General features: G+C 49.0%; 2 protein-coding genes and 2 long non-coding RNA genes across 12 annotated transcripts; 2 read left to right on the top strand and 2 right to left on the bottom strand.

Annotated features, from left to right (window-relative positions):
* Positions 1 to 31,799: 31,799 nt before the first annotated feature.
* Positions 31,800 to 63,361, top strand: TRIM62 (tripartite motif containing 62). 3 transcript variants are annotated; one of them, XM_086716369.1, is made up of 6 exons: positions 31,800 to 31,900; positions 32,431 to 32,864; positions 44,862 to 44,957; positions 49,818 to 50,074; positions 50,905 to 51,020; positions 61,057 to 63,361. In XM_086716369.1, exons 2-6 carry the CDS (start codon positions 32,457 to 32,459, stop codon positions 61,605 to 61,607), a joined length of 1,428 nt encoding a protein of 475 aa, XP_086572495.1. In that variant the 5' UTR covers positions 31,800 to 31,900; positions 32,431 to 32,456; the 3' UTR covers positions 61,608 to 63,361. The 3 variants fall into 3 exon arrangements, with proteins under 3 accessions (XP_086572495.1, XP_025791124.1, XP_025791125.1); XM_025935339.2 differs by having other exon boundaries at positions 31,822 to 32,864; XM_025935340.2 differs by lacking the exons at positions 31,800 to 31,900; positions 32,431 to 32,864 and adding an exon at positions 37,790 to 37,858.
* Positions 58,467 to 62,274, bottom strand: LOC147577905 (uncharacterized). The gene is made up of 2 exons (XR_015254593.1): positions 62,192 to 62,274; positions 58,467 to 58,998 (listed from the first exon to the last, which is right to left on the bottom strand). It is a non-coding gene; the product is annotated as an uncharacterized LOC147577905 (long non-coding RNA).
* An 11,852-nt stretch (positions 63,362 to 75,213) lies between the features above and the next one.
* On the top strand, positions 75,214 to 84,502 carry LOC147577904 (uncharacterized). Its single transcript, XR_015254595.1, has 3 exons — positions 75,214 to 75,716; positions 79,122 to 83,758; positions 84,363 to 84,502. It is a non-coding gene; the product is annotated as an uncharacterized LOC147577904 (long non-coding RNA).
* On the bottom strand, positions 81,570 to 115,005 carry AZIN2 (antizyme inhibitor 2). Of its 7 annotated transcripts, XM_086716365.1 has the most exons (12): positions 114,854 to 115,005; positions 114,645 to 114,762; positions 114,177 to 114,218; positions 113,813 to 113,985; positions 112,134 to 112,307; positions 103,370 to 103,542; positions 102,234 to 102,362; positions 101,250 to 101,415; positions 99,391 to 99,553; positions 98,072 to 98,184; positions 84,561 to 84,775; positions 81,570 to 81,930 (listed from the first exon to the last, which is right to left on the bottom strand). In XM_086716365.1, exons 4-12 carry the CDS (start codon positions 113,915 to 113,917, stop codon positions 81,792 to 81,794), a joined length of 1,377 nt encoding a protein of 458 aa, XP_086572491.1. In that variant the 5' UTR covers positions 113,918 to 113,985; positions 114,177 to 114,218; positions 114,645 to 114,762; positions 114,854 to 115,005; the 3' UTR covers positions 81,570 to 81,791. The 7 variants fall into 7 exon arrangements, with proteins under 7 accessions (XP_086572491.1, XP_086572490.1, XP_086572492.1 ...); XM_086716364.1 differs by lacking the exon at positions 114,177 to 114,218; XM_086716366.1 differs by lacking the exon at positions 114,177 to 114,218 and having other exon boundaries at positions 84,674 to 84,775.
* Between the last annotated feature and the right edge of the window lie 27,262 nt (positions 115,006 to 142,267).

The following is a 142,267-nucleotide window of genomic DNA, read 5'->3' as shown; positions in this document are numbered from 1 at the left end:
CTTGTGCACAGGAGAAAAGGCTAGCAGGAAAACACTTCAAAGCGTAAATCGTGTTTGTCCCTAAATGGTAGGAATATGAGAGGGGGGCGAGAAGGCGAGGTGTGAACCAGGGCATCGACTTGGCGGGGGGGCAGTTGGTGAAGGAGGCAGGAGGTACAGACAAGCGTAGAAATGACTTTGTGAGGGGTGCCTGGGTGGCTCAGATGGTTAAGCATCCTACTCTTGATTTCAGTTCAGGTCACGATCTCACAGTTTGTGAGTTCGAACGCCGTGTCAGTCTCTGCACTGACAGTGTGGAGCCTGCTTGGGATTCTCTCTCTCCCTCTATCCGCTCCTCCCCACCAGCTCTCTCTCTTTCTCTCTCTCTCCCTAAGTAAATAAATAAACTTAAAAAAAAAAAAAAAGAGCGATGACTTTGTGACTAACTGAACACGTGTGCAGGATCCATTCCTTCATTCCACAGATGACGGGTCCCCGGAGCTGTTCTAGGAACCAGGATAGCACAGGGCAAGTAAATCCCTAAGCTCATAGAGCTTCCTTTCGACTGGAAAGAGACAGATAATAAACAAGTTCGCACATGAGGAGTCAGATGTTAAGCGTCCTAGAGAAAAGCAGAGCCAGATGAGGGGGTAGCGAGTGCCAGAGTGGTGTGGAGGGCACTACAGACAGCCTCCCCCCTCTTTGGAAACATTTGAGCAAAGTTGGAAGGGAATGAGAGAAGAAGCCCTGTGTGTATCTTGAGCAAAACCATTCCTTACACAAAGAATAGCCGTCCCAAAGGCTTTGTGACAAGAGCATCTCGGGTGTCGTGGTGGCTGGAGAGGGGGAGGGAGGGAAACAGCAGTGGAGGGGATCAGGGAGGCAGGGAGGCCAAATGAAGTCGGCCATTGTCAGGACTTGGACTGTTACTCTGAGTGAGACAGGAACCCGGAGGAGGTTTCAAGCAAGTGGCCGGCTTGACGTCCATTTTAAAAGGATCACGGAGGCTGCTGTGTGGGAAATAGACAGGGGCAAAGTTGAAAGCGGGGTGCCGGTTGGGAGGCCTTTGCAATAACCCAGGGGATGGATAACAGTGGTTTCGGAGAGGCAGGGTCACACTGAGCACATTCAGTGTTGGGTTCCGAATGTGCTTTGAAGGGAGGCGTCAGCAAGGGAACAGCAAGAGAGGTCGCGAGTGGGTCCCAAATCTGTGGCCTGTGCCAGTAGGAGAAAAGAGTCGACATTTTCTGAGAAGGAGAAGGCCGCCCGAGAGCCAGACGTGTGGAAGGCAACCAGGAGTCCAAGCTGGCTGTGTTAGGTTCGAGATACCTTTCGGATGCCCATGTGGATGTCAAGTAGACAGGTGGGCGTGCCAGAAAGATGTCCGGGCTGAAGACAAAACGTCGGGAGTCATCAGTGGACAGGTGGTATTTGAAGCCCAAGAACTGAATGAGAAGGCCCAGAGTGAGTATCACAGAGGGGGACATGGTTTGGAAGGGAAGGTGAAGGGTTCACTTGTGGACACAAGAGTTTGAGGTGCTGTTGGACGTCGCAGAGTGGCAGGGAGTAGCTTGGGAGGCAGTCGGGTCTAGAGACCGAGAGCCCAGAGAGAGGTGTGGGCAAGGGAGAGACAGAGGTAACTGAGGTCCCAGCAAATTTATGTAAATGAAAAGCAAATCTCTACACACCTAAGCCCTTCTCCCAATTCCCAGAGTCAGGGCAAACAGGTGTCAATGCAGGTGTTCCACGGATTAAAACAGGAATTTGAACCTGCAGGTGAAATCTTCAACCCTGGGTAATGTGAGGGAAACACCCTCAGGGGTGAGGGGAGAAAAGAAAGACTCTGCCCTTCTCGGTTCTAAGGACCATCTGTCTCTCCAGGGCACCTGGGTAAAGGACTCCTACGAGACCTGGAGGAACAGATGGAACAGAGATAAGGGTTGTACAGCTGGGAGTGGGAAGGTGGCTCTGATCATCTATTGCTGCATAACAAGTCACTCCAAACTGGTAGCATGAAACAACATTTTTTTATTATGCAAATGCATTCTGGGGGTCAGGAATTCGGACAGGGCACAATGGAAATGGTTCGTTTCTGCTCTGTGATGTCTGAGGCCTCAAGCGGGAGACTATGATGGCTGGAGACTGGAATCATCTGGAGGCTCCTTCACTCACATGTCTGGCTCCTGGTCTTGAATGGCTGAAGGCTCGGCTTACCTGGGAATGCCACCCAGAGTGCTTAGACGTGGTCTTTCAGTGTGACTTGGGCTTCTTAGCAGCATTGAACCCCGAGCGAGAGGGTCCCAAGAACCAGTGTCTAGAGAGAGCCAGGCAGAAGCTGCTCAAAAGCCCAGGCTCAGAAGTCACATATTGTCACTTCCATCATATTCCATTGGTCAAAGCAGCCGCAAGCCCATTCAGATTCAAGGGGAGGGGACATAGACCCAGCTTTCCATTAGCAGCACTGTTTATGCCATTTACAGCCATTTTTTTGGTAAGTTTTATGGAGATATAATTTACGTAGCATATGATAACACTCATTTTAAGTATATGATTCAATGGTTTTTAGTATTTCCCCAAGTTGTGCAATCTGTCACCGTAATCAATTTTAGAACACTTTCATTGTCCCCAAAAGAAACCCTTTAGTGATCACTGTCCCCAGCCCTCTGTCCAGTCTGAAAAACTCTAATCTACTTTCTGTCTCCATAGATTTGCTTTTTCTGCATGCTTCATATAAATGCAATCATGTACGTAGTCTTTCGTGACTAGTTTCTTTTATTTAACATAATGTTTTCCAGGTTCATCCATGTTGAAGCACGTATCAGAACTTCACTCCTTGTAAAGACCAAATACTATGTAATTGTATGGATGTGCCACATTTTGTTTATTCATTCACCAGTTGGTGGACATTTAGGTTGTTTCTACCTTTTGACTCTTTGTATACTGCTACTATGAACATTCAGGTACAAGTTTTGCAGCCAGGGTTTTTTTTTTCAAGTTTATTTATTTATTTTGAGAGAGAGAGAGTGCACACGTGTCGGGGGGGGGGAGGGACAGAAAGAGAGGGAGAGAGAGAATCCCAAGCAGGCTCCACGCTGTCAGCGCACAGCCTGACATGGGGGTTGAACTCATGAACCACAAGATCATGACTGGAACTGAAATCAAGAGTCAGACACTTAACTGCCTGAGCCACCCAGGTGCCCGGGCAGCCAGTTTTTTGTTTTTTGTTTTTGTTTTTTTTTTAAACCACCACGGATCCATAAGCAGGACATCCAGGGATGGTGGGTCCCAAACAGGATCTAACATGTCTTAGCTCTATGACCTTCAGCAAGTTATCCAACATCGCTGAGTTTCATCTGCAAAATAGGATGATAAAAAGCCCCTGGATGGGTAAGGATTAGTGAGCTCAAGGGTGTGAAGTGACTTTCAGAATGATAACCCAAGAGATGCCGTGTAAAAGAGCCTAAAAGAGCCCACTCAACAGCACTCATTTTCCTAGTAACAGAACCTTGATTTTGGTCAAGCATTAAGAAGCCATCGGCCTCCTAGATCTGGACCCTTCCACTGCCACAGACAAATCATGATCAGTCTAAGCCAATCACAATCATCCATTGTCCTCTCCTATAAGTGGTTTTGGAATGGCCCAGTGATGCAGTCCTGGTGAATGAGACAAGAAGAGGTCTACTTGGAGTACTGCAAAAAGTGAGTTTCTTAGCCCTTAAACAAGAGGTGCAAAAAAGAAGCTATCCGCCTTTAGTAAGATATTATCATCATGTCTTCTTATGAAACCACACAGCAATCGGCCTGCGAGTGTGATAAAATGTGAAAATTGAAAGCAAATGGATGTCAGCATTGAGCTATCACTGGAGATGCCCTCCCTCTGGATGACTTCTTATGTGAGACAATAAATATACCTCAGGCCACTCGTGGTTGGGTTTCCTATAACTTACAACTGAAAATATTCATCCTCAAACATATATCAGACTCTATCTATCTATCTATCTCCCATCTACTTTCAGAGAGGATTAGACTTATTTTACAATAAAAGGAGGGAAAAATCAAAATAAGGGTAAACAAGGGAATTGATGAACGAAGGGGGACTGCTGTCTCTGACATCATGGCATATTAAATACCCTTAATAACTGTCCTGATAAAGACAGCCAGAGTTATTTTAAATATGTATTTTTAATTGAACCAGTCTCTTAAATTCATTGAAGTCAAGGAAGACCAAAAATTTTGTAAAGCCCAATCATAAATAAATAAAGCATGTGATATGTTAGAAGGTAGTAACGTCTGGTGAAAAAGAACTCAGGGAAGGGAGATCAGAAGTGGATACAATTTTATTTTCTATTCTTTATTTTTTATTTTTTTTTAAGGTTTGTCTGGTTTTTTTTAATTTTTATTTTATTTTTAATTTTTTTTCAACGTTTATTTATTTTTGAGACAGAGAGAGACAGAGCATGAACAGGGGAGGGGCAGAGACAGAGGGAGACACAGAATCTGAAACAGGCTGCAGGCTCTGAGCGGTCAGCACAGAGCCCGACGCGGGGCTCGAACTCACGGGCCATGAGATCATGACCTGAGCCGAAGTCGGACGCTTAACCGACCAAGCCACCCAAGCGCCCCGTGGATACAATTTTAAAATAGGACCTCAGTGAAAGGGTGACATTTGAGAAGACACTTGAAAGTGATGAAGGAAATAGCTATATGAATATCTAAGAGAAAAATGAATCAAGTAGAGGAAACAGGCAGTGCAAAGAGCCAGTGGTGTGCCTACGTCTGGAATGTACAAGGAATGGCAGAGAAGCCAGTACGGCTGGAACTAAAGAAGTGAAAGAAAGAGAAGATGAAGGACATAGTGATGAATACAACATTCCGGGATTTGAGATTATCATTCATTCCATCGTCTGCCAGCTTCTATTACTTCTAGGGCTTTTTCGGTGCTCCTATCACTGCTTCTGTGTAGAAGTTGCTGTCAGCCTTATTGTATATTCTGTGAAGATAATTTATCTTTTTTTTTTCTCCCTCTGGCTTCTTTTAGAATTTTCTCTTTGTCTTTGGTTTTCAGAAGTTTTGCTATTATGTGTCTGAATTTGGTGTTCTTTGTATTAATTCTGCCTAGGGCTCATAGTGCTTCACACATCCTGTGACTTGATGTCTTTCTTTGGTTTGGGAAATTCTCAAATATCATCTCTTTGAATACTGTGTCTGCTCTATTTTCTCTCTCTTTCCCTCTGAGATTCCGATTACACATTATTTGAACGTCTTCACTGTGTTTCATTTGTCTCTTGTATTCTTTTCTGATTTTTTCATCCTTTAATCTCTCCTTACATTGGTATGGATGGTTTTCTTTTGGATTATTTCCAACCCACCAATTGTCTCCTGCGTTGCATCCAATCTGCTATCAAACCCATCTATTGGGTTCTTAATTTCAATTTTCATATTTTTAAGTTATAGAGTTTCCTTTAAATAATTTTCATAGTTTCTAGTTCTCTGCCAAAATGCTGCATCTTTTCGTTTAATTTATTGATCGTATTAATCACTTATTGAGAAATCTGCTAATGCCAATAGCAGGGTCTACTGTGGATCTCTTTCTGTCATATACTTGTATACGTTTTCTCTTGACTTTTTTTTTTTTTTGGTTAATGCTTGTCTCCGTGAATATTTGGTAATTTTTGATTAAATTTTGACATTGTGGATGAGAAATGTAGAGAAAATTCGAGGCTCTGGCTCATGTTCCCTTCCTCAAGAAAGGATATACCTTTACTTTTGTGTGTGTGTGTGTGTGTGTGTGTGTGTGTGTGTGTGTGTAAGAGAGAGCAAGCAGGGGAGGAGAGAGAGAGCAGGGGGGACAGAGGATCCAAAGCAGTCTCCTCGCTGACAGCAGCAAGCCTGATGTGGGCCTTGAACTCATGAACCTCAAGATCATGACCTGAGCCAAAGCTGGACACTCAACCAACTAAGCCACCCAGGTGCCCCTATACTTTTAGTTTGATGGGGAGTAGAGGCAGATCACTTTAATGCAATTAGAGATTGAGCTGGTTTCCAGTATTTAAGATGGCTGGTCTATTTCTGATTGGCTCAAAATTACAAACTGTGAAAAGTGCTGTGAAGGAGGTAACTAGAATGACAGAACAGAGAGTAATTTGGGTTGGGAGTGAGAGATGGATGCGGCTTAGCCTAGAGCGTTCAAGGAAGACCTCTGTGAGAGATAACACTTGAGGCCTGATGTGAATGACAAGAAGCAGACAGCCACGGGAAGATATGGATTCTTCCAGACAGAGTAAGCAGCAAACACAAGTGCCCTAAAGGGGAAGTGAGCTTGGCAGCTTTGTGGAATGGAGCGAAGACAGAATGACATTACAAGGTAGATAAGGGTCAGGTATTAGAAGCCCTGGCAAAGAGTGTAAATTTCATTCCAAGTGCAGCAGGACATTATTGAAGAATTTTATGCAAGAGTGACATGGTCTGGTTCACATTTTTGAAAGATTATTTGGCTGCTATGTGGAGAAATATTTAAGGTGGGGGAGGGCAAGAATTGAAGCAGAGAGACCATTGATAAGACTATATGCAGAAACCCTGGTGAGAGGTGATGATGGCCTGGACTAAGGTGGCAGTGCAAAGGGAGAGAAATCGATAGTTTGAGATATATTTGGGAGGTAGGATTGATTGGGCTTTTGCTGGGTTAGACATGGGGTGAGGAGGGCTTGGACAATTGGGTGGATGGTGGAGCCATATAGCAAGATGGAGAAGTATGGAAAGGCGTAAGTTTGGGAGATAAAAGTTGAGTTCACTTTGAAGCCTTTTACACGCCACGCAAGTGGCATTGACTCGATGTCTTTTGGTTGCAAGTGTCTAACTGGCTCAAGCTAAAAAGGGAGATTGTTGGCGAACTCTTTGGGGAAATACAGGCTCATGGACGGCTGGGTCCAGGTCCTCTGCCATCAAAACACACACACATGTTTCGATCTCTCTTTCCCTCCTCTTCCGCCTCCCCCTCGCCCCCTCCTCCCCTGCCTCTTCTCCTCCTCCTTTGCTGGGGTGATTTGACCTGATGTGATTGCATCACCAGAGAAAGTGTCTACAGCAGGAGAAAAGACAGCCATCCTACAGCCAGTGCTCCTGTCACTGCTGTCTCCTGCTTCGTCTCTCATGCTGTGTGAGATTATCTACCTATCTTTCTATCCCCCTGGGAACAGCCTGGACACCCCTTACGGGTCGGATCAGACCTTCTTCCCTCCGAACCCCTAGCTTAGTGAAACGAAAAATGAATTGACTTTGGAGTCAGACACCTGGATCCTGCCAGGCTCCGACATTTAGTAGCTGTGTGGCCTTGGACAAATCACTTCACTTTTCCTCATCTATAAACCAGTGATTAGAAATGTATAACTGGGTAGCATGTGAGGATTAAATAGGATCTTGAAGAGAAATGCCTGGTGCAGCTCTGATTCTCTACATGTTCATAAATGAGGATATTACAAAGGTCGTTGCACCTTCCTGGGTTAGATCTTGAAGAAATGGGTGGGGAGGTGTGAAGCTGGAGAGCAGCCTGGCAGCAGGGGGGAAGCCAGCAGGGGGCAGGGGGCAGGAATGCCTGACACTTGCGTGGTTTCCTCGGCCAGCCCCACCCCAAACCTGGCCTCGGCCCAAGCCTGCCTGGGGAGGACCGTCCCCAGGTTCCCCACCCACAGTCAGGAAGGACGGGCCCTGGCCTGTACCCCACTCCTCTGCCTGCGGCTGGGGTTTACCAAAGCCACACACATTCCTGAGGGATTGATAAGATTCTGGAAGCCATGCCCACCAACCACTGCCTACCTCGGGCTGGATAGGAGGGGAGCATTAGGCCCCCTGCCCTGCACACAGTAGGCGCTGACTGCCAGCAGACCCATCCCCCCCGAATATGCGCGCCCCTGTCCCTTTTGCACAGAACCACATAACGGCACAGCTTTAAGGAACCCCAAAGAGCCCCCAGCACCCTCCTTCAGCTGACCCTGGCTCTGCCAGTCTGGTGGGGCCCCCACCACATTCCCCACCAAACATCATCAGGTAGCTTCATTCCTTTCCTCCCCACAAAACTCACAGATTTTACAAACATGCTCAGGGGTGCCTGAGTGGCTCAGTCGGTTAAGTGTCTGACTCTTGGTTTCGGCTCAGGTCGTGATCTCATGGTTTTGTGAGTTCGAGACCCACGTGAGGCTCTGGTAGCCCTGGGCCTGCTTGGGATTCTGTCTCTCCTCTCTCTCTCTCTGCCCCTCCCCCACCCACACAGTCTCTGTCTCTTTCCAAATAAATAAATAAACTTAAAAAAATTTTTTTTTCAACATGCCCAGAATCCTTTGGCGTTAGGGAGACTGTGCCTATAGTGACCCATCGGTGGATGAATGTACCTGTCACCCACTGGACATCTCCACCTTGATTATGGCTCCGAGGATTCTAGGTATGTCTGGGATGCCAGGAAGGAAACCAAGGGTCTTGCTGGGTGCAGGACCTGGTCCAACCACGACTGGGGGGTGAGAGAGAACAGGGCGGGGAGCTCTTCGCCTCTGGGGGCTCTGCCCTGACTCCCTGACTCCTCAGTGTGACCTGGGGCAAGTGGTTTAACTTCTTTGAGCTTCTATGACCTCATCTGTAAAATGGAGATTGACAATAAGGTAAGTGAGGATTAAATAGAGTAATGCTTGTAAAGAGTTTAACGGGAGGCTGGTGGTAGAGTAAACAGTCTATAAAGGGAGCTGTTATTGCCATTGTCAGTAATAGACAAAGGAATAAAAGTCTGTAATCCTGCCTTAGCTGTGGGGCCAGGTTGGTTATGGAAGGAAATTCAGACACCCTTCCTCCCCCTGACTCGCTTCCCCCAGGGGACACCCGGGACCTCACTCCCTCTTAACCTGCCCACCGCACCTCCCCACTAAGCTTACAACCTGGGGGCCTGGGCCCAGCCCTCACCTTCTGCTCAATGCCCAGTCTGCCTGCTGACTTGGATGATTCATCCTGCCTCCAGGCCATAGTCATGCCCATCAGAAACCCATTTTTCTGGTTTCCCCTCCTGAGCCAGGGGCCTCTTAGGCGGTGCCTTGCTCCTAGCTTAAGGGAGGGGTAGGAGCCCTGAGTGGAAAATCAATCTTCCCCTTTCCCCCTCTCCAGATCCGGAATCTAGGGGGAACTGAGTGGCAAGAGGGGAGATCAGAGAGGAAACAAGGAAGGAGACAATCTCCTTTCTTTGCCTGATTTAGGTCTAGAGCAGCTCTGGACCCAGGTTGTGCTGAGTGGGGGTGAGGGGGGCAGGGAGGAGGGGAGAGGTCAACCTACAGCCGTGATTTCCCACTGCTGGGAGAGTCCTGGAAGTCCCCCTAGCACGTCAAACTGAGCCCAGTGTTAGCAGAACTTTCCTCCTGTCCCTGCCCTGGCCGTCCACGAAGTCCCTCAGGTAGAAAACTCAGCCAATGCTTCTCATCCTTCGCCAGGTGCTGGCCCTTTCAGAATGTTTCTCGCTGGTCGCCCCTGCATACAGGTCCTTCCTTACGCCCTGGTGTGTGTCCTCATCAGCAACCTCCCCAAAATGGATCTCCTCTCCTGCAGTCTACCTCGACATAGCCAGCCCAAAGGGGATCTTCCTTAGACACCGAAGGGGTCAAGCATGGGGACAAGCCTGGGAAGGAGCAAACTTGAAGGTAACAACTTCCCTCTGGAAGGGAAGCCTCTGGGAAGCCAGCACTTTCCTCTGGTCAGCCAATGAGCGAATGGAGGTAGGAGTTAGGGACACCTCCCTATGCCAGGCTACATAATTCTTCTGTTCGCTTTTCCTTCACCATGTCTTGTGATGGTGGTTATTTCCTCAGCTGAGGAAACTGAGGAGGGCCGAACCCAACCTACAGCCAGGAGGTGACAGAGTTGGATATTAAACTCCACTCTGACTTCAGAGCCTGATTCTCTTCACTGTTCAACTGTCTCTAGAGTCCAAGGGGGAAATCATTCTGTGTTGGGGAGCCCTTAGAGTCAGTGAGCCAAACGGTTTCCCGAGAAGCTGTCTTGAAGGGTCTTTGCAGGATGTGTGTGAATGTTGGTCCAGCTCCTGACAGGCCTGTTGTCCTGCCATAAAGTGAATCTTGCCCACTGCTGCCCTCCACTGACCAGAGGCAGAACTGCTCCAGTCTCTTGGGAATCTGATTTCACAGGGGACTGCATTGCCCAATACCCCCGACCCTGAGAAACCAGGTGGTCTGAGGTTAAATCCCTAATATACAAAGAGCTCTTAAAAACCAATAAGAAGGGGCGCCTGGGTGGCTCAATCGGTTAAGCATCCAACTCTTGGTTTTGGCTCAGGTCATGATCTCACAATTCATGAGTTCAAGGCCCCCATTGGGATCCGTGTTGACAATGCAGAGCCTGCTTGGGATTCTCTCTCTCTCCCTCTCTCTCTCTCTCTCTCTCTGCCCCTCCCCTGCTTGCTCTCTCTGTCTTTTTCTCAAAAATAAAATACAATTAAATAAATAAATAAATGCAGTAAGAAACAAACGTACCCAAAAGATAAGTAGACACAGGATGCAAACAGGCCATTTCACAAAAGGAAGCATTCAAATAGCCGATAATCAGATGGTTAACCTCATTAAAAACCAAAGAAATGGAAATGAGAACGAATGAGGTGACATGTCCCTCTTTTAGGTTAGAAATTGTGAAGGACCTCTGTTAGCAAGAGTTTGGAGACATGGGCACTCATATTTGGTAGAAGTGAGAAGTGGTATAAACTTTTTGGAGGATAGTTGGACTGTGTATAAAAAAACATTTTTGGGGCGGCTGGGTGGCTCAGTTGGTTAAGTGTCCGACCTCAGCTCAGGTCGTGATCTCGCGGTTCGTGAGTTCGAGCCCCATGTCGGCTCCTTCGGATTCTGTGTCTCCCTCTCTCTCTGCCCCTCCCCCACTCATGCTCTTTCTCTCTCTCTCAAAAATAAATAAACATTAAAAAAATTATTAAAGAAAACATTTTCCTGTTCACATTTTTGACCCAACAATTTCACATCTGGAAATTTATCCTAAAAATGCAAAAGGATCTAGGTTTAAAGATGCTTGTTTCAGCAGTGTTTATGGTTCATTCTCTTATAGAGGAAAACAGGAAGCCACTAAAAATAAAGAGGTAGGTTTGGTCATGCGCATGCTGACCACATTCACACACTTGTGTAAACGGTATATTTGCATGTGAGTATGTAACTAATGTCAAGATTTTATTTAAAAGGTTTATTTATTTATTTTGAGAGAGAAAGAGAGGGGGAGAGAGAGGAAGAGAGAGAGGATGCCAAGCGGGCTCTGGGCTACCAGCCCAGAGCCCAACTTGGGGACGGAACTCACGAACCGTGAGATCATGACCTGAACCAAAATCAAGAGTTGGGCACTTGACCGACTGAGCCACCCAGGTGCCTCCCCAAATCAAGATTTTTTAAATTTTTTTTTTTCTTCAACGTTTTTATTTATTTTTGGGACAGAGAGAGACAGAGCATGAACAGGGGAGGAGCAGAGAGAGAGGGAGACACAGAATCGGAAACAGGCTCCAGGCTCTGAGCCATCAGCCCAGAGCCTGATGCGGGGCTCGAACTCACGGACCGCGAGATCATGACCTGGCTGAAGTCGGACGCTTAACTGACTGCGCCACCCAGGCGCCCCACCAAATCAAGATTTTTTAAATAACAAAGTAAATATTTTTTACATAGATATTCATGGCGTATCACTGAGTGAAAAACAGATTGCAGCACAGTTAAAATACTATGATCCCACCTACACAAAGTGTGAGGGTGTCTGAAGTGTGTGTGTGTGTGTGTGTGTGTGTGTGTGTGTGCGCGCATGTGCGCGAGAACATAGGGATTTATCTTGAAGACTACTGCTAAAATCTTAATGGTAGCTACTTTTGCATAATAGCATTAAACTGGAATTTTGCTTTCTCCTAACTTACTGTTACAGTTTAAATGTTAACAATAAGCCCATGTCATTTCTATAACAAGATCAATAAAGCTGTTTTTATTTTTTTTTTTAATTTTTTTTTAACGTTTATTTATTTTTGAGACAGAGAGAGACAGAGCATGAACGGGGGAGGGGCAGAGACAGAGGGAGACACAGAACCGGAAGCAGGCTCCAGGCTCTGAGCCATCAGCCCAGGGCCCGACGTGGGGCTCGAACTCACGGACCGCGAGATCGTGACCTGAGCTGAAGTCGGACGCTTAACCGACTGAGCCACCCAGGCACCCCTATTTATTTTTTAAAAATGTTTAATTTATGTTTATTTATTTTTGAGAGACAGATAGAGTGCGAGTGGGGGAGGAGCAGAGAGAGAGGGAGACACAGACTCTGAAGCAGTCTCCAGGTTCTCAGCTGTCAGCACAGAGCGGGGCTGGAACCATGAGATCATGACCTGGGCCAAAGTCGGACGCCCAACCGACTGAGCCACCCAGGCACCCCTGTTTTTATTTTTTTTAATGTTTATTTATTTTTGAGAGACAGAGAGAGACAGAGAGACAGAGAGACAAGCAGGGGAGGGGCAGAGGGAGGGAGACACAGAATCTGAAGCAGGCCCCAGGCTCTGAACTGTCAGCACAGAACCCAGCACGGGGCTCAGACACATGAACCATGAGATCGTGACCTGAGCCACCCAGGCGCCCCTAAAGCGGTTTTCATTTTGAGGGAAGGAAGCAATCAGAGGGTCTTGCTTCCCCAGGTGGTGGAGCCCAGTGCTGGGGAGGCAGGGATGACACCACTAGGAGGGCATGCTAGGGGGCTGGGACATTGAGGGGGACACAAAGAGCTCGGCCGGATCTGCTGACCCACCGTGCAGTTGTCTGGAGCTAGTCCTGGCCCGTCAGAGGTGGAAGGACCTGATCGGCTAACACCCTCACTTTGTGGCAGGAGGTAGGGTGTAGTAGATGGCAGCTCAGAGAGGGCTAGGGACTTGGCCCAGGTTACACAGCAAGCCAATGCTGCATCAGGCACCAGAACCCAGGCCTTCAGACCCGAGGCCAGGGCTCGTTCCTTGCTGCTTTCGCTTCATAAGGTGGATCCGAAGGTCAGAAGTGAGGTCGCTTTTTTTTTTTTTTAATTTTTTTTTTTCAACGTTTATTTATTTTTGGGACAGAGAGAGACAGAGCATGAACGGGGGAGGAGCAGAGAGAGAGGGAGACACAGAATCGGAAACAGGCTCCAGGCTCTGAGCCATCAGCCCAGAGCCTGACGCGGGGCTCGAACTCACGGACCGCGAGATCGTGACCTGGCTGAAGTCGGACGCTTAACCGACTGCGCCACCCAGGCGCCCCAGTGAGGTCACTTTTAAACAGCATGTTTCCACAGACGCGGTGCCACCACCGATTTGCTGTGACAACAGTTCTCTCTGACTCAGTTTCCTCATCGCTGAGCCAAGAAGTCGCAGCTTTGTCACAGGGCCTTCACTGATGCTGACCAGGAAGCTGAGTTGCAGGGGAATGGGGAGAGGCCTCTTCTCTGGGGCCCCATGGCCTCCCCTCAACCCTCCCCATGGGTCTCCCTGTCTCCAGTAGTGATTCACTGATCCATTCTCTACATGGCCCTCAAGGGATGCTTCCAAAACACCACTCCCCGTCCCTCTGGTTGGAAAAGCTTTCTGCGGGTCTCCACTGCTCTCATTCAAGGCCCTCAGTGATGTGGTTCCAACTTCCATCGGCAGCCTCCCATCCCTCCCCTCCAGCCCCCCACTAGGGTCACATCCCATGTGCTGACTTAACATGTCTTTTTATCTCCCTGTACATTTGTTTATGCAACCCCCTTTATTTAAAAAAAATTTTTTTTGAAGGTTTATTTTTGAGAGAGAGAGAGAGAGAGACAGAGTGTGAACAGGCGAGGGTCAGAGAGAGAAGGAGACGCAGAATCCGAAGCAGGCTCCGGGCTCCAAGTTGTCAGCGCAGAGCCCGACGTGGGGCTTGAACTCACAGACCTCAAGATCATGACCCAAGCCAAAGTCAGAAGCTTAACTGACTGAGCCACCCAGGCACCCCAACAACCCCCTGTATTTATTATCATATCCCTGCCTTCTCTAGGTGGGTACCTTCTGCTCATTCTCTAAAACCATCTTAAATAAGTGTCCCCTCCTCCAGGAAGCCTTCTTTGATTCCCATAAACATTTTTTTTTTTAATTTTTTTTTTCAACGTTTATTTATTTTTGGGACAGAGAGAGACAGAGCATGAACAGGGTAGGGGCAGAGAGAGAGGGAGACACAGAATCGGAAACAGGCTCCAGGCTCCGAGCCATCAGCCCAGAGCCCGACGCGGGGCTCGAACTCACGGACCGCGAGATCGTGACCTGGCTGAAGTCGGACGCTTAACCGACTGCGCCACCCAGGCGCCCCAACATTTTTATTTTTTAATTGTTTTAAGTTTATTTATTTATTTTCGAGAGAGACAGAGACGGTGTGAGCAGGGGAGGGGCAGAGAGAGAGGGAGAGAGGGAGGATCACAAGCAGGGCCCGCATTGTCAGCGCAGAGCCTGATGTAGGGCTCGAACCCAGGAAACTGTGAGATCATGACCTGGACTGAAATCAAGAGCCTGACACTTAACCCACTGAGCCAACACCCACCCCCCCACAGGCATTTTTAAGAAGCTGCATTAAGCTACTCTTGCCTGCTTTCCCATCACTTTCATTACCACACGTTTTTCCTTTGCTTCACTTTTCTTATTTCACATCTTTGAGTTGATTTTTTTAAATCCCTTTTCTTTGTTCCCTCAGCTAGTGTGGAAGTTAACTGCACAGCACACACTTAAAATCAAGAGTTGAATAAAAATGCCTCACCTTCTTTCTTCCAACCAATACAAAATCCAACGTTTTCAACCTATCTTATAATTTTTGTCTTTTTTAATGTTTATTAAGTAATCACTACTTATTTAGACTCACGCACACATTTGCCAATTTCTTTGTTCACTATCACCTCTTCCTTCCCACACTTTCCATCTGGGATTTTTTCCCTAACGTCTCTATTGAGGTGTAATTGGCAGATAATAAACTGCACGCATTTAACGTGAGCAGCTTTGATAAGTTTTGGCATATGTACACACCCATGAAATCATCACCACTATCAAGATAATGAGCATCACCCTCAAAAGTTTCCTGGTGACTCATAATTTCTCCTTCCCTCAGCTCCCTGCCCCACCCTGTGCCGAAGCAACCTCTGATCTGCTCTCTGTCACTCTAGATTGGTTTCATTTTCTAGAGTCTTATATGAATAGACTCACACAGTATGTACTATTTTTTGTCTGTCTTCTTTCACTCAGCATAATTATTTTGAGATTCAACCATGTGGTTGCATATCTAGTTTATTCGTTTTATTGCTGAGGATATATATCCATTTCGTTGTAGGGATACACTTACCTGTCGATTTGGGGCATTTTATTTATCCATTTACCTGTCGATTCGGGACATTTGAGTTATGTCCACCTTGGGCGATTATAAATAAAGCAGGAATGAACATTTGTGTGCAAATTTGTATACAACAAATGCTTTCGTTTCTCTTAAGCATCTGGGAGTGGAAGGAGTGGGTTTAACTTTAGGTTTAACTTTATGAGAAACTGCTAAACTGTTTTTCCAAAATGGTTGTGCACTTGACATTTGCACCAGCAACGTAAGAAAGGTCTTTGGTGGCTTCATGTCTTCACCAACACTTGGCAAGATCTTAGCCATAACCATACGTGCGTAGCAGTATCTTCTTGTGGTTTTCCTTTGTGTTTTAATAAGGACTAATGATGTTGAACATCTTTTTATTTTTTTAATGTGTATTTATTTATTTATTGAGTGAGTGAGTGAGTGAGTGAGTGAGAAAGTACAAGCAGGAGACGGGCAGAGAGAGAGGGAGACACAATCCAAAGCAGGCCCCAGGCTCCTATGGGGGCTCGCTCGAACTCACGGACCACAAGATCACGACCTGAGCCAAAGTCAGTCTTAATCAGTCGCTTAACTGACTGAGACATCCAGGCACCCCAGTCGGACATCTTTTTATATGCTTATTTGCTAGCCACATATATTCTTTGGTGAAGTGCCTTTGCCCATTTTGGTGGGGAGCTCTGTGTTTTCTTAGTGCTGAGCTTTCAGAGTTCTTCATATTCTGGATATATGTGATTTGCAAATATTTTTTCCCGGTCTGTGGCTTGTCTTTCCATTTTTGTAACCGTGTCTTTCAAAGAATAGGTTTTTCTCAAATTTGATGAAATCCAATTTATCCCTTTTCTCTTGTGTGTTGTATCCAATTTTTATTTTTTCCTGTGTGGTATCCAAGAAATCTTTGCCTAGCACAAAGCCCTCAAAGAATTTCTTCTCTGTTTTCTGCTAAGCGTTTTGTTTTTAATGTTTTTATTTTTGAGAGAAGGAGCACGAGCGGGGGAGGGGCAGAAAGCAAGGGAGACACAGAATCTGAAACAGGCTCCAGGCTCTGAGCTGTCAGCACAGAGCCCCGGCGCATGGCTTGAACTCACGAACCATGAGATCATGACCTGAGCCAAAGTCAGATGCTTACCCGACTGAGCCCCCCAGGCGCCCTTCTGCTAAACGTTTTATAGTTTTATGTAGTACGTTGAAGTCTATGATCCATTCCACGTCTTGTTTTTGGTTTTATGTTTTGCCTGTGGATATCTAATTGCTGCAGTGTTATCCCTTGAACAGATCATCCTTTCTCAACTGAATTGCCTTCACATCTTTTCAAAAATCAATCAGCTAAGTGTGGATCTATTTCTGGAATCTCTATTCTGTCCCATTGATCGGTCTGTCTTGCAACCAATGCCATACTGTCCTGCTTACTGGACTTTTATCATAAGTCTTGAAGCCAAGTAGGAGAAGTCCTTCAAATTTTGTCCTTTTCTTTTCTCAAAGCTGTTTTTCCCATTTTAGGGCCTCTGTATTTTTATATACATTTTAGAATTAGCTTGTCAGCTTCTACACATCCACACCCACGCCTGCTGGGGGTTTCATCAGGATTCTGTTGCGTCTATGGATGAATTTGGGGAGAATTGACATTGTAACGATATGGAACCTCTAATCTAAGAACATGGTATATCTGCCCATTTATTTGGTATACCTTCTTTAACTCCTCTTAGCAAGGCTTTGTAGTGTTCAGGGCACAGGTCTTGCACATCTTCCCTCTGATTTATCACTACGTATTTCACATATTTTATGCTATTGCCAATGATGTTTTTAGTTTCTGCTGAGATGTTGTCAGTGTATAGAAATATTCTGTTCAGTGCCCCAAGAATTATATTTTCCACGCTAGCTGGTGGGAATGGCATTATTCCTGGGCTACATGCGAACTCTGAGAATAGTTCCCTCTAATCCTTCTGGGAGGTTCTTTCCCCAGCCCTGGATCATATCCTCACGTGCAGATTTGATCAGTATTCAGTACCGTGAGGCTCTCTCCTCTGGTATTCTGTCCTGCAAACTTCTGCTTCTTTGGCCGGCTTGAGCTCCCAGCTCCGTCTCGGGACCCAGGGTGTGCCTCAGTCCTGCCTCCTTGCACTGTGGCCTGGAAACTTCGTCTAGGTGGTGAGCTGGGAAAACCGTAGGGCTCCCCTTGTTTGTTGCCCATCTGGAGAGATCCCTGCCCTTTGTCCCTGACCATCTGATGCCTGGGGAACCACTGTTTCAAATGTTTTGTTCCGCATTTGGATTGTTCCAGGTAGGAGAGTAAATCTGGCTCTTGTTATTACAGCTTGGCTGGGAGAGAAGTCTTTCTCCTTCAGAGTATGATTTTCTTCCTGCTAAAGTTCATCCTTTATAAATTCTTTGAACAAAAGTCTGAGACCAGATTGCCTTTTCTCTCATTCTGTGGGTATGGGGAACTTTCTTTATTTCACATTCACCCTTCAATGCGGGTTAGCTAATGTAGGATTCTAATTGTTTTTCCGATCACTCTGGAGCTATTATTCGACTGGCATCTATTGCGGCTGATGAGAAATTGGCTTCAGGCAGAATGTCATTCATTTGCAGATAATCTGTTTCCTCTCTGGTAGCTTTTCAGATTTTTTTCTTTATTGTGTTTTAATTTCTCTGCAACATGTCTAGGAATGAAAATTTTAAATCCTATTCAGAATTCAGTCTTTTTCGGTTTAGGGGCTAATTTTTCTCCATGTATAGAAAATTTTTCACCATTATTTCTTCAAATGCTGTTTGCTTCTTTCCTATTTTCTCCTTCTGGAACCACTAGTGGATAAATGTTGGAGCCTCTCATTTTCTCCACCATGACTTTAAATTTATCTCTCCTATTTTTCATTCCCCTATAATATTAGCTGATTTGGGGGCACCTGGGTGGCTCACTCGGTTAAGCGTCTTCAGCTCACGTCATGATCTCACTGCTTGGGAGTTGGGAGCCCCGCATGCGTCTCTGTGCTGACAGCTCAGAGCCCGGAGCCTGCTTTGGATTTTTGAGTCTCCTTCTCTCTCTGCCCCTCCCCTGCTTACTCTCTCTCTCTCTCTCTCTCTCTCTCTCTCTCTCTATCAAAAATAAACATTAAACATTTTTTAAAAAATTAGCTGATATTTACTGAACACTTACTGTGCGCTCTAAGTACTATAACTCATTGAGGGGTGCCTGGGTGGCTCAGTCAGTTAAGCATCGGGTTCTTGATTTTAGCTCAGGTCATGACCCCAGGATCGTGGGATCAAGCCCTGCATTGGGCTCTGCACTGAGTGTGGAGCCTGCTTAAGATCCTCTCTCTCCCTCTGCCTTTACCCTGCACATGTGCACACTTCCTCTCTCAAGAAAAACCCAGAAAGGGGTGCCTGGGTGGCTCAGTTGGTTGAGCGTCCGACTTTGGCTCAGGTCATGATCTCACAGTCTGTGGGTTCGAGCCCCGCGTTCAGCTCTGGGCTGACCGCTCAGAGCCTGGAGCCTGCTTCCGATTCTGTGTCTCCCTCTCTCTCTGCCCCTCCCCCACTCTCACTTTGTCTCACTCTGTCTCTCAAAAATAAATAAATATTTAAAAAAATAAAATAAAACAAAGAAAAACCCAGAAAACCAAAACCGAAACAAAACCATAACTCATTGATAAGAATTGTACTAATTTAATCCTAATAGGAGCAGCATAAGGTAGGGACTAGAACACCCCCATTTTATAGATGGGAAAACTGAAACACAAAGAGCTTTAAAAACATGACTGAGACCTTACAACTAGTAAGTGGCAGAGCTAAAATTTAATCCCGGGCAGGTGACCTCAGAGCCTGTGCTCTCCACGCATGTTCTCTATGATCCATCACCATTTAATTTCATCCTTTTGTGTCACTTCCGTGCTGCATTCTGGGCCGTTCCTTCAGATCAATTTGAGTTTGCTGATTCCCTCTCCAGACTGCGTCTAGTCTGCTTTTCAAAACTTAGATTGGGAGGGGCACCTGTGTGGCTCAGTCAGTTGAGCTTCTGACTTCGGCTAGAGTCATGGTCTCAGACTCTAGCCGGGATGTGGGGTTCGAGCCCCACATCCGGCTCTGTGTTGATAGCTCAGACAGAGCCTGGAGACTGCTTCAGATTCTGTGTGTCTCTCTCTCTGTCCCTCCCCCCGCTCACACTCTGTTCCCCTCTCTCAAGAATAAGTAAACATTAAAAAAAAATAGGTTGCGTTTTTGCATTTTTTTTAATGTTTATTTATTTTTGAGAGAGAGAGAGAGCATGAGCAGGGGAGGGCAGAGAGAGAGGGAGACACAGAATACAAAACAGTGTCCAGGCTCTGAGCTGTCAGCACAGAGACCAATGTGGGGCTTAAACTCACGGACCCCGAGATCATGACCTGTGCAGAAGTTGGACACTCAACCGACTGAGCGACCCAGGAGCCCCCATACTTTGGGTTTTTGATAGTTCATTTCTACCCTTTTCTGTTTGGTTCTTTTGTCACAAGCTCTCTTCTTACCCGATACCTTCTAGCCTTCATTGTATCTTTTTGAAACATCCTTCCCAATTGTTCTATGGCCAGAATTTTTGGCACGTGCACCACTCAACGTCTTCCTTCACTACAGACTTGTCCTCAGCGACCAGGAGTGCAGTTAGCTGACAACCTCGGGCTTTGTGCCTCCAGGGTCTGCCTCAGCTTTTGAGCTGAGGCCACGCTCTTCCTTAGGCAGTCCCCAAGCAATGACGGATTATGAACAGGATGCTAGAGTCATGCCATTTTTACTCACCCTGGGACTCCGCTAAGGGGCACATTTTACTCTGTCATTGGCCCTCGGGTCAGCCAAGACTTTGCCAGATCTGCCTCTCAGCTGAGGATCTCTCTGCCCACCCCCTTTGTCCTTGGGAGGCATCATCCCTCAACACTCCCAGCTCCATCCCCGCTCGGACATCCCTGGATCGCTAACACTGCATGCGATTTACCCGAGTTGTTTCATCTGCTGGCTTTGTCTCCCGGAAGTCTCTCTCCTCTCATACTTTGTAACGTTTTGCTCGTGGGAGGTGTTTTCTATGGAAGTCCCCTGTGCCCCAGATTGCAGAGAAGTGCCATGGGTAGCTTCACAAGAAGCTCCATTTAGTTTAAGGAGTTCCACAACAAATGTTATTTCCATTTCTTGGCAAGGTTTCCCCCAGCTACCGCCACCACCACTGTATCGTTAATGCAAACTTCGTCCTCACACCCACACTAGGGCGGGCTGATTGCAGGTACCCCCGCTCGATCCTTGCCACCTACAGATCTTGCGCACAGGTAGATATTTAAGTGTATACTTCTTACAGTTTATCCACCATTTCCATTTAGAGTAGGAGGTGAAAGGGGCTGTGTCCTCACTGTAGTAGGCTGTGCTTACGGAAAGAGGCCCAAGAATCCACCCTAAGTACGGATATTCTGTTAGCTGCGTTTCCATATGATTGGTTTTCTTGGTCATCCTATTTTTTACTTATTTATTTTAATGTTTATTTTTGAAAAAGAGACAGACAGAGAGGCAGAGCATGAGAGGGGGAGGGGCAGAGAGAGAGGGAGACACAGAATCCGAATCCGGCTCCAGGCTCTGCTGACAGCGGAGAGCCCAATGCAGGGCTCGAACTCCCGGACCACGAGATCATGACCTGAGCCGAAGTCAGACGCTTCACCGGCTGAGCCACCGAGGCGCCCATCCCATCTATTTTTTAAACTTTTTATTTTGGAATAATTATAGGTCCTTGGGAAGCTGCAGAGAAGCCGCCTGTACCCTTCCCACTTCCCCCCAGCCAGGAGCCTGTGTTTTCAGCACGCAGTCAGAAGTGGATGCAGGCTGTTGCAGGCGCTGTCGGCTCCCCACCCTATCCCCACGCCTCTCCTGCCAACAGCCAACTGCTGGCATCTGCCCCTAAGCAGCGACTCGCACCCCAGCTCCCTACCCCTCACACGGGTGATTTCTGAGGCCTGTGTGTTGTACCGCTGCCTAGAACTCCCTTGCTGGCCTAAGCAAACTTTGAGAACCAGCTGTGATAGCTGGCTTGATAGCGTGTTCTTCTTGGATGCTTTCCTTTCTCTCTCCACTTCCTACTTCTCTCCCAGGGTGGTGGATGCTTCCCCAAATAAGCTAATTCAACCCGAGTCCTTGTCACAAGGTCTCCTGAGCTAGGACAGCTCGTGCCAGCAATGGTGCTCGGAAGCGGGTCCTTAGGACAGGATTCTAAAACTGGATCACTGGCCGGTCGGTGGGAACAACACCCCATTGTTGGTAGACCTTGACATGTAGAGAAGCCCCATTATAAGAACTCTCAAGGTGCCTGGGTGGCTCAGTCAGTCGAGTGTCTGACTCTTGATTTCAGCTCAGGTCATGATCTCTCAGTTTGTGGGACTGAGCCCCACAATGGGTTCTATGCTGACGAGAGGAACCCGCTTGGGATTCTCTCTCTCCCCCTCTCCCTCTGCCTCTCCCCTGCTCATGCTCTCCGTCCCTCTCTCAAAATAAATAAATAGGGGCACCTGGGTGGAGCAGTCGGTTAAGCGTCCGACTTCAGCCAGGTCACGATCTTGCGGTCCGTGAGTTCGAGCCCCGCGTCAGGCTCTGGGCTGATGGCTCAGAGCCTGGAGCCTGTTTCCGATTCTCTGTCTCCCTCTCTCTCTGACCCTCCCCCGTTCATGCTCTGTCTCTCCCTGTCCCAAAAATAAATAAACGTTGAAAAAAAAAATTAAAATAAATAAATAAATAAATAAATAAATAAATAAATAAACATTAAAAAAACCTTATAAAATAAGAACTCTCGCTTGTGGTAAACTTGAGCTAGGCTACACATGTCAGGAGATATAATGGTTTATACATTGTCTGCAGCATTTGAGAGGTGTGGGGCAATGGGAATTAAGAGAACTGGTGGAGTTTGTTGGCTGAGAAGTCCCATTGACCGGAGGAAAGAGGAAAATCATGAGCTCTGACTAGCCAGCTACCAGTCTAGGGTATGGCATGAAAGCCAGAAAACCTCTATGACAGAGCATCGCCTAAGGCAGACACCTTGCCTATTCCCATGTTCTCTTGTGACTTCTAGGCCAATCAATACCAGGACCAGGTCTCAGCATGGCACCACTGAGGAAGTACTAGCTCTTCCCGGAGAAATGGGATTTTTACAGAAAGAACCACAGGATCTGGCTAACAGGTGCCAAGAGAAATCTGGAGAACAGGCCCCCTGCTCACACTCTGTCTCTGTCTCTCAAAAATAAACATTTTAAAGATTTTTTTAAAAAGAAAAAAGAAACAGGAAGCCAATAGGAAGAGCAAATCCCTCCTCCCTGCTTCAGCCCGGTCAACTCCCTCTTGCACTCCTAGGGGCAGGGCACAGCGGGCAGCAACAGGTGAATGCTGAATGCGATTTTCAATTTCGGAGTCTGCTCCAACACTACACAACACATCATACAAGGGTGGGTTTGGTGCTAAGAGGCTACAGCTTAACAAGTGACGGAGAGAACAGCTACAACACGGGATGTAAAAATCCATGAACTGCTACAACTTGGAAAGGTTCCAAGAGGTGGGGCCCGCTAGAAGAAACATATTATTGAAAACCAGAGGACCCTCCAGCTGAGTATGTTCCCAGTATGCCCCTTTCACTGGAGTGGTAAGAAATGAGCTGGGATGTGAAGGGGGTGTTGGCATCATGGAGCAGCTCAGTGGTGGTTGTTCTTTCTAAGCTAAGTGAACAGTTGGGGAAGCTGCTATGGGACTGGTCTCCTTAGTGTGTGTTCATGGTGACAATGGGATTCCAGAACAGCAGAGGCCAGGTGGCAGCACTCGACCATCAGAGGCAAGGTGGATGGAAAGTCTACCCAAGGGGCCCTTACCCACAGGGATCTGAGGGATAGCTAATAGACCCTAGAGTTCCAAAGGGTGAGATCAATGGGCAACCAACAATGGTATTATTGACCCATATAATTAAAACCTATTAAGAGCATGTGCTTTGAAGGCTGATGTGAGCCATCGTAGTGGAAAATTGCTCTCTCTCACCCATTTTCCATGCTTCAGTTAGTCCTTAGACCAAGGGCCTATTGTTCGAGGGAAAGACTGGGTTCCTTTGGGAAAGGACCATGCAATACCAAGTAAGTATAAGCAGAACTAATTTCTCCACTCTTTCCCCAAAAGGACCTATGGCCATTTATCCACACTAACTGTACACTGGGGAGTGAAGAATACCCAGATGTTTCTATGGTTTTTGGTAGTATATATGCTTCTAGGAATTTGTCCATTTCTTCCAGATTGCCCATTTTATTGGCGTATAGTTGCTCGTAATATTCTCTTATTATTGTTTTTATTTCTGCTCTGTTGGTTGTGATCTCTCCTCTTTTATTCCTGATTTTATTTATTTGGGTGTTTTCCTTTTTCTTTTTGATCCAACTGGCTAGTGGTTTATCAATTTTGTTAATTCTTTCAAAGAACCAGCTTCTGGTTTCATTCATCTGTTCTGTTTTTTGGGTTTTGATAGCATTAATTTCTGCTCTAATCTTTATTATTTCCTGTCTTCTGCTGGTCTGGGGTTTTATTTGCTGTTCTTTTTCCAGATCTTTAAGGTGTAAGGTTAGGTTGTGTATCTGTGACCTTTCTTCCTTCTTTAGGAAGGCCTGGATTGCTATATACTTTCCTCTTACGACTGCCTTTGCTGCGTCCCAGAGTCTATGGTTTTTGAATACAGGATCTGGGCTGACACTAATACCAGGGTATCCAGGACATGGCTGTCCTGTTAAAATGGGGACATTTGGAAGCAAGATGACAAATGGAGTCGTGGCCAAAGCCCATCCCACAGTAGGTCGTTGGGTCTGCAGACTCTCCTGTGATCGTTTGCCCATCCCCCAAAACTGGGATGAATAAACTTAGCTGAAAGAAACCTCACATTGGTTTCTTGATCTGTACAGAAAGATCCATAATAGTAGGAAGGTGGAGTGGAAGCATCTGAAATTGCACCCATACCCCCAGACAAGGTGGTTAATGAGAAATAATTCTGCGCTCTGTGGTGAATGGCAGAGATTAGCGCTTCCCTCAAAGATTTGAATACTGTAGAAGCAGTAGTCCCCATGGTATTCCTGTTTAATTCAGATGGGCCACTGCAAAAATAAAAATGAAAACCACACAAACAGATTATGGTGGGTGATGGTGCACTGCATAGACTTAACTGAACAGTAGCCTCAATTGCCATTTTTGTGCGAGATGTGCTCTCTTAAGCAAAACAGACCAAGATAACCTCTGGCCCTTGGTTTGTAGCAACTGTCCTGGCAAACGCATTTGCCTCCCTCCTCCCCCGCTCATTTTCAGGAAGGAAGACCAGAAATAATTAGCACTCATTTGGGATGACGGCAGTATACATTCATGCTTGTGCCTCAGGGCGATGCTAACTTTCCCAGTCTGTCACAGTATGGTACCTCCCGTTCCTCAGAACCTCATACTGCTTCTGAGAAATACTATGTCGGTGAGATCATATGAATCAGACTTGGGGAAGAGGAAGTAGCAAGTCCTCTGGATGCCCTCTAAGACATATGCGCAAGTGGGTAGGAGACAAAAAGATTCAGGGATCTGAAACAACAGTACACGTTCTAAGGGTTCAGTGATCTAGGACATGCAGAGACATCCCCTTCAAAGTAATAGACAAGTAATTGTACTTTGTGTCTCTTATCACCAAGGCAGAGGCACTCAGTGGACCTCTGGATTTTGGAGACAACATATATCTCATGTGGGAATACTACTCCGAACCATTTATCAGATGCCATGGTGATCGAAGTAGGTAAAGACACATATGGAGCCTTTGACCAGCCCAGTGGGAGGCTTCAGTGCAGACCCCTAGGTATCTGAAGCAAGAATATGCTTTCTGGAGCAGGAAACCATTCAGTATTTGAAAACCAACTCCTGGTGTGCTGCGAGATTCTGATAGAGACTGAGCAATTGACCATGGGAGACCAACTGACCATGTGGCCAGAGTTTCCCAGGGTAAGTTAAGTACTGTCAGATTCACCAAGTCATAAAGGCGGACAGTTGCAACAGCAAGGCATCGTGGGATGGAAATGAGACGTTCAAGACCAGGCCTGAGCAGGCCCAGAGGTCACAGAGGAATTACACGAGCAGGCCAGACCCCACGTGGTGACCCTATTTTCACTGAAGTCTCTCCCTCAGCTCACAGCTATAACTCATGGGGGATTCCTTATGACCAGCTGCAGAGGAGGAGAACGCTTGGGCCCGGTTTATGGACAGGTTAGCCCCATAGGCTAGTAAAAGACACAGAACAAAACACAACTTTTGCTGATCTGCAGCCCCACTCAGGGGTGTCCTGCAGGAGAGTGGAAAGGGGACATTCTCCTAGGAGGCAGAACTTCAAAGAGTGTCTCAACTTGATGGAAGCCATACGTGGCCCAACGGCACGGGCTCCCTCTCACCAAAAGCGATCTAGGTGTTACTGCTACTAAATGTCCAGCCTGTTAGAGCAAAGATTGATGCCATGCTGTTGATATGCTATCACCCCTTGAGGAGAGCACCCAGCCACGTGGTGTCAGGTGAATTACAATGAGCCCAACCGTCACGGAGGGGCCATGATTCTTCCATAACTTCATGAGATTTGTACAGGTTTGTCTTCTCAGTCCACAGTGTCTTGGCTAGCATTACTCTCTGAGGCTCCCAGAGTATCTAATTTATCATCACGACATCCCCCGCCCCCCCGCCCGTGACCATGGAGGACGTGGTCACATGACCGTATTATCCACTGGTCCTGCTATACACCATATCAACCAGAGCCAACCATACTAAGAAGATGTTGGAATAATCACTTGAAGGTATAACCAAGGCATCAACTTACAGACAGGGTTGACGTGTTGCCTGAAGACATATTTCTATACTTTGAGCCAATAGCCATTATATAAATGCTATTTCCCTGATCAGTAGAATATACAGGTCTGGAAACAAAGGAAGTGGCCTCTTTCACCTTTGTTCTCACTGTCCTGCTTGATAAATTTTTGCTTTCTACCCCAAACCCTTAAGCCTAGAGATCTTAGTTCTCAAAGGGCAGGGGGAGAATGCTTCTACCAGAGGATACAATAATGGTTTTTCTAAAACTAAAATCTGCAGTTACCCGCTGTGCTAGCTGACTTAACAGTGCTGCATTACAGCGCGCCCTCCCCTTCCCTGGATCACTTTCTCAGTGTTGCTTACACTTCCCAAATAAACTATTTTCACTCCACTCCTTATCTCAAGGTCAGCTCTTGGAATAACCAATGCTAAGATGCATTTGGTTCAAGGACCAGGCTTTGAAAAGCAATGATTTAGAGAGTGAACTCATTTGAATTTTTTTTTAAAAATCTCTCTCCCTTTCCCTCTCTCTCTCTCTCTCTCTCCTGCCACCTCCTCCTCCCTTGTGTGTGCGCGCACACACACGTAAAACAGGTGAAAAGGTCTATAAGGATATAAACAAGTATTGATAATAGCTCTTTCTAGGTGGTGTAATCATGAATATTTCAACTTTCCTTTTAATTTTTCTCTGTGTTTTGTTCTTCTGCAGTAGCAACTGTGTATTAGCAGCTCTCTTTAATTGGCAATTAGGAGATTATTACCGACCTCAGTGAGTGGCAGGGAGCAGAGCCAAGCTGTCATGGCTGATGAACGGCAGGGGAGGGTGTGGGGGGCAGGGGATGGGCACCTGGGTGGCTCAACTGGTTAAGCGGACTTGGGCTCAGGTCATGATCTTGAGGTTCTTGGGTCCGAGCCCTGCATTGGGCTCCGTGCTGACAGCTTGGAGCCTGGAGCCTGCTTCGGATTCTGTGTCTCCCTCTCTCTCTGCCCCTCCCCCACTTGCGCGCGCTCTCTCTCTCTCTCTCTCTCTCTCAAAAATAAATAAACATTTAAAAAATGTTTAAAAAATTTTTTTAAGGCTGGGAAATGAGGTGGGAGCTATATAGGTGTGGGGACCGTGGACGGTGCTGTTTGAAGAGTAACCTGAGTGTGCTCACTGGCTGAGGGAAAGAGGCCAATGCTGGCAGTGGAGACACAAAGACAGTGGAGAGGGGGATAATTGAAGGAGTTGCGTCCCAGAGGAGGTCTGAGGGGATTGGACCTGGACCCAGGTGGAGGAATTCATTTTGAACAGAAGGCACACTTCACCCTCAGGCGAGGGGGAAGGAAGTGAGGACGAATAAAGTTATAAATGCATTGACTTCATCCATTTGTTTATTTTACACTCTGCCTCATTTCACAGAGGACTTGAGGTATTTCTATAGCTGAGTTGACAGGCTGAAAGAGACTGGAAGTTGAGAAGTCCCCAGAGAGGGGCTCTATTTTCTTCTTGGAGTGGAAGGCAAGGTCCCCCACAGAGAAGGGAGCAGGGGCGAATCTGCAGGGCTTGAGGAGACAGGCAAGGGTTTGGAATGGGGAGGGGCTCCACTGGATGGAGCTGAGGGCCCAGATCTGGCCCAGTTCCAGGCTGCACACCATGAAATCTTCTCCAGCGGCTCTGGGTGGAGAAGCCTGTGCCTCCTACTTGGCCTGGCTCTGGGCAAGTAACTCACCCCTCTGAGCCACAGTGTCCTTATCTGCAAAGGGGGAGAAAACCAGCCAGTCTGGATGGCAGTGGTGAGGATTAAATGAAACCACGCCATGAAACACCAGGCACAGCGCCTGGCATACAGGAGAGGCTCAGTTAATGCTCATTATCTTGCCCCTCCTGCTCTGAGTAAACCTGAACCGGAGGTAGGTATCTGCATGGAAAGGGACATGGCTGTTGGTCCTTATCCTGGTGGATGCCGTTAAACACAACAATTAAAAAAATGTTTTTTAATGTTTATTTATTTTTGAGAGAGATGGAGTACAAGCGGAGGAGGGGCAGAGAGAGAGAGAGGGAGACATAGAATCTGAAGCAGGCTCCAGGCTCTGAGCTGTCAGCACAGAGCCCGACGCAGGGCTCCAACTCACGAACCGGAAGATCATGACCTGAGCGGAAGTCAGACGCTTAACCGACTGAGCCACCCAGGCGCCCCTAAACACAACAATTTTAAATACAGTCCACTCGTTATTCATGGTAGCTGGGTTCTCTAAAGTTGCCATAAAGATTGAAATAGGGAATACTGACTGAATCATTGCCCCTTGAGGAAATACAGTGTTAGGTTCCTGCGAGCCTCTGGCCACATTTTCATCAGCCAATCAATGCATAACCTTGTTTTATGTATGTTTCTGTTTAAAGACACCATATCTAATATGCACTGTTGATTCATTAATATTGAACTCGTGGCCAACAGCACTGTAACTGAGGCCGGAAGGAAGCTCATCTACCACATGCACGTGTTTTCTCCCTAAGGCTCAACACGGCTCTCCTGGGTTTAGGAACCGGCCAGCATTTCAGTGCGACCCTCAGGGGTCAGTTTAAACAGCAACATCACCAACAAAGCGCACAAAAATGATGAAAACATGGCACTGAATACACCATGACAAAGACACTTGTTTACGGTAGGAGGGCTGAAACAAGAAGGCAGAATATCCCCTGGTCACCTTGTTGGACCTCAGCTGAGAACACGAGTGTCAGACAAGTCGAAAGGGTCAGTACTCTGCGCGTGCGTAGATCCTTAAATGACTGCAGAAGTTCCTCAAGTATTGATTTGGGGTTACAGATCAATTTACAAGCAGGTACATTTGCAAATAAGGAAATCATGAAGAATGACATTGACATCTGACTGTGTACTTATTTTTTCTGATCACAAAATTAAATAGTAAATAGAGCTACGCATACTATGTAAAAGTTCAAGTCCCCTCCATTATCCTGGCCCATAGATAAACACCGCTGGAACTCCTGCAGAGTTTTACAGATTTCTCCTAGGCAGATAATGCCTGTGTGCATGCGTGTGACTGTGTGTCTGTGTCTGAGTGTGTGTGTGTGTGTGTGTGTGTGTGTGTGTGTGTGTGTGTTTTCCACTCAACAAGATCTCTTGGATAGTTTTCAAAACAACTTTTTTTCCTGAAATTATTTCCAGAGAAGACCATATTCCCCACACTTGGGAAGGGGTTGCAGCTACAGAGCAAGAGGAACTTAGCTACTTGAAAAGATTCAGGCAGTAGCTAACATAGTATCAGAGCTTCTGAAAACAGCTACGGGATAGCATGGGCTAGGCCAAGCTGCTGCAAGAAATAGACCCGAAATACAACGGCTTATCCAAAGTGGACGTTTATTTGTCTTTCTCTAGTCCACGTTGGTGAGTGGTTCCACTCCGGGTCGTCATTCAGAACCCAGCCTCCTTCCTTATTTTTGCTTTGTCAACCCCTTTGAAGCATTATGGAAGCTGGGTCCCTGGCACATCTGTGTTCCACCTCGAGGGAAGAGGAAATGGAGCATGGCAGAGCAAAAGCCCCAGTGCCTTAAGCACTGTTTCTATTTACGTTCTATTGGAAAGGACTTAGTCACAAAGCCACGCTCGGCAGCGATAGCAACTAGGAAGTGCGGTCTCCAGCAGACCAGCTATGTGGCCAGCTACTATATTGCTATAGAAGAGGGGGATAGATTACATGTGGAATAACTGAAGCCCATCCACCTGTCATCAAGGCTTTTTTTCATTTCGCTTCAAATGCTTCAATAATCTATACCCCACCCTCCTTACAAAAAAATATTGGGGGTGCATATCAGTATATTATTTGGGATTCTTTTGTTTGCCAAGTGACAGCACACAATTATTAAACTTGCTTAAGCAATAAGGTGGGCCACCTCATATATCCAAAGGTCTAAGCTCTACTTCAGAGCACCAGCCCTTCTTCCCTTGGACTCCCCCCACCTCAGTCATGCGTTGGCTGCATCCTCAGAGTGGGAGCAAGTAAACTGTGGCAACTCCGAGCATCACCACCAAACACATCCACAATCAGCAAAGGGGGCAGAGTGCTTTTGAAAGGGAAGAGACCCTCAGCAGAAGTCACTTCCCCACCATAGGCTTGCCCTCTGGTTTTTCAGGCCAGATCTACATGTTCCAGCCCAAAGTATCACTGGCAAGAGGAATACAACACCACAATGGAGTTGGACCAAAAGGGACTTAACTGCCAGACTGGGCTGGGGTCATCCTTCCCTTGGTCACTTGGGGAAGAGACCCACATGAGCAAAATCAGACTCCGACTGCAAGAAAAAGTCTTCGCATTAAGGTAACAACTTGTTTCTGGCAATGATGGAGACACCGGACCGGGTAGGTGGTCGTGTGAGGGAGGGAACGTAATGTAAACAGCAGAGAGGTAAATTCAAACTGTTTCTTAAATTGTACCTCAACGAAGTTTAACTCCAGTGAAGCCTTTTCTGGAGAAGGCAGAAAGTGGGGAGCCATGCTCCATTACTAAATTCCATAGTGTCTATACTCTCAATACCCTATAGTCTTCTCTCCTTCCCCAATGTCATGGCCCCAGTTCAGGTCTCCTGCAGGCACTATGACAACAGTGACCTAACTGGGGCCAGTCTCTCTTCCTGCAGTCGACAATCTTACTGCTGTCATTCAGCTACACACCTTTACCGTGTACCAAGCACTGCGCATGTGCAGACAGATCCGAAAGAGTCCCTGCCTTCTTCACCTTGCTGCGGGCATCTCCTTGACTCCTTGACACCTACATCAGACCAAGTCATGCCCCTACTTGAAAGTTCAATGCCTTCAGGAAGCCCTTTACCATGACCCTCAACACCCTCCACTCGTTGCCTTCCCCTCTCCAACCGCAACACTGCAGAACTACATGCACTTGCCTCAAAGTGCCTCTCTTTTCACGCCTCTGTGCTTTTGCATAGCCTGTCTCCTCTATCTAGAAATCCCTTATCCCCTCTCCATCTGGCATACAAGATAAGGTCTCCTATTACTCTCTCCTTCTCTCCAGCTCCACCCTCTCCCCCACCCGCGGCGCGCGCGCGCGCGCGCGCGCACACACACACACACACACACACACACACACACACACAAATATAGCACTCCGGAAATGTTTGCTGAATGGAGGCAACTCACTGGGTCAGACAGTAGCCAGCTCCTCCAAGCACTCCTTAAGAAAGTGACGAGGAAATGTTGAACTTGCTCTAAGCAAGCAGGGCATTTCTCTCGAGTGTATCTTTACGTTTTATGCAAAAGTTGTGTTCTATAGAGATTACATGATAAACATATCCTTGTTTGTTTTAATAAAACATATTATTTTTCCCAAATCTTCAAGTCGATGATCCAGAAAGATGCTCCTTGTTTACTCGTTATCCTCTTAAATTAGCTGTCCTCACCCGCCGCAGGGACCCTAAGCGAGACGTGCCTCTTGTTCCGTGAGCGGATCCTGAAGGAACAGCTGGGTTTCGGTCCCCGGGGGAGTAGGGGAACAGTGGGGGCGGGGAGGGGGTCCGCAGGCTGGAGGCCTGGCCCCGCCTCTCCTCTCCCCCGCCCGCCGCAGGGGCGGAGTCGCCCGGGCCCGGCCCGCGGGGGCGGGGAGGGAGTCACTGCCGCCGGCAGCTCGCGCACGGCTGGTTCCGGGTTGAGAGGCTGCGCTCGGACCGGAGCAGTGGCCGCTGAGCCGGCAGGGTAAGGGGCAACGCCGGGCAGGGTCTTGGGGCCGGGATCGGGCAGCTGAGCGTGCTCGCACCCCTCTTCTCCTCTGCCACGCACAGCCGCGGCGCAGCTGGCTTCCCCCTTCCCCAGAATTCCCCATCCCAGCTTCTCCCCCTCCCCCCACTGCACCCATCCCGGGATTTCAGCCCCCCTAAGGCCTCCGCCCCCTCCTGGATCCTCTTCTCCCAGCGCCCACCCTTTCAGACTGTCCTTTCCTCTAGAACCTCCTTGCCAGAGCCCCTTCCCTCATACACCTACGACCCCCACCCTCCAGCACCCATCGCTCCGAGTCACCCACTACCTCGAGACCACCTTTCTGGACTCGCACGCCGGCTAGTGTCTACCCTGCACCTCTTCTTCGCGTGCCCCCCTCCCTCCCGGACAGGCCCCCTTCCTTCTCTTGTGGCTGTTACTCCTGCCTCTCGCCACCTGCTCCCCCCACCCATCTCTCGGTGCTGCCCCTGACAGCGCCGCGCTCTCTCAGCAGCCCCCCTGCATCTCAGGGCCCCTCTCCGCCGCCCCCAGCGCCATGGCGTGCAGCCTCAAGGACGAGCTGCTCTGCTCCATCTGTCTGAGCATCTACCAGGACCCGGTGAGCCTGGGCTGCGAGCACTACTTCTGCCGCCGCTGCATCACCGAGCACTGGGTGAGGCAGGAGGCGCAGGGCGCCCGCGACTGCCCCGAGTGCCGGCGCACGTTCGCCGAGCCCGCGCTCGCGCCCAGCCTCAAGCTGGCCAACATCGTGGAGCGCTACAGCGCCTTCCCGCTGGACGCCATCCTCAACGCGCGCCGCGCCGCGCGACCCTGCCAGGCGCACGACAAGGTCAAGCTCTTCTGCCTCACGGACCGCGCGCTGCTCTGCTTCTTCTGCGACGAGCCCGCGCTGCACGAGCAGCACCAGGTCACCGGCATCGATGATGCCTTCGAGGAGTTGCAGGTGAGCAGCCCGGCCGGCCGGGGGCGGGGGCGGGGGCGGGGCCAGGGCCGGGCCGGGGGCGGGGTTAGGGCTGGGCCAAGTCGGAATTGTCACGGGGCGGGGCCGCCGGCAGGGTCAGGGCCCTATCAGAATTAGGACGGGACGGGAACGGGGCGGGGCCGCGGCGAGAGGGCGGACTGTTGGAGGCGGGGCCTAGGGCCCTCTGCACCCGGAGGGATCTGAGACAGACTCTAGGTGGGGGTGGGTCCGTGGTTGGGGAGAGGTCACCCACAGGGTGTTACGGCTGGGACAAATGAGATCAGAGCTGGCCCACGTACGGGCTCAGGGCAAGGTTGGGGACGGGGAAGGATCAGAGCTGGGCAAGAGCAGGGCCACTGTCAGGGCCCATGCGGCCTGGACCTGGAAGCAGGGACCACAAATGAATGCTTCGGGACAAACAGATGGGAATGGGCTAGACAGGGGGCGGGACTGCCATCCGGGAATGGGTCAGGACTATTTGGAGTAGCTGAGGGACCGACTTGGGGCACAATGGGGCAAGACTCAATCAGGTGTGCACCAAGACCTTAGGGGACAGTACCAGGACTAAATTGTGCTGGGCAAGTCAGAGTTAAATCTGAGAGAGAGCCTAAGTTATGGTCATCCCCAAACTTCTGAGAGGATGAGTTTGGGTTCCAAGAGGATGAGTTTGGCTAGGCCAAGGTGTCTGAGGGGTTAAAGATGGGATCAAGTCCAGATACTGTAAGAACTATTTTGGGTTTAAACCAGGGGCCAGGTTGACAGTGGGAACAGGACTTAAGACTCAAGATTTGGAAAATAAGACCCTAAGGTGAGGTGATTCAAGAAAAGGGAGGGGGATGGACCTCTAGGAGTCTCCAAGAGCTTTTGATGACCTCCTTGGCCTCATCAAGACCTTTGAAGACTAAATGAAACAGTATATGCAGGGGTAACCTGAGTTCAGTCAGCCTAAGACTATAACTGATCTCTCTCAAACCTTCCCATCGAAACAGACCAACTCCTATTCAACTCTCAAAGCCCTGCTCAAATGTCCTTTCTGTGTAAGCCTTCCCAAGCTCCCCCAGCCAAAAGAGGGGAAAAAAATTGCATTAGAGCTACATTTCTGTAAATATCTTCTGTTAATAAGTATGATGTTTTAAAAAGTAGTGTTCTGGGGCGCCTGGGTGGCGCAGTCGGTTAAGCGTCCGACTTCAGCCAGGTCACGATCTCACGGTCCGTGAGTTCGAGCCCCGCGTCAGGCTCTGGGCTGATGGCTCGGAGCCTGGAGCCTGTTTCCGATTCTGTGTCTCCCTCTCTCTCTGCCCCTCCCCCGTTCATGCTCTGTCTCTGTCTGTCCCATAAATAAATAAAAACGTTGAAAAAAAAAATTTAAAAAAAAAAAAAAAAAAAAAAAGTAGTGTTCCAAGATCAGCTATACTGGGAAAATATAGTATATTATCTCTACCTCCCTTGAAGGATTCTTCATGTACACTTTGCATATTAAAGGTTTTGGAGAAATCTTGTAGCAAACATACCCATTTTACTGTGTTTAATAAAATGGCACCCAAGCTTATTTCAGCCTGGAAGCCTAGAATCTTCTCAACCTAAACTGTTTCAATCCTGCAGTCCCGTTTCTTTGGCCTTGACCAGTCTAGCACACAGTTCCCAAAGAGCAGGGGAAGTCTCTTATTCATCATATCTATGGCCCCAAAGCCTGGCACATCAATACATATCAGTAAAGTTTGAATAATAAATGACTAATTCTGGCCTGAGCTGGCCCAGACTGTGGAGCTTTTAGAAGCAGAAGATTTTTCACTCAAACATTTTTTGAATATGCAGTGGGATAACTTGGCGGAGACTGAGCTCCCTGACCCTTGAGATGCTTAAGCAGGAATTAAATAACTACTTTCCCCTATGTTGTAGGAAGCCCCCTCCCCCTATGCTTGTACATAAGTCTCTGTAAGTCAACCTGCACTTAGTAGATACCCATGGATGACCCTTGGCCTAGGAGAAATGGTCCCATGTTTACCACCCTCCCCGCCCTGTTCCTTTCATCCCCAAACCATTACTGACTCCCTCCCAGTCTGGCTCTGTGAGGATGGAGAGCAAGAGTTGGGGGCTCTGGGAGCTTGCACAGGCTGGCATGGGCCCTCCACCTCCAGAGTCTTTTGTGCCAGGCCCTTGTAGCCCCACCTCTCCATCTGCGAGGTCCCATAAACGGAGGAGAGAACCTTTGACATAGCTTGGTGCAGGTTGTGGGGTTTGAAGGGAGTCTGTTTGAAACTATCTGTCCAACCTCATCCTTATAATAGATATGGAGACTGAGGTCCGGAGAGGTTAATGTAACTTCCCCAAAGCTACACTATCAGGCAATGAGAGCCAGACTAGAAAGCTCAGCCTGCCCCAGGCCAGATTCCTCCTCCATCACTCAGCCTCTCCTCTCTCTGACTTTCTCACTGGAGAGCCCTCTGCCTTCTGAGCCTGGGTTCCTCTGTTTGCAAACCAAGAAGTCAGAACTATTGTGTTTTGGTTTTTTGCAGTCTATTCCATGTCCTGGGGAATGCAGGAGAAATTAAATATATCTTTTCTGCAAATGTTAGTGAAACACTTTTACTCCTGGGTGAAAAGAACAGGAGGGCCACTCACCTACCTTCTAGTATGTACTGTCCTGCGGTCAGATAGTCTTGGGTTCCAAACCTTCCTTCAGCACTGCCAGTGTGTGACTCGACAAGTCCCTTCATGTAAGCCTTGATGCTCTGGCCGGTACAATGGGGTCACAGTGATTCTTTCCTACCAGGATTTTAGGAGGCTGACCTGAGGTAGGCCTGCTGTTTGCAATGCTTGGCACAGGGCAGGGGCTGGGTCAGCATGCATTCCCATCCCTTCTCCTTCTACCTGAGAGAACTCATGTACCCAGCTGGGCAAATGTCCAGACCTGCCTTCCTTGCGAGAGAAGGAGGCCTTGCTTTGGTGCCTCCTTTGGGCTTGGCAAGAAGGTGGCAGAGAAACATCCCTGCCCACTGGAGAGGTTAGCTCCTGGGGGAGGTTTGGGCCACTCCCCACCCCACCTGCCTCTCTCTCCTTGTGGGGAAGTGGGGCTCATTCGTTATTTGTCTGCTGGGAATGAAGCTGAGCCTACCCGGCACACCCTCTCCTCTCCCATCTGCTGGTGGTTCTGTCCCACGGTTTCTAGAACCAGGGCTTGGGCCCCTCTCCTGGAAACTAACTGACTCAGAGCTGCCAGGGCCTTGGAGATCTTTTGGTGCAGCCCTCACTTGACAGATGGAGAAACGGCTGGCCGAGGAGGAGGGAGGGGACTTTGCCCAAGGCCAGAGGCCAGAGGAGGCTGTGCCTGGGCTCAGCTGGACTCTCCTCACATCCCACCTAGCGGTTGGCCTGGAGCTTTTACGTTTATTATAAATCCTGGAGGTAGCAGAGCAGAAAGGTTAAGAACTCTGGCTTTGTACTTGGGCAGCTTCAATCCTGGTGCTACCATTTTCTGGCAGTGGGAACTCAGAAAAGTTATTTACCATCCCTCATTGACAGCAGTGGGGATGGATTAAATAAGATGACATTTGCAAGAACTTAGTACTGCATTCAGCACATAGTAAGCACTCAATAAATGACAGCTCTAGCACGTTAGGTCATACTCTGCACTATTGACATTTGGGGCCAGATAAGTCTTTGTGTGCAAGGCAATCTTGTGCACTGCAGGATGTGCAGGAGTATCCCTGGCCTCTAACCACTGGATGCCAGTAGCACTCCCCCCCCCCCCATCCTCCCACCCCCTACCATGCTGTGACAACCAAAAATGTCTCCAGACTTTATCAAATGTCCCCTGGGGTCAAAATCATCCCTGGTTGAGAACCCTGACCTAGAGAAGCCCTAATCGGCTTTCGAGGCTCAGCTCAGAGATCACGTCCTCTGTGAAGCTTTCCCTGACCTGCCAAGCAGAATTGCTTTGAACTTGATTCCAATACTGGGGTCAGATCCTGGCATCATCGTTGATGAGCTCTGTGTCCTTGGTCAGGTCACTTCACTTCTCTAAGCCTCCACCTGCTCATCTATAACATGGGGATAATATGGCCTTCCTGGGAAGGGTGCTCTAAGGGTGAGGGATCAAAAGTGCCTGATACTGTGCCTGGCACAGAGTAGTACACAACCATTTTTAGATATCTTTATTGTATCTGATTGTAAAATTAACACAATAAACAGAGTTATATAATGTAAAAGTTAAAGTCCCCCCATAGTCTCACCCTATGGAAAAGCATGATTAGGACTGCTTTGTAATTCTTCAGAATTTTTATTGTGTGAATAGCACGTGAGTGTGTGTATACATGTGTACATGCGTCCCCCCCCTTTTTTTCTTTTCACTGCTAAGCACTGGACCGCAGAGCAAAAGGGAGGGAGGGATCCCCATCTCAGAAGGGTCTGGGGCTTCTCAGCCAATACTCATTGGGCCCTAGCCCACTGCCTGGGACTATACTAAGCACTTTTGTTATATTACCTCATTTAATCTTCAAAACACCCCGTCAAGTGGGTGCTGTAATTTGCTGCTTTTACAGATAAACAAACAGGTTCAGAGGAATTCAGGGCCTCGTTCAGTCACCCAGCTGGGAAATGGCAGAGGCAGGATTAGAAGCCAGTCTGACTGGGCCACTCATGGCTTCCAAGCTGCCTCTGAGGGCCAGGTAGTTGTCCCCCCCCCCCCCCCCCGACACTGCCTGTCTTTGTATTTCAAGTAGTCAACACAGGGTCAGGCTAAGGACACTGTGCCAGCTGATGCACCGAGGGCAGGTGGCTGGATGTCATCTTGGTCAGACGTGCATCTGGCTCTCTGGCCTGAGACCTCAGCTCCCATGCCTCCAGAGAAGGGATCGCATTCAGTCCCAGCCACCCCCTCCAGGCCTCATGTGACCACTGGAGCCTTTCCCAAGGCCTCTGTCATGCCAAAGGAGACGGTGCTGGATCAGCCTTGGATGGGAGCCCTGATAAGCTGGGCGTGGTGACCCAGAGATGCAGCCACAGGGGGACAAAAAGCAGGGTCAGGGGACTGGGTTCAAATCCTGGCTCCAGCTTCTTCCAGCTGAACGGAAGTACTGCCTTCTCTCATCCTTTCCCAATGTGGGAGAGTAAGACCCAGACCGTCCACTTGACGTGCAAAGAGGGAGAGAGAGTTGCTGTCTACCCAAGCAGGTAACAGATGCGAAGTCACTTTATTTTGTGCCACGGACAGGGTGTTTGTGTCCTGGGGAAGCAGCCTCTGCCATTACTTTTCCCAGGAGAGGACAGGATTTATGTACAGACAGCAGCCTCCACGGGGGCGAGGCTGGCCGCGAGTCAAACCCAAGGCTTGCTGTTGGCATCTCTGCTTCCCTCCTCACAGGTGTCTGTGGGCCTCCAGGAATGCCTTGTTCATCCAGGACACCTTGGCTAGGCACAGGCCACAGTGTAGAAACTTGAATTGGGGGGGGGGGGGGGGGGAGGGGGAAGGGCAGGACATTTATTTTACAGAAAGCAAAGGATCTGGTAGGGAGTGACAACAATGGAAATAAGAACAACTCTAAAAAACCACTAGCCAAAGTTCGTCAGGCACTTGTTGTGTGCCAGGTGCTATTATGGACATCAACTCCTTTTTCCTTTCCCTCCTCCCTGTGTGGGACTGGGGCCAAGCACCGTTTCACAGATGAAGACATGGAAGCTGAGAGGGGCAGTGTCTTGCCCAAGATGGAGCGGGTGTGGGAGGACGCGAGACGGACGCAAGTGGGAGCCACGAGCCGGGACTCAGGCTCCGGTCTGTCTGGCTCAGAGCTCACCCTCCTCACCGACATCCTAACTGCCTCAGGGAGCACCCGAGTGGGGAAGGGCCTCAGAAACCACCCAGCTCCATCCTCCCCCTGCCTTACAGAAGGGGACGCTGACTGCTTCCCAGACTCAGTCCAGTATTTACACGGCATCATTTACCCTCTGGACTTTGAGCTCCGCTTGGACACTTGGGATGGGTGTGGAGGGTTTAGAGAGGGGTTCCATCTTGAATTCAGGGATGCATTCAATAATTCCTCCCGTCATCCCTCCTGCTGGGGGCAACTGAGGGCCAGGCCCCATGCCGGGCCCAGGAGAGAGCTGTCCCCTCTGTGGTTCTGGGAGACAGGCCTATAAGCTTCGAGGTCACGTCCCAGGCTCCTCTGGCTGTCACGGAGAGTTGTCCAGGCCTCTGTGAAGCTGACAGTTGAGCGGAGTCCTGAGATCAGAGAAGACATTACAGACAGAAGGAATAAACACACCCACGGCCACCATCGCCTGGGTGCAGAGTGCCAGGGGCAGGTTCAGTGCTTTGGCTGGCACGGTCACTTAATCAGAGCAACCCTGTGAGTGCCCTGTTATACAAGTGAGGAAACCAAGGCTCAGAAACTGGGTCTACTGCCACATAACCAATAAGTGTGGCTGCAACTGGAACTCGGACTCAGGGTCTCAGACCAGGGACAGGCACGGAGGCGAGCAGGTGGTTAGCTGTGGTTGGAGGGAAGGGTGTATGGGGCGAGGCCAGAATGGGAGAGTGAGGTTTGCCCGGCTCAGAAAGGAGCGGGCCACCATCCCCCACTCCAAGGAGCTTGGACTTGTTCTCGAGATGCTAGGGAGCCAGGAACAGGTTTGAGCTGGCCGCTGGGGCCTGGTCAGGTCTGCATTATGGGCAGTGTGCAGTTGGAGGACCTGGAGAGCTTGGGGGCAGGAGGAGCAGGCCAGAAAGCCTTGAGAGAGACTGCGGTCGGTTGGGTTGGTTGGTTGGACCGGGAGGGCCGGAGCTCAAAGAGAGAGGACATACAAGAGTTCAGAGCTGTCAGGAGAACAAGAGCACCAGGGGTTCTAGGCATAGGGGAGGGATGGGGGAGAGGAAAAAGGAGAGGCAAGTTCAGTTTGCCATGTTAAGATTTCTGGCGTCCTTGGGTCACAGCAGGAGAGGCAGCAATACCGGAGCTCAGAGGAGGGGAGGGACCTGGGCACCTGCTTGTGCTGACACCACCCTGGCCCAGTGGCTCTGATCCCCATTTGACGTATTAGGCTCTGAGAAGTGGGCCCTGAGAGCGGAAGAGGTGATCTGCCTAAGGTCACACAGCCGGGATTCAAACTTCAGGTTTTTCTGATTCCAGAGCTCATGTTGTCTCCACTGGGCAGCTCGGCTGGGTGACAGGGGTGAGAAAAGTCCCTGAAGCCGAAAGGAGACGGCTTCCGGCAGCAGCTTTGTTTTCTAGGCTGGGGTGACCCCACGGGAGGGGAGGTCTGGCCTTGGGAGCATATGAGCCCTGGCTCTCTATCCTCCCCACAGTTGCTGCCCCAGTCCTGGCCTCTCCAAACCTGTGGGAGCCCAGAGCCTCTCAGCTGACATTTGCATAATTGTCCACCAGCCCTGACTCTGCTCCCTGTCCAGTGGAAGGGGTACAGAGATGTGGCTCTGCCCTCTGACGTTTGTCCCTCCTGACTCCCCCCTGCTCTGATGGGGCCTTCAGAGTCCACCTCCCCCAAGCTGACCCTCAAGGACTCCTCCCCCTCCTACTCGGGCCCCAGCGAGCCCCGCTGGCCTTTCCAGCTCGTGACTCCACCCACCTGTCCACACCTAGCTCCCATCATCCCCAACTGCCCCCCCCACCGACTTCCTGCACACCACCAGGGGTGCCCCTACCCGACTAGTCTCTCCACCTGGGATGCTCAGGCCCCACCCAGGAGATCTGAAGGAACCCTGCCCATCTGTCCATCTTCCCTGGGCTTTCCATCAGAAATAATAAACCCTCTCCTGGCCGCTCTGCCAGTTCTGACTCCCTATTTCACATGTAATTGGGATGATTATGATGAGAGTGACAACAACGAAGAGTGACTGAGTACATCCTGTGCGTCCTGTCAGGTTATGAATTAAGTGACCAAATCCTCCCGACCACAGAGCCGGCACTGGTATTAAGCTGCACTTTACAGATTTGGAAGTGGGGCCATGTGACCTTAGGCAGGCTGTCTGACCTCTGTGTGCCTCTATTTCCCCCTCCATGAGACAGAGATGATAAAGGCACGAACCTCATGAGGTTGTTGTGAGAATTAGGTGACCTGTGCCCTGTGAGCCCAAACCTCGCCTCTGCCCTTCTCCAGAGCTATAGTCCTACCACTCAAGAGTTTATCAACAGCTTCCTGTTTTCTGTCTCACTTCTGCTGGCAGTCAGTTTTCTGGTTGGTTCTCCTCTGTCAAGCTGTGTGGCCATGGGTCAGTCAGTCCTTTTCCTCGGACCTCAGTTTCCTGTTAAAGAAATCCGGAGGGTTTGGCCAGATGGTTCCTGGTGCTCCGCATCTGTGCTGAGACAGTAGCCACTGGTGACATGTGGCTATTGAGCACTTGAAAATGGGCAACCCAATACCTCCGTGCAACTGAGGAACTGAGTTTCAGGTTTATGTAATTTCAAATCATTTTCATTTTAATAGCTACACGTGGCAAGTGGCTGCTGTATTGGACAGTGTAGAGCAAGACTGAGAGATAAGGCTGGAGAAGAAGTTGGAGCCAGTGGTGAAGGCCTTGAGTGCCATGCTCGGGCTCTGTGCCCGTCTTCCCAGACAACATGGAAATCCTGCAGTGGGGTATGGGGGAGAAGCATGGACAGATCTGTCCCGTATAGCAGTCACTCCAGGGGCACTTGGAGAATGCAGGGGCAGAGAAGAGCCTAGGGTCACAGTCCAGAAAGGCAGGGGTGAAAACCAAACCAGACGCAGTGGGTGTAGAGAGGAGAGAACAGATTGCAAGCCAAACCTGATGACTGATCGCATCGGTTGGTGGACAGTGGCAAGGATGACACCTTCATTTCTCGCTTGGATGGCAGTGGGGGTGGGGGCGGCCTTCACTGAGATGGGCCCATGGGAAGAGCAGCAAGTTTGGTCTCTCCTAACCCTATTCCAGCATTCTCTGCCATGGTAACGTGTGTGTCCCTGTCTTCCCCCAACTCATGTGCACCCTCCTGAGGCATCATGGGTTGGGACTTGACCCTCATCCCTCTGCCTGTTGCTGCCACAGCACCATGTGGGCCCAAGGAGGCCTCCGCACAGGTTTGGAATGGGCAAAGGAGCGTTCCGTTGTCCTGGGGTCCAGGAGGAAGGGGCAGGCCTGTTCCCCTTGTTCCTCAGCCCTGGAAGCAGGGAGTGATTTGTCCAAGTTCCTGGGGTGCTCTACGCAATGTGAGCAACTCTGCCTCCAGAGCAGTTTTCTGAGACTCTGAGAAGCCGCTTGGGGAGCTGAGTCTCATGTGGACCCGAGTCTTAAGTGAAGCCATGAGGACACCAAGGCAGGGGATCGGCGTACCCGGCTCATCCCTCCGATTATCTGCGTGTTAGCCACATCCCAAGCCGGCCAGACCCGGGGCTGTCAGGAAGGGCCCAAGGAGCGATCATTCTTCGCACTTAGGTGAATGAGATTTGTCTGCTCCAATGACTCAGTTGCGCATGGACCTGTTAGGAATGACTCTTGGCCATTCGTAACAGACACCTGACTAAGCAGCTGCAATTAGATGGTATGCTGCTTCTCTCTTGTGCTTCTCTCTCCCATAAAACGTGCCTGGAGGAAAGGCCCCCGGGGCAGCGGTGTGCTGGAGCCAGCTTGCTCTAGTGCCTGTAAGCTGACTGTGCCTGGTGACCTCACATTGATCCCTTGAAATCGGCTTTGGTGGGAGTATTTACACCACAGAAATTGGCCAACACTATAAATCAGGGGCTTTTTTTGGGGGGGGGGCAGCTTCCTAGCTCATCACTGAGCAGTGCACCCCACAGTCATCAGGGACCCAGGCTCCTTCCTCCTCCTACCCCTCTGGTTTCAGCTTGCGACTTCGTCTTTACCCGAGTGCCAGCCATTATGTTCTGTGTGAGCTTTCTGCCATCACAGCCCAGGCCGCTCCTGGCTTCCTGTCCAACTGCTGTTTCCGAGGCTGGCTCTTCCCCACCTTGTGGCTGTGTGTCATCTCAGGTGGCAGCTCAGAGGAGAAAAGCCTTGCCTGACCACCCTACCCCAGCTCCCCCCTGCCCCCCACCGCCCTGCCGTCCCACGCTGCTTTATTTTCTCTAGAGTACAGACCATATTCCTTAATTACCTGGTTGTTTTGTTATTTCCCTTGCTAATTATCTCTCTCCCCCGCTACACTGGAGGAGCCCTGTGGGCATGGACTGTCTGTCTTGTTCTCTGCTGTATCCCCCGTGCCTCAACAGTGCCTGGATATAGTAGTTGCTCAAATATTTGTCACGTGAATAAGGGATAGGAAGCAAAGGTAATTTTGTTTTCTGCTTTCTTCCTTTAGAGAGGCATCATGATCATCTTCCCATGTTGCTACCTAGTCTGTAAAATTAGTGGGACTAGATGTTTTCTGAGGGCAATGAGCTGAGTGAGTGGAGGGAGGTGAGGGTGAACAGGTAAGTCAGCTCCCTGGCATCGCTCGCAGTGCAAGGTGACTGGGAAAACTGGGCCCTGCTCAGAGGCTTTCATCCACAAAGCAAACTTCCTTGAGCCCCATCTTAGTGTTGGGCTGTTGATGCACGCAGGGGGTAATAGAGCGGGGAATGGTAAGGGCCCCCCCGTTGGACTTGGGCTAATATGGGGATGCACTAGGGACAGACAGGAGGACTAGTTACGATACAATGGGCTAAATGCCCAATAAATGCAGACAGCTGGACCTGTACTGGGGATGCGCACCTCAAACCACATTCATTCATTTGACAAATATGTATTGAGGCCCTACTGTGTGCTGAAAACTCTTCCAAACACCGGGGATACAACAAGCTGGACAAGACTCCTGCCCTCATGACAGTCACATTCTGTGGAGGAGACAAGCAGTAACACACTGTCGAATAAGTGAGCAAAAGCATCTTGGGCAGCAGAAAGTGCTAGGAAGACCACATAACAGGATGTGGGTGTAGGGGATGATGCTGTACGTGGGGTGGCCAGGCAAGACCTCTCTGAGGAGGTGGCCTCTGAGCTGTTATGTTAATGACACAAAGGGACGGGCACCAGAAAATCTGAGTGCACTGGCCAGAGGAGGTAGCAAGGGCGGAGTCAGGAGGCTGAGACCAGCATATGATGGAGCAGCAGGAAGAAGGCCGCTTTGGCCAGATGGGAGTGAGGGGAGAAGGGCAGTGGAGACAGCCATGGGACTAGCGTGAGGCGCGACATCGAAGCAGTCACCCCCAAACTCAGTGATCGAGATGGAGAAGACTTAATGCAATTTTTTAAAAAATCAACATGAAAGCAAAAAGCCCCATGATGAACAAAATATCAACATTTTAAACAAAAAACCAGATCACTAGCAGTGTCGTGCTGAGCTATCCTGGAACCTGAGGCAAAGGAAAAGTCAGTACTGCTGATCCTGTCCTTATCTGAAGTTTTGAGATGTTGTGTTTCATGGATTTTTTGTCGCTGTTTGTCACGGGCGTCATCACTATGGAAGACGTGTCACTTCATCTCGAGATGATGGTCTCCAGAACCAGACTGCTTGAGTTCCAATTATGGCTTTACCCTTACCTGCTTAGCTGCATGCTTTCAGGCCAGTTTCTTGACCTCTCGGTACCAATTTTAACGTCAAAAAATGGGGCTAATAGTGCCTACCTCTGTGTCATTCCGAGGATTAAATGACCCAATGCAAGCAAAGGACTGAGGACAGCGCCTAGCCCACACTGGACGCGTTAGCCGTAACAGCGGGCCTTGGTACCCACGGGAGGATTCTAAGCGGGGAGTGTCTGCCGGCAAATCAGGCTGGGGCAGAATGTATGTGGAGGCGGGTTGGAGGCAGGAAGACCACAAGCTCCTAGGATGGCTAGGGAGGCGGCTGTTGCAAAACTCCAGATGAGAGATGGGAAGATGAAAGCAGCCTGGATATTGGGAGACTTGGGGGTTACTGAGCTGTGCGGGGAGGAGGATGTTGGGCCAGGTCTGGGGAGCGCGACGGCGGTCGGCCCCGGCTCTGGGTCACCCATCCCCGCCTCGTGTTGTTCCAGAGGGAGCTGAAGGAGCAGCTTCAGGCCCTTCAGGACAGCGAGCGGGAGCACACGGAGGCGCTGCAGCTGCTCAAGCGACAGTTGGCAGAAACCAAGGTGAGCCAGGCCTGGGCGCAGGGGCGGGTCCTGCGGGGTGGGCGGGGCGTGGGGGCGGGGCCGTCTAGGAAGAGGGGGCGGGGCGTAAAGGTGCCAACCGTATTCTGAGAGGGGCTGGGGTGGGGGGTGTGGAACGGAGGCTGGGGCTCACCTGAATGTAAACGGGACAGGACCCATTCCCAGGACTGAGGGCAATGATTTGGGCTGGTGCCTGGCTTTAAGGGTGGGGCTCTTTCTCCCTTCCTGCCCTGGGTGGAAGGTGAGGTGGGACCAGGGACCCTCAGGAGAACTCCCAGTCCTGCAGGGCTGGGAGAATGTACCTGGTCTCTTTTTCCTCTCGCCTTATTAAACACGCCCACCCAGGGGCACCTGGGTGGCTCAGTTGGTTAAGGCTCCCACTTGGGTTGAGGTCGTGATCTCATGGTGAGTGGGCTTGAGCCCCAACTGGGGCTTCGGATTCTGTGTCTCCGTCTCTCTCTACCCCTCCCCCGCTTGTGATCAGTCTCTGTCTCTCTCTCTCTCAAGTAAATAAATATTAAAAAAACAAAACCATGCTGGCGCATTGCCAGAGGAGCCAACCCTGAGTATGTGCCCTCGAAGCCCTCCTGATGATTTGTGACCCAGCCTTTGTATCATCCCCCCTCTTAAACTCGGACAGTGGGCCAAACCCTCTAGTCTCTGGCTGCGGTGGTTTGAAAAGAAAGGCTTCTTCTTGACCTGAGAAGGAGGCCCTGGATTCTGATCCAGCCACTAACTCACTGTGTGACTTTGGCTAAACTGCATACTCTCCTGGGCCCCCAGTCTTCCCATCTGTACAATGGAGACTCTGCCAAGGTCTTCGCAGCCCTGAAGTTCTAGATCCCGTGGGCTCCCTCTGAGTTCCCCCCACAGATGTCTCACCAACGGCACAAGGCTTGCTTTGATTTCTGCCCTTTCTGGGACCAAAAACTGGGGGCCCAGGCCCAGCTGCTAACCTCTACAGTGATTTCAGCCTGGCCCCACTCACTAGCAGGGGTGCAGCTGCCGGCAGCAGCTGGAGCAGAGCCTTAGGAATTTTCTGGGCCTCTGAGGGGTCAGCCTGGGGCCCGGAGAGGCCATTGGAGATCCAGATCTGTGCCTCAGCTTGGCCACCAACCCGTGTGGGGTCTTGGGAAGGTCATGACAAACATTTCTTCAGAGAACATTCTGGACTGCCTGCAGGCAGGACCCTCAGCAGGCAACAGATGAGAACAGTTAGAGGACTCTAGCCTATTTGCCTCCCACAGCCTCAGTTTCCCCATCTGTCCGGTGGTTCAGCACCTCTCAGGTGAAAAGAAGCTAATGGAAGCCTCTGTGTGAATGAGAGCGGAATATTATGGTCTGGTTTTCCCCCCAGCAATCTCTTCTCTCCACTCCCCATTGTTTTTCTCCACTGACCTTTTCCTCCCCTGCTTTCCTGTCCATCTGTCTACCTCTGGGGGGTCCTGTGGGGCCAGCTCCCCCTCCAGTTCCCCCAGCCCTGCTTCCTGTCTGGACTGGGGTGTTTATACAAGAAATGCCTATGGATGCTTTGGAGGTCATATTTCACCTGGTGCCTGACTCGGCTTTCCTGCAGAGCTTGCCCCTCCAGTGGCCCAGCCTGAGGGCCTGTCTGATCTCCCTCCCCAGGCCCAGTGTTTTCTTTGGTCGGTCCTGACCAAGTGACGCATTCTTGGCAGGGTATTTTTCTGAAGCAGCCCCAATTCCTCCAAGCCCCAGTGGATTCCCAGGGATGTGGCTGGCTGGGGTAGGGGCTACTTTCCCAGCCACAGCACCAAAGGGACTGGGGGTGGGGTGGGGGTGGCTCTGCCCTAGAAAGAAACTAGAATAAACGGGGCACACCGGTTGAGTGGAACCTTTCTCTGTGCGGGTAATTGTGTTTCCCATTCATTGTTTCACTGAACCCCACGGAATGTCATCTCTATGACAGCGGGACTCCCCAGAACCTAGCACAGTGCCTCCCACACACAATAAGTAGTTGTAGAACAAGTGAGTGTGTGCGGGGGGTTGGGGGGGAGGCAATTTTTGATGGAGGAATGTTATCTCCATTTTATTGGCAAGGAAACTGAGGCACAGAGAGGTTGAGGAACAAGCCTAAGGCATCACAGCTAGTAAGTGGCTAGTTGGCAGCTTACTGTCCAGTTTTGTCAGAACCTAGTTCTGGCATATTCCAGGCGTGTGCGGGGGTGTCCTCAGCAAGATCTATGGCTTTGTGGTCAATAGGACAGGTAGGCTGGGAGGGGGGAGGACCTTTCAGGGACAGCCTTGAATCATGTGTGGTGGCTGGCTGTCACTCCGATGTTGTTCTTTTGAGCTGACCTCTCCCTGCCTGTCTCCCTTTTTCCTACCCATCTTCTTTCGTCCTGGAGACACTAGCCCGTACCCTAAAAAGAAGACAGAGTCTGCACTCACCTCTGCAGAGCAACTTTTGGCAAGACTCTTCCCCCTTCACCTCTCAAGCAGGTTCTGACTGCCAGCCTGTGCCAGGCCCTGGGATGGGCACAGGAAGCGCAAGGCTGAAAAAGACGTCATTCCTACCCCTGGGGGGTTCATCCACTAGCTGGAGCCACATAAAATGTGAGACTGTGTATTAGGAATATTTACAAAATGCTCTGGAGACATTTGACTATTTCACTGCCTGAAAAAGTTAGGGAGGATGTCACCGAGGAGGTAGCTTTCGAGCTGGTTCTTGCAGGATGAGTAGGAGTTTGTTTGCCTGTTGAATAAAGAGTTTGTTGGGGGCGGGGCCCATTCTAGGCAGGTGTAATTACAATGCAGTGGCACTAGAGAGGTGAGCTGGGGTCAGATTGAGGACTCTGAATGCCAGGCTAAGGAATCGAGTGTTTTACTAGTTATCAAGGAGCCAAGAAATGTTCCTAAACACAACATTGGCTTTGACCCACTTTGCACATCAGAAGGATCACTCTGGCAGTGAATTTGTTGCCAAAGACCCAGAGTTGACTTGCGGACCGAGAGAGTTGGATGGGCTGTGGGATCCCAGGAGTATGTGTAGTTGAGGCAGGTGGAAGGATGAATGTGGTGCTCAGGAGACACTCAAGACCATGGCTAAGGACACGGGAGCCATCCTCAAAGCCATGGGGTCAAACAGGAAGGAGGCCATGTAGGTGAGAATGGAAGGAGCCGTCCCAGAGAGAGCGGCCATAGAGGTGGGAGGCAAACCAGAACCTGCCGCCGGTAGAGGGGGGCCAGTGCACCAAACACTGTCATAGAGGGGTTGAGAAGGAGCCGGAAGGGGTGGCCGTGGGATTTGGGGGTCCTTGGAGGGCAGCAGCAGATGACGCAGGAAGGGCAGGCCCCGTCACCCCCGCCGTGACCCGCACAGAAGCCTCAGGGTGCAGGAAGGGGCTCAGGGAGGCCACAAGCAGCCTGGCTGTTCATCCCCAGCTTCTCCCCCGCCCCCTTTGTCTGCCTGGCGCTCTGGGTGGGCATGCGCGGGGAGGCTGGCCCACTGCCAGCACTTCTTCCTGCTGCCGCGACAGGAGGGAACTGGCCCTAATTGAGCCTTTGTTGAACCTCCCACAGAGCCCTGGGCACTGAACACAGCGGGGTCTCTGACTCTGTGAACTCCCAGCCAGAATCCCACAAAGTAAAATTGCAGAGGCAGGTCCCACACGCTGCTGCTGCCCGGCCACACTTCTGTACCCCGCGTTGTCCTGACTCCGGCTGCTCCCCGCACCCCCGGTTGACATCCTGCCCCTCCTTCGGGCCCCAGCTCAGAAGCCATCTCTCAGTGAAGACTTTTAGGGTGTGCCTGTTAGAATGGATCCCCTTTAATAGCCAGGCTCTTCTTCTGCACTTCAGACAATGGCGTGCATTTTGTGAACGTGCCCTCGCTTAGTCTTCACCAGAACCCTGCGACGTGGTTGCGTTACCCCTTTCGCAGAGAAGAAAAGAGGCTCAGAGACATTAGGCAACCGAGGTTTCCACAGCTAGAGACCCAGAGCTGGGATTCTCACCCAGGCTGGCGGCTACCAAAGCCCGCGCCCTGCACCGCTCAGGCCCCTCCTGGGCCTGCCAATGCCCGCGGGAACAGAGAAATGTGCAAGTCCAGTCTTGCCTCCTGTGATCATGGCTTTCGCCTCCAGCTCTTGTTTTTCAGCCAGGGGGTCTCAAGGATGAGCGACCGCCAAGGTTTGCCCGGCACATTGCAGGTTATAAAGCTCTCTGCCATCCGTGATCTCCTTGTCGTCTTTGCTTGAACCCCATGCGTGATGTTTTAAATTTTAATTTGATTGTTTGTTTGTTTGTTTGTTTTTAAGACTCCATGCCCAACATGGGGCTTGAACTCACGACCCTGAGATCAAGAGTCTTATGCTGTACTGACTAAGCCAACCAGGCACCCCTGAGTGATTTTTTTTTTTTTTTTAAAGAAAGACCTCACTGTATCCTGGACTGAACTCAGCGTCTTTTCCTGCCCCCCTGTTCTCCCCCAGCTTCTCTGTCCCTCCCACCCCCAAGCCAGAAATCTGGGCATCATCCTCACACCTTTCTTTCCCGTACAACTACAGCCAGACTGTCAGTCACCAGGGCTAAAGAGACTCTCCCCAAATGTCTTTCAAGCCTGCAGCCCCTCTAGTGCAAGCCTCAGTGTCTCACCCAGAGCACTTTATGAGTGTCCTGATGGGCACGTGGAAGTGTGTGCCATCCCCGGCCATGCCAGCCTGACATGCCATTGCACTTTAACAGGTGCCGTTCCCACCACGGAGTGTGCCCTTCCCCGCCCTTTCCTCTCGCCGTGCCAAGGTTCTCGGTTTCCTCCTCTCTCCCAGGGGTCACCCCATCTGCTCCCCTTGGCATAACCCCTGATGACTGTCCCCACAGTCTTCCACCAAAAGCTTGCGGACCACCATCGGTGAGGCCTTCGAGCGGCTGCACCGGCTACTGCGCGAGCGGCAGAAGGCCATGCTGGAGGAGCTGGAGGCCGACACGGCCCGCACGCTAACCGACATTGAGCAGAAAGTCCAGCGTTACAGCCAGCAGCTGCGCAAGGTGCAGGAGGGGGCCCAGATCCTGCAGGAGCGGCTGGCCGAAACCGACCGACACACCTTCCTGGCTGGGGTGGCCTCCCTGTCCGAGCGGTACGTGCCCGCCACGGGCTGCCTTCCCCAGACGGGCATCCCGTCCCCAGCCTGTGTGGGGAGATGGCCCTGGAGGCAGATGGGGTGGTTAGCAGAGAATTCATTCACTCACATCTTCATCAGACAGTTACGGGGCATTGGCTGTGTGCCAGAGCCTGGTCTAAGGCTTTATGTGTTTCTATTGTTCTATATGTAATAAGTAGAATCATAGAATATTACTTACAGTACAATGTTACTTATGTTATAGTACAAGTATATATTATAGTCTTTATAATAACATTGATATTATTGATAATAAATAATATTTATATTATTATAATCCTATTAGCTCCCTTGCTGTCATCTCCATTTCACACGTGTAGAAACAGGCACAGAGAAGCTACGTCAATTGGCCGAGGCCCCTCATCTAGTATATGACAGAGCCAGGATTCAACTCCAGGTCTCTCTTGTCCCATCGCCACCATTAGAAATAATAACACTTAATTATCGGTCTGTTGATGATCAATACTGACAGTTAACATCACGTATTTGGTGTTGACCGTGAGCCAAGCACGGTGATAAGCATTGTACATACATGGCGCCATGTAATCCCCACCACAAGCCTAGGAGGCAGGTGCTATCATAGCACCCATTTTAAAGATAAGGAAACTGAGGCTAGGAGAGGTAGGAAGTGGCACAAGCAGGCACTTGAACCTAGGGCTGGCAGACTTTAAATACACGGCCTTGCTCCCTGTCAGCTGCCCTGAAGGTGGCTGTGGGCCCCCCCCCCCCGTGTGTTGGGACAGAAATCCGGCCCCCCAATGCAGCCTGCTCTCCTGCTTTCCTTCCAGGCTTAAAGGGAAAATCCATGAGACCAATCTGACTTATGAAGACTTCCCGACCTCCAAGTACACAGGCCCCCTGCAGTACACCATCTGGAAGTCCCTGTTCCAGGACATCCACCCAGGTAAGGCCCTTCCTGCCAGTTACCAACAGGGCCAACAAAGAGGCAAGGGTTATCCTGGGCAGGAGCTAAAGGGGGGTTACATCCCAGCCCAGCTGCCTGCTCTAATCACAGCCTGGGGGCAGGGCAGAGGGATGAGAAGAATTTCTTGCTGAGCACCTGCTGTGTTCCAGGGCTCGTGCTGGGCACCTGCGTAATCACTCAGCTCAGCGAGTCCTCCTACAACCATGAGGTCGGTTCCATTAGTGTATCCATTCTCCAGATGAAGAGACTGAGGCGTTGGACAGTTCATTCATCCATCCTATACATTCAGCACATATCAAACCCCCTACTTCACACCAGGTGCTAGTCTAAGTGTTGGAGATGTAGCCGTAAGCAACACAGGCAAAAGGTCCCTGCTTTTGTGGATCTTATATCATAAGGAGAGAGAAAATAAAAGTAAATAAGTAAAATCCATAGTTCATTAGATAAGGATAAAAGATAAGGAAGGGAGCGAGGGGATGTTGAGGTAGGATAGAGATTTTAGGTGGAGGACCCAGTTAGAAGACCTCACCAAGAAGGAAGCATAGAAGTAAAGGCCTGGGGGCAGCTGGGAGGCTCACTCAGTTGGGCGTCTGACTCTTGATTTTTTTTTTTTTTAATTTTTTTTTTTAATGTTTATTTATTTTTGAGACAGAGAGAGACAGAGCCTGAACGGGGGAGGGTCAGAGAGAGGGAGACACAGAATCTGAAACAGGCTCCAGGCTCTGAGCTGTCAGCACAGAGCCTGACGCGGGGCTCGAACTCACAGACTGCGAGATCATGACCTGAGCCAAAGTCGGACGCTTAACCGACTGAGCCACCCAGGCGCCCCGTGACTCTTGATTTCAACTCAGGTCGTGATCTCACAGTTTGTGGAGTTGAGTCCCACATTGAGCTCTGCACTGACAGTGCGGAGCCTGCTTGGGATTCTGTCTCTCTCCCTCTCTCTCTCTGCCCATTCTTTCTCTCTCTCACTTCCCCGACTTTCTCTCAAAAATAAATAAATACTGAAAAAAAAAAAAAAAAAAAGAAGAAGTAAAGGCCTGAAGGAAGAAGGAGAGTGATCCATGCAGGTTTCTGAGGGAAGAGTGTTCCTGGCGGTGGGGATAGCAAGTACGAAGGCCCTGAGGCGGAGCAAGCCTGACATGTACAAGGAACAGTGAGGAGACTCATGTGGCGAGAGTAGAAGAGAGTAGAGGTGAGGAGGTCAGGGAGGCAGCAGTGGCCAGCCCGTGAGGGCCTACAGGCCAGCGTGAGAACTTCAGATTTCACGCTGAGTGAGATGGGAGCCGTTGGAGGGTTTGGGGACAGGCAGTGACGTGAGCTTAACTTCCTAGCGGCTCCCTCTTGCTGCTGGGTTGAGACCGGACTGAAGGGGATGGAGGGTGGAGGCTGGGAAACTGGGTAGGAGGCTACCACAATACTGCAGGTGATGGTGGCTTGGAGCAGGGTGATGGCAGTGGAGGCAGAAAGGAGTGATCAGATTTAAGATATATTCTGAAGGGAGAGCCACCAGGATTTGCTAATGAATGGGAGAGAACTGGGGTGGGGGAGAAAGAAGACAAGGAAACTACAGCGATTTGGGCTGAGGCGCCTGGAAGGACAGAGCTGTAAGCGTGTGAGGTCTGCAGTACCGATGAGATGTCCAAGTGCAGGTGTAGAGAAGGCAGTTGGGATGACATGTGCAGTACAGGACAAGGGTCAGGGCAGTGTCGGCATTGCGTGGACAGTATTTGATGAGCCTAGGTGAGATCACCTAGAAAGTGAGAGTGGAGAGAAGAGAGATGAAGTCACTCTAAACTTTGGAGCCCTGGGGCACTCCTAGAGGTTAGGGACAGGAGGGAGACCCAGCCAAGAGGATCAGGAAGGAGCAGCCAGAGAAGTGGGAGGGGAACCTGGGTGAGTCCTGGAAGCCAAGTAGAGAGTGGCTAATGGCAACAAAGGCCGCTAAGCCAAGTGAGAGAACACGGAACTGACTGTTCTCTGGCAACATGGAGGTCTTCAGTGACAAGAGCTTTGGTGGAGCCACAGGGGCATAAGCCGGATAGGAAGCTATCCGAGAGAGAGAAAGGGACATGAGGCATCTGGGTGGCTCAGTCAGTTGATTTGATTTGGCTGAGCATCCAACTTGATTTCAGCTCAGGTCATGATCCCAGGGTCGTGGGATCGAGCCCTGCATTGGGCTCCAGGCTGAGCGTGGAGCCTGCTTGGAATTCCCCCCCTCTCCACACCCCGCCCCGCCTTCGCTCATGCTTGCTTGCACACGCACTCCTCTCTAAAAATTAAAAAAAGAGAGAATGGGAGGGGAGCGAGTGGAGACAGTGCTTTCAAGGAGTTTTATTTAAGGGAAGGAGCGAGAAGGCGGCAGAGGCTGTTGAAGGTGGGAGAAGTAACAGCCTATCTGTGGGTGATGAGAAAGACCCAGTGGCAAAACCGAGGATGCAGGGCAGAGAGAGGTGCTGCAGGGACAGCCAGGAGTGGGGTCTGCTGCTGCCCCTTCTGACAGCTCATCTTCAGGAGCCCAGAGGAGGGAGAATAAATGGGCAGCGGTGGGAGCTTGAGGGAACGCTCTGCCCATAGCCTCCCCTTTCCCAGCGAGGTAGGAAGCAAGGTCATCCGCCGAGATGATGATGGGCGAGAGGAGGTAATGGGAGGTTTGCTGGGAGAGAAGGTCTGAACAGGTTTCTAGTAGAGTGAGTAGACCCTGGGACCCGAAATCATACAACCTACAAAGGCACCACGTCCTTTAGAGGTAAGACAAGGATATAAAGGAGAATCCTCCCTCAGAGGTCGGCACTATTATTATCCTCATTTTTTCAGATGAGAAAGCAGGCACAGAGCTGTTAGGAACAGATGTCTGAACCGGGCGCTGAAGGCTGATGGCTTTGCCACTCGGGGAAGGCTGGGGCCTGGTGGTGCCTCCAGACCGTCCCCAGTGTGGGGAGCTGCATGGGCAAAGGCAGTGGGGGAGGAGCATGAATGAACCCAGGATGCTCATGATCGGGCCTTCCAGGTAGGGATGGAGAGAGGCTGAAGGCACCACTGAGCGTGTGAATGCTGGACAGAGATGGGGGTCCCCTGTAGGTGTCTGAGGACCACACTTGATGTATCAATACTGATTTCCCAGGAGTGAAGGGACAGCTCCTGGTACTTTTTTTTTTTTTATTAATTTTTTAAAAAAATATTTAAAAAACATTTTTTAATGTTTATTTGTTTTTTGAGAGAGAGGGGCAGACTGCAAGCAGGGGAGGTGCAAAGAGAGAGACAGAGAGACAGAGACAGAGACAGAACCAGAAGCAGGTGCCAGGCTCTGAGTCATCAGCACAGAGCCCAACGTGGGGCTCAAACTCACAAACCGTGAAATCATGACCTGAGCCAAAGTTGGATGCTTAACTGACTGAGCCACCCAGGCGCACCCCCCCCACACACACACAAATTATTTATTTGTGAGAGAGAGAGTGTGTGAGGAGGGGAGGGGCAGAGAGAAAGGGAGACACAGAATCTGAAGCAGGCTCCAGGCCCCAAGCTGTCAGCACACAGCCCGACGTGGGGCTCAAACTCACAAACTGTGAGATCATGACCTGAGCCAAAGTCAGACACTTAACCAACTGAGCCACCCAGGCACCCCATTCCTGGTACTCTTAAATCTGGATCTGTGCCTAGTCTGGGGAAGGGCGCATTTTCCAGCAGACTGGGGGGACTCTGGGTTATCCTCTTGGGGTCCTTCTAGCCTCTATGTGCTCCTAGACGTGGAGGGACCTCCACACTGAGACCCAGCAGGATGAGGGCCACACATGGGTGAAACAGCATAACTCAAGGAGGCAAGAAGCGCGTCCCCCACCATTGACCCAGGGCAGCCCCTCGGGCGGCTGGTCTCAGGAGCTCTATTTGCCTCAGTTACCACCTGCTGCATCCTTGTGACAGCTTAGAGAGGCAATCCAGGGACCTCAGCCTGACAATCCAGGCCCTATAAGACCTGGGCCCTGCCATTCTCTCATTCTCCCCTCCACATCATACTCAGCCACACCGAACCATCTTCAGGTCTTAAATGAGCCATATTCTCCCTCCTCCACTTTCACACATGCTGCTCCCTTGTGCCCTCTACACAAACCTCAGGCTTTGATGACTAACTCCTGCTCCCCTTCATGTCTTAGTTTATAAACACCTCCTCTGGGAAGCCTTCCTGGGTTTCTTCAGGTAGCCCTGCACTTTTCTGATCTCACTCTTTTGTCAATGTGTGTGTAGCTGTCTGTGTCGCTAGACTTTTAGCTCAGGGTCAGGCCTGGGTCTAATTCATCACTGTAGATCCCTAGAGCAGCCAGCACGGTAAATGTTTGTGGAAAAGTAAATAAAGAAATGAATGAATCCGAGTCTCAGTTCTGCTACTAGAATAAAGTAGGTACTCAGTAAGTATTTTTGAACGGAACTTGCCACACATCCTGAACAAGTCACTTCTCCTCTGAGCCTCAGTTTCCTCCTCTGTAAAATAGGGCTGTTAGCCCCTTCCCAACTCCCGCACAAGTGAGTAAATGGATGTGGGAACTTGCTGGTTGCCCCAGAGCAGGGTTTCTCAACATCAGCACTATTGACATTTGGAGCTGGATAATTCCTTATTTAGGCGGCTGTCCTGTGCATGATAGGATGTTCAGCAGCATTCATGCCTGGTATCTACCCAACTAGATGCTCCCCTCCCCAGTTTTGACAACCAAAAGTGTCTCCAGACATTGTCCAATGACCCCTGCGAGGCAAATCGCCCCAGTTGAGAACCACTGACCCGGAGAAAACTGCGTGGAAGAGCGGCTGAAGGAGCAGTAGCCTGTGCCCTGAACATCCTGCCAAGGATAGCGGTCCCTGGGGAGTTCAGAGACCAGTGACCTGGTTAGCCAGGCCCCTTCCTTTGTCTGTAGGGCCTGTGAAGTCACTATGGCTCCTCTGCCAGCACCAAGGCCCTTTATGTCCAGATGGGAGGGGCAGGCGCCCCCAGGGAACTAGCCCATGGATTCTAGCAGCTTCCTGCCTGCCCTGCTTCCAGTTTGGGCTTCCTATTGGGTCATCTGAGAACTCCATTTAGCACCTGTCACTCCCCTTGCTTTGGAACCTCCACTCTCTACCCATCCCCCACCCCCTGTCCCACCCTTCAGCCAACATTGGAAAGCCTCCTCCAACTGCCTGGCCTGATTGTTGCTGCCCCCAAGCACAAACTTTCTCCCCAACCAGACCAGGTGGCCTCTGCTCCCAGGACACCAGACACTGCCCGCCTTCTTTGGTTTTACCATCTGCCTCTTCTGGGCGGCTCGCCCCTCCCCCTGCTCACCTGAATCCAGTCATTTGTGGGTTCCAGCGTGCTCACCACCTAGCTGTGTAGCCCAGGGCAAATCACTGCCCTCTCTGGGCCAGTTTTCTCCTCTGTAAAACAGGGATGGAGAAGATGTGATTTACCTCCCAGCTTAGGGATAAGAATTAAATAAAATTATCTATTTGTGATAATAATCCTGGAACTTAGTAAGAACTTGATACTTGTTTATCATTATTATAATGACAAATCAGTTGGTTCCTCAGTCTTGCTGAGCAGGCTTTCTGGAGCCACACAGAGGAAAGAACACGGTGTGACAAGGCTTTAACTCAAGTTCCAACTCTACTTCCACCCCAAGTGGCAACCTGAGCAGGCCACTTAACTCAGAGAAGTCTCCTTGGAGCCTCAGTTTCCTCTTCTGGAAAATGGGATGGTAATTTGCACTCCTGGGGCTGCTGTGGTATTCCCATGAACCAGTGGGTGTTTCTCGAATGCCAGTATGGCGCAGAGGGGGCCAAAGAGGTGGGAGAACTGGGGCAGCGGATTATGTAAGGGCCTGGCCAGAGGAAAGAGCTGGCAGCGTCTCCTGTCCTATCAGGCTTCTGAAGGGTCAAGCCACTGTCCTTGAGAACAAAGAGGAACCAGCCATCTGCTGCCAAGTGATAGTACTTGACTAGGGGGTTTCTCTGCTGCTTGGGCCTGTGATGTGTGGTTGAAGATGGCCAGAAGACATTTTCCTGGGGCCTCCACAGTCCATGCCCGCCCTAAATGCCCTTGACCTCGAGGTCTCAGGCTTAAATGGGCTGCTTCAATACCTGCTTTTTGTTTTTATAAAACAGTGTGTCAGGACCTAGAAAAGAGCTCTGATCTGTACTATAGTGAACCCCAGGGGACTGGTTTGTTTTGCTGAGGTCTGGCACTTCTCCCAAGGATAAAGGATGGGTGGAGGGATTGCCAGTCTCCACCCCGGACTGACGTCTCAGAGAGGGGAAAAGGTGTTGCTAGGCCCCCTTCTAGGTCTGTCTGTGGTCTGAAGGCTGTTACTCCTGCCAGCCGTCTCCTCAGGGAGGGTGGGAAGGAGGCTTGGAAGACAGAACCTCTGTTTATGAGGAGATGGGAGACCCTGGAGGTGGACCCCAGCCTGTCCTTTGGAGTATAAAAAGCTTCTGAGAATCAGGCCACGCCCTATGCCAATAAGAATACCAGGCCCCGCCCCTAGCCCTGCCCCTGAGATGTGGAACCCAGCACTCAGTTATCAGGCCCCACCCCCGCCTAGTCCCGCCTCTACTGCCAGCACTGCCCAATGAACAGCAGGCCCCGCCCCTAGGCCCACCCAATGAGTGGCGGGCCTTGCCCTCACCCAGTCCCCTGGGCTTCCAAGCTGAGGCTCCACGCCCAAGGAGCTGGCACTCTACGCAGTCAGGATTTCCTCTGCACTGCAGGCTCATCTTTGTGGGCCCAATCTCAGAACCACTGAGAGCCCACTTGGCTGCCTCCTGGAGCGCCCTCCCCACTCATCGGTGGCACTAGAAGTGGCCCACGTTGCCCCACATTAGGCTTTAGAGTCTGGGGCTGAGCCCTCCATCTGGTGTGCTAGTGTCTCCGCCCCTCCCCCGCCCGGTCGCACGGTCCTTCTGCCCTGAGCTACAGTTCCTGCCTGTTGCTGACCTCCTAGATATCCTGAGCACCACAGGCTCCCGCGTGGCACTCAGAACTGCCGCTGCCCACACCTTGGCTTTGTGCGTGCTCTAACCCTTCCTCTGTACACGCCTGAGTGTGACCCGCATTCCACAGCCGGGAGGAGTGGCCCATCTGTGTCTAATTAGATTTTTCTTTCCCTTGCCTCCCTTCACACATAACTTCCTACACCTCCCTCCACCTCTCACCTCCTGACCCCACTGTGGGAATTCCTACATTCCATGTGGCAGGAGCCTCTGGTTCTGACAGGCTGCCCTGTGACCGCTCAGACCACAGGGTAAAACATATGTCCACCGATCCAGTGTCTTCCTTCCCCTGACTCCCCCTCTTCCATGGCCCTGGATAGAGAATTGTGATTCCATTGACTGACCCCTCTATTCACAGGGCTAATTGTTTCCATGCATCCCTCTGAGTTCAAAGAACAGGAAAGGAGAATGTAAAATGCAAAACTAAATTTACTCCTAACAGAGCTCGTGGAAAGAGCTTGATGTAAGTCAACGGTCAGCTTTGTTAGTGGCCTTGTGAACGGGAGCACCAGTTCAGAAACTGGCTGTTGCTCCCTGTTGGTGACAGTTGCCACCACTGAGGCGTTTTATTTCTGTGCATGCGTGCAGCCAACAGAGGTGATAGAAGGAGGGGGTAAGGCTCCAGCCAAGTGTAGTCATGCTCCTGCTTCACCAGATAACAAAACCGCCAGAGAGCAGGATGAAGAAATTGTTCGCTCCTGGGTACCGGCGGCAGGATTCCTTTTCCTCACCCTTCCTCGCCTCTGTCTTGCTCTGGCCTGGAAATGGTCATTCAGGCTCAGGAAGGCCACTTCCAGGTTCTCCATCTTCTGGTTGGGCTTCAGCTCCGTCACGGAGGAGAGAGTAAATAGAACCCTTGACATGAGAGTTCATGAGACTCTGAGAGCCAGACCTGCTAAGCCAGTGTGGCCAGCCCAGAACAGGATAACCCAGCCTGTGCCACCTGTCCAAGAGAACACAAGCAAGGGTCAGTTTAATTTGGTGAGCCTTTCTGGAAACGCTCACCATGCCTGTCTCTGTGCTGGGCACCGGGCGCACAAGGGACAGCCTATCTGTGTGGTACACAGCCCTTACCTTCCTGGTGCAAATGGTGCAAAAAGATGTGGGCACAGAAGACAATACCCCTTATATAACCAGAACACAAAATTAAGGAATTTCAGAAGAAAGAGCAACCAGGGAGCAACCACCTTCCTGTGGGCAACCAGGAAGGCTTCTCACAAGATGGGCCCTGGAGTTGAGCCTCATGCAGAGGTGATTACAACAAGCAGGGAGGAGGCAGTGGAGGGGCAGTCTGGGTGAAGGTGTTGGGGCTGCGTGTGGTGGAAGTGACCTGTGACAGGTAGAGCTGGGGCTGGATTGCACATGACCTTGCTTAGTCCTCGCCCTGCCTTTGAGTGCTGGGTGACCTGAGATTAGTCACCTTTCCTCCCTGGGTCTCATTTTCCCCATCTGTCAAGTGGAAGAGTCAGCCTAGAATCCATGGTTTTCCGCTTTTTCAGACCTGTCACCTACATTTCATAACAAATAGTTTGCAATGTCTCAAAGGTAATAATAACCTTTCCACAACTGCACTATGTATATAAACTTGAAAAACTGTATATATACAGGTATGTATATACATACTGTGATGACAATGTAAAGGAAAAATAGAAGGAAATGATTTATAATAAAATATTGTGTATGCCGATCTGTACATGCTCACTCACAGCCACAGTGGAAAACATAATGAAGCAGTCAGGTGCTCACACCGTAGATGAAACACGACTGTGCCTCACATATGGTCCACAACAGGTAGGTTATATGAGTCAGTGGCGTTTTTCTCAGACATATACTTTCCCGAAAAGTGAACAATTCTGAGCAAAGTTCCAAACAAACCAAGTTCAGTCTCCCCTCAGTTTACATGGTAGTAATACTCAGTCTGTTAAAACTGTACAAAATGATTTCCTTCCTGGGGTACTTGGGTGGCTCAGTCGGTTAAGCATCCAACTTCAGTTCGGGTCATGATCTCCTGGCTTGTGGGTTCAAGTCCCCCGGTAGGGCTCTGTGCTGACAGCTCAGAGCCTGTAGCCTGCTTCGGATTCTGGGTCTCTGTCTCTCTCTGCCCCTTCCCTGCTCACGTTCTCTCTCTCTCTCTTTCTCTCTCTCTTTCTCTATCAAAAATAAACATAAAAACTTTAAAAAAAGATTTCCTGTTTATACATAAAAGGGAGTTAAGTTGTAATTTTAGGTCATTATAAAAATGATTTTTCATCCACATGATTGTCTGCTTGAGCATTTGAAAATTTATGGGTGGCAAAGGGGTCGTGGGACTTCCCTGTGCATTTCATTCAGGGCATTTAAAAAAATTTTTTTTTAATTTTTTTAATGTTTCTTTTTGAGAGAGAGACAGAATGCAAGCTGGAGAGGGGCAGAGAGAGAGAGAGACAGAATCCAAAGCAGGCTCCAGGCTCTAAGCTGTCAGCACAGAGCCCGACCCGGGGTTCAAACTCACAAGCTGTGAGATCCTGACCTGAGCTGGAGTCGGTTGCTTAACAGGCGCCCCTCATTCAGGGCATTTAGATGCATGGATCCCACCTACTGAGAAAACCCACACCCCACCCCACAGATTTCCTCATCCCCCAGTCCCAGGGTGATTACCAGCACCTGGGATAATCTTTAAGCTCTCTCAGTTCTGAAGTTCCCTAATTCTGGATTTCATTATGGTTTACTCAACAAACTTTTGTGGGGTGCCCACTATGTCCTTGCCCCAGGCATTGGCAACGAACAAGCAGCCACAGCTTCTGCTCCCCTGCAGCCAGGCTTAAATCTGGAAGGACTTCAGCTATCGCGCTTCCATTTTACAGAGGAGGAAGCTGAGGACCAGAGAGGGCAGGCATCACATGTGTTCAGCATCACACAGCCTCCTGGGCACCAACCAGAACCTGGCCCTCGGGGAGACACCACAGAGTGGATCCCCAACCTTCTCTCCACTTATCTTTCCTCCCTCCTCCGCCCCCTGCAGTGCCCGCCGCCCTGACCCTGGACCCGGGCACTGCCCACCAGCGCCTGATCCTGTCCGACGACTGCACCATCGTGGCCTATGGCAACCTGCACCCACAGCCGCTGCAGGACTCGCCAAAGCGCTTCGACGTGGAGGTGTCGGTGCTGGGCTCCGAGGCCTTCAGCAGCGGCGTCCACTACTGGGAGGTGGTGGTGGCGGAGAAGACCCAGTGGGTGATCGGGCTGGCCCACGAGGCTGCCAGCCGCAAGGGCAGCATCCAGATCCAGCCCAGCCGCGGCTTCTACTGCATCGTCATGCATGATGGCAACCAGTACAGCGCCTGCACCGAGCCCTGGACGCGGCTCAACGTCCGCGACAAGCTCGACAAGGTGGGCGTGTTCCTGGACTACGACCAAGGCCTGCTCATCTTCTACAACGCCGACGACATGTCCTGGCTCTACACGTTCCGCGAGAAGTTCCCGGGCAAGCTCTGCTCCTACTTCAGCCCGGGGCAGAGCCACGCCAACGGCAAGAACGTGCAACCATTGAGGATCAACACGGTCCGCATCTAGGATGGCACAGGGAGCCCACAGGGGCCACCTGGGCCACGGCCACCAGCAAGAGCTCTGCCCAGGGGACAGAGGCCAGGACTCCGGTCCAGTGTAGCCCCCACACCCCGTGAGGCCTCGGGCTGGGTGTTTACCCTTCAGCCTCCATTTCCCTTCTATATTGGTGGTCATGCTCCATGATTCTTAAACGCCATCAGCATTGATGTCCTGTAGTTCTGACCTTGATGGGGAGGCAGCTTTGGTCCCAGGATGTGACATGGCTTCTCCTCAGGGCGGCCCCTGCCTAGCCCTCATCCCCATCCTCTGGGCAGCGGGGAGGGGGAGCTTCTCCCTGTCTCCCTCCTGCCCACATGCCCTGACCTCAGGATGTGTCAAGAGTGTTGCCGGCAGTTGGCAGCCTGAAAGATACATGAAACCCACTTATGCTTCCAGGTCTAAGACTTGCTCGGCACCCCACCATGGGCCATTTGACCCTTGATCCCAGCCCACAGTGGACACAGGCTGTAGCTGGTCCTAGGGTTCCCGAGAACCACCTCTCCTTCTACCTCTGGACCAAGAGCTTTATGGTTCCTGTTTCTCCCACTGACCTTCAGGTAGAGATGATGCTGTGGCCTGTGGGAGGCACCCGGTCACTGAACCCACGTGTCACGGTCACTGTGCCACCAACCTCCAGCCCACGGGTCTAAAATCAGGATGATGGCACGCGAGGCTGATGCAGAGCCCAGTAGCCCAAAAGCAGCTGCAGGACACGCATCACTGGGTGACGGAGGTCCCCAGAGGCTTAAATAAGGGTCCAAACTGGCCTCTGTGACCAGGCTTAGGGTGTGGGGAGGCTGAGGGGAACAGTTGTCTCAGGCGAGCACTGGGACAGGCTGCTGGCTGGGACTTCCCATCAGGCTTGGCGTCTGTCTCAGTTAGGATCCTGTTGCAGAAAACAAGAGCTGCTTTAGCTAGTTTAATTTGACAGCATTTATTATCACATCCCTGATTTGCAAAATCATTGGAAGGGCTGAAGGAGCAGACTCCTTGCTGAATTTCCAGGAACAACTTGCGGCTCCCACCTGCAGGAAGCCATTGCATCAGGAAGCTGCTGACCGCAGAACTGTGTTCCCTCCACTACTGGACAGGCCGGCAAATAGGTGTCCTGAGGCCTGCCTCTGTCCCACTCAGTTTAGTTCTCAAATCCAAATCTCTGTGAGGGATACTGTTGGGGAAACATAAATCAGATCCAGAACTTTGGCGGCAAGGGTGCCTGGGAAACGTAGTTTTCTTTCTTCTCACTGCAGCCATGCAAAAAGGCCCGGAAGGATGTTTAGGTGTTGAACAAGCCCATCCACAGTTTTTGTCACTGGAGTTCACCTCCAGGCCTTGGCTTTGAAGCAGCAGAGCCTCCACGTGTCCTGCTCCATGGCCCTGTCCCTGCCCGAGGGCAAGAGCCCAAGAGGTGGATCTATCCGCAGCACTGGCCGAATGTCTCAAGCCTTCACTTCGCTCTCTAGTCCTGGAGCCTAGATTCTGAGCTTGTGGGGTCCCTGACCACCCTCATCCCAAAGGAGCCAGACCAGCTGAACTTGGGGGGCTCCCACCTCACAACTGCTGCCCATTGGGGTCCCCCATGAGCGGGAGGAATCCTCATTCTCACCTCACCCCTTCATCTACCAGAAGCTGGGCCACCCCCCAGCAGTATTTTTATTTTAAATGTTTCCCATTTTGTGAGTTATGATGAATTTGTATTAAATTAAAGTTACAGAATGTCAGTGGTCAGTGCTATTCATTTTGACAAAGGCCTGCCTTTTCTGTCCCAGGTGGTATTCATGTATTAACATGGCTAATCCACAAAGCAAACCTACTGGGTATGTAATATTATGCCCACTTTACAGAGGTGGAAAATGAGGTTCAGAGAGAAGACATGACTTGCCCACAGTCCCAAGTCCGTGCTGGGAAGCAGTGGAACTTGGATTAGAATGGAGTTCTAAAGCCAGCATTCACATCACAACTTACTTGTCAGGGAAGACTGGCAGTCTGCCTGGAGGAGGGGGTCATGGCAGCCTTGAGAGCAGAGGGGAGCTCATGAGACAGTGCCATGGTCTCTTGAATTCTATAAGAGTGCCTGGCCTTGAATCCGAGCTCCATTGCTGTGTGACTTTAGAGAAATGGCTTAGCCTCTCTAGGCCTCAGTTTTTCCACAGAGAAAATGAGGGTAATAACACCCATCTCATATGATTTATTGGTAAGCTGCTAAATGCAGTGCACTTAGGGAGGTCCTGCCTCCCACTCTACCTGTCTCCAGGAGTCAGTGCCCTAAGACACCTGACCTTAAGGAGTCTATCTTCCTCCTTCCTCCTTATGCCTCCTTATGTGTGGAGCGTGGGACTACCTAAGCCAGAAATGTCCCCAGGTCTGCTGTGTACAGGGAGGTCCATCCTACCTCTGGCTCATGGGGAAGGAGTCTGACCAGGAGTCAGGCAGGGCCCTGCATATGGACAGATGAGCTGTGTACACTCTAAGTGGCAAAGCCCTGGGCCCCCCACAGCTGAGGAACAGGAGTCCTGAGCCTAGTCTTAGTTCTGTGCTGACTCATTTTGTACCCTGAAGGCCCTTTCCTCAGTCTCCTCCCCTGCAGATGAAGGGGGTTACACTGGATGCTCCCTGAGGCTCCAGATGGATCTTCGCCTATACCTGGAGCTGGAGAGAGAGGAGAAGGAACCACCCCAGTTGTTGAATTGCTTGGAGTTCTAGAAAAAGGGCCATGAACAAGGATTGGGGGGATTGGCAGGAGCAGAAGGAAAGGTCTCTGATCGGCTGATGGAGAGCACCCAGTTTGGGGGGAGGTGATTTTGAGACTAAAGTATCCCCAACCCGCCTGCCCCACTGGCTGCCCCAAAGCCATGTCCCTCCATCTTTGCTCAGTGCATCTGTCTTCTGGGGAGGCAGTACCCCCTCCACAGTCCTTCTTACCCTTCCCCTACTCAGTCTCGGCACAAGGTCCAAGAAGTGGTGGCCACTTCCCGGTATTTACTCTCCATTTCCTAGTGTCTGGGAGTAACTGTAGGGAGCTAATTTGCACACCTAACTTGGGACTCTGGGAAATCAGTGCATCTCCCTGGCTCCATACCATTGTGCATTTGTGCAATTGTGAGTCAAGCCTCAACTTCAAGACAAGGCTCATGTGTCTCTCAGGGTCCAAAGAATTCATGAATGAGGAATCTGGAGTTGTCAAGCTGAATGTTACCAGGAATCCCCCATTTAACACAGGCAAGCAAAGAGGGGAGGCAAAGGCATCTCAGCATTGGGGAGGAAGGAGGGATCAACAAAGGTCTTACCCAGAGCAGGAGAGAACTGATAGGAGGACAGTATTCCTATCTGATCCCAGGCAAAGTTCTGGTACTTATCTAATATCAAGACAAGCCCATGAGGTTGGTATCATTATCTGAGTGTTTGGTGGAGAAACATTACCTCCCAGGGGATCCACAGCCAGTACTCAACAGAGCTGGAAACAGACCCAGGCCCATCCAAAGCTAAAGCCAAACTCTTCTCTGGACCTCCTGGGAAATGCTTCTCAACTTTGAGGACCACTTCAGTGACAGTCAGGGGACACCAAAACTGTGATCTCCCTTGGGGTTCAAAGCGGGACTTTAACCCTGGCTCCATTCCATTGTGCATTTGTGCAATTGTGAGTCAAGCCTCAACTTCAAACCAAGCCTCATGTGTCTCTCAGGGCCAGGGGTAGACTCAAGAAGGCACTAGGTGACCCTAAGCAGGTCCTTCTCTCTCTCCTTGGGCCTCAGTTTCCCCATCTCTATTGGGGAGGGACTAGGAATCTAGTTAATTGATTGCCAAGGTTCTGGCTCTGATTGGCTAGGGTTCTGTAAGCCTAATGCAGGGTTTGTCCTAGTCAGAACCTAACAAGGCCATTCGCTCTGGGTCTTTCTCTCTGGGGTGGCAGCAGGAACAGAAAACAACAGAGATGACGTCTCTTGGCAGCACAGAGCTCAGCCAGAGAGGTCGTCCCCGGAGGCTGACAGCTCACACCTGGGCAGCATTCCCGGCTTCCTCTCTCTGTTCACCATCCCCAAACACTTCACTAGGAGGTCAGCTGCAAAGGGCCATGTCACAGGCTTAAATGAAGGGGGCTTGGAGAGGAGTGGGGTTGGTTGGGGGGTGGGGGGTGGGGGGAGTAGTGGGTGCTGGCCAAGGTGCTGAATCATCATTATTGCCCACCCGGGAGTGGGTTATTTCTCCTTCCTCTGGGACACCCACGATTCTACTCTGTCTCCCTGGGAATCCTGACCCACCCTTGAAGAAAGGGTGATGGGAAACAGAGTAGAAACAGAGATAGAAAGAAAGAGAGATGCAGTAAGGAGGCATAGCCTCCAAAAAAAAAAAAAAAAATAGCAGGAAAGGATACTTCTATTTTGAAATGTGTTCATTTCCTTTGTTTTTCCTTTTATCTGGATGAAATGACAGTATGTTTGTTTTTGTTTTACACTGGGTACAGAATAAAAGTCTTTTATCTTCTTTCACAAATTTGACAGTTCTATTATATTTCTGACTATTTCAGAATGCCCCCCACTCACCCCGGGAATTAGATGAAGTATGGGAAGGATTGCCACTTTGGACCAGAGGCCTAGGGGCTTCCTACTTTGATGTCATGACAAGGGGGACCTTTCAAGAGGCTGGATCCAGGGGCACAAAGCCCAATTCCTGTTGAGTTCCCCAAAACTGTGGTCCTGAGTGTGATCAAGCCTGAATGCCAATGGGGCCTGGGGGATCCTGAGGCCCAGAGAGGGTTGATTCCTAGCTCAAAGGCATATAGCACATGGCAGAGCCAAGACCTGATGTCCTGGTTCCCAATCAGTACACAGGAGAGGAAGAGCAGCCAGCTGAGAAGGCCCCACCTAGGCAAGGAAAGGAGCACAGAGGACCAGCTGAAAGGGGGCTGGAGCAGGGCTGAAGAGGGAGGCGCTCAGAGAAGGATCTCATGTCTAAGGTCAGCAGGGGTGGAGGGGTACCCTCAGTCAGCACCTGCACCCCTCAGAGAGGAGGAGAGAACAAAGGGGTCACAGGGTTGGGAAGTCCTCTCTGCGATGGAGACAACCCAACTGAACATGTCAGTAAGCATCACAGGATGGCTGCTGAGAGACCACTGACATCAACTTTACAGAGAAGAAAACTATGACCCAAATGAGAAGACACCAGCCTGTGGGCCATAGCCAGGCCTGGCCCAGGCCTCCTGCCTCCCCGCCATGTGCTCTTTCCACACAACCTTCAATCTCCCCTCAGTGGATTCTGGTGCCTCCTCCCACCCCTGGGGAACCCGGAGCCTGAGCAGAAGGAACAAGGGAGTGGCCATGGCCCCCACAGCCCTGGGCACCAGAAGCGGAGTGCCTTTCTCTGTCCTTTTCCCCAAGAACAAGGGACAGTTAGCCTGGACCCTAATCCCCTTCCCCAGGGCAAAGCCAGTTGGTGCCTGCCTACACCTGGGACCTCCTTTGCTGGCAACACAGTCTGGAGCCAGAATCAGCCACAGTAGGAACAAAGTCACCTGGGTAGCTGCTGGACCCACAGGGAGTTCCAAGTAAGTGAGGACATCAGGGGCGATAGCCCAAGGGAGTCCCCTGATTCCATGGCACGAGAGTTAGCCCTGGGACTTTGGTGATTTAGAGGTTTTGGAATTTTTTTCCTAGGGAAGGGACTTTTGCCCCCTCACACCCTGTAGGCTGAGCCGCTGGGCCTGCTTCCTCTGTCTACCACAAACCCCAGGCAGAAGCCCCTCCCTCACCAAACTGCCAGATCTACAAACCAGGAATGAGGTCCTGGGGCCCAGCAGCAATGTTCTTGCCACGGGGAGAAGGGAGATGCAGATAAGGGCTCCAGGAGGTCCCAGAAAAAGCAGAACTGGCTGGACATGTGTGCATCTCACAGGTGTGGAATGCAGGGTCGAGACCTGGGAGAGCCTTGCTAAACCAGGAGTGGACTCTGGCTCCATCCCTGACTCTCCAGTGACCCTGGACAGTCCCCTTCATCTCCACCTTAAGAGTGTTCATTCTTCATTGGTTCCACAAAAGGGATGGGTAGCCCTGGGTGATGGGGCAAACTCGAGTTCTAAGGTTCCAGCCTGAGGCTGTCTCGGGGAAATTGCCCCACATTGCCCACCCCTTCACCCTCCCTCTTCCTCTGTCACGCTCCTTCCTCCATCAAAACACACCCTCCTGTGCTCCTCAGGATAACCGGCTTATGGTTCGAGATGCTGCCCCCTTCCCATCCTCTGTGCATTCATAATAGAGCCACTCCTGAAAGAGTAGCCAGAGGTGGGATTTCAGGGACCACACCAAGCAGGTAGGCAAAAGTTTATAGGGACAGTAGAAAGAAAGAGGGGGCTTTCTTAAAATGACTCTATTCGGGCAGCACGAGAGCAGCTGTTACTGGATGGGCACAGAGCTGGCTAGCAGTGGCAGTGGCCCCCGTGTACCTGGCCAATGCAAGCGCTGCTTTTGGCCCAGCCTTCAGGCATCACTCCCTGTCCCCAACACCCCTACACAGGGTGCTGGCCATGACATGGCTTTTCCATTTCCAGGGGCTGCCTGTGGAAGAGAGAAAGACTGCATACTAATGGTGGAAGGAGAACACTCAGAATATTAGGGTCCCAAGTGGAGCATGTTAAGCATGCTTTGGTCCTTAACACCTCTGCTTCTGTCACACTCATCCCCCTGCCTGGAATGCCCTTTCCCTCCTTTTTCTTCCTGTGGAAATCGTATTCGTCCTTCATCCACCCAAGGTGCAGCTCTCCCAGGCTTTCAGACCTAGAAGAACTCAATCTCCCACCATCACGAACATCTTGAGGCAGGGATCACATACCCCAGCTCTGCCCACTGGGTGCAGAGACAGGCTCAAGAAATGCTTGCTGGCCGGAACTGGCTAGTGCCAAAGCTGGATCTTGAAGCCACCCCAGCTCCAAGTTGGGGGGCAATCTTAGAGACCAGAGAAATCTCCTCCCTAAAGATGCTCGGATGGAAACTGAGCCCACAGGGTGAGCCCACTGTCCCGCCCCCCATCCCAGCCAGATTCCACACTGGGAGAACCAGAGAGAGCCAGCAAAGACCAGGAATGTTGTTTGATTGTTTGCCTTTTTAAAAAATTACAAAATAACTTACCCTCATTGTTTAACAATTCAAATAAATGAAAGACTATAAAGCAGAAAACTCCCTCATCTGGCTCCCAGAAATCAACAGCTGTTAACAGTTTGATTCAGGTCCTTCCAGGCATTTTTGCTTATGCATAAACAAAACTAGAGCTTTCTTTTACGAAAATATGATCATTCTTCATGTTTCTGTGTGTTCTGTGGAGTAAATTCCTACAAATGGAATTGCTGGTCAAAGGCTTGCTCATTTAAAGTATGTCGCTTTCCTGAGTAAATTGTTTATTTTATTTTTATTTTTTTAATGTTTATTTTTTGAGGGGGGAGGGGCAGAATGAGAGGGAGACAAAGAATTCGAAGCAGGCTCCAGGCTCCGGGCTGTCAGCACAGAGCCCAATGCAGGCCTCGAACCCACAAACCACGAGATCATGATCTGAACCGAAGTCAGACGCTCAACCAACTGAGCCACCCAGGCACCCTGAGTAAATCTTTTTCTTATTACGTGCTCATTATAGAAAATTTAGAAAATACAGTCAAGACACAAAAAGGAAAAATCATCCATCAGCCACTGTTCAGAGATAACCACTGATGATGCTTGGGTGATAACATTTGCAGTCTTTTTTCCCATGTGAGTATGTTTATATACAAGAATCAGAACACACTTTCTTATTGCTCCATAGCCTGTTTTCCCCACTTTATAATAGATTGTATTCATTTTTCCAGGTTGTCAAAAGTCTTCTACGCATCAGTTTAACACCAAGAGGGATGTCTGATCTCAGAGCCCCTGGAGGCCTGCTTTTCCTGCCCTCCTTTCTGAGTAGGGAGCCTGTTGCCACAGCTGCTCCAGGATCTAACCTTGGTCTGCCCCTCCTTTTTAGAAAGGGGAATGCCCTGAGCCCCTGCCTACCTCCACCCCTCCTGAGCTGAGGCCCCAACACCCCACTGATGGGCACAGAGCCCCCCTGCAACTGCTCCACGGATACCCTCCTGTGCAGTAAGTAGAACCCCGTTCCTTTCCTCTACCACTTTCTTGAACATTGGGCTCCTCCCATCATGGGGTGGGGAGGGCTCGGGTGGACTTTGAGGCAGAGGAAGGCCTCTAGACTCAAGTGGTGGCATGTGGGATTCAAGAAAAATGTTACTTACCCTTGTACTTCAGCCAGCTCTTTAGCCAGCTTTCCCCCATACTCAAGGGAACAGGGTCAAGCCCATGCTAGGGGTGGTGGGGAGGGAGCTCGGCCACTTGAACATTTTCTGGTTCCTAAAGCAAATACCTAGCTTCCCAGCCCAGGCTCACCCTCTGCCCCAGGAATTTTCCAGCCAAATACTGTGGACTTGAGCGTGATCTTGGGCAAGACCCTTCTCTGCTCCAGGCGGGGGGAGGGTGGTGAGGGTGGGGGTGGATCTCAGTGACCTCACCAACATACCATGTGGTTCCTAAGGCATTTTCCCAACTCTGGAATTCTATAACCCAATTCGAAGCCATGTTTCCAAATGCTCTCTTTTCTCTCCAAGTCCCTGCACACCTTATGATTTATTGAATCTAATTGTGCACCAAGCCTTGTTTGAAGCATTATTAGTATAGTAATTATTATTAGCTGTCATCTCAGTTAATCCTTATGACAAGCCTGAGAGGAGGTACTACTTTTATCCCCATTTTACAGATAAGAACACTAAGTCCAGAGAGTTAAGATGATTTTCCAATTAAGCAGTAGAGTTCAGATTTGAACCCAGGGCTGGGTGACTCCCAAACCCATGCTCCTTGTCAGCTTCCCATCCCCATACCATCCTGCGATATGTGTAGGGATCCGTTTCCTTGCTACAGTTGGGGAAACTGAGGTCAGAGAAGGAAGGTGAATTCCTCAAGGTGACACAGCAAGTTCATGGCAGAGCTTGGTAAGTCCAGCTTACCCCCACCTACTGCCCAGCACTGGCTAGTTTCCAAGAAGGGAAGTTGATGAATCAGAAAAAGCCCTTGAGCTGGAGTCAAAATGCCCAGAACTGAATGGGGGTGCAGTGGCCAGGTGAGGAAGGTCATATTTGGTCAGGCCACACTGGGTCCACCCTCCCTGAGTTCAGTCCAAAGAAGTATTGCTTTGGGCAAGTTCTGAAGAAAGAAAAGGTGGCATTACGTGTGGGGTGGGGATGGTCCAGCCAGAGGACTCCCCTCCTTCTCTACTTTCTTCCAAAACAGCCCCACTGTGCTCTCCACTCTCTCCCTCTCTCTTTCAGTCATTCACCCAACAAACCCCTCGAGGGTGCCTACTAGGTGCTGTCACTGAGATAAGCAATGACAGGTGCATCCCAGGTCTCTATCAAAGAGTCACAGCACATGGGCAGAGGCAAGGCTAGAGAAGAGGCTGCTGGAGAAGCAGAGGTCTGCAGGATAAGAACTGCAGGATGGGCAAAGTGTACCAGGAAGAGGAAACAGCATATGCAAGGTAGCCGGAAATGAGGCTATGTAGCTGAGGGTTGAATGTGACGCAGGGAGGCAGAGCGATGCCGCTGGAAAGGAAAGCAGGGCTGGGCCATGCCACTCTGTGAGATATCTGAGGACACTGTGGAGCCAGGACAAGGTTTTGCTTTATTTTTTTTAATGTTTATTTTTGAGAGAGAGAGCGAGCGAGAGAGAGAGAGAGCACGCGCAAGCATGAGTCGGGGAGGAGCAGAGAGAAGGGGAGACACAGAATCCAAAGCAGGATCCAGGCTCTCGAGCTGTCAGCACAGATTCTGATGGGGTTCGGACCCATGAACCGTGAGATCATGACCTGAGCCGAAGTCACGCTTAACTGACTGAGCCACCCAGGAGCCCCAGCAAGGTTTGAAGCAGGGGAGAAGTGAGGTCATATTTGCATGTGGTAGGGCAAAGCTGGAGGCAGGGAGTCCAAAAAGAAGGCTGAAAGGCTGGTAAGGCTGAAGCACAGGATAGAGAGAAAGACAGGAGTGAGAATTCTCCTGGGAGCACTGGGGGCTGTTTCAGAGCTGTATTGCTCAGCCCCACTCCTTTACTACAAGAGCCCCAGTGAGGACAGGTACAGCAAGCTGGCAGTTCCACGGAACAGGACCCAGAGCCCCCATGCTGTTCCTGGCACCGGCAGAACCCTTAGAGTGTGATTCTTGCAGTCTCGCAAACCGTGGCATCCCTGGGTATGTTTGTTGGCAGGGAGCTCATTAGTTCTGCCACAGCCCATCCCACTACTGGACAATAATAATCAGGAGGACTTTCCTTATGTGGGTCCTCTTGTGTCCCCACTGGTCCTAGCTCCGTCTTCTGTGTCCCCCAGACAAGAATGGCCTCCTTTTCATAGGATGGCCTTTTAAAGATCCAAGGACACCTTCCCATTCTTCAGCTGCATAAACTAAGGCAGTAGTACTGGATTCCTCTGCTGCCTAAGCACCTTAGCGGACGCGAGAAAAGAGGAGTCAGCCCGGGTTTGAATCCTGGCCTTGCCCCTTTCCAGCTGGGTGATCTGAGGCAAGACATTTCACCTCCTTAGCCTCAGTTTTCCTGTCTGAGAAATGGGAATGATACTATCTATCCTTACTCTGAGGGCCAAATGGGTCAATCTAATATTAATACATAGTGAGAGCTAGAATTTGTTGAGGGACTGTCGCGCGCCAGGTGTTGTCTTACTGGGCTGGCCCATTCTTGTTGGGAAACACGTCAACAGCATGAAGACCTGGCAGCATGCAGACCTGGGTTCAAATCCTGCCTCTGCCCCTAACTAACTCAGACAAGCCAACTTCTGCATCTCAGCTTCTCCACCTGGTGGGGGTGGGGGGGGAATATCACGGGCAGCTTGTCAGGTTGGATAAAACAAGGCATATAAAGCACGTGGTGTTATTAACATCGCTTCTCTCCCCTAATAGTCCACAACCGTGTACCAAGTACCATATACTTCTAAGTGTAAACCTCTGGGGGAAAGGAACTATTGGCTCCTTGCCCAAGGCCACTCAGTCTTTGCCTCCAAGTCTATTCTTGTCTCCTCCAGACCTGGGACCCCAATATTCTGTGGGCACAGCTACCGAGGGCAGGGGCACTGCCTGCCCCTGGGAGCAGTCTGCTACCCCTGCCCTGACTTCTCATTCCCTTTGGCCACACGTGGGTGGCTCGCAGGCTGCAGTGATCATTGTCCCAGCCCTGTTCTCCTCATCCACTCTGCTGATCTTCAGCTGCATGTTATGGAAGACATGCTCCCAGTGGTCTTGGGCCGCCCACCCCAGCCCACCGTCCCCGTCAGGGGCCCAGGTAAGCCACTGAAGGGCCAAAAGACTGAGGAGTTTCCATTTCTGTTTTATTCTCAGTCTCCTTGTGCATAACACTCGGGAAAAGCCCTATCAAATCTGCATTGCCCAAAGGTGTGATATATGTGACCCTTAAGAGAAGAAATCCTCTCATGAGAAGAAACCATGTTGTATGGCCTCATAGTCTCCTGTGCCCTTGTCCAGGTTCTGTTGGACATTACTCACAAACCCTCAGGTCAGGAAGCCCATTCTGCAGCCCCTGTAACTGTGGCTCTGGGTGACTATGAGACCAAGGCTGCCCTTGGCCACATGCTTCCCACTATCTCTCTGGGAACCCCCCTTCCCTGGCCTGGGGGGGTCTCCACAGGGAACCTCACCAAGGGCAGGAAGTCCTTCTCCAGGGACTGGATGAGAGCATACCTGATTTCATCCCAACTGGGCACTGGCTTATCAGATTATCCAAGGCTTAGTGTACTTGGAATTTTCCACTTGTCATATCTTAAAACACCCACCTCACCTTTGCTTTCCTGAGGTCATGGAGTTTCTGCTTATTACATGGTTCTTCTGGGGAACATGGCCTAAGCCCCTGACAGGCAAAGCCTGGGTGGCATGGAAATTGCCAGGGCCCTGAACCCCTGTCCAACCTGGAGCCTCTCCTCTATCTTACCCACTGCCTGAGCTCTGGGATTCAGAGGAGCAACAAAAAGAGGGAGTGGGTCTCACACACCTAATACAAAAGCCCAGAATTCTCACCACTGCCCTAAGATCTCAAACATTTGCTCTGTCCGCCAGCCACACATTCACGGCTCCTTCCACCCATCCAATGATACCCAGGTGTGCTGGGTTCTTAATGATAAATGAGATCCAGACTAGTAATCTAGTGCTTGGAACAGAACGATGACAATGAGAAGGCTTGGATGGGGTACAGGAGTTTGTGGAAGCATAGGGAAGAGGCCATTAACCAGACAGGGAAGGAGAGTTAAGGGAATTTCCAAGAAGTGGCATCTGAACCAAGGACTGAAGAATGACTAGCAGCTTGCTGGAAGAAAGGTGGAAGAGGATAGTATAGGAGGCAAAAACGGAAAGTACAGTGTAGGAGTTGGCAAAATATGACCCACTACCTGGTTTTACAAATAAAGTTTTATTGAAACATAGTCATATATCCGTTCACTTATGTATTGTCTCTGATCGCTTTTGCTGTACACAGCAGAGTGGAACAGTTGTAACAGAGATAGTATGGCTTGTAACGCATAAGATACTTACCACCTGGCCCTTAACAGAAAAAGTTTGCTGACTCCTAGAGGTTACAGAACTCAGACTGCCCTTTAGGAATATAAAGGCTGGAGGGTAGAGGGAGGAAATGGAGAGCAAGCAGCTCACAAAGAGTCCTTAATGGATTGACCCAGGAATAGACATACCTGATTTAAACTATCTATTCAGATTCTCTCTTCCTAGGAATTTGAACTGTGGCATATAAGACCCAGAAATAGAGCTGATTCACAATAACGTCTGCGAACCTCTGCTGCTGAGGCCCCAACCTGACTTCACTAGTTACTATCTGTGCTAGCCAAGCTACTTCCTATCTAAGCCTTGGTCTCCTAGCTTGTAAATGGAAATAACTTAAACGGTTGCTATGGTTAGCAAGTCAGGTGCAGTTCTAAGCGCTTTAAATGATCATTAATTTAATCCTTAGAACAACGGTATGAGGTAAGGACAATTATGCCATTTCACAGACGCAGAAACTGTGGCACAAAATGTGAACCTGCCCCAGGAAACAGGCAAGAACAGACAGAACCAGGATTACAACACAGGCAGCGAGGGGTCGGAACCTGTCAAAGTAACTTGACAGGCTTGCGCGGATGAAATGAAATAAAGCGAGCGAGGGGCGAGGGCGGGGCATGGCACACAGTAAGCACTCTATTCTTTCAAAATGTAAAATCACTTTGGCCTCCAGCTCAAGATTTCGTTCAAAGCCCGTTTTTCTGCGTGAACTCATCACGTGTCTCTCTCGGGTACGAAACGGACAGGCATAGAGGAAATTTGAAGACAAGCCTCCCGGCACCCTACCGATCCCGGGTCCTTTTACTCGAGGACCCTCCCACTTTGTAAAGCGAGGCGGAAGTAGCTGGGGGGGGCGGGTAACATGCCCACTTCCGGTGTTACTTTGAGCCTTTCTAGCCCGGCCGAGACCAGGTCGCCGCCTTCCCACGCCGCTTTCGTCCCGGCCTGACCCCTTTCCTGTGGGAGCCCCGCCCACGGCAAAGGTTTGGTTTTTCATTGGTGGAGGCTGGTAGCAGCGTCCGTCTTTCAACCAATGGACTCCGCTCTCTCTTCCCTTTGGTGAAGTCGGCTTCTCCTCCGGGCCGGCAGAGGGCGCGATAGCACGGGGCTCGAAGCCTAGGAGGCTCTCTGGCACGGAAGTGACATCACGCCACCGGAAATCCGCGGCCGCCGCGGTTGGGAGCCGTGCGTTTGGTGTTCAGTGAAGCCTTGGCGGAATCGTTTCCGCCCTCGACTGGTGCTAAGTGAGAAAACCGAGCTCCTGCAGGCAGGGCCTTGCACGTATTCACTCAGCGAGAAACTCTCCTGAGACCAGCGCGCTCCCACACGGCTCAGCGGAGGGACAGCCCCTATGGGAGCATTCCTCCGCCTGGGGGGCCGCCCGAGGCTGGTCTCCCAGAAATACCCCCTTTCACAGATGGGGAAAACGAAACCCAGAGAGAGACAGGGTAAGGTTACCAGTTTTAGCAAATACAATGCAAGACGCCCAGTTAGAGCTGAATTTCAGATAAACAAGTGACGTTTTTCTGTAAGAGTATCCCAAATACTGCACGGGATAATCGTTTACTAAAAAAGCGTCCGTCGTTTGTCTGAATTCAGGTTTATCTGGCAGTCCTAGGCCAAGGCCACCTAGCTAAGTGGAGGAGCAGAAAGAGCTCTTGTGGCACCGTGTGTGCCTTCCTTCCCAAGGACCCTCCCTCTGCAGGGTCCTGGCTGCTCTTCTGGAGCTGAGCCGAAGGGGCTAGATGCCCACCCGCCCCGCCCTCCATGACTAGTTTATTCAAAAGACGCTAAACACCTAGCCTACAGGCACAAATCCAGTCTCCAAGTGACGCTGGCAATTAAGAGATACTCCATATCTTTGTGGGGTTAACAGATTGGCAAGAAGAAAAAGTAGACAAAAATTACCTTGTGATCAACCGCTCTTTAGTATGATTAGATAGAGGATACTATGAATGCTTACAAAGCAGTACGTAACCAAGGCACAGAGGAGGAGAAAAGGGAGAGGTGCCTACGCTGAGATCTGAAAGATTCCTTCTTTCAGCAGTTATTTATGGAACAGCTATGTATAGGGCACAGTTCTAGGCACTGGGGACAGGGCAGTGAACAAAATAAATCTGTGCCTTTAAGAGCCGAATTCCAAATAGAAGGTATAGTATGTCAGAAGGTGAGCTATGGGGCGGGGTGGGGGAAGGGTACCAAGAGATAACAAAATGCTGGGGTGGGAATGTTAGTTTTTAAAGAGTGGTGGTGAGCAAGGCTTCACTGAGAAGGTGACATTTGAGCGAAGACCTGAAGGAGGGGGAGAAAGAGATCATGGAGCTCTTTGGGGCTGTAAAGAAATGGTGCCTGGCATGTCAGAGGAACAGAAATAAAGGAAATGGTGTATTATCTCCAATAGGATAGCTTCCTAAGGATATTCAGGGACAATCCTGATGTGGGGTTGTTTTGTTTTTTGTTTTGGTTTTGTTTTGTTTACCTAAAATAATGCCTTTAGGATCTAATTCTTATAAAATGTGACCTCACCTAACATGGACAGGGGGCCATTTTGTAGAGGGTATTCAAAAAGGCCTTTCCAAGGTGGTGACATTTAAGGTGACCCTTTAAAATGAGAATGAGTCAGCCCAGGAGAAGCAGAAGGAACAGCAAGGGCAAAGGCCTGGAGGCAGGAAAGAACCCTGTAATTGTGAGGAACTAAAAAGAGGCCAGTAGGCCGGAGCGTGGTGAAAGCAGAGTGGCAGATGAGATTGGTGAGGTAGGCAGAGATCTCAGCCAATTTTGCTTTTATTGGCATCACAGTGGGGATTGACTGAGGGATTTCAACAGAGGACTGACCAGATCAGATTCAGATTTCAGAAAGATACCTCTGACTGCTAGGAAGCTGCATCGAATCATTTTGCTGGTTGAATTTATACAGGTTTAGCTGCTCGCTCCAGAGGTGCCAGGAAGAGAATTTAAAATGGAGCAGATGGGGCGCCTGGGTGGCGCAGTCGGTTAAGCGTCCGACTTCAGCCAGGTCACGATCTCGCGGTCCGTGAGTTCGAGCCCCGCGTCAGGCTCTGGGCTGATGGCTCAGAGCCTGGAGCCTGTTTCAGATTCTGTGTCTCCCTCTCTCTCTGCCCCTCCCCCGTTCATGCTCTGTCTCTCTCTGTCCCAAAAATAAATAAACGTTGAAAAAAAAATAAAATGGAGCAGAGTATTGAGTGGGAACTTCCATCCTGTTGCCTTCCTTGTGGTCCCTTTATAGCTGGAATGAGCTGGCCTGGGCAGGTCTGTTTCCAAGGGGAGGGATGACACCCAGAGAGCCACAGTTTCCCTCTAGGACAAGGGTAGACAGAGGTGACAACTGTGTCCCTTGGACCTCTGTAAGGCTCCCTGGCTGGGCCCTTAACCAGGCTGTCGGGGGAAGGAAGTGCATGCTACCACCAGCCCACCAGGTCTCTTTCCTCTGATCTTTTGAATATACTTTCAATTATCTTTTCCAAGGTCCTGTCATGCTTCTGTTCCAGAATCATGTGGGGCTCCCTACGGCCTACAGAATTAAGATCAGACTCCTTACTCTCATTCAGGCTTCTCTATGACCACACTGCCCTGTGAGTTCCGTGAGGACTCCTCTGCATCCCCAGAGTCTACTGCAGGGCATGGCCACAGTAAATACTCAAGGAATTTCCTTTCAACATCATTTACTGAGCACCTAATGATGTGCCAGGCCCTGAGCTGGGTGCTTTATACCATTTTCTTACTTAATCCTCACAGTAACCCTTTGAGGGCAATTTGGCAGCCGCATTTTACAAATGAGGAAACATATTCAGACAGGTCAAGGTGCTATGTTTATTCACTTGTCCATATGACATACACTTTTTGAGCACCTAGTTCTAAGTAATGAAGACCTAGCAGTGAAAAAAAATAAAAGTTCTTGCCAAGCTCACATTCTGGAGGAGCTGACAGATGATGCACAGACAAACATGTAAGGGAGTGTGTCGAGTGCTGATAGGTACTGTGAAGAATAAAACCAGTTAAGGGAGAAGAGAGAGCCTGGAAAGTGCCTTTTCCAAAGAGTCATCAGAGAAGCCCTTGCCTGGGGAAAACATTTGAGTAGAACCTGAATGGAGTGAGCCCCACAGATAACCCGGAAAGGTCATTTCAGAGAGAGGGGGCAGTAAATGCAGGCCCAGCATGGGTGCCATGCGTGGAGTGTTTGAGGAATAGAGGGGCCAGTATGTCTGGGGAGTAGTGAGTAAGGGAGGAAAGGGAGCCCGAGAAGAAATTGGACAAGGACTTTAAATGTTATTCTTGATGAAATGGGAATCGGGTGACTGGATCCAGTGCTGAGTAGAGTGGACAGTGGAGGGGAAGGAGGGGGCCAGTCCCTGGGTGAGAGGTGACAGCTTGTTCCAGGAGTGGCAGTAGCAGGTCTGTTAAGCTCCCGGAGTAAGTAAGTGAGCTAGTAAGCCCACGGGAGGAGGCACAGATGGATTATGGGGAGGTGTTGAGAGGAGGGTGTCCCTTAGGTGAGGTCCCAGGGCAGGATGGGATTGGGAGAGGCCACCAGGAAAGTGACCTCTGGGGCAGCCAGCATGGCACGCAGTTTCACTGCCAGTGGCTTGCTTAGGGAGGCACTCAAAGGAGGCAAATGCCTGTGCAGCCCAGGCTCCAGGAGACCCCAGTCAAATTCCCCTGTACAGGCCTGAAAGGCCCTCAACATTCTCCACGTGTTTAATACTTTTCACACACAAAAAAAGATGGAAATGACAAAAACAACTGAAAAGAAATGACTGTTTATTACCAAGTAAGTCACATCAACTTCTCTGTATAGCTTTCTCAGAAAAGTAAGTTTCACACATTTCTTGCAGCAAATGGAACATGAAACCTTTTGGAAGGCTCCAGTGAGAAATCTGTTCAAACTCCCTGCCAGCTGCTGTCACTTTAAAAGCCACAGACGCATCTCCCCAGTGAACCTGCCTCAGACAAGGTAATGAGTTAGGCCTAGATCTCACTGCAGCCAGCGGTCTTAGCAGGGCATCTGCTGCCCTTGGAAGCAGACACCCGCTTCCAGCAGAAGAACCTATGTTTGCCCTCTCCTTCCCTTTCCTCCAAAAAAGCAGGAGTGGGCCCAGGTCTGCTTGGGCATCAAAACAGAAGTCTCAGAAATGGCCTCATAGACGAGGGCTGAGCCCAGCACGGTAATATGTAAAACCTGGTCGTGGGTGAATAACTAAGGGGCAGTAGAGTGACCCTTTCTGATTGGTCTCTGAATCTCTTGGTGTCCTGTCAGCCTATTTAGTGTCAAAGTATCAAAAAGTAGGCCAAGCCTGGAAAAGATATCTCTGCTTTTGACAAGCACCCAGTTCACTCAGAACACACTGCCTCATTAGATGACCTCAGAGCCACACGCAGGACCCAGGACTGGCTGAGATGCTGAGACAGGATGACGAGATATGATATTACGACTTACAATAATAAATGTACATTTTGTTTTCACCCCCATTCCTGGCACAGAGATCCTAAAAATCTTTGGAATTTCCTAAGCGATGAGAGTGACAAAGGTGTCTTTTGTTATATCCTACCCTCAAACTCTGGGGAGGGGAGGAGGCTGGAGATTGAGTTCAATCACCGGTGGCCAATGATTTCATCAGTCCCGTGTAGGTAATGAAGCCTCCATAAAAACCCAAAGGACAGGGTTTGGAGAGCCTCCAGGCTGGTGCGACATGGAGGTGCTGGGAGGGAGGTGCACGCTTTCTCCACACCTTGCCCTGTGCAGCTCTTCCTCTGGCCATTCCTGAGTTACATCCTTTCACAATAAACCAGGAATATAGGAAGTAAAGTGTTTCCCTGAGTTCTGTGACCCATCCTAGAAAATTAATTGAACCCAAGGAAGAGAGTCATTGGGATCTCCAATCTACAGCCTGTTGGTCCAAACACAAGGCACAGCCTGGACTTGGCGATTGGTATCTGAAGTGGGGTGGGGCGGGGGCAGTGAGGAAGTCTTCTAGGACTGAGCCCTCAACCTATGGGATCTGAAGTGATCTCTAAGCAGATAGTGTCAGAATTGAATTGGACTGTGGGATACCCAGCTGGTGTCAGAGAATTGCTTGGCGGTGTGGGGGAGGAAAAAAACAACAACAACCCACATACCAGGCTTACCCAGAGAGAAGCTCAAGTGAAGGTATAAAAACATTATTAATATGTCTGGAACAGACAAATCCATGGGGATGGAAAGTAGATGAGTGACTGCCAGGGGCTGGGGAAGGGGAAAAAGAGGAGTGAATGCTGATGAGCACAGGGTTCCTTTTTGAGGTAATATACATGTTCTGGGATCGGACAGTAGTGATGGTTGTACAAACTCCGTGAATTATACTAAAAACCACTGAATTCCGTGCTTTGAAAGGGTGGATTTCAAGGCACGTGAATTACATTTTAATGGTTTTTAATTGCAGAAGAAAAATCTTTTGACTCCCCTGTAGCAGCGAGGGGAACTCTAAATCTGAACTCCTTTGCTAAGCAACTCACATACCCCAGGTGCATAGCCTGGGACCCTAGCAGTGTGAAGGAGGCTTTATCCTGATGATAGACTTCCAGTCGAGAAGACGTCAGTCTCAGGGCCCCTGGCACTGGATGTGGCAGTGCCCCGGGGCCACCCTGTTACAGCAGTTACTGCCTGAGTAAGTGACACCAACCTCCATGTATTTGTATTAATCCTACTGCCTCGCAGACCTGCAAGGGGAGTAAGCGTGCAGGTCTCCTCAAGACCTCTCAAACACCCATCTCTTTGCTCTTTATCTTTGGTATGTATTTCCAGAGCCGTGTCAGATATTCAGTTGCCCCTGTGTTGGGCCAGGCCTTAGGCTGGGTATTGGGTTCACATCGAGGCCCCTCACCAGTCAGGAGATGCAGCTCTAGGGCTGAAGGGTGGCAGGCAGCTCTGACCCCTACCTCAACCCTAACAGCTCACTCTTCCTCATGACACCAGGCATCGCAGCCTATGCAGAGGAAGGAGATGAGTCAGAGAAGCTGGGTGCCAGTGGGAGAGACTGCAGCCAGGTCAGGACTGAAGCAGAGGGCATGGGGTCATCAGTGTAGGGTGGGCTAGGCCCTGGCCTAGCCCAGGCTGCTTTGTGAATTGAACTGCTAGATTCCACTGAAGTATTAAAAAAAAAAAAAAAAAAAAAAAAAAAAAAAAAAACCTAAATATTTATTTGCTTCATATTTACAAAGTAGGAAGGAGACCAAGGGAGACCCCCAAGAACACCCCCACACCTGGCTGACCAGGCCCCTTGCGCTGCAGAGGAGTCAGACACAACTGGAAGGGACAGGATTTATGTTGCATACTTGAACTACAGTGAGTGTAAGACTGGTCCTATTTACAGGGCAGAAACACTACAGGTGGGGCATGGGAGGCAGCAGAGTGAGCACCAGAGTCCTGGCCAAAGGGTGCCCCTGCTCGCTGCCTTCCCCAAGTCTCCCAGAGGCATCTCTGCGGCCCCGCTAGAGTTCTCCAGGGGTGGGGGGGGAACGGGGTCCGCTCACATGATGCTCGCCGGCGTGAAGACAGGGCCCACGCACAAGGTGTCTGTGATCTCCCAGCCACAGGACAGAGGCTTGCACATGCCCTCGGTGTCCTCGTCCTGTTCTGCAGGCAGCAGCTGCCCTCGAAGGGCTTCCCTGCAGGCAAGAGAGGGGCACTGGAGGCAGCCAGCACGGGGCCCACAGGCCAGGGGCTCCTGAAGGCCCCTGCACCAGAAGACCCAGCTCCCTCGGTATAGGGTTCCCACATGGGCCCCAGAGCCCAGCCTAGGGCAGGCGTGGGGCAGGTCTGCTGAACTGTCCCCGCACCGCTCTATTCTCCCCTATGGTCCACCTCCACAGTAAGGGGAGAGGAACCCACATTTATTGAGCACTCACACTATATGCCAGACGTTGTGCCAGGCACTTTACTTACAGTGTCTAATTGTATCCTCCCCCAAATCATATAAGCGCAGCATTATTATCCCCATTTTACCGGTAAGGAAGTTGAGACCCAGAGAGAAGTGACCTGCACAAGGTCACGTCCTTAGAAGGTGGTAAAACTAGGATTCAACCCAACTGTTTCCATCTAAATCCCACAATCTTTATAGCCCAGGCTTAGGACTTTAAAGAATAAAATCATCTCCTGCCCCCTCTCAAAATCCCTACGAACCTACCTACCCAGGTTGATAAATGGCTCTACCATCTGACCAGCTGCTCAGCCACAAGTTGGGAATCTTGTTCTCACACCCAGTCCATCCCTGCCAAACCCAGCTCCAGAATTCCCTCACAGGCACCCATCTCTCTCCATTCCCAGTGCTGCCACCATCTCTAGCCGGGGCTACACGGCCTCCCTGCTCTGCTCCTGCCACCACACGATTCAGGCCCAGGTTCGTCTTTCCAGGAGGCAAATTCCTGTCCTTGAGTCATCAGCAGCTTCTGTTTGCTCTCAGACGCTGCTCAGCCCAGTCTCCCACCTGCAGGAGGGCCTCCCTCTTTGCTGATGTGTGCAGTTGGTGATCAGGCTGTTCCCTTCTGGCGGAAGGCTCCCCAGGCCAAGCACCCTCTGTCTGTCTCCTCATCGCTCGAAATGAATTGGCCCAGTTTCTTAAAAAGTATCAGTGGCTCTCTACTGCCTTCAAGATCAAGTCCAACCTGGACCTGCAAGGCCCTCCTCCATCCAGTCTTCCGCACAGGCCACTCCAGTCAGGCACAACTACTTGCAGCTCTGTGAATGGACTGGACTCAAGCCCCCACATCTCTCGGCCCAGACTGCTCCCTTTCAGCTTTCCTGCGCCTGGCTGCCTCCTCCGTACCCATCAGCCCTGACCACCCCTCCCCAGGCTGCCGTCTCTCACTCCCCAGTACCTTTCTGCCCTCTGTGCCAGTGTCCACGTGTGCAGGTCACCATGCTGTCTGAGGTGCTCTTTTCCCCCCAGGGCCCAGCACAGAGCCAGGCTTGAAAGCAGGATGTTTTGCCGGGATTTCTTTGATATGGGGAATTTTTCAGCATGGTCGTTTTAATACATCAAAATTTTTTGTTTCTAGTAATGAAGAAACTGACTCCCCACAACCTCCTCTGTTTGCTTAAGGTGGAGCTGGGATGGGATAAGGAGGCCTGTGTGGTAGATTTTTTAAGTTTGTTTCAGGCCTTGTCACAATATCCCTGAGGTCACAATGGCTGCATCAGTCCATCCTGTGTCCTTGCGGGGAGGAGGTACAACCAAGGACTGTTGACTGGATGAATGAAATGTGACTTTGATGCTGCGCCCCATCAAGCGGGGGTTGCTACATTGTTGGGGGGAGGGGGTCCCTCAAGCATCTAGTGTGTCCCCCAGGACACAGGCAGCACTCACTCCTGAGGCCCAACATGGAAGTCCCCCCAACTGCTCCTGCCTCCCCAGGCATCTCCCAGCCCCGAAAGGGGGCTCTTCACCACTGACCAAAACTCTCTGTGATAGCACGGATCCTGCAGAGTTGTGTGCAGGTGAGAGGAAATAATCATATGATTCCTGACCTAAGGCCTGACAGGCTCAACAAACGTGACTTCTGTCTGCCTTGTGCCCCCCTTGCCACCCTGAATCCCAGCACTGGCCCGGTGAGGCAAGCAGGGCTAGTGTGTGCATTTCCTGTGAGGCTCGGCCAGCAGGCAAGTCGTTCCCGGGCCACAGAGCAGCCACCCAACTGGTCTGCTCAGTCCACATCTGCCCTTGTCCTCCCTTATTCCCCCCCGAGTAGCCACCGTGGTCTTTCTAAAATCCAAACCTGACCACGTCACTCCCCTGCTTCAAATCAGTCCATGCTTTGCACTGCTCAAAGCCTTTCACTCGGCTTTCAAGGCCCTTCCCAGATCCAGCCCTGCTCCCTCTCCAGCCACAGCCAGCCTCAGTTTCTTGAAGGCAGCATGCTCACTCCCTGTTCCTTCTGCCTGGAGCCCCCTACTGCCTCCTGCTGGCTAACTCCCATTCATTTACCATCTTCTTTCCTTTGGGGAAGTCGGTCTGGGCATCAGGGAGGGTTCTCAGGTTCCACAGCCCAGCCTCGCCCCCCCGGTATTATGAGGAGTGCCTGTCTACCTGTGTCTCTCACAGGGTGCTGAGCTCCTCAGGGGAGGCTCCATCTCATTCATGGCCATGGCAAGGTGCCAAGTGCAGGCCTCACTTGGAATCAGCAGCCAAGAGCTACTTGTCAAGCTGGATTACATGCAAGCCAGTCTCAATTCTCAGATTTACCCCCTTTCCCTACCTGTTCCCTTCTCCTCCCCGACCCCCTTCTCAGGGCCCCCTTACCAGGCCACCCGGGACATGGCATACGTGACTCGGCATGTCTGGGCCCCCTCAAGGAGGGAACCCATGCCCACAGTGTAGGCGCCCATGTTCTCAAAGACCAGCCAGTCCCCTACGTGTAGTTGCGGCAGCCACAGGCCCTCAGCTATGCAGTCACAGCCATCGACCACAGGGCCCCACAGGCTGCTGCTGTACAGGGGCTGCTCCATGGATGATTTCTGCAGGAGACAGGGATAGTCACATTGAGCGCAGCCTTAGCATTCCTCCCTCAAAAGCTTTCCATGGCTCCCATAACCAGTTCAGTAAAGACTGGATGGGCACGTAAGGCCCTCCAGCTTCTCTGCACTCATTGCCTTATACATTCTGAAGCCACAATGCCTGGTCTTAAAGCCAGCCTCCAAGACTTACTAGCTGTGTGACCTTGGGCAAGGTACTTAATCCCTCTGTGCCTCAGCTTGCTCATTTGTAAAATGGGAATAATTGTAGTACCTATCTCCTAGGATTACTGAAAGGATCAGTGAGCATATGTAGAGCATTCATAACAGTATCTGGCACATGACAAGGGCCCAGTAAGGTAGCGCTATCATTATTGTTATTGTTACCACCTCCTCACTTTAGTCTTCACTGGCATATCTGCTGCTTTCCGAACCTCTGTAGCTCTTCCCCCTTCCTCAAATCCACCTTGACCTCTGGGCCCAGCCCTGGGGCTCCCTTTTCTATGAAGGCCTCCCAGTTGCTCTCATTTCCATGCCAGGCCCCATCGGAGAAGCCAGAAGTACATAGGTGAGTAGAACCCACCCTCCCTTGGGCTCTCAGACAGGGGAGGAAGATGGGCCTCCAACAGATAATCACAGGGTGGCCTGGCAGAGGTCACAGAGGACCCCATGGGGTAGACAGAAATTCCTCCCATTCAGGAAAACTGAGGCTCTGAGAGATTGAGTGGCTTGCCCAAAGACACACCCACCAATTACATAAAATGTTTTTTCTTAAATGACTGAAAAATCCAGGAAAGAACTCTGTAACACAGACCATTGGCTGACAACCAGTGCAATTTGTCACAGTGTGGGATCCTGCCAGGCAGGTCCTAGGAGGAGAGGTCATGACCGAAAGATGGATGTGAGCAAACCCTGACTGCCTTTTAGTCCCCTTGTCCGTCCCTGCTGTGCCATGTTCCAGTCACTCCAGTTGCCCTGGGCTCCCAGGGAAACCCTGTTTCCCTTCCCCCAGCCCCAGCACACCCCATGATGTTCCCTGAGGAACGCCACCAACTCCTAATTTTCCTTCAGGTCTCAGCTACAATGGCTTCGTGAAAGTCTTTGCTAAAGCTCCATGCTCCACCCACAAACTTTGCCTTCATGGCCTTTGTCAAAATTTATAATTAGGTATTTGTGAAATGTATCTGCTCAGGCCTGTCTTCCCTGTCAGACTATAAGTTCCATGACCCCAGAGATCATGAATGACCTCCTTGTTCACCCCACCGTCTCCTCCATGCCTAGCAATCTGGCATATAGTAGGTGCTTTTATGAATAATATCTTTTAAATGAATGAATGAAGGGGTGCCTCGGTGGCTCAGTCGGTTGGGCGTCCGACTTCAGCTCAGGTCATGATCTCGCGGTCCATGAGTTCGAGCCCCGTGTCGGGCTCTGTGCTGACAGCTCAGAGCCTGGTGCCTGTTTTGGATTCTGTGTCTCCCTCTCTCTGACCCTCCCCCGTTCATGCTCTGTCTCTCTCTGTCTCAAAAATAAATAAACATTAAGAAAGAAAAAAATTAAAATAAATAAAATGAATGAATGAATGAATAGCAAATATGAGTGGTGAGAAAGGGAAGGAAGGAAGGAGAGAGAAAGGGAGAGAAAGAAAGGGAGGAATAGAAGCCATCCAGAGTCTAGAAGGAGGTAGTAGAGAAGACCAATGAGGAAAAAGAAAAGGTGCTTCAATTCCTTAGCCAGCAGCAGGAATGCATAAAATTGAGAAAGAAAAGCCATAGATTCCATAGGCAGAAAAAATATTCATGTATATGAGAAGTTAGTAAGCCATTAGTCTCATTAATAAAGAAAAACATGCACATATTAAAAGTCGGAAATTCAAACTATCCTATATTCATTAATTGATCCATTCAACAAATACTTATTGAGCACCTACTATGTGCCAGGCTCTGATCTAGGGGCTGGGAAGTTCATATTTTAAAAAAGGGAGACAAATATATCCTTGTTCATATAACTTAATGTTCTTGTTTATGAGCTTTTTGTTAATAAGTAAAATTGATCTCAATTGCTCTGAAGTATTTCCCTTAGCTCCACTTCTTAAAAAACATTAAGCTAATTTCTAAAGCTTTTGGGGGAAAATTCTATATATGAATCTATGAGGATCCTGAGAAAAGAGGTTCCAAAGGTTCTTTCACAATAAAGTAAAAAGAAAAGACACACTTGCATTATAATGAGTTCTCTTCTTATTAGTGGCATAAATAAAAAATCAGTGGGGAAAAAAATTAACTTCGCAGGGAATAATGCAAAGCTATCCTTTTGCCATTTAAAGCCATTTTTTTAGGGGCACCTGGGTGGCTCAGTCAGGTGAGCATCCAACTCTTGGCTTCAGCCCAGGTCATGATCTCCTGGTTTGTGAGTTCAAGCTCCACGTCAGGCTCTGCACTATCAGTGTCGTCCAAGAGCCTGTTTGGAATTCTCTCTCCCTCTCTGACCCCACCCGGCTTGTGCTCTCTCTCTCTCTCTCTTGCTCTCAAAATAACTTAAAAAATTTTTTAAGCCATTAAAAAAAAAAAAGAAACAAAAAGTGCAAAATAAATATTCCAAAAGCATGTGGCAACACACTTGTTAAGTCCTCACTCTTTTTATGAGTCTGGAAACTGAGTGGAAATGGACAAGCACCTGTAAAAATATCAGCTGCCCAATATGCTACGAGGCCCCCCTCTGTGAGAGGGCAGAGCATGTCCACCACTACTTGACAGCTCATCTGAGAGGCAGCTGCAATTCCCATTTTACAGATAGGAAAAGTCAGAGAGTGGAAGTGACCTGCTGCAGATTCTGGAGGATGTTAGTAGCAGAACTCCGAGTGGTCCTGGACAAGGGGCCTCCTAGCTGCACCAATGGGCTGCCTTCCTCAAAGAGGCCCAATAAGTAAGTGGATCCACAGAAGAAATAAGATCAAACACTTAAAATGTTTAGTGGCCCTGATGGAGTCCTCACATAATTCCCCAACTTTTAAAGAATGAATCAATAATCCCTATTCTACATAAAGTACACAAAAACATTTTAAAAGGAAAAAAATGGAATGAACAAGAGCAGCACACAAAAAGGGGAAAAAGCAGAACAAAAACATATGGTCACAATTTAACTTATGAACATACAGGAAAATCTGAAATGAAACCGTAACTAACCAAATCTGCCCTCCTAGTCAAAGAATCACCTTCAGTGATTTCCTTCAATATGGAACAATATAGACAATTTGCCTCTGTATGAAAGGCAGGGACAATATGAGCAAGGCGAACACTGACTTCATCATAATATGGAAAATATAGATCTACAATTGAAATCTAATTTTCCTAGTACATGTCACTATGGCATTCAATAGCCTATACCGTCTATTCTTGATTAAAACTACAGACAAAACAAAATCAAACCCCACAATGCAGAGAAACTATTTAAAATAAAGAGGCAACTCTAACTTAATGGAAATACATTAGAATGGCCTCATTTCAGAACCAGAAGCAACCTTAGTAATTAAGTTCAGCCCTTCATTTTTCAGATGAAGAAACCAGAGAAACAGGCTGAGATTAAGGTCAGTTACTTAGCCAGTATATGGTAAAGTCAGGACCCATGTCTTCTGACTCCACGTCTGAAGCTTTCTGTCACCATTCCTATCTTATATATCATCTAATAGCCATTAGGAAAAAAAAATATTTTAAAAGGTATAGTATATAGAAAATGAAAAAAAATAAAATATCACATTGCAGATAACATGTTTGCTTACCTGGAAGATCCAAAGGGAAGGAGGTAATTTATTAGAGGAAATGAAGGAGTCTCGGCATGCAAGCCATTATCTCAGCTCAAAAACACAGGGAAATGTTTCCATTCACAATAGTAATGAAAGCATTACATTATTAAATTCTTGGATGTACTTGGGCCACAATAACTTATTCAAAGAAAATAATAAAACCTTAATGAGAGAAATAAAATACAAGAGCTCTACACTCTCTTAACTGGAAAAACTTAGTAAAGCAAAAAAGAGAATTCTTCCCAATTTAATAGATTAAGTAGACTACTACTAATTAAAACCCCCAAGATATTTTTCTGAATGTTAGACATGGCATGATAAAAGAATAAATGTGAGCCTATCAAAGAATACTAATAAGCAATAATGATAGACTCAATTTTGTTAAATATTTAATTCCTACAAAAGAATATTTATACCATGTGTAAGATGTAAAGAAAAATAATAAAATGAATATCTGTGTATCCACCACCAGCTAAAGAAATATAAAATTTCTAATATCTTTGAAACTCCCGCGTGGCCCACCCAGTGACATGCCACTTCCCTAACCCCTCCGGAAGTAACCATTATCCTGAATTTTGTTTTCATTATTCTCTTGCTTTGTTTTCCACAAGCATAGTATTTAGTTTTGTACACTTCTGAAATTTATGTAAACGAAATTATAGAGTATATAATCTCTGCAACTTGCTTTTTTTGTTGTTGAAACTTACACTCCCAAGATTCATCCAACTAATATATAGATATAGATATAGATATAGATATAGATATAGATATAGATATAGATATAGATATATACAGGTGTGTGTATATATATATATATATATATAGCCATAATTCACAATATGCTGCATAGAATCCATTATATGGAATACACGGTAATTTGTTTATCTATTACCCTGCCAACAAACATTAATGTTGTTTCCAATGTTTTATATTATAAAAATTGCTCCTGTGAACATTCTTGTATTTTTCCCCAAATACATATGGGAACTTGCTGGAAGATACGTTATACACACGTCTAACTTTACCTGAGTAATGCCAACTTGTTTCCCAAAGTAGAAATACCAACTCCTACCTGTCAGTGTCTAAGAGATCCAACTACTCTATACCCTCACCAACTTTTGATATTGTCATGCTTTGTGTTTTTCTAATCTAGTCAGTAGAAAATGGTGTCTCCTCATTTGTATTTCCTTGATTACCAAGGAGGTAGAGCACTTTTTCATTTTCTATTTGGATTTCCTCTTCTGGGAAATGCCTGTTAAAGTCTTTTTGCCTTATTTCTGTTGCTTTCTATTTTGTATTGCTTTTCTTATTTTCTTAGATTCTTACATAAGAATCCTCCATATATTCTGTCTACTAATCCCTTATCAGTTTATATATGTGTTTCCATATTTTCTTACAGAGTGTGATTGCCTCTTTCCTTTTGCTAACAGATGAACAGAAGCTCTTCATTTTAGTGTAGACAAACATCAGTTTCTTCCTTTTTGGTTTTTAAGAGATTTTTCACTGTTCTTCCTTGTTTCAAGGTCAGACAGATATTCTCCTATATTGATATCTGGGATTTATATTCACATGTGCTGTGAGATAGGGATTCAATTTCATTTTTTGCATGTGGACAATCAGGTGTCCCAGCATCATATATTAAACAATCCCCAGTGATCTTCTTTGCAAGCCCTATCAAAAATCAAGTTTCTAGATATATATGGGTCTTTCCTGTGCTCTCAACTATGGTTTTTTGCCTAATTGTTTTATGCTGGTGTCCAAACTAAATCATTTTAATTATCATCAGTGTTGGTAATTACATTATATAGTTATCTAGATATTATATATTTCTATTATATACATTATCCATTATATTATCTATTTTTATTATTTTATGGTTACTCTAAACATTTACCTTTTAACATGCATGCCTAACTTAAAGTCTAAAGTCTAAAATTAATCAATATCTTCCTCTCAGTTAAAAACCCTAGAACACCAACTTGGTCACTTTACCTCCCTACTTACATTCTCATGTTGTCCAGTGTTCTAGTTGATCTTATTTGTGGCAGAGGCTGCTAATTGCCTACCCCAGCAATTCCAACCCTCAGTTTTTTCTAGGAACATGACCACCTAGAATAAAGACCATATTTGCTAACTTTCCTTGCAGGTAGTTAGGGCCATGGGACTAACATCTTAGCCCCATAGCTATGGGATAAAAACACAAGTGTTATGTGGCTACTTTTAGGAAGTTTCTTTAAAAGACAACTGGCACATGGGCTTTACTTCTTCTTCTTTCCTGTAAGGGCTGGAACTTCATTTTGTATCTACCAAGATGAGGACAACACCTAGAAATAGGTACAAGTAGAAGCAATATGGTTCCATATGACCCTAAAACCACTATACCAGTTCTGGATTGCCTGCGTCTAGACATCTACATGAGCAAAATAAGCCTCAGTATTTCATTCAAGTCATGTAAGTTGGGATCTACTCACAGCTGAAGCTAATCACACCTGAAACCTATTTTAACCCCACAAATTAACTGTTATTGTTGGGGTGGTGGTGACAGTCAATGATCCTTTGGATATACCCAAATATTTAGCTATCTTTGGTCACCATTCCTTCTTGCAACTCAGACCATCCATCTGGAATCATTTTTCTTATGCCTGAAGTATATCCTTTAGAACTTCTGTTTGTGAAGGTATGTCTCTCAGTATTTGCTTTGTCTGAAAATGCCTACATTCCATACTCATTCTTGAAAAGCAATTTTGCTGGATACAAAATTCTAGGTTGGTACATTAAGGCTGCTACCCCAGGATCTCCTCCTTCCATTGTTATGGGAGAAAAATAAGCTGTAAGTCTGTCATTATTCTACAGGTAGTCTTCTGTCTCAATTCTCTCACTAGTTTTAAGATCTTCTCTTTGTCCATAGTATTCAAGTCTCACTAATGTTTGGGATTTGTTTGGATTTCCTAAATCTGAAGATAGGTCTTACTCTCTCCCAGTCTATTGACTCTCTGCCAGTTATTAACTTTTTACCTCTCAGCCCCCAATCCACCCTTCTTTGCCTTGCTTTGTGGTACTGGAGCTGAACGCTATAGACTTTCCTTATTTGCCAGGTAGCTCTAAGTTAGGCTTTGTCAACAGAGGTTGCTGGCAAGATCGGGAAGAAAAGACTTTTCCTCTTTTAGTATGCTGTTTTTCTTTGTGGCCCCCTATGGCTCAGCATATGAGGGTCTGGTAGTTCTTACCTCAGTGGCCTTCACAGTTCAACCTTGGCCCACACCCTCCAGCAAGTTTCCTCTCCACTCAGCAGCAGGCTGCCCCTATGAGTCAGTTGTGGTGGGCACCCTCTGACAAGTTTCTTTGTCACTGGCAGGCTGCATGTCTCTGTGACAGTCACAGCCTTTCTTCAAAGGTTTCAACCTCAGCCTTGGAAGGGGAGCCCTCCTCTGAGTTGCTTCCTTCTTCACTCTCTCTTACCAGTGGTAGTAACTGCTTTTGACCCTTTTAGTAATTAACCATATTTAAGTGTTGACAATTCTTTATATTAAAATTTCCCTGTTCAAATTACTGGTGTGGTTTCTGTGTCCTCATGCAATCTCTTCCTGAAACTATGATTATAGTTCAGACATTATGCCTTCTCACTCTATCTGCCACTTCCTGTGCCTTTCTTATTCTCTGTCTCCATGTCTTTGTGCTACATTGGCATAATTACTTTAGCTCTGTCTTCCCATTCTCTAATCCTCTCTTCAACTGTCTCTAATAGCTTTGCTTAGTCTGTGCACTATTGCAATTTTCATACTTTTCATTTTTAGAAGTTCTATTTAATCCTTTTAAAATCTGTTAGATAATATTTTTATATTTGCTTATTCTTTGATATAATTTTCAGTTTCTTATTTCTTTAAACATTGTAAATATTTTGTTTTATCTTTAACATATGATAATTCTAATACATGAAATAATTGCAGGACTGATTCTGCTGTCTGTGACTTCTGCTGGCTTTCCTTCAGGGTGACCTATTTCTTTGTGTTTTGTGATTTTTTAATGTGAGCTCATGTACTTTGGCACTTGTGAGAATTCTTAGAAGCCTAGGCTGAATATTTCTACTGCAGAGAGAAGTTGTGTTTGCTTCTGCAAGATAAAATAAATTCTAGCCTTGAGGTTTATCAGACAACACATCAGACAATATGAATTTGGGCAACAAAGCCAGGAAAAGGCTGGCTTATGGCTGTAAATTCTTAATTTTGTGCCCTCTTCCAACCACTACCAAGGTCAAAAAGACATGTTTTTTTTTTGTTGTTGTTGTTGTTGTTTTTGCTGGCCTCCTCTGTGGGACACGTGTTTTCTGGTTTACCCTTACACTGATGATGATGTACTTTTGGGGGGTCCACAGCTTTATGTGAGGGATCCTATCAGATTCCCCATCCTGACTGAGTCCCTAGGAACCCATGCAGCTATCAAAACTGAAGATCAATGCTACAAGGATTCAGCATACACTCCCAGAGAGAAACCAGTTTCAGAGTTAGGTTTTCTCTCTAGGTTAATTAATTCATTTGACTCATATTTGAATAGTCACTATTTTATGTGCTTGGGACACACTGGCAAACAAAATAGACAAAGTCCTTGTCCTATGGGGTTTACAGTCTAGCAGGAGGGAGGCAAACAACAAAATAAAGAAGTAAATTATATAGTATATTGAGAGATAATAAATGATATGAAATAAAAGAAAGAACAGAGTGGGGGAGGGGCAGGTTGCAGTTTTATATAAAGCATAAGGTCTCACTGAGAAGATGACCTTTGGGCAAAGATGGAAAGGAGGTAAAAGAGTGAGCCCATGTGGTACTTAGAAGAAAGGCGATACGGGCAGAAGAGCAGGTGCAAAGGTACTAAGGCAGGAATGTGCCTGGGGGAGTTTGACGAACTGCAAGGAGGCTGCGGTCACTGCAATGGGATGAGCAAAACCAGAGAGTGGTGAGGGAGGGGATCAGAGAAGAGACAGGGCGGGTCACAGAGGGCCTTAGAAGCCCCTGGAAGGCTTTGGCTTTAATCTGAAGCGGGATGGGAACCAGAGTAGGGTTTTAGGCAGTTTTAATAAAACTAGACGTGATTTGACTTACATTTTTAAAGGATCTCTCTGGTTAGTGGGTGGAAACTAGACTGGCTTTCACTCTAAGTGGAGATGCCTGCTTTCATTTAATTTTGACCTCTGAAGGATCCCCTGCTCTCTTGTAAGTCAGGATACCGTTTTCTTTGCTGTCAGTGGGGCGGCTGTTGAGAGTATCTAGACTACCACGTTGCTGGAAATAGAAGGCACCCTACTGGTTTTCTAAACACAGTACAAAGCTATTGTCAAAACACTACGGAATAGGCTGAACAAGGAAAAAAATTATCAAAAGGTCAGGATAAAGACAAGACATAGTTGAAAAAAAAATAAAACTAGTGTATAGTATGGCAAAGAGTAATTTAAAAAAAGCATTAGGAATCATTACTTAAGGATTTTTAAGATAAAAACTAACCAGATCCACACTTGACAAATGCTATTGCAATACACTCAAGACAGAGTCCTGCTTTTTTAACCATAAAACACTAGAATAAAATACAATGGCAAGTAAGAAAGCCCAATCTTGTCAACAGAGAGAGGGTCTTCAGGTTGAGTGGGGTGACTGAAGCTTGTACCCTGAATTTTGGTTCCCAAGATTCTTATAAAACTTCTGTGGTACTTACCTCATCTGGGCCCCTCTCCGCACCCAACTATAGCTTGCATTTATAAAGTGCCAATTCACATTTATTAAGTCGTATCTTTAACCCTAAATATCTGTCATTTTAGACCACTCAATGAATGCTTAAAATGTCTATACATTAAAATTCCACCTGGGGCACCTGGGTGGCTCCGTCATTTAAGGTCCGACCCTTGATTTTGGCTCAGGTCATGACTGCACAGTTTGTGAGACCAAGCCCCAAACTGGGCTCTGTGCTGACAGCTGGAGCCTGCCTGGGATTCTCTCTCTCCCTCTCTCTCTACCCTTACCCCGTTCTCTCTCTCTCTCCCTCTCTCAAAATAAATAAACTTAAAAAAATAAAAATAGAACTATGGTGAGATCCAGCAATCCTACTTCTGGGTATTTATCCAAAAGAATTTAAATCAGGGTCTTTAAGAGGTATTAGCTCTCATGTTTACTGCAGCACTATTAACAACTGCCAAGACCTAAATGTCCATTGACAGACGAATGAATTAAAAAATGCTGTATATACATATATCCAATGGAATATTATCGGCCTCATAAAAGAAGGAAATCCTGCAATATACAACAACGTGAATGGACGTTAAGGATGTTATGTCAACTGAAATAGTCACAGAAGGACAGATACTGCACAACTGCATTTATACGAGGTATCTAATAGTCAAACTCACGGAAACAAAGAATAGAAACATGGTTGCCAGGGGTGATGGGAGGGGAAATGGGAAGTTGGTAATCAATGGACATAAAATTTCAGCTCTGTAAGATGGACAAATTCTAGAGACCTGCTGTGCCTATAGATAATAGGACTGTATTATACACTTAAACGTCTGTTACAAGATGTTTATGTTAAGTGTTCTTACTACAATAGAAAAAAAACTATATTAAAAAAAGAAAAACCTATATGAAAAAATGGTAACACATGAGTCAACACATGGGTACTTTGCATGAGAAGAGACAAAGGAATGAGGTGGCAAAATGATAAGAATGCTTATTACACTAAAAAGAAAGTAATACACTTTGTATTATACTACAGAGACAAGTTCTCCCATGAAACATTTTTACCCCAAAACTGATTGGGAATCTAATGAAACCATTCAATCTAACGACCTAGTATCAAAGAAACACAAGGCACGGTATAACGTATTCAATAGCAGTGAAGGGATCCAGAGAATTCACCAATCAGGAAAATCCAGAATGCAGGAAATTTTAGGACCAGTTTTAGTCAGTTTCATCAACAAATAAAGAATAAAAAAAAAAATGTTGGCGAGACTAATAGGATAGTAGAGAGACAATTCAACCAAATATAGTATGTGAACCTTTTTTGGCTGCTGATTTCAGCAAATCAACTAGAAAACCCATCTATGAGGCAAGATGATAGGAGATACTATGGAATTGTTCATTTCTAATTTGATAATGACATTATGATTTTTCTAAAGTCTTTTCCTTTAAAAATTAAAAAAAAATTTAATGTTTATTTATTTTTGAAAGGAAGAGACAGAGTGCAAGCAGGAGAGGGGCAGAGAGAGAGGGAGGCACAGAATCCGAAGCAGGCTCCAGGCTCCCAGCTACCAGCACAGAGCCCGACACAGGGCTTGAACCCACAAACTGCGAGATAATGACCTGAGCCGAAGTTGGACACTTAACTGACGAGCCACCCAGGGTGCCCCAAAAGTCTTTTCCTTTTAAAGATATATACTAAAATATATTTTTAAAGATTCCAATAATACTTGTTCTGTAGTTTTCTGTACTTTTCTCATGACACTGTTGTAGCCTAGGTACTAATCACACACACACACCCCTACCCAGCAGAATTGTATTTCCAAAGCATAGACCTTTTTTTCTCACCTACTATTCTGTGCAGGCCTCAGCATAGTGCTTTGCATACTGAGAGTACTCAAATATTTATTAAATTCTTCATTTTTTTCATGTCTTTTATTTTGAGAGAAAGAGAAAGTGTGTTTGTGTGTGTGTGTGTGTGTGTGTGTGTGTGCGCGCGCGCGCACGCGCCTGCAAGTTGGGGAGGAGCAGAGGGGGCGGGGAGGAGAGAGAATCCCAAGCAGGCTCCACACCATCAGCACAGAATCTGTTGTGGGGTTCGAACCTACGAACCATGACCTAATGCTGATCATGACCATGATCATGACCTGAGCTGAAATCAAGAGTAAGATGCTTAACAGACTAAGCCACCCAGGCGCCCCTTATTTAATTTTTAAAAAGAAAGAAAGCAAGCAAACAAAAAAGGGCCAAGTAGGCTCCAGTGATGAGAAGTATACTTTGAACCAAGATTTATGTTTAATACAACTTTGTGTACATGAGGTCCAAACACAAAGTCCTGGGGAACAAAGAGCAGGGATGCAAAGCTGCCATCCTGACTAGTGAAGGGGATCTTCCTTGGGGAAGAAGGTACAGAAACCCCCAGCCATCCTGGGTCCCTCTGACACACTCCAACACAATTGTAGCTAACTTATTATGTGTGCTGTCATCTGTCTCCACCACCAGACTGGGGCCCGACCCCGCATCTGGTCACATGGCTGGACCTGGTAAGTGGTTGACAGCCCAAAGGAAGAAACTTCAACATCATCCAGAGGAGAAACAGGACAGACCACAAAGAGGGTCAGTAACATCGTGGGGCCTGAGACAGCAACACCAACTGGAGATTAATCAAAACAGAGACTCTGGATGGGGGGTGTGGTAGTGGGCTGGGCCCACTCGTTCATCTGAGGAGCTGAAGGGAATGGGGAGTGGATCAGGGACTGCATGGACCAGAAAGAGGTGCACTGGAAGGCGGAGGGGATCTAAGGGAGACAGGAACTGAGAAGCAGCTGCCACCCTCCTGTATGACGCGGGGCATGGCTGCCCGAGGCCAGCCTGGTTCTTTCTCAGTGCAGAAGGATGTGGGAAACCACAAGAATGCAGGCAGGGCTAGTGCATCACAGTGGAAAAGTGAATTCCTGAGCACATCAGGGAGGCTTACTCAGACTAGCCGGAGGAAACCACATTTAACAACCCAGCTACAGAATGAGGATGCAATCAAGTTGTGGCCTGGGCACCTGGAGGTAGGAGGGCTCCTTCTGCCTGTGATAGACGAGGGGCAGGAGGAGCTACAAAGAGGAGCTGACATCTGAGTGGGTCTTGAGAAACTAGACAGGATGGAAAGAGAGAGCAAAACAAAAACACACTGAGCACTCATGATGGTCTAGGTGCTGGTTAGGCACTTGAGTTCCCTTCCAGAAAAGGGGCTACATAGACAAAAATACAACGGTGTGCCTGATTGTCTTCCCCCTCTTTGTCCATTCCTATTCCCTTGTTAGCCTAGAAAAACCCATTAAAGACGAACTGTTTCTTTTTACTTCTAGAAATTCACTCCAGGGCTTGATCAGAGATGGATGTCAAGATATACTTGCAGTGCTCAAAAACAGGAAACCAAACCACTAGGGTTAGATTAGTTAAAATAATACGTAGTCTTCAAAAAGCATGTTGTCAATGATTAGCTAATGGTATGGAAAGAGCTATACCCCATATTGAGTGGGAAAAAAAGCAGTTACAAAACAATACAATCCAACTTTATTTTTTTAAGTATAATACATTTTTTAAAGACTGAAAAATCTAATGTTCAAAGCGTCTATCTCTACATGGTAGGATTATGGATGATAATCTTCTTCATCCCACTATCTTCTATAATGAATGTTTTACTTTTTAAAAATTAAATAAAAACACCCCCAAATGTTATTTAAACACACACACACACACAACTGAAAACAGGCCCACGTGGGGTAGGCTCACCTTCTGTAGGATGGGGGTAGGGCAGGTGTTGTCAAACAAGACTGAGTTGAAGATTCCATACACGCCCTCACCGAGGTGGTACACGATGGTCTTGGGGGTGGAACCGCTTTCCTCTGTGGGGAGGGGAGGGGTCAGGGGAAGTACAAGCAGCAGTGTGAGGGGGGCTGGGGCTGGGGAACTGGCACAATGGTAGGCTCAGCAAGGATGATAGGTAACTGAAGCAAAAAGGTTGCCCCTTCCTCAACTATGGGGTGGATCCTGCCTCCTCCTATGACATGAGGTTCATGTTGTGCACACTCACCCTTGCAGCTGAGCAACCCTGCCCAGGACATACTTCCTGCCTGCATCTGAGCCCCTGGATGCCCAGCAAAGGCAAAAGAGCAGCCCAGCCAAACTCAATACCCCAAGATGTTAAGCCACTTGCTCAGAGACACACGATGGGGCAAGTGCATGAGCTGAAATGAGAAACCAGGTCTCCTGGCTGGATTAGATACGGCATTCACCCAGATTTATAAAGGAAGCCAGAAGAATGTCGTCTCTACACACATACACACACAGGTACACACACACACACACAGAAGACCTTCTACCTGGAGCCCACCACCCTGCCAAATGGATTCTCAGGGGAAGACACACAGACCTCAGCTCTCTTGCCTGGGGTCCTAGAGCAGAAGACAAAACCCCAAGGTCAGAGTCCCTGACCCCACTCACTCAAGAGGCTGACGGGAGAATTGATCTATCTGAAAAGGCAAAGATGAGTGCTGATGTTGCAGTGTGGGCAGAGAACCATGAGTCAGTCCAGCCTGCACTTGAATCCAGGCACTGCCCCTTACCAGCTGTGTGACTTTGGGCTAGTGACTCAACCTCTCTATGCCTATGTTCTGTCATCTATAACTAGACTTAGACAAATATAAGTTGTTATTAATTATTTTCATTATGTTATGAGAATCACTAGGATGAGTAAGAGTCTGTACTTTGGAGAGGAGACAGACATGAGGTCGAATGCAGGCTTTACTTTTTCCTATTAAGCAATTCACTTGTATTCTCTTTGGCTCTCAATTTTCTCATCTGTACAATGGGTTAGTAAAGTATCTATTCTCCCTGAGGTTGTTTTGATCTCAATCTTCACAAGATATAAACATGCATAGGAAGAAACAATAATAAGTATCTTGGAGGTAAGAAAGGACTTGGTTGTAAGTTTCCCTAAAGCAAGGATCCATCCTTCAAATTCCCCATTCCCTAAAACCAGACCTTGCTCGGCCAGCCACTGTCCCTAGCTTGAGGAAAAAATGGGGCTGTGCTGCCCACCTGGCACCTACCCTCCCTGCCAGGCTGGTCCAAAAGAACCTCCTTCTTGGCGATGATGCTGACTGCCAAGGTGAAGGCCGAAGTCACATAGTAGCGCCCCAGCTCCGCAAGGATGTCCACACCACATCCCTCTGGGAAGTACAGGTCCAAGGCTGAGTTGATCACAGAACAAATCTGGTGGTAGGGGGATGGGAGACAATTACATATTTGAAATGTGGGGTTTACGTACTAAGGACTTGCTATAGCTCCAAGTGTATTTCTTTTTTTTTTAACAGCTTTTTCTCTTTTTTTAAAGTTTATTTATTTTGAGAGATAGAGAACGAGCAGAGGAGGGGCAGAGAGAGACAGAGTGAAAATCCCAAGCAGGCTCCATGCTGTCAGTGCAGAGACCAACACAGGGCTCAATCCCACAAACCCTAAGATCATGACCTGAGACAAAATCAAGAGTCAGACACTTAACTGACTGAACCATCCAGGCACCCTTCCAAGTCTATTTCTTGAAAGCTTCTTTGATTTCAGAAAGAAGGACTTGGCAGCTGCTAAGTTCCCAGCTGGGGACTGCAGACAATTGGCCAAGAAGGTAGGAGGCAAAGAGAGCTGGGTCAAGACTCTTATACTCATGTAAGTCAACTTCCTCAACGCCTACATTATGGGAGGAGGTATTCTCAGATTCCAGAAGCCCTGATATGGAACTTTCTTTTATAAATGACCAATCTGTTAAAAGACACGTGTTTTTTTTTTTTCCACAGAAAATAAAGAGAAGAAAAAAGATCAAAACCACCCTTAATTCTATCATGCAGATTGTTAATGATTGTTAACTTCTTGGAGTAGTCCCTTTCTTTTTTTTCTCTTTCATACAAATGCCATTTTTATTATAAACATAATAGGGCTATATATATATATATGTATATATATATACATATATATGTATATGTATACATATATATGTATATGTATATATATACATATATATGTATATGTATACATATATATGTATATATATGTGTGTATGTATATATATATATATATATATATATATATATATATATATATTTCATAACCTTTTACTCAACAGATTCTGTGAATGACCTCAGTGGGTAAGTCATACAAATGTTTCATAATTTAACCAATTCCCCAGTGTTAGATGGACCAGGAAAGTCCACTGGACTTTTGTTATGAACACCACAACAATGCTCATCCTTGAAGCTCTTTGTGTCCATCAGGGGTTATTTTCTTAGGGTCAGTCCCTGGATGTGGATATTCCAGGACCAGGCTCTTACTAAGGAGAACGACCCCTAGTGGTTAGAGTGGGGATTGCGGTGACACATTTTTCTTGATTTCATCTTGAGAGGAGTACACAGAAGGTGGGCTTTTCCTTTTCCCGCCCTCCCCTTTGATTTCTCATCAGCTCACCCAAGGGAGAACAGAGCGTACCAGGCCCTCAAAGAGTTTTAGGACTTAGCAAATAACACTGGTTAAGCTTCAAATTTGTGCATGGGCTAGAGACAAGCAGAGCTGGGACTCAGAAAGTGACATAACCTCCAAGAACCTCAGTTTGCTCAGCTGTAACACAGGGCTAATAATAAGATAGTTCAGGGGCTCCTAGGTGGCTCAGTAGGTTAAGCATCAGACTTTGCACTGACAGCGAAGAACCTGCTTAGGATTCTCTGTCTCCCTCTCTCTCCGACCCTTCCCCACTCACGTGCTTGCTCTTTCTCTCTCTCTCTCTCAATAAATAAACATTTAAAAAAAGATAATCCAGGTAAAGCACCAAGCACAGTATGCAGCACATAGGACCCACTCACAGTGCCCAGTACACACCCCCCACCCCCCACAGAGCCCAGTACCACACTTCTGACCCCAGGATTACCTCTTCGAATCTCACTTTGGCCCCCTCCAATCCAGGGAAGCCACCACCAAGGTCCAGGATGTGCATCCTGTGGCCCAGCTCAGTGCCCATTTCAAACACAAGCCGGGCGTCTGCGATGGACTGAGTGTAGGCCTGAAGGTCAGGACAGCCAGTGCCAACGTGAAAACTGAGGAGGGAGGAAGAGACTTGGCTTACGTGCAGGGCCCCAGGTGCCACCAGCTCAGCCCCAGCCAGGAGCAACCTTGGACAGGCACATTGGACACTGTGCCCATTCTACAGATGTAGTGACTGAGGGTCTCAAAGGTTAAATGCATTGCCAAGGGTCTTGTGGCAAGTAAGGAGTGGACAAGAGACCAGATCTAAGGTCCACTGGTATTTGGTGTCCCTCCCATCCCTTTGTGCTGCCACTGGGGCTGAGCCTTCTGGGATGAGGACCAGGGCCCTACCGTCAGCCAGGTCTGTATGTACCTGTCAGTGGTGTAGCCTGCCTGTGCTTTAGTTTCCCCATCTATAAAGTGGGGATAAGATCCCACAGGGCTGTGGGATAATGTACCTGAAGCATTTAGCACAGTGCCTGGTATATCCTAAGCACAGGATCAATGAAAACTATACTGTTAGGCCTTTATTATGACTTCTTCCATATCCCTGCAAGAAAAGAGGCACAGCAAAGATGTGGCTGCATAACCTTTGGCCTACAGGCTGGTCTAACTCCTGCAAAGACAGGTCTCTCCGGGAACCTCCAAGGACAAGACCTTGTGGGGACCATGGGGTTGAGTCAGCGGGACACTCCAAACCTTCTTTCCAAAGAGAGGAAAGTCTCCGATGGCAGGACTCTAGGCCTGTGGCCTGAGGACTCTGTGCCTCTGATGGCAGGACTCGATGGCCTCCTTTGGAGGCCCTGAGGGGGCTCTCGTACAGAGTTGATTAATTCCTGGGAAAGGGGCAGCGGGCCCGGCAGGGGTGGTGGGGCCTCCAGGTACTCACCTCACACCCACCACCTCCATGTGGCTCCTCTTGGCATTTTCAAGCAGGTGTCTGCAGGATTTCAGCGACGCCCCAAACTTGAAGCTCAGGCGGCTCGGGGAGTCCTCAGCAGCGATGTGCAGAACCATCCTGAGGAGACAGGCACCTCTGCCGGGTGGACCCCATCTCCCCCTACCCCAGCCACGTCCTCTCCAAGAAAAGGGGTGTAAACTCAGAGCTGCCCGCCCCGCAGGTCCCTGACCCCTTCATGTCCCTGCACTGCCGGTCAGCCTCCAGGCCCTGTCAAGTCCATTCTCTGAACGTCCCTGGGCCCATCCCTAGGCCCCTGCCCTGGTCCCGACCTCCTCAGTCCTCTCCAGAAGCTCCACCTCTTCAACCAGCCTCCACACCAGCCAGACTTCTCCAACTTTTCTTGCATGAGAGGCACCACTTTTTAAACACAGTCTTATTGAGAACCCCAATATCATGTAAAACAGACAAAATGAAAGCTGCTTTGGGTGAACCACAGTGGTCCAGCCACCTGGCCTCCCCATCATTCTGAGGAGGCCCTCCCTGGAATCCCCAGGGTGTCAAGTGACCACGTGCAAGCCACAGCCCGAGCAGAATGTCCAGCCCTGACCCCTGCCAGAGCCCGTTTGCACCAGGCCCCTGCCCTGTGACCGTGTTGACCAACATTCACTGTTGCCCTCGCCCTGCACACATGGTATGTTCCAGCCACACCAAATTCCTGCTCATGTCTCAAACGCCCCCTGCTGTTTCCGACCTCCTTGAGTTCCTCGCTTCAGCAGTTCACTCTGATGCACTGTCTGTGCGCCCTCCTAGTTCTTTTCACCCCTCAGGCGCACCTCAAATGCCACCTCCTTGGCGCAGCTTTCCTGACCACCCCCTGTTGCTCTCGGCCCGCGACTTTGACCTCCATAATACCGTGGGCTTTTCTCTGCTCGGGCTGTAATGGTTATTCTTGCCTTTGTCCTCGTCAGGCCCTGGCATGCTGGGTCCAGTCCGGGAGTGCCCGCCCCAGCCTCCCGTGAGTGTGGCCAGGTCCAGGGCAGGGTCCTCTGCTCCACCTCTACCCCGCCCATGCCCGCTGTCCTCACACTCGGCCCAGCCCCCCACGTGAGCGGTCCTCGGCTTACTTGGCACTGGGGTGGCTCTTTACCACCTTTGCCAGCTCCAGCTCGTTGTCAAAGCTCAGCAGCCGGACCCCATGCTTGGCAGCATACTTGATCTGTGCAATTTGCTTACAGGGGTTGGCGTAGATGATCTTACCAGCGGGGATGCCAATACGCTGGACCAACTCCATCTCTGCCTGTGGGGTCCCAAAGGTGAAGGTGAGGAGGCTCAGGGCCCATCGGGCCCACAGAAGCCAAGAAGCACAAACGAGGGGCAAAGTCATAGCTACGCATGGGGACGTCCATAAGAAGGGGGCCTCATTTTCACACAACAGAGACATGAAAATCAGGACTCACGCTGGTTCACCATTCTCGGACAGGCAAGGCTGCCACAGCCAGCTATGCAGGTAGCACACTGTGCAGTTGAGGGGGGGGAGGTCCCATCCGCAGAGGATACATGGTAGATTTATATATTTGTTACAACTTCCCGGCAGTAAGGCCTCTCATCCTGACAAAATCAGTATATTCATCACAACTGTCTTAAGGGATATGTTTCCTAATTCACACAAAGACATGACATGGAGTCATAACGGCCCTGACAGTAGGCATCTGACACATTTTCCTGACAGATTTAACGTTTAAAGAATATCCCTTGATGTGGTGGAAAGTTCACCGAACCAAGTCATCCCACATCCAAAGTCCTGCTGTGCGCGTACCACTGTGCCGGGGGACCCTGGCAAGCCCCTGTCCCCGAGGGGCCTCGTCTTCCTCACCTTTACGGAACACTGTTCCACGAGATTGTTGCATTCATGGTACAGACAGTGATGATGATGAGAGCAGCCATCGTCACTGAGCGCCCACCACAAGCAGGCACCGAATGCGATGTTAGTAAACCTTTTCTGTAAAGGGCCAGTGAGCAAATGGTTTAGGCCGCGTGGGCCATGTAGGTTGTGTGACAACTCCTCAACAGCAAAGCCGCCAGAGAGAATGCATAAGTGAACGAGCGTGGATGTGACCCAGTCAAGCATCACAAGATCAGGCAAGTGGCCTGGATGTGGTAACCATCCATGGTTTGCCAACCCTTGCTTTGGATTAACTATCTTATTTACCCCTTAGAATAACCCCATCAGAGGGGCACTGGATCCACTCTATAGAGAAAGAAACTAGTACTCAGAGAGGCTATGCAGCAACAAGGAGGCAGGGCCAGCTTTCAAACTCAAGTCTGACTCTCCATGATTAAGGGAAGGAAGTCAAGAGGAAGCCAGTTCTGAAATGCTATAGCAGGCACAGGGCCATTTGTAGCCACTCTGAGTTTTTGATAAGACTCAAAGGGCACCCGGGTGGCTCAGTAGGCTAAGCGTCTGACTTCAGCTCAGGTCATGATCTCACAGTTCATGGGTTCAAGCCCCACATTGGGCTCCGTGCTGGCAGCTCAGAGCCTGGAGCCTGCTACAGATTCTGTGTCTCCCTCTCTCTCTCTCTCTGCCCCTCCCCTGCTCATTCTCTGTCTCTCTCTGTCCCTCAAACATAAAAGTTAAAAAAAAAATTTATAATAAGACTCTAATGTCAATATAGCAACTTTTCAGCACGAGGTACTACTGTGACTTATCCCATGTGATGCCAGTAACTGTCCTATGAAGTATTGATTGGCCACATTTTACAGAGGACAAAATCGAGTTCAGAGGACTCCACCTGCCTACAGAAACACAGGTAGTAAGGAGCAAAGTGGGACAGGGCTGGCGTTGCAGCCGTCACAGCTTGCTTTCAAAGACCCTGAGTCTGAGTGGACATGAAAATGTGTTTTTGCTCCCAGCTTCACCACATGAGGTAAGAGAAGAAGCAATGGTAGCAATTTGGGACTTGTGATTTAGCTTCGATTATACTTAAACAGTATATACTTAGATATATATATATTTATACTTAAACAGTAACTACTGTTACTCATTGAAGGATCACCATATGCCAGTCATTGCATTAAATATTTTATATACATGGGACATCTGGGTGGCTCAATCGGTTGAGCATCTGACTTCGGCTCAGGTCATGATCTTGTGGTTCACGAGTTCTAGCCCCGCTTTGGGTTCTATGCTGACAGCTCAGACCCTGGAGGCTGCTTTCGGATTCATTGTCTCCCTCTCTCTCTGTCCCTCCCCTCCTCATGTCCTGTCTCTCTCTCTCTCTCTCTCTCTCTCTCTCTCAAAAATAAATAAAAACATTAAAAAATACATTTTATATACACTTTCATTTAATCCTCATAGTAATCTTATGAGATAGGAAACAGAGGACAGAGGCTCAGAGAGGTTAAGTGACTTGTCCAAAGTCTCACAGCTTTCGAGTGGCAAAGCTGACCGGACTGCCAGACTTTAGCCTACACCAGCTCCTAGCCACAGTACTGTAATGGAAAATTCAACCTCAATACTGAGTTGACAAGTGTTTGCTGACTATCTATTAACACGCCAGCCTCTGTGACTGGTGCTAAAGAAAACAAGTGGTGAGTAAAATAAAGTCTCTGACCCTGTGAAGCTTTCAGGTTGGGGAAAGTGGCATGGTGAGACCCAGGTGTGAGGAGTGAAGGACAGCTTTTCTGAGGGTCAGAAAATTAAGCTGAGCTCCACAGGAGGTCATATCCAGGGGGAAAAGGAAAGAAAGAATGTTTCTGGTGCAGATGTCCTGAGGCGGAATGTGCTCGGCCTAGTCAAGGAAGAGAGAGCGCTGGGGGGGCCTGGGCAGGGGGAGCGCAGTGGGGGAAGATAAGGCTGCAGGGGGGTGGGCTGATGTGGATTTATATTTTACCCTGCGAGTCACGGGAATCCGTTTGAAGGGTTTCACGAGGGGAAACGACAGGGTCAGATTTGCATTTTAAATGCAAGGTTTAAATGCGTATCACTCTGGCTACCATATGAACTCAGGGGTCAGGAAGGGCCGAGAGGATTCTGGAGGGACCGGTCACCATTGCCCTGGGTGAGGTAACAGATGGGGGAGTTGTGCTCTGGAAGCAGGGCTGGCAAGCGTGGTGGTGGATTGCAATGTGGGCATGCCTGACTCCACATCCTGCAGGCCGAGGGGCCCTTCTCGAAGGGGGAGATCATGAGCGCCTTTGAACACCCGGGTTCCGGGCACCCTGGGGTATCAAGTCAGCTGCTGGATAGAAGGTCTGGGCTGGAGATCAAAATGCGGGAGGTGGTGGCACATTGATGGTATTTAGGGCCGTGGAAGGAGATGAAATTCCATAAGAGGAAGGAGAGTTTACAAGAGAAAGGGAGCCTGAGACAGAATCCAGAGGAATCTCCCATCTCGAGAGCAGGAAGTCGGCACCTGGGGCCTATGGAGAGGGAAGGAGAAAGAATGCGTCCAGAAGAGGGGGAACGAGACACAGATTATAACATCACTCCCATCACAGCAAACCTTGCCTCGCAATTCATGTCTATACAGGAGAAGAGTGTCGGGTGTCAGAGGCGCCCCGTGCGAGGTGGGGCAGGTACGGAGCTGTGTCCCCCATCAATTGATTTGCTGCTGAAGGCTTTACAACTGGGAGCATAGGTGACTGTTGAGTGTTTTTAAAAAGAATATGTCACAAATGAGGAATTGCTATTTAGTGGGCATAAAGTTCCAGTCCTGCAAGATGAATTAAGTCCTAGAGATCTGTAGAACCCTGCCTATAGTTAAGAATACTGTATTGTACCCTTGAAGATTGGTTAAGAGGGTGGATCTCACATTAAGTGTTATTATCACAAAAACAAACAAACAGTCACTGTGCTGAATGCTGTTGAGAATCAGGATAATAAGAGGACCTGTGTCCCCGACAAGGTCTAAATGCATCAACATGGACAGATTTCCAACACCTGCTGAGTTTAAAGCTATTGAGACACAGTACCCACCACATAAATATCTTTTATATTTTGTATATTTTCTATGGATCATATTTGTAAGTATTTTTTTAAGTACCACATACCCACCAAACTCAAACTCATAATGGTGATTATCTCTGGAGACATAAAGCTGATGGCCTACGTGTGTGTGTAAGTGAATCAACGGGTTATTTGAATAATTCAAAGTGAATGTTGAAAATAAAGTGCTTACTGGATCCTGGAGATCTCTGGGGACGTTGGTAAGAGGAGATTCCTCAGAGTAGTGACAGTGGCAGTGGGGAAGCAGTGGCTCAGATGCAGGTGCTGAAGCAAAGAGCCAGGTGCACGCAGACAGGCGAGTGTAGACAACTCTGTTTGGCCGTCAAGTGGGAGCATGGGACCGGGCAGGGGGGTGGTATGGAGTCCCGGGAAGGCTTTTTAAGATGGGAGGATGCTGATAGAGACTGCAAGAGAAGGCAGGATGGGGGCAGGGGAAGTGACAGAAGGTCCTTGAGAAGGTGGGTGGGTGGACCGTAGCCCCATGCGAGGCGTGGCCTGTGCCCTTGACCTGTCTGTTGCATAACTGTACACCCGGCCCTTGCTCACACCCGGCCCTCCGTCAACCCTCCGTCAACATTGGCCAAGGCGTGGAGCTGTCAGGCGTAGCCACTAGTGATGTCCCACCAGAAGAGGGCAGCCTTGGCCTTTCAAGAAAAGCTGTGCATCCCAGAGCCACCTCTCAGTGAATGTACCCTAAGGCTAGTGATCTTCCCGCCTGCGGGGAGGGGCCTTGGCCTCTCCCAGCCCACGCGTTAGCTAAAGCAATGGTCACCAGCTGGGGCCCAGCTCTGCCATCCTCTCCCCAAGGACAATGGAAAGATGCAGTGAGAGAGCCGGAGACCGCCCCCCTGCCACTGGCCCTACACAAGCGGCCACTTGCCAGTGAGTCCCTCACCCTCTGTGCCTCCTTTCCCGTACGTGAAATGCTTCCTCACAGGGCTGTTGTCAGAATCAGGGTAATAATAATTACCTCACAGGGTTGTTGCGATAATAAAATGAGATCACCTACAGAAAACGCTCAGCAAAGTGCCTGGCCCGACAGAAGCACTCAGCAACAGTACATGCTTTTAATGTCCCTGTGGACTTCAGGATCCTTCTGAGCCCTAACACCCCACAACCCTGCTCTTTGTGGAGGCCGGCCCTGAGCCAGAGGGCCAAGCACAGTGTACCACCTCTGGGTTTCCAGATGCACAGGAGGTCCTTGACCCTAGACTGAGAAGGCTGGAAAAGGATCCCCTTCCTCCTCTCTGGGAGCAGAGCCCCCAGCGTGCTGCAGGGGGAGGTCCTGGTCCTGCTACCGGCAAGCTGTGCGTGGCTGGCCGATGGTTTCCTCAACTGTAAAATGGCTATCTCTCTCCCCATGCACCTCCCTTCATGTGACACACGCACGAAACTAGGTGTGCAAAGCAAGTGCTAACGCAAAGGGGCTTTGCAGTGACAATAGGGGTGGACTCAGCTATCACTCACTAAGAGCGTGAACATTCGTCTTTGATAAAGGTTAACCTTCTCATTCTCACTGTTCCACCATGGTGCACACCTCTTTCCCACCCAGAATCTTCCTACCCCTGTCATCCTGCCCAGGCTAGCTCTCCTTCTTTCTCCTCCAGGGTCCCCTTCTAGAATCCTCCTCACTAACCAAAAGGTTAAAGAGGAAAATGAAAAGCACATGGAAGCCAATGAAAATGATAACACCACAGCCCAAAACCTCTGGGACGCAGCAAAGGCGGTCATAAGAGGGAAGTATATGGCAATCCAGGTCTTCCTAAAGAAGGAAGAAAAGTCTCAGATACACAACCTAACCTTACACCTTAAACAGCTGGAAAAAGAACAGCAAATAAAACCCCAAACCAGCAGAAGACAGGAATTAATAAAGATTAGAGCAGAAATCAATGCTATAGAAATCAAAAACATGGTAGAACAGATCAATGAAACCAGGAGCTGGTTCTTTGAAAGAATTAACAAAATTGATAAACCACTAGCTAGTTTGATCACAATGAACAAGGAAAGGACCCAAATAAATAAAATCAAGAATGAAAGAGGAGAGATCACAACCAATACTGCAGAAATAACAAATAATAAGAGAATATTATGAGCAATTATATGCCAATAGATTGGGCAATCTAGAAGAAATGGACAAATTTCTAGAAACATATAAACTACCCAAACTGAAACAGGAAGAAATAGAAAATTTGAACAGACCCATAACCAGTAAAGAAATAGAATTAGTAATCAAAAATCTCCCAGGGGCGCCTGGGTGGCTCAGTCAGTTGAGCACCCGACTTCGGCTCAGGTCATGATCTCGTGGTTCATGGGTTCAAGCCCTGCGTTGGGCTCTGTGCTGGCAGCTCGGAGCCTGGAGCCTGCTTCGGATTCTGTGTCTCCCCCTCTCTCTGCCCCTCCCCCACTCACACTCTGTCTCTCAAAAATGAACAAATGTTAAAAAAATTTTTTTTTCATAAATTAAAAAAAAAATCTGCCAAGAAACAAGAGTCCGGGGCTGGACGGCTTTCCAGGGGAATTCTAACAAACATTTAAAGAAGCATTAGCACCTATTCTCTTGAAGCTGTTCATAGAAATGGAAGGAAAACTTCTAAACTCATTCTATGAAGCCAGCATTACCTTGATTCCAAAACCAGACAGAGACCCCAGTAAAAAGGAGAACTACAGACCAATTTCCCTGATGAATGTGGATGCAAAAATCCTCAACAAGACATTAGCCAGCCGGATCTAACAATACATTAAAAAAATTATTCACCACGACCAGGTGGGATTTGTACCTGGGATGCAGGGCTGATTCAATATCCAGAAATCAATCAATGTGATATATCACATCAATAAAAGAAAGGCTAAGAACCAAATGATCCTCTCAATAGATGCAGAGAAAGCATTTGACAAACTAAGGCATCCTTTCTTGATAAAAAACCCTCAAGAAAGTACGGATAAGAAGGATCATACCTCTAGATCACAAAAGCCGTATAACGAAAGACCCATCGCTAATATCATCCTCACTGGGGAAAAACTGAGAGCTTTCCCCCTAAGGTCAGGAACAAGACAGGGATGTCCGCTCTCGCCACTGTTATTCAACATAGTATTGGAAGTCTTAGCCTCAGCAATCAGACAACACAAAGAAATAAAAGGCATCCAAATCGGCCGGGAGGAGGTCAAACTTTCACTCTTTTCAGATGACATAACACTCTATATGGAAAACCCAAAAGATTCCACCAAAAAACTGCTAGAACTGATCCATGAATTCCCAGCCATATTGCTGACAAGGGTTTAAACGGAGTTCCCCTAAAAATAATCATTACTAACCATTAAAAAAATAGCAGTAATGGGGCACCTGGGTGGCTCAGTTGGTTAAGCGTCTGACTCTTGATTTCAGCTCCTGCAGTTCATGAGTTCGAACCCTGCCTCAGGCTCCATGCAGAGCCTGCTTGGGATTCTCCACCCCCCTTCTGCCCTTCTCCCCCTCCCTCAAAATAAATAAATGAACATTTAAAAAAAATTTTAAAATAACAGTAATGACAACATCACAAAGCAACAACACACCGGGTTTGCTCTCACCTCAGGGCCTTTGCACTTGCTGTCCCCTCTGCCTGGAATGTTCTTCCCCTAGTTCTCCACCTGGCTTGACCCTTTGCTTCCCTCAGGTCTGTATTCAAATGTCAGTGAAGCCTTCCCTGACCAAACTATATAAAAGTATAATCCTCCCTCCCAACATTTCCTACTTCCCTTCCCCACCTCAATTTTCCCCGTAGCATCGACCATCTTATAAAATAATATAGATTTTCATTGTTGAACTTGTTTTTTAGAAAGCAAGTTCCGGGGCGCCTGGGTGGCGCAGTCGGTTAAGCGTCCGACTTCAGCCAGGTCACGATCTCGCGGTCCGTGAGTTCGAGCCCCGCGTCGGGCTCTGGGCTGATGGCTGGGAGCCTGGAGCCTGTTTCCGATTCTGTGTCTCCCTCTCTCTCTGCCCCTCCCCCGTTCATGCTCTGTCTCTCCCTGTCCCAAAAAATAAAATAAAAAAAACGTTGAAAAAAAAAATTAAAAAAAAAAAAAAAAAAGAAAGCAAGTTCCATGAAAGAAGGGCCTTTTTTGTTTTGTTTGTTTCATTCACTCTCTAAATCCCCACCTGAAATAGGACTTGGCCCCATGAGAGTTGCTCAAAAAAGGTTTGCTGAATGAATAAATATATCCATAGCTATGCTCTGAAGAAAATTTTATAGCTTAAAGGTTTTTATCAACTAAGAACAGGATGAAAATGATAAGCTAAGCGTCCTCAACTCTGGGACAAGGGAGCCTGGCTTGCTCAACACTGTGTTGCCATCCCTACTTACACACTGACCAGCACATCGTAGTTCAACGACTGGAGAATGAGAGTAAATAAGCAAAATAAATCTAGAGACAGCGAGAGGCGATTAAGACAACAGCATTAATCGAATTAGAAGGGCAGCAAAATGGGCAACACAACAGAATTCTCGAAGGATTAGTTGAGAAAATGTACTGTCACACATTAATAAGACTATAAAACAAACAAACAAATAATGATAAAAGGTGTTTTCGTTTTGTTTCATTTTAATCGAACATTTTATACCATGTATAGCTCTAGGCCAAGAAGCTTGAAAATCTCCGTTGAAAAGGTGACCCACCTACCCAGAGACACACAAGGTTCCAATTTAGAACTTCCATGCCTGTTTTGCCCTCCCTCATCCCTTAACCGCCTCCCAAGTGGGTGGCCCTTCCCAGAGGGCAGGGGCCAACTGCAGGCCACCCCTGCTTCCCCGGCGGGGGGGTGAGGGGGGGCCACCCGCAGCAGCCCAGCCATGTGTGTGTTGAGTAGGCAGCGAGGGGCAGTGCGCCAGTGGGGGGCACGGGCTCACCTTGTTGGCACAGCTGAAGCCCAGCCCCAGCTCGGCCAGGACCTTCAGCACACCTGGGCTGCTGTTGCACTTGACAGTGTAAAAGGGCCGGACCCGCGGCAGGCACTTCAGAAAGCAGAAGTGCCTCCTCACGACGGCACCCAGGTCGGCCACGAAGAAGGCAGCAACATCACCCTGCACGAGAAGGGTAAATGTGAGGCCCCGCTCAGCCCCCTCCTGCTGCGGGCCCTCTATGGTCCTCCCAGGTACCTGTCCCGAGCCTGAGCCCGGCTCCGCCACAGCCACGCTACTCTAAAAGTCTCTGCACAGAAGGCACACTCCTCAGCCTGCGTTCAGGGGTTCTGTGATCTGGCTCCAGCCCCTCCCCTCGCTACAGCTCAAGCTCCAGCTGCACGCTGGAGTGTTTTCCCACCTCCAAGCTCTGGTTCCCACCGTACCCTTCACGCAGAAGACCCTTTCTCCGAAAAGGCAATCCACCTTCAAGTTTCAGCTCAAATGCCACCTCCCCCAAACCAATAAAGCAATTCTGCCTTTAATGCTCTCACTGCATTTTGCACACGCTTCCAAAGTATCGGAACCGTGTACACATTCATCTGATAAATCCCTGCGGGCCAAAGCTATGGCCTGCAGCCCACTGTCTTCCACATATAGGTGGTCGCTGAAGCCTTGAGCTAATTCCACGGCACTGCAACCCGTGCCCGTGAGCTGGGCAGCAGATTTGCTGAGGGCTGAACATGAATGAGACTGTGGGTGAGACAGCATCACTTAAACCCTCATTGGGACTCAGTTTCCTGTTTATGCGAGACTTTTTTACTGAAGCCCATTTGGCGTCTGACATTATGCTAAGGGACAGAGATGACCAGACAGGGCTTGGGTCTTGAAGAGAACAAAAAACCCTTTAAGAAATTACAAGCCCGTTCAATAAACTCGACTGGAGTTCCTACAGAAGGCAGTGGAAGCCACGGAGAAAGGGATATAAAAAATCCGCCTGGGAGAGGAGGAAAAAGTAACACTGGTGAGTAATGAGGAAGGACAGAAACAGAGCGAGAGAGGCCGGCAGAAGGGCATTCCAGGCAGAGGGAAGAGCCCAGGAAAATGGGGTGATAACAGAGCACATGGCATCGCTGGGGAAAATACCAGCAGTGGTTGGGCTCTGATGGAGCATGATAGATGGTGGGGAAAGCTGGGAGAGGGACTGTGAAGACAGAGAGTTCTGGCTTGGCGCTGCTGGTCGCGGGGAACCACCAAACAGTTCTGAGTTTGAGCGTGGCCGTGATAAAGTGGGAGCAGGCAGCATGAGGCAGGGAGGAGGTTAGAGGGCCTCTAGAGAGATGAGGCCTGATCTACAAAGCCAGGGCGTCGGAAGACCACAGGTGGTGGTCAGAGCTTGGTGAGGCGCCAATGAGAGGGGTGTGGGTGGGGGAAGCAGGAGTCCCAGGTTTCTGACCCAGAAGGCTGGGTAGGTGGTGGTGGTGGTTCATCAGGGCAGGGCAGGCAGGAAGGGCAAAGTTTGGGGACAAGGACAAGGAAATGGGGATACAATGAGCCCGTCTCCGGCCAACAGCAAGGACTGAACACCAAATAAGTGAGGGAAGATGAAGGCCTGAGAAGTCCTTTCGGAGAAGGCAGCTGGGCCTGCACAGGGAACAGGGGACCCACCCCCGCTCCCAGCGGCTCACCGTGGTGGCCTGTGAGGCCCCCAGAGTGAGCTCCTCCAACAGGTCTCGGGTGCTGAAGCCCTCCTCCACCATCACAAAGTCCGTTTCGCTCAAGTAGCCAGCCATGCCGAGAAGGAGGAGCCGATGGGCTGGATGGAGCCGCCGCCCCGCCGCCTCAGAAAGTATGCAACACACTGCAGGGAGGGGAGGTGTAGAGTGAGGGAGCTGCTGGAGGGGGTTGCCCTCCGCTGCCCTCTCTGACCTCCCCCAAGCCAGAGCTCTCAGTCCTGTCACACCCGACGCCAGCACAAGCCTGGGGAGCTTGAGTTCACTGGGAAGTGTGGGGACGATCAGGAACCCTGTATTGCGACAAGGCATTACATGCCTAGATGTCATTCACTGCCTCTCCGAGCCTCAGTTTCCCAATCTGTAAAATGAATGTATTATTTTGGAGGTCCTTTCCAGTTATGAAACTCGGGGTTTTAGCAAAAAGGGAAAGAACGAGAGGGTACAGGAAAGCCAAGAAGCTCCAGTGGGGAAGCTTTCAGGGAACCCTCAGTCTTGACCACGCCCAACTAAGAGAGTGGCCCCACTAAGGAGTCTCAGCCCGAGAGCAAGAGCTTAGGTTCGAGTCTGCCCTCTGCTGCGTGACATTGGGTACTCCCTAGCCTCAGTTTCAACGTTTGTAAATGGAGGGCCAGGCTGGTCCTGACGTGCTAGGGTTCTAAGGCTGCATGGGGCCACATGGTGGGTGGGGGTCGCAGGCTCCCGGGAGGGAGCCGAACGCTGAGGTTCTGTCCTGGTGAGCCCTCCCGAGTGCAGGGCCGAGGACCCGCCCCCCACACCGCCTTACCAAGCCCGGTCCTCCTTCGCGGGGGCCAGAGCCAGGCGCGCTGCTAGGGGGGGTCGCCGGTGACCTCGATACTTGTGCAACACCCCGAGGAGTGGCAGTTGCGGAGCCGAGGCCCCTGCTGAAAGGAGGCAAGGGGGCCGGGGATAGGTCAGCACTGGAGCCGAGGGCGCCTGCTCCCGGAGGCTCCCCGAGCCACTCCCCGCACTCGCCTTAAAACGCATTTACACGGCTTCGGCCCATAGGTCTCCCCAGCGAGTGAATCGGTTCCTCGGCGCCTCCGCTCGCCCTCTCCCCCCCCGCTCGGGCCGCGCGGCCTGCGCCCCGCCCGCCCAGCAGCCACCGACCCCACGCCCCTCCTTCAGCCTGCCGTCCGCTTATATAAGCCCCGCCCGGGCCCCACCCCTGGGCCCAGGCCCCGCCCCTCTCGGCCCCCTCTGTAGCCCTGGCAACCGGGTGCCGCCATCCCATTGGTCGATTCCGACAAAAAGCATTGCGCTCTGCCACCCTGCGCAAACCTGTGTAAGCTTCAGCCCTCCCAGCGGAGCTGGCTTCGCTGCTCCCCACACTGGGAAATGGGAACTGCAGGGCCGCCGCCTCAGAATCCCCAGCGCCTACGCGGTGGGACGCTTAGATCCTGGATCTTGGATGTTAGCGAGGGGCAGGAAGCCAGGAGGTTTCCTATTTGCTCCGGGAAATCTTTTCTGTGACGACCTCCACTCTCCTCTCCTCTGGTGATCTGCTCACTCAACCCTCAACGCCCAGGTCAAATGTCATCTCCTTGTCATCTCCTTTTCTAATAAAATCCTTTTTATTTAATTAACCTCTTCCAGCATCTTCTCTGATTCCTCCAACTCAAAACCTAGCTAACATGTCTTCAGAGAGCCTCCTTGTGACCTTCCCAGCTCAGGGCAATCCCTCCCTTCATCCCACCCTCTGAATGGGGCAAATGCCTACTCACCTCTCAAATGAAATGTCTCCTCCAGGAAGCATTCTCTGAATTCCCCAACTCAAAACATTTCTTCTCTTCTATACCTGACAAACTCCTGTTCACCTATCAAAGTACACTCACTATAATGTCACCTTCCCTGTTGAGCCTCCCATGACCTTCCTAGCCTGCAGGGACAATGGAACTCACAGCAGTTATATCTGTGTGTCCCCCTCACTCATTTGGCTCTTGTCACCCAGAGCATGAGATTCCTGTTGTTTTACACTTCCTGTTTGGTTACACTTCTCAGCTGTTTTGTGAGCTCCCAAGGGCAGGAATTGAGTGCCTGACTTCTCAGAGTGCCCAGTGACCGGTATAAACAAGGGTGCTGAAGAAGATTCAGTATCAGTGTTACTCAAAAGCGAATTCAAAAGTTCATATGAGGAGCACCTGGCTGGCTCAGTCGGTAGAGCACGTGACTCTTAATCTCAGGGTCATGAGTTCAAGCCTTATGTTGGGCATGGAGCCTACTTAAAAAAAAAAAAAAAAGAGGAGAAGAAGAAGTTAAAAGTTTATCTGAAGCAGTGATTGTATAAGAACAGCCACGACATTCTTGGAGGAAAAAAAAAAAAAGAGGACTTCCTCTACCAGGTATCAAAATATGTTATAAAGCTGTGGACTTTAAAACATCATGGTGCTCTGCAGGAAGAGACAGCTGTAGAACAGTCTTCTGCGTATTGGATAATTTGATACATAATGAGGGCAGCATTTCAAATCAGTGCGGCCAAAGGGCTTTTGTTCTAATGTATGTGTTTGTCCTGCCTCAGTATCTCCCTAGGGCATTCTGCACAACCTAATCAGAAAGTGCTTAGCCCACATATGGTGTAGACCATGGAGTATGGAAAAGCCATTTTCTGCTCCCTGCTCAGCCTGGCTGCATGACTCCTTGGTTGGGTCATCCTGCTTAGACCAAGTTACTTGTGCCTAGTTTGATTACCCCACTGTGAACTGAGAGGGTTCAGACTGAATGAATTCTCTAGGTCCTTCTGCCTGGAACCTCCTTGCTTTCTATACATAGGAACAGTCTTTCAGGGGCAGCCAGCTTTACAGGATGGGTCATTTGCAGGTCCATGCTTTGAGAGATTTGTAGTCATTTGCACCATAGTATGAATCAGTGACATCTATTTTGAATTGAACATCTGATGGGGAGGGGGTAGACCAGCATAGCCATGGCAGAAACCTCGAAGGGAGACCTCAAGAAAAGATGACAGTAAGAGAAGAGGAGGGGCACTCAAACAAATTTGGCTGTACTTTTTTTTTTTTTTTTAGTTGTTCTTTGAGAACAGCTGTCTGTACCTGGATACTATGGTCTAAGTCCACCTCACTAGCTCTTTTCATCACCTGGTACATAGTAAGCACATAATGGGCACATTCAATATTCTTGCTGAATGAATCAATAAAGGTAAGAAGAAACAAGCTAGAATCCACTCTGTTCATTTGTAATCTGTCAAGGGTTAGTAGTCACAGCAGAAAAATCTATAACCTGGACAGGATACAGACACACTGTGGATTTATCTTTTTCCCTACTGGATATGGGATGTCACTGAATCTCCCTGACAACCTTACGTCATAGGGGCTATAATTGTTCCCATTTTACAGATGAGGAATCTGAAACTCAGAGAAATTCGGTAACCTGCCCAGGGTTACAGAGCAAGTGAAGGTGGAGCCTGTATTAAACCTATCCATCCTGATTCAAACTTTATGCTTACCTGCCAACCAGTGCCTGAGCATTTTGGCCCCAGCTCAACAAAAGTCACCCAGTCATCCTGCTGGCATCCAACCCAAAGGCTGGTGGCTCCTCTCCTGCCAGGCTCTCCTACCACTCTTATCTGCGCACGGCCCTCAAAGACATGTTGTTGAAGCAGAACAAAGAGCCTCTGATCTCTGGCCAGGATCATGTCAGTCTGTTTCAATCCATTCTTCCTAAACCAATCATAATTCTAGTCACAAACACCACAATAATAAAAATGCCTTAACGTGTGCATAGAACTGGAGAGTTTACAAAACACTTTCTGGTTCATCATTTCATTCTGGCTTCCCAATCCTTCGTGGGATTGGACGTCAGGTAAATTTAGGTTTGGCTGAAGAAAATAAAAAGCCACAACCCACAAAGCCGTAAACAAACACAGGTTTATTCTACCATGTCCACAATATAACACTGGAGGTGGGCAGCCCAAGTCTGGTGTGGCATCCCCACAAAGTCATCAGGAACCAAGGCTCCTCCCCTCTTTCAACTCTGACATCCTCAGCTCCTTCCTGGCTTCTAGCCTCATGGCCCAAAATGGCTGCTGGAGCATTCCCAGGACTAACATTTAACCAATATGACCACACAAGTTGTTCATGCCCGGTATCCTCTCTGATTAGTGCCCATCTCCATACTGATTGTTAACTACATTAAACACCAGCGCTGTATATCGTAGGCATCAGGAAGGCTCACTTCAGGCAGCCGTCACCAAATCGCACATTTGTTAATTTCCTAGGGCTCCTGTACCAAAGTACCAAAACCTAGGTGGCTTCAAACAACAGATATTTATTGTCTCACAGGTCTGGAGGTAACGAGCCCCACATCAGGGTGTGAGCTGTGCCATGCTCCTCTGATGGCTCTAGGGGAGAGTCTTCTCCTGCTCACAAGGCTGTCTTCCCACTGTGTGCCTTCACACCATCTCCCCTGTGTATGTATCTGATTCTGTGTCCAAACTTCCCCTTTGAATAAGGGCTCCGGTTGTATTGGGCCCACCCAAATGACCTTTTAACCTGATGAACTATGTAAAGATTCTATCTTCAAATAAGATCACATTCTGTGGTGCTGGGGCTTAGAACTTTAACACAATTGGGGGGGGGTAAGGGTGGAGACACAATCTGACCCATCCCACCACCCCAACACTTCCTTTCACATCATTGGCTAAAACATAGATACTCAGGGCCACGTAGCTGCAAGGAAGGGATGGGGGAGGCATAGTCGTTAGTTGGGACACATTGTTGCTTCTTCCCACCCCAATAAAGTCAAAATACGGTAAAACTTTGGATTGCGAGTAACTTGTTCTACAAGTGTTCCTCAAGACGAGCAAACATTTATGGGGCGCCTGGGTGGCGCAGTCGGTTAAGCGTCCGACTTCAGCCAGGTCACGATCTCGCGGTCCGCGAGTTCGAGCCCCGCGTCGGGCTCTGGGCTGATGGCTCAGAGCCTGGAGCCTGTTTCCGATTCTGTGTCTCCCTCTCTCTCTGCCCCTCCCCCGTTCATGCTCTGTCTCTCTCTGTCCCAAAAATAAATAAACGTTGAAAAAAAAAAAAAAGACGAGCAAACATTTCTAATAAACTTTAACTTGATAAACAAGCGATGTCTTGCAATATGAGTTGTACGTGATGCTGAACGTCCCATGACGTTCAATGGGACATTCAATGAGCCAATGATTCTTCTCTCTCTCTCTCTCTCTCTCTCTCTCTCTCTCTCTCTCTCTCTGTCTCTCTCAGGGGCTGTGGGTTATTGTCTCCCGTGTTCGGATGTTCGGTCTCAGGCCATGGTGTTTGGCAGAAATCAGTGACTTTTCAGAACATTGGAAGGTGCCCGCGACTGGCACTAATGTATTTTTTGTCACTTCAAAGCACCGATGGACAGTCCTTTGCTTTTCCATACAAGAGTAAGCTTAGGAATGCTCTGCTTCATTCTAGGTCAGGCTGCCTGGCGATATAGACCCTCTCCTCTGCTGCCTTATTGTCAGTTACATTAAATACAGTCGATGACAAGAGTTTATTAATACCGTACCGTAGTCAGCATCCATGTGAGCGTATACAATGGCCCCCATGCAGAAGAAGGGTGAAAAGAAAGGCGGTGAGAAGAAGAAGATTACGGTGGAAGTGAAGAGGGAAATCACCGAGAAGTAGGAGTGAGGTATGCGAGGGGCCGAAATTGCAAGATTTCATTAGACGGCTACGTTGGCCATCGGCACAATATTAAAGAAGAAAGAAGAAATGAGGGGGCTGGACGCAGCAAAAGAAGTCACGAGAACATCAAAGCAACGACCACGTGTTCTGGTTTGAATACACAAGGAGCAACTAGCAGGCGATAGTGTGACTAAGAACTTTATCTGCGAGAAGGCAAAAGCCTTGTACGCCGACTTTGTAAGCAAACCACCACGTACGTCAACAGGAAAGGAAGAAGGCTTCAAGGCAAGCAGGGGGTGGTCTGATAACTTTAAGAGGAAAAGTGGCATCCACAGTGTCGTGAGGCGGGGAGAGGCTACGAGTTCTGACGCTGAGGCAGCTGAGGTGCTTGCTACGGAATTCCAGAAGCTCACGGTTTCCAAGTGTTACCGGCCAGAGCAAGTCTTTAACTGTAATGAGACAGGACTTTTTTGGAAAAAGATGCCAGAGAGGACCTACATTACAGAAGAAGAGAATGCAATGCCTGGCCACAAGCCCATGAAAGACTATCTCACCCTCTTGTTTTGTGCTAATGCAAGCAGGGATTTCAAAGTCAAGTCCCTGCTCATGTATCATCCTGAGAATCCACGACCTTCAAGAAACGCAAGGTGCAGAAGGGCCAGTTAAACATTATGTAGAGGTCCAACAGCAAGGCTTGGGCCACTCATATCTTGTTCATTGAGAGGACCAACGAGGTCTTTGGTCCTAAAAGAATCTGCCATGGGGGCACCTGGGTGGCTCAGTCGGTTAAGCATCCAACTTCAGCTCAGGTCATGATCTCACGGCTTGTGAGTTCGAGCCCCGAGTCGGGCTCTGTGCTGACAGCTCGGAGCCTGGAGCCTGCTTCCGATTCTGTGTCTCCCTCTCTCTCTGCCCCTCTCCAGCTTGCGCTCTGTCTCTCTCTCTCTGTCTCTCAAAAATAAATAAGTGTAAAAAAATTTTTTTTTCCTAAAATAATCTGCCACTCAAAGCCTTGCGGTTATGGATAACGCTCCTGCTCATCCTCCAGGCTTTGAGGACAACTTACTGGAGGAATTCGAGTTCGTTAAGGTCACGTTCCTTCCTCCCAACACCACTCCAATCCTCTAGCCCTTGGATCAGCAGGTCGTTTCGAACTTTAGAAAGCCTCACACCAAAGCACTATTTCAGCGATGCTTCGAGGTGACCGAAGGAACAAAACTTACCTTCTGAGAGTTTTGGAAAAATTATTTCCACATTGTGAACTGCCTCAAGATCATCGATAAAGCCTGGGATGGGGCCAGCAAGAGAACCCTCAATTCTGCTTGGAGGAAACTGTGGCCTCATTGACTCGGAGGGGCTTGCTCATGAACAGGAGCTGCCAGCTGTCGATGAAATTGCGTCCTTGGGGAGGACCATGGGACTGGAGGTGAATGAGGATGACATTCAAGCGCTGGTGGAGGAACATGGCCAGGAGACGAGCACCCACGAACTGATGGATCTGCATCGCCGGCAACAGCAAGAGGTTATGGGGGACATCTCCTCTGCAGAGGAGGAGGGGGGAAAGGTGGAGGAATCCCTCACTTCAAACGAGATTAGGGAGACGTGTGAAACGTGGGAAACTGTGCAAAATTTTGTAGAAAACACCACCCAAATAAGGCTGTCACAGTGCGAGGGAGGAATCTGTTTAACAACAAAGCAACATCACATTTCTGTGAAATCCTCAAAAGGAGGCAAAAGCAAGTGTCACTGGATAGGTTCCTTGTTAACGTTGCGTGAAAAGAAAAAGATTCCACTGAGCCAACAGATAGCAGTGATTCCCGTCAGTGATAGTGAAAGTCATCCTCCACCATAACCCTCCTCTCTCTTTTCTCCCTCATCCCAGTCACAAAGGTTTTCAGAGGCAAGTGCAGGTGAATTTAGTTTTCTTTATATTTTGTATTTTCTTTATTATTTTGTATTATATTACAGTATCGTAATCACTTTTGCATGAATATTTTTGGGTTGTGGAATGAATTGTCTGCGTTTCTGTTATTTCTTACGGGGAAATTCACTTTGAGGTACAAGTGCTTTGGATTACAAGCATGTTTCTGGAACGAATGTTGCTCTCAAATCAAGGTTTTACTGTACCAAAGAAGAGGACACCTGGGTGGCTCAGTCGGTTAAGCATCTGACTCTTGAGTTTGGCTCAGGTCATGGTCTCACCGTTCATGAGATTGGGCTCTGCACTGACAGCCTGGAGTCTGCTTGGGATTCTCCCTCCCTCTCTTTCTGCCCCTTCCATTCGCTCGCTCTCTCTCACTCTCTCTCTCTCTCTCCCCCTCAAAATAAATAAATAAACTTAAAAAAAAATACTAAAGGGGCACCTGGGTGGCTCAGTCAGTTGAGCGGTCAACTTCAGCTTAGGTCATGATCTCACAGTTCATGAGTTCAAGTCCCGCATCAGGCTCTCTGCTGTCAACGCAAAGCCCACTTCGGATCCTCTGTCCTCCTGTGTCTGCCCTCCCCCACTCACTCTCTCTCTCTCTCTCTCTCTCTCTCTCTCTCTCTCTCTCTCAAAAATAAATATTAAAAATTTTTTCAAAAATTTTAAAAATATTTTTAAAGTTTATTTATTTTTGAAAGACAGAGAGAACAGAGGAGGGGCAGAGGGAGAAGAGAGAGAGAATGTCATGCTGTCAGTGCAGAGCCCGGTGCGGGGCTCAAACTCATGAACTGTGAGATCGTGACCTGAGCCAAAACCAAGAGTCGGACGCTTCACCGATTGAGCCACCCAGGCACCCCTAAATTAAAAAAAAAAAAAAAAAAAGAAAGAAAAACTAGGTATCACATGGAGGCTGGAAACATTACTTCCCCCTTTTACAGACCGGTATACCCGTTCAGAGAGGTTCCGGGATTTGAACCACAGGTAGAAGCAGACAGAGAAGTAAATAAACATTGTGGAGCACCTGTTGTGTGACAGGCACCAACCATGCTAAGTATTTACAATGACTGTGTTTAATCCTTGGACAGCCCTGCAAGATACACATTAATAGTCCCATTTTACAGATGAGAAAATTGAGGCTAAAGCGTTTGTCTGAGGTTACACGGCTAGTGAGTAACAGAGCTGCGACTTAACTCTGGTCTGGCAAATTTTAGGCCTATGACTGGGGTCCTGGGAATGAGGCGTGAAGCCAGAACGAAGAATTCTAAGACCAGGCCAAGAACAAATGACAGGAGACCCCGAGAGAGGCTGAAACGCAGAGTCAGACACAAGATGAACTGGCAGAAATTGCAAACTCCAGGAAGGCATCAGTGAGATGGAGACCCTGAAGCCACCAGAAGTCAGAAGGGGAAGTAGCCTCAGGTATCGTAAGGTCAGTGCTGTCTGCAGGTTAAGGATGGAAACTAGGGGCGCCTGGGTGGCTCAGTAGGTTGAGTGTCCAACTTCGGCTCAGGTCACAATCTCATGGTTTGTGGGTTTGAGCCCCGTATCTGGCTCTGCGCTGACAGCTGAAAGCCTGGAGCCTGCTTTGGATTCTGTGTCTCCCTCTCTCTCTGCCCCTCCTCCACTCATGCTCTGTCTCACTGTCTGTCAAAAATAAATAAATGTAAAACAAAAAAAAAAATTTTTTTTTAAATGGAAACTAACAATAACACTAGCCACCATTTACTGAGCATCTTCTAGATTCCAGGCACTGTATTATGTGCTTAATAATAATAATAGCTGGGGTGCCTGGGTGGCTCAGTCGGTTGAGCGTCCCACTCCAGCTCAGGTCATGATCTCATGGTTCACGAGTTCGAGCTCCGTGTCAGGCTCTGTGCTGACAGTCGGAGCCTGGAGCCTGCTTCCGATTCTGTGTCTCCCTCTCTCTCTGCCCCTCCCCTGCTTATGCTCTGTGTCTCTCTTTCTCTCTCAAAAATAAATAAACATCATGGGGCGCCTGGGTGGCTCAGTCGGTTAAGCGTCCGACTTCAGCTCAGGTCACGATCTCACGGTCCGTTAGTTCGAGCCCCGCGTCGGGCTCTGGGCTGATGGCCCAGAGGCTGGAGCCTGCTTCCGATTCTGTGTCTCCCTCTCTCTCTGCTCCTCCCCCGTTCATGCTGTCTCTCTCTGTCTCAAAAATAAAATAAAAACGTTAAAAAAAAAATTAAAAAAAAAATTTTTTAAATAAACATCAAAAAATTGTTTTAGTAATAATAATGGCTAACATTGCAGAATACACGACATTGTAAGATGGATATAACCTTTAACCTCACGGCCTATGAGGTATGTGCTGTGGGGATTACAGGGGAGAAAACAAGCAGAAGAGGTTAACCTGCTCAAGGTCACCCAGCAAATGTGTGGCACCACTATGCTACCTACATTTCCTCCGTCCTCGCAACAAGCCTGTCAGGTGAGAATTATTACTCTCATTTCACGATGGAGGAACCTGAGGCCCAGAGAGGCCAAGTGATTTTCCCAAGAGGACACAGCTGGCACATGGCAGAGCCTGGACTCACCCTCAAGGCTGTACATGGTCAGGAACTTGAAATGGTGGAGCAGACCGTGGACCCAAACCCTGGAACCCGGAATCCTAGGTATTAGTGAGGTGTCTCTGTCCCCTGACACAGAGGCAGGCAGGACAGAGGTCCAGGATGAGGCACTGAGGAGGCAAAATTCAAGTGCGTTGCCTGCACATGGGATTATAGTCACACCCCTTCCCTAGACAGACAGAGATGCTAAGATGCTGAATTTCGCAGTTTGGATCTCTTTATTTTCACTCTCTTCTAGGCTGAACACAAATGTGAAAAAAATCGTAATAGTGGCAACAATTAAGGAATTCACACACTCTCTCGCGCCAGACCTGAGTTGTTTCTGACAAAATGTGACAAGGAAACAATGGCAACCAAATAAAAAATACGCAGCCGAAAATTCTCCCTTTCTCCAGCTGCCAGCCCCAGGCAGCGGAACGGAAAAGGCTGTTGTCTCTCCCAAATTCTCCAGTGGTTCTCAGACGGGCATGCATTAAAATCACCTGGAGGCCTTGTTAACACTGACTTCCTTCTAGGCCTCACCCCAGAGGTTGGGATTCCGTAAGTCTGAGGCGGGCTCCAGAATATGCCTTTCTGACAAGTTCCCAGGTGATGCTGAGGCTGCTGGCCCAGGAATCACACTTGGAGAACCCTTGCCTAAATGAACTTGAAACACCGCAGGCCAAGAGGTCAAAGCTGTATACTCTTTTTTTTTTTTTTTTTTTTTAATTTTTTTTTTTTCAACGTTTATTTATTTTTGGGACAGAGAGAGACAGAGCATGAACGGGGGAGGGGCAGAGAGAGAGGGAGACACAGAATCGGAAACAGGCTCCAGGCTCTGAGCCATCAGCCCAGAGCCCAACGCGGGGCTCGAACTCACGGACCGCGAGATCGTGACCTGGCTGAAGTCGGACGCTTAACCGACTGCGCCACCCAGGCGCCCCCAAAGCTGTATACTCTTGAGAGAGTCCCCAAGAGGCAGGATGGGACAAAAACCGACCTGAGCTGAATGGCTGTACTGTCTCCAGGTAGCAAGAGAACACATTTCAGGGGTACGTAAGCCTCAGCCCATCTCCTGGCTGTGTGACCTCGGCAAACTTACTTATCTTGTGTGAACCCCGCTTTATTCATCTGTCAAATGGGCATGAGAATGCCTACTTCCTAGAATTGGGGTCAGGAATTCACGAGTATATATAAGCTTGGCCAAGTGCCCGGCACATACATTAACAAATGCATTCTAGGGGCGCCTGGGTGGCGCAGTCGGTTGAGCGTCCGACTTCAGCCAGGTCACGATCTCGCGGTCCGTGAGTTCGAGCCCCGCGTCAGGCTCTGGGCTGATGGCTCAGAGCCTGGAGCCTGTTTCCGATTCTGTGTCTCCCTCTCTCTCTGCCCCTCCCCCGTTCATGCTCTGTCTCTCTCTGTCCCAAAAATAAATAAACGTTGAAAAAAAAAATCTGTAAACAAATGCATTCTAAGTAGTAGTTATTAGTGTGATTACCCTGAGCTAAGGATGCAGGAGACCAGAGGAGAAAATCCAAAAATGTGTCCGAAGGATATTGCTGGGGCAGGGTGGGAGAAGCAGCCCCCCCCCCCCCCGGGGTGGTTTGTTTGGGGACCCGAGCTGAGGAACACCCAGCAGGGGGGCAGGGGCTCAGGGAGAGACAGCCCAGAGTAAGGGGGTGGGTGGTAGAATTCTGTCCCATTCCATTCCATTCCCAGAGAAACTGGGACTGAGGCCCGAGTGCTGAGCACTGAGTCATGCAAGCCTCACCCAAGCTTAAATTCTAAGTCACTGTAGTAGTCGTGTTCTCGTCTGGAAAACTGCTCACTCACCCCCAGGAAGAGCGGAGCCAGGCAGCCCTGTCTGAACCCCCGGGGGGCTCTCTGCTCCCCTCCCCCACTGCTGCCTAAACAGCCCCGAATCCTTAGGCCTCCAGTTAACGCACAAATCAGAGACACAGAGACTGCGTTCAGGTGATAGGTCAGAAGCAGGGTCAGTGGAACCCACTCCAGAGGGAGCCAAAGAGTGCTTTCTTCTTTGAGGCTTCCGGCCACACCTAGCGTCCAGGGAGAGAGTCTGGGTCCCTTGGGAAGGCCCCTTCACAGAGGCCACATGGCAGAGTCCTCAATAACATGGACACCAGACCTCCTGCCCTTGAAAGGCACAATGTCATTTCCTCTACATTCCACTGGTTAAAGTGGGTTATGGAGCTGTCCCAGATTCAGTTGGCTCATTGGGGGCCATCCTGGGAGACTGGCTGCCACAAAAGCCATCCAGTCTCTGTAGTTCCCACGGCCCCAACTCTGTCTGAGTCGTCCTCGTCATCTCTAGCCTGGAGGTCTGCAATAATTTTCTAAGTAATCCCCTTGCATTACTCTTACCTCCAGTGAATCTAGTCCCCACACAGCCCCCAGAGTGTTATTAGAATGCAAATAATGTCAAAATGCAAATTAAGTCAATCCCTCTTTCAAAGGCTGCAAGACTTCCCTTTGCTCTTGGGATAATGTCCCAGATCCTGCCTGTGAGGCCCTCCATCAGGGACCCAGCTCCGGCCTCCTCTCTGCCCAGCTCCTCACCCTCCCTTCCACTACCAGGCCCCCATCCTCTAGCTCCTCCAACCCTCCACGGCCTTTCCCTCCCTGGAGCCCTTTGCCTGCAGCATTTTCCCCACCTCCTCACCTGCCTCACTGCGCATCTTCCGGGTCTCTGCTTAAGCATCCTTTCCTCAGAGATGCTGTTCCAGACGTTTTGGATCAGTCAACACATTTTTTTGTTGTTGTGAGTAAGAAACTCCCAACACTCACACTGGCTCAAGCAAAAAGAGGATTTATTTTTGCCACATGTAACGAAGCCACTGAAGGGTTCAAGTTCAGACACAGACTTTGCTTCGGGTCTGAGCTCTGCCTTCCTCTGGATCGGTTTCCTCCTCAGGCAGGCTCTCACCCCACTAAAGCTCTGGACCCCGGGACTGTCCTGTTGGCCCTGTTCTTTGAGGTGCACGTCTTTGATTGGCCAAGGCTGGGTCAAGAGCTACCCGCCCCCCCAGATGAGAGATGGGATCAATATGGAAGGAGAGTGGGGAAGGGGTGGTTCCCCAAAGGAAAAATAGGCTGTTATTTCCTAAAACACCAGTATATTCCCTTTCTCTCTTTGCTAGCACCGAGGATTCCCTTCGCACACTCTGGCTCTCTCTCACTCTCTTTCTTTTGAAGATTTTATTTTTAAGTAATCTCTATACCCAACATGGGACTAGAACCTACAACCCTGAGATCAAGAGCACGCCCTACTGACTGAGCCAGCCAGGTGCCCCTCAGGCACTCTTTTGAATTACAGTTCGCACAGGCTGCTCCTTCTGCTACAGTGCCTTTCCTCTTCTATTTTTAATAACATAAATTCTTTTGGGGCACCCTGGGGGCTCAGTTGGTTGAGCGTCCAACTCTTGATTTCAGCTCAGGCCATGATCTCACGGTTCATGAGTTCAAGCCCTGTATCGGGCTCTGTGCTGACAGCGTGGAGCCTGCCTGGGATTCTCTCTTCCTCTCTCACTGCCCATCCTCCACTTGCGGGCGTTCTCTCTCTCTCTCTCTCTCTCTCTCTCTCTCTCTCAAAATAAAGAAACTTAAATAATATAAATTCTTTTTTAAATATTTTTATTTTGAAAATTCATACAGAAAATTTCTATAATTAGCATTTTTTATCGTTTATTTATTTTGAGAGAGAGCGAGACAGCGTGAATGGGAGGGGGCAGAGAGAGGGAGAGAGAGAATCCCAAGCAGGCTTCACGCTGCCGGTGCAGAGTCCAACTCGGGGCTCGAACCCATGAAACCGTGAGATCATGACCTGAGCCGAAACCAAGAGTCGGACTCTTAATAGACTGAGCCACCCAGGGGTCCCTACAGAAAATTTCTAAAAATAGTACATACCCTTCACCCAAGTTCCCCAAATATTAACACTTTAACACTATTTGTGTCATTCTTTTTCTCTGTGTACGTGTATATTTATATACGTGTGTATACACATACATATTGTATGTCCATCTGTATCTCTGTGCCCATATAATTTTTTTTCTGAACTGTTTGAGAGTAAGTTGCAGACATAATTTCCCTTTACCCTTAATATATCAGTGTGTATTTTGCCGGGTACGTATTTCCTCCGGATGTCCACGTGGCTCACTTGGATATGGCATACTTTATTTACCTCCTTCAAGTCTTTGATCAAAAAAAATCTTCTCAAGGAGGCTGACCCAGTCACCCTTGTAAAAATGTCAATCCACCCCCTCCGTATGCATTGTCTTCACTCTTGGGTCTTACCCCCCTCCCCCCGCCTTTACTTTTTCTTCTCTTTTTTTTTTTAAGTTGATTTATTTACTTTGAGAAAGAGACAGAGATCGAGCAGGGGAGGGGCAGAGAGAAAGGGAGAGAGAGAATCCCAAGCAGGTTCTGCACTGTTAGCTCAAAGCCTGAGGTGGGGCTTGAACTCACCAACCTGTGAGATCATGACTGAGCTGAAACCAAGAGTCAGACGCTTAACCAACTGAGCCACCCAGGTGCCCCTGCTTTTTCTTCTTTTACTCCTTTCACTTTCTAGGATACTTTGGAATTTATATATTACATCTACGTATTTTAAGCTTCATAAGGGCAAGGATTTTGTGTTCACTGAAATATCCCATGCTCCTAAAACAGTACTTAGCAGATAGCAGATGGTCAATAAATACTTATTGAATGAATGAATGAATGAATGAGTGAGTGAGTGAATAGGGCAACCCAAGGTTACAGCAAATGAGTAACGCAGTGCTTGTTAGCAGATCCTGCCGCAAGCCAGGCACCGTTCTGGAGCTGTTCTGTGATGTCCTCTGGGGCTGCCTGGTCTCTTGATGGGACCATCTGTGATGCTGGTTTTATAGCCCCTAGCCATTGTGGGGTTGACCCAAGACAAAATTATGAGATCTCAATTTCACCATTGTTACCTGTGAATTCCCTCTCTCTCATTCCCCTACCCCAAAGCCATCCTTTACCCTATTATGCTTCTCCCACATGGCAATCATTCCCCTCTTATGTGACAGAGACAGGGCAGTATGGTCTAAAGATCCCTGGGCAGGAGTCCTTGGAAAGGTCACTTCCCTCTCTGATCTCAGTTCCTGCCTCTGTGACTCTGTGACTCCCATGGTCTCTGAAACTTTTGGTGCTGAGGTACCATTGGCCAGTCTCTATACCATCGCTCTGTGGAATCTGGGTTGAGAGTGCGGCCTTGTCTCTGATGGAAGAATGCGTGGGTTTTTTTCTCACAGGGAATAGATAAGAAAAGTATTTTCAGGTCTGGGGTTGCTGCTTCCTTGCCTCTCAGTTTGGGAACTAGACAAATTTGGATTTAAGTTTAAAGCAGGGGTGCCTGGGTGGCTCAGTCGGTTAAGCATCCGACTTTGGCTCAGGTCGTGATCTCACGGTTCGTGGGTTTGAGCCCTGTGTCAGGCTCTGTGCTGACAGTGCGGAACCTGGAGCCTGCTTCAGATTCTGTGTCTCCCTCTCTCTCTGCCCCTCCCCCACTCTCTCTCTCTCTCTTTCTCTCTCTCTCAAAAATAAATAAACATTAAAAATAAATAAATAAATAAAGCTGCCACACCCTAATAGCTCTGTGACCTTGGCAGTTGGCTTCAATGTGGCTTCAATGTGCCGAGTCTCTGTTTTCTCCACTGTAAAATAGGGTTCGTAATTTCCAGGAGTATTGGGAAGAGTAAATTAAAAGACTTTGCAAATCACCTGACACGTAGAAAGTGTTCCAAAAATAGTAGCTGTTATTAGCTCCGGAGCCCTGCATGGATTCCTGCAGGTTCGCATGGGCATGAGGCAGAGAGGAAGGAGGAGCATTTCTAGAGTCCTCTCTCCACAGCAGGTGTGGGCTGGCCACTGTGTGCAGCTGTTTCTGGGCTGGTGCCGTGGGTAGGAGCCGTGGCCACGTTGGAGACACCAGTTCCCAATGTCTAGACAGAGCTCCAGGACCCTCACCTCTGGGTTCCAGAGACTGAGCCCAGAAGTCTGAGTCACAGAAAGCACTTGAAAGTCCCTGGAAAAGCCAGCTGGGCCAAGAGCACTTAGAAGCTCTTTTCCCCCCACACGTTTGGTTTGTTGAAATATTGTATTCATCATTTATAGTGACTCCCCAAACTTAATGGCTTAAAGCAATAAACATTTATTAACCCACACAACTTCTGAGAGTCAAAAATCAGGAGGCAACTTAGCTGGGTGGTCTGGTTCAGGGCCTCTTGTGAGTTTGTGGTCAAGCAGTGAGCCAAGGAGGCTAATACCTGAAAGCTTTAACGGGGACTGAAGAATCCACTTACTGTCAGCTCACTCACCCAGCTGTTGGCAGGAGGCTTCAGATCCTGGCCACAGGCACTTCTCCACGGGGATGCTCGGCACATGGTCTCTTCCAGAACAAGCCATGAAAGAGGGAGGACTAAGATGAACAGCAGCGTCTTTTATAACCCAGTCTCAGCACTGACTCACCATCACTTCTGCCATATTCTACAGGCCACAGAGACCGACCTGATACAAGTCAGGGGGCAAGGTTTGCACAAGGGTGTGCACACCAGGAGGCGGGGGAAGGGGTCACCGGGGGCTATTTTGAATACTGCCCATCACAGGTGTAATTTACATATGATGAAATTCACAGAGCTTATGTGTACAGATGAGCTTTAACAAGTAACTATTTCCACGTGACCCACACTCCTATCAAGGTTTAGAACATTTTCACCGCCTAGAATATTCCTCCTCCTCAGCACACTCCGCAGAACATCCATCACCTCCTGCCTCTTCCCAGCCAACCCCCCTCATCCCAGGCAGCTACTGATCTTATTTCTATCTGTGTATCATCCATAGTTTCACCTGGCCTAGAACTTCATAAAAATGGAATCATACAGTCTGTACTCTTGTTCTGCATGATGATTCTAAGATTCATCCATGTTGTCGCATATTCCAATGGCTCATTCCTTTTTAGTGCTGAGTTAGCCACTCTCTGCTTTGTGTGATTCTTACCCTATTCAACATGCCCTTAACTTGACATCGGGCAGATAATGCCTTATGTTTGTCCTCCCACTAGATTGTGACCAGTGTCTCACTTATTTCTGTGTCCCTAACATGAGCTCTGTGCCTGGCAGGCCATAGGTGCTGGGAATTGTCCCTTCCTGGGATCTAGGGGTGTGGCATGATGGGAAGTAGGGGTTGCAGGGAGAGGAGGGGCGGGGCAGAGCAGGATGGACACTGGACAGAGACCTGTTCGCTTGGTCAGGAAATCACCCCAAGACCCAGCATCCACAGGTCCCAGGAGCTCAGAGGGCTGTCCAACCAGAGGTTCCAGGACACAGAGGGTGTTTCAGTCCAACAAGTAAAGAGGGGCAGTGAGTCCAGGCCTGTCACTCTGGAGGTCACCCTTTGGCCACTGAAAAACTCACTGACCGGGGAGAGGCCTGAAAAGAAAAGTTGAAATGGATTCTTCCTTTCTCGTTTCTCCTGCCCTTTCACCCAAACAGCCCACCTGACAATTAGCCCCCACCATCAGGCAGAGAGCCCCTCCTTCCCACACTGCTCACACTGGCCTCACTTGCAGCAGGGCCCTGATGAGACCAGGGCTAAGGCTCCAACACCCAGTGGGCTTTCTGGAATCCCAGGGCCCTAGAGCATGGACTTAGAGGTCATGGTGCTGAGTCCCTGCATACCGCTTCCGCCTATGTGACCTTGGTCAGATTACTTCCTGCTCTGCAAAATGGGGTCATAATTCCTAGCTAGTTGGTGAGCACAGGATTGACTGAGGTAAAGTCGTAAGCACTGTGACTGGGAGGGAAAAGGAAGTGGGCCTCTGTGGGACAAGGTGCCAGGGGGGACCTACCTTGTTTATCCAGAAATGAGCACCAGAATCCAGAGCTGAGAAGAAAACACAGGAAGTACTCTACCTTCCAAGCTCAGACGATGGCTGGCTCCTCTCAGGGTTTGATAGGAATTGCCATTTCAGCAGAATCAACACTAACCCCAGGGCTGGAGGTGTGTTGCCGGTAAAAAGCCATGTATCCCTTTCTTCTTGAGGGCCAGACCAATGGATTGGTTTCTCCCCCTGAAGCAGGGCTCCAGCTGTATTTTGCAAAGATGGCCACTCCATCTCCCATCCCACTTGCTCTTCTGCAATGTGACCTTATCATTCCTCCATCAAGAGAACCAGTCAAATCTCTTCCCCTGGAATCTGGACTAGCTGTGGTGACTCACTTGTAACAACAGAATGTGGTGGAAATTACCCTGCTTGACTTCTGAGGCAAGGCCAAAAGTTCTCTTGGAAAGCTTACTCTACAGATGCTCCTCAGGGCCCAGCTACTATGCTGTGAGAAGCCAAGCCACGTGGACAGGCCACATGAAGGCTTTCCAGGTGACAAGGCCAACAGAGCCTTCAAGTCATCCCAGCTTCAAGCAACAAACAGGTATCAGCTGACAGTTTCTGACAGTCAGGAATCCGAGAGCAGCATATCTGGGTGGCTCTGCCTCAGTATCTCACAAAGTTACCGTCTAGCTGTCGGCCAAGGGTTACACTCATCTTAGACTTTCTCTGGGGCCAGAGGATCCACTTCCAAGCTCACTCACGTGGCCGTTGGCAGGAGGCCTCAGTTCTTCTCCAGATGGGCCTCTCCATGTATGAATGCCTAACAACATGGCCTCTGGCTTCCTCCAGAGTGATCCAAAAGACAGAGAGGCAGAAACCACGATATCTTTAATAACCTAAACTCAAAAGTGACATACTATCACTTCTGCCATATTCTATTGGCCCCCCAGACCCACCTTGATACAAAGTGGGAGTAGACTGACACACAAGGGCACAAATACTGGCAGGCAGGGGTCATTGGGAAGCATCTTGGAGGCTGTCTACCCACAACTGGAGTCCAACCATCCCCCCGTGCCCTGTCAAATTCCTGACCCACAGAATCCATGAGGATGATAAAATGATGGTTGTTTATGCCATGAAATTTGGGGTGGTCTATTACACAGCACTAGATAACTGGAGCAGAGCCAAGAGAATTATTCGTTGGGTTTGGGGTGCCACCAAAGGGACTGACTTCTCATTCCCATGGATGTCAGCCAAGCCATGGTACTTCTGACCTGCTCTGGTGCTAACTGAAATAGGGGAAAGGGCACTGGAGAGAGAAGGCCAAGGGTGTGACTGAGTGGCCAGTGGGCGAGAAGAAGAAAGACAGATTCTGCCCATGTCTATAGGTCCCGGGGTTGGGCCTGCAAAAGGTAGATGTGATGGGGGCAGCAGTCTTGCTGGAGGCAAAGAGGTGAGCCTGAGGCCACCAGCAGAGGAGAGCTCTTTGGCATGGAGTCCTTCTACAGGATGGTCTATGTGGTCCCCAGCTCCATGCTAGGGGACTATATAGACAATGAGCTGAGCAGCTATGATGACTGGAACTCAGCCACCTTATAAGCAGTGAAGAAGAGACCAGCCAAGGGCCAGTAGGGGACACCTAAGGAAGCAGGTCCTGTTTTCCTTTTTGTCCCTTCCCTCCAGAGGGCAGGGAGGAGAGGGCAGACCATGTCCACCTCCTTTCCCACCACAAGCCCTGCCTGCTGGGCTTTGGAGTCCAATACAAGATTATCATTCAAAAATAGAAAGACAGGGGCGCCTGGGTGGCTCAGTTGATTAAGTGTCTGACTCTTGGTTTTGGCTCAGGTCACAATCTCACGGTTCATGAGATCAAGCCCTGCATTGGGCTCTGTGCTGGCAGTGCAGAGCCTGGAGCCTGCTTCAGATTCTGTGTCCCCCTCTATCTCCGCCCCACCCCTGCTTGTGCTCTCTCTCTGTCTTTCAAAAATGAATAAACATTAAAAAAAAAAAAAAAAAAAAAGAAGAAGAAGAAGTCTGGTCAGTTGGTCACCATGTCCTGGTCTGTTCAACTTCCAACTCTCTCTAAGCCTCTGTCCACTTCCTCCACCCCAGATGTCTCTGCCTGGGTTCAGGCCTCAGTAACCCTCATTTGGATTATTTCCTTGTCTCTGATCTCTTACCATCCAGTCCTTCCTCCACCCATTCTAAGAGAGATCTTTCCAAAAGGCAAATAGGATTGTCACTCCCTGTTGGAGACGGATCGTCGTTTCCCAGCTTCCATCCTTCGGTAATAATAGAGCTTCCTTCCGCCTTTTAGCTAAGCACATGTCTGCCCAGAAGAGAAACTACATTTCCTAGCACCCTGGCTCCCAGCAGTGGCCATACGACTGGATTCTGGGGGGTGTAATATAAATGAAAGTGACATGTGCAAGTTCTGGGTTATGCCTGTAAAGGGAAGGAGTATATATTCCCCCATCCCTTTTACTTCTCCCTGCTGGCTGAAATGCAGAAGTGGGGGTAGGAACCAGAGCTGCCTTCTTGGACCACGAGGCGGAAGCCTTATGTTGAAGATGTCAAAGGAACAAACCAGAAGGAACCACGGTCCCTCATCATTGTGGAATGAACCAGAAGTTTCAGTGGGAAATGATGATGCAAAACAGAGGGCACTGGGTTAGAAGTGCTCCTAGAACAACATTTGCTAAGCACCCATTATGCCCGGGAGTCAGAACTCTGTGGCCCCTCAGTCACACCCACTCTGGCTTGCCTATCTGGGTTTCCACATAAGCAGGAAGTAAACTTCTATCTTGTTTAAGCCATTGTTAGCTTAGCGTCTTTGTTATAGCAGCTGAGTCTATTTCCTAACTAATATAATAAATACTGCAGCTCAAACGCTTCCATCGGCTCCCACCGTCTTCAGGTTAAGCTCGAGCACCTAGACCCAGCAGCCAGATGTGGCCCCCATCAGCCTAGTCGCTCACTGGATCTGTTGTTCCTTTTTAGTCTAAACTCTGGGCTTTAGTCATACCCAGCTGCTTGCACTTAGGAGATGTGCGGAGCTGATTCATGCTTCTAGGCCTTTGCTTCAACTGTTCCCTCTGCCTGGAATGCCCTTCCCCCTTCTTTGCTGCCTCCTTCCTGCTCATCCTTCAGGAATCTCTTCTGGAGTCACGTCCTTCAGAAAGTTATCCTAGAACCACACCCGCACCCCAGATTAGGTGATTTGCCTCTGCTAAAGAGGCCGATTAGGTTAATAGCACTCTGTGTCTATTTCTCTCAGGGCTGTTAGACTACAAACGTCAGGAGGGCAAAGACAGTCCCTGTCTCGTTTACACTTAATACCCAGTTCCCTAGCATATCAGGAGAGTTCAATATATGCATTTGATGAATAAATGACTAAATTAGGCAGCCAGCCTCACTTATCACGCTGTATCATCACCCTCTGCCCACACTTGTCTGTTTCATCTGAATCCCTGACACAGGGACCACAGAGTCCTGACTGTCAGGCAGAGTAAGTGCGTACGCAATACATGTTGTTCTAGGAGCACTTCCAACCCGGTGCCCTCTGTTTTGCACCATCATTTTCCAATGAAACTTCTGGTTCATTCCACAAGGGTTTCCTCACGGGGAGTGTCCAGGGTGCAGCATTTCCCAACAACGTGTGCAATTGTCACGGTTAACATCTTCTTGGAATACTGGTAGCTTTCATGGAAATCAGCGTTTGGCCACAGTGACCTCAAAACAGTAGCTGAAAGGCTCTTCTCATTCAGGTGGCTTGGACTTTGCCAGTTCTTTAGAAAACCACATCTCGGTGTTGTGGTTTGAGTGGCAAAAGAGCAGGAAGCGTGTTACGAACATCGGGAAGCAGGTGCCAGTTCCAGTGGGACAGTGAAGCCTGATAAGGGCACAGAGGAAGGGGTGCACTCTGGCAGGTGGGAAGGGATTGGTCTGTGTAGGTGACTGGAACTCCAAGCTTATAGTAAGTGGGTCTTGGCCCATAGAGCAAGAGTCTCCTGTCCAGCCTCTTTATTCTGACCCCAAATAAGGGTGAGATTGGTTAAGATGGGCTAGGTTTTGGGGTGCCTGGGTGGCTCAGTCGGATAAGCGCCTGACTTCGGCTCAGGTCATGATCTCACAGTTTGTGGGTTCGAGCCCCACGTCAGGCTCTGTGCTGCCAACTCAGAGCCTGGAGCCTGCTTCAGATTCTACGTGCTCCTCTCTCTCTCTGCTCCTACCCCACTCATGCTCTCTCTCTCTCAAAATAAATAAATAAACATTGAAAATAATTTAAAAAAATATATTGGCTAGGTTTTGATACAGGAAGAAACAACCAGGAACATCTCAGTAGCTTAAAACAACAAAGTAAGTCCCTTGCCTATAACATAGGCTCATTTGAATCAACTAAGGGTCTCTGCTCAAGGCAGGTGGTCAGAGACCTAGGAAAATGGAGGCTCCCTCTCAACACAGGCTTCCATAACTGCCGAGGCAGGGAAAGAGAGTGTATGAAGCCCACATTGGTTCTCAGAAGCTTCCACTCTGACATGGCACACATGTTACTTCTGCTCATACCTCGTTGGCCAAAGCGAGTCATATGGTCTGGCCTAAGGACAAGACAGCAAGGATATCAATAGGGAGGGACATCAGATATCTGTGGAAAACAGTAAAAATCCATCACGAAAGAAAACGCTAGGTGGTAGGAGCTCTCACTAACTGGATGATTTCAAGCAAAAGCCAACTAACCAGGTTGGGACTCAGTTTTCCCAACCACGGAACAGAGATAATAATAGTTCTCATGTCGCAAGAGCATCGTAATGACCCGGTGAGAGTGCGTACAGAGACCTGAACATAGGGCCTGGTATAAATGCTTGCTCGATAAAATTAAATTATGGAGAATCTTGATCACCACAGGCAAGAGTAAAATTAAAGCCTTATGGCAGCTAGAACAATAAGAAGCCTGGAGTTGCCATTTCTCTGTTTTTTCTCTTGTACATGAGACCGCTGGGATCAGGAGCTGCTTCTCAGGCCAGGGACCCTGTTTGGTTTTTGTGGGCACAAAGAGAGCTGGCTTCTTGGCCTGCTTTGGTTCTTTTTTATTTTTATTTTTTCATGTTTTATTTATTTTGGAGGAGAGACAGAGGTACGAGTGGGGGAGGGGCATAGACAGAGGGAGACACTAAATCTGAAGCAGGCTTGAGGCTCTGAGCTGTCAGCACAGAGCCCGTCGTGGGGCTTGAACCCACGAACCGTAAGATCATGGCCTGAGCCAAAGTCGGATGCTTAACTGACTGAGCCACCCAGGCGCCCCAGCCTGCTTTGATTCTTGACAGCCAGGGCCAATGTAGCCCATGTCACAGGGCCATGAATGTGAGCAATCACACTCTCTGGGGGTCAGCATTGAATTTGGGAGTTGCAGGGAGAAACCTCAGGCAAACTGAAGCCCCAACTGACTCTGGGATATGTGTTTTACACAAATCACTTGTATCTGGTAAGCAGGCAGGCACATACTCGGCTCCTGCCTGAGCAGTCAGGAGGGACCAGGATGGAACCAGACTCCTGAGAGTCGGGGGTGGGGGGCTGGGAGCTTCTTGTACCCAGCAGAACCCTCCCCCTGCAGAAAAGCAGCAGCAGCTTACATCTCAGTGTGGAACTTTGCAAGCCACCTGTACCTCCATCTGGGAGTGTGCAATTGTTTCTTGCTTAATGGACTCCAAAAGAGAAGTTTCCACACCCAGGGCCATTAAAGAACGTTGACATTCTTCAGATCCGCTGGTATTTCTCAGTTAATCACATCCCTACCCTGACGGGACACCCCGGCCAGGCCAAGTTTGCATTCCAGAGCAACTCCTCTGTGGGCAGTATGGAGCAGAACTGGAGGCTGCAGGCGGCCAGCCAGGAGGTGGCTGCAATAACCCCGGTGAGAGGGGAAGGTGACCTGCGCCAGGATGCAGGAGGAGAGATGGAAGGAAGGAGACGGATGTGAGAGGTGTTAAGGAGAAAGGATGGGTGGTATTTGCTGACCCCTTGGATCTGGAGGAGCAGAAGGAGGAAACGGAAGGAGTCAGGCTGACTCCCAGGATGGAACCAGGAAAGATTTTTTAAATTTGGCATCAAAAGTAACTTGACAGCAGAATTCGACCTGAAACACATTCTGATTTAAACAATAGGAGATTCTGGAGTCTTTATGTACCCCATACATTTTGCTGCAGAAATACTCTGGTATTTCATTACATGGGGCTGCCCGCGGACCACACTAAACAGTGTTACAGAGCGCGCTGCGCGCGCCCGAATCACCTTTGTCTAACGTCCACAAGGATTCCAAATTCTGAATCAGCTCTGGTTTTAGGGGACTATGGGCTCGTTTTAGTAGTAGCGGCAGGGGCAGCAGCTAACCACCGCACCAGGCTCGTCCCAAGAGGGCACACAGCGCGTTCTTGTTCCAGTTTGTTTTCCAGTCATCGTTCCGCTGAGGTCCCTGCTGCAAGCTCCCTATACCCCAATCAAGGCCTCTTCTAGTCCACCTGTCACCAGTGCCCACCACCCGCCAACCCACAATGGGCAGCAACACATTCTGCTGCCCCTGCAGCACACGGGATCATGTGGGAACCCTCACGCGGTGTCTCAAGTCCTCGGCCTTGCCCTGCATGGTGGGGTGGGGGTGGGGCTCTGAGGTCCTGTGCTTTCTTTCTTGGGCCCTTCCTACCACCAGAAAAGTGACAGATGCTCTTTTGCTCCAGGATTTGCCCACTCCTGTCTGGGAATCCTATCATTGCCAGTCCGCAAGCCACTCAGGGCAAGGAGGGGCAAGCCACAGTGACCCTCTTCTCAGTGACCCATGATAGTTCAACAAATACCTTTTCTTCCTAGAGAGACTGTTGTTAAGCACTTATCAGCACAGCATTGGAAAAGAACAATCACGGTGGTTAGCCCTTAAAGCTTCTGCCCAGCAATGGCACAGTTCAGCTGGCTTTCTCTCGGACTCTCTTCTCCCCTCTGGGCAGAGGTATCTAGTTTTCAGCAGTGTGGCACAGACTCTGTTTCTTTTATATATATATGTGTGTGTATGTATATATATGTATGTATATATATGTATATGTACATATTTTTTATATATATGTACATATGTACATATATTTTTATATATATGTATGTGTATGTATATATATGTATGTATATATATGTATATGTACATATTTTTTATATATATGTATGTGTATGTATATATGTATGTATATATATGTATATGTATATATATGTATATGTACATATATTTTTTATATATATGTATGTGTATGTATATATATGTATGTATATATATGTATATGTACATATTTCCTCCCATTTAGGCCAGGACCTCAGCTTTTTAGAACCCTCAAAATGAGACTCTTTCTTTTTCCTCCTTTGCCTCCCCTAGTGTCATCCGTAGCATGAAGGTGGAAGAACCATAGTTGCAGAAAGAGATCGGTTAATTCTAAAAAATGACTGTCAGGCCCACTGATAAATAGGCTGCCTGTTTCTGGAAGGCACCGTGCCTTCCAAATGGCCACTCCCTCTGGTTACCAACTCACCCGTCCCTCCTTTTCCCCTGGACAGCCTCACGAATGAGGGATCTCACCCCCTCCATCCAACCCCCACCCCGGCCTCCAACTGAACCTACTCCCTTGTTAAAGGTCACGGACAAACTCCTCAAGGCCAATTCCAAGAGGCTTTTTTTCAGTCTTCATCTTGGACTCCTTCAGAGAGGCAGACTACATGATTCATTGTTCACAAATAATTCACTGCCCCTCCTCCTAGGCCGGTCCCGGTGGGAAAAGTATACTCCTGGTTCCATCGATGGCAGCTTGGCCACGAGACTCACTTTGGCAAGTCAAATGGGAGTATGTGTGACCTGTGGTGCTTCCATGACCTGTGTCATTTCTGGGCAGAAGCTTTAAGGACGACCATCATTGTTCTTTTCTAGTGCTGGGCTGGTAAATATTTAACAACAGGCCCTCTAGGGGGCAAAAAAGAATTTGCTGCTTTCCACAGTATAAATACTCCCACCATGACTGATTTCAACCTGCCAGTGTGATATCACTGAGCATGGAGTCAGAAAGAGATGCGTATTATCAGCCTTCCTTAGTACGAGCCCACTCCAGCATACCTTCTATCTTTTCTCTTTCCCCTCAGAGCAGCAATGTTCTAGATCAGGCCTTTTCCTGATCAGCCAGCATCCCTGATATATGGCAGAACCATAGCTGACCTGCAGCTGACCTGGGACTTGTTCTATAAGCTGAGATTTGGGGTGCTATTTGTTAGTGCAGCAACACTTACCTAAAGCTGACTAATGCGTTCCTGAAACTCTTTCCTTGGTTTTGGTAACACTCCTTCATCATTTCAATCAACAAACACTTATATTTCAGTGTTCACTAGAGATGGGACGACTTGTCGTAGCAGGTAGTAATGCAGGCCACAGAGACAGATCACTTGAGTTGTAATAACTTCTCACTTCTTACAGTTCTTCAACCTTATAAAGTTGGCATGAGATTTAAATGATTTACCATATGTAAAGCACTTAGCACAGCGCCTGGTACAGGATAACCCATCACCAAACATTAGCTTTTATTATTACCACCAGCTGTCGGGCCCCATGCTACGTTGGGTTGGAAGACGCAGTCAGGGCACCTCTGCTCTTAGGGAAATTCATTGACAGTCTGGGGCAGGAGACAGGTATAAAAGCAGAAAATCACCACACATCATGGTAAGTGCAAGAAAAGAAGGGTATGCCGTGGGAGCCAGAGCATCAGGACAACTAACTCAGAGTGTGAGACTGCGGGTTGAGTGCACGGGAAGGTTTCATAGAAAAGGGGATATTTAAACTGGACTTTGAAGGATGAGTAGGAGTCATCCAGATGAAAAAGAGTGTGATGTGTAGAATGAAACTTCAGGTTTTCTTCTTAGCTCTTTAATCATTCTCTGACTCCCTTGCAGGCCACCTCTTTCCCCTCAGATGTTCGTTCCCCAGATTTAGTCCTTATTTTATTTCTCTACCCTCTTCTAGGACAAACCCATCTGTCCCGTGGTTTTGATAGCAGGCGGTCATAGTGAACATTTACTGAGCGCTTACTATAAGCAAGGCACTATGCTAAATACTTTACAATCATTATCTAATTCGATATTCGCTCTGATCCTGAGGCAGGTATCATCCTCCACACTTTACAAAGAGAAACTGGGGACGATTTAGATGATTTGTAGTGCACATGAGGTCCTTTCAGCAGCAGGAACCAGAACACCTAAATAAACGTGGCCCCCACCACAAAAAGTCCAGAGGCAGGTGATATCAGGTTGTTTCCTTTAGCGGCACAGTGAGGTTCCACTCTGGGTCAGCTTCCCTCTGAGCCTCTCAGCTCGTCCCTCACAACCCCAGGATGGCTGTTAGATTAAGCATTGTGTCCTCCTTCAGCATCCAAAGGCGGGCAGGAAAGGAGCTTTTCCTCTGGGCCATCTCTCTTTTCACCAGAAGGGAAATCCCTGCCTCCCACCCTCTTGTTTCTTCCCCTGCCCTCTCGAGTTGTAACTCCAGCAGGCTGAGCCCCCTCTCAGCTCTCTCCCATCTCTTTGGTGGCTAACCTAACGAGTGAACGGCTGTGTTGAATAACGGGTGGTGCTCATGAGTTCCAGACATGGATGGGAACCCAAAGCATTTGGGCTAAGAACACGGACAAAGACACGGTGCAGGAGAAGCCTGGTTGGACAGACACTACTGGCCATCGGCCCCCACTGCTGCAAGACTCCCAGGTCTTCTCCAAGAACAGTCCTGCCCTGCCGGTTGCCTCTCTCCCTCAAAGGTCAAAGTCCTGGGCAGGGACATCCCACGGGGCAGGCCGGGTCATGTGCTCACTCCCCTGTTGCCAGGAGGGCAGGTAACATTCTGCCCTTTCAGCTTCTGTAGGAGGAGACGTGGCTGTTCCCCCCAACCCCCACCCCAAGCCCTTTGCAATATAGGATTTCAATCATGAGAGGCGTTCCTCCACTGAGGACCACGGTTCTCCTCAACTTGCCACGGTCTCCTTTGCCTCCAGACCTTGGCACACACTTTGTCCCCTCCCTCTTCTCCAGTCAAACTCTCCTCATCCTGGGGGTTTCACGTCTCTTAGATGTCACTTCCCCTCAAATCTGAGCTAGGTGCCCCTCCATTGTGTTCCCACTGTAGACTGTACCTTCCCCAGCATAGCCCCCATCCCTGCACTGAAATTGCTACCTTCCTTGTCTTTCGTCCTCCCCTTGACTGCAAGTTTTATGACAGGGGATACCCTGCCCTCCTTGCTTAACACCAGATCCCTAGCACCAAGCACAGTGCTGGGCACATAATATACGCTCACTAAATATATGTCAGATGAATCAATTAAAGAATTAATGAGATGAGTATTA

The sequence above is a fragment of the Puma concolor genome, chromosome C1 (assembly GCF_028749965.1).
Source record: "Puma concolor isolate L17-30 chromosome C1, mPumCon1.1.hap2, whole genome shotgun sequence".
NCBI classification, from domain to species: Eukaryota; Metazoa; Chordata; class Mammalia; order Carnivora; family Felidae; genus Puma; species Puma concolor.
This window is presented reverse-complemented; position numbering and strand designations above follow the sequence as displayed.

Excerpts from the sequence above, each read along its gene's own strand:
- TRIM62 (XM_086716369.1), top strand. The coding sequence starts at position 32,457 with ATGGCGTGCAGCCTCAAGGACGAGCTGCTCTGCTCCATCTGTCTGAGC. Across the intron at positions 32,865-44,861 it reads ATGCCTTCGAGGAGTTGCAG|AGGGAGCTGAAGGAGCAGCT; the intron begins GTGAGCAGCCCG and ends GTGTTGTTCCAG. Across the intron at positions 50,075-50,904 it reads GTGGCCTCCCTGTCCGAGCG|GCTTAAAGGGAAAATCCATG; the intron begins GTACGTGCCCGC and ends CTTTCCTTCCAG.
- AZIN2 (XM_086716365.1), bottom strand. The coding sequence starts at position 113,917 with ATGGCTGGCTACTTGAGCGAAACGGACTTTGTGATGGTGGAGGAGGGC. Across the intron at positions 102,363-103,369 it reads AAGAGCCACCCCAGTGCCAA|GATGGTTCTGCACATCGCTG; the intron begins GTAAGCCGAGGA and ends CTGTCTCCTCAG. Across the intron at positions 99,554-101,249 it reads CCAAAGTGAGATTCGAAGAG|ATTTGTTCTGTGATCAACTC; the intron begins GTAATCCTGGGG and ends CCCTACCACCAG.